The 143501-nt window shown below is 40.9% G+C and overlaps 7 protein-coding genes, 2 long non-coding RNA genes and 1 other non-coding gene across 13 annotated transcripts in view; 3 read left to right on the top strand and 7 right to left on the bottom strand.

Moving 5' to 3' along the window:
- The window catches only part of crlf3 (cytokine receptor-like factor 3), a 22009-nt gene extending 834 nt beyond the window's left edge, over positions 1-21175 (top strand). The window contains exons 2-9 of the mRNA XM_012854904.3: positions 7373-7500; positions 13781-13988; positions 14075-14162; positions 14236-14413; positions 14508-14736; positions 18132-18270; positions 18353-18465; positions 20861-21175. Of these exons, the coding sequence (XP_012710358.2) occupies positions 7384-7500; positions 13781-13988; positions 14075-14162; positions 14236-14413; positions 14508-14736; positions 18132-18270; positions 18353-18465; positions 20861-21129 (1341 nt within the window). The 5' untranslated portion in view covers positions 7373-7383 and the 3' untranslated portion in view covers positions 21130-21175. The remainder of the gene's footprint in view (positions 1-7372; positions 7501-13780; positions 13989-14074; positions 14163-14235; positions 14414-14507; positions 14737-18131; positions 18271-18352; positions 18466-20860) is intronic.
- Positions 21176-30666: 9491 nt separating this feature from the next.
- LOC105919568 (pentraxin fusion protein) lies at positions 30667-83719 on the bottom strand. Of its 3 annotated transcripts, none has more exons than XM_036147719.1 (3): positions 83540-83719; positions 31211-31520; positions 30667-31135 (listed from the first exon to the last, which is right to left on the bottom strand). In XM_036147719.1, the coding sequence occupies exons 1-3, from the start codon at positions 83586-83588 to the stop codon at positions 30739-30741; spliced, it is 756 nt and encodes a 251-aa protein (XP_036003612.1). In that variant the 5' UTR covers positions 83589-83719; the 3' UTR covers positions 30667-30738. The 3 variants fall into 3 exon arrangements, with proteins under 3 accessions (XP_036003612.1, XP_036003614.1, XP_036003613.1); XM_036147721.1 differs by having other exon boundaries at positions 31211-31418; positions 83540-83710; XM_036147720.1 differs by lacking the exons at positions 30667-31135; positions 31211-31520 and adding exons at positions 82725-83139; positions 83217-83430 and having other exon boundaries at positions 83540-83701.
- On the top strand, positions 35443-37117 carry LOC105919564 (pentraxin fusion protein). Its single transcript, XM_036147722.1, has 4 exons — positions 35443-35646; positions 36149-36212; positions 36325-36598; positions 36674-37117. The coding sequence occupies exons 2-4, from the start codon at positions 36164-36166 to the stop codon at positions 37068-37070; spliced, it is 720 nt and encodes a 239-aa protein (XP_036003615.1). The 5' UTR covers positions 35443-35646; positions 36149-36163; the 3' UTR covers positions 37071-37117.
- On the bottom strand, positions 48797-71431 carry LOC105919563 (polycomb protein suz12-B). Its single transcript, XM_036147718.1, has 16 exons — positions 70694-71431; positions 67860-67906; positions 67719-67783; positions 64528-64596; positions 63308-63357; positions 63137-63222; positions 62802-63048; positions 61783-61885; positions 61592-61697; positions 59267-59441; positions 59083-59171; positions 58858-59001; positions 55283-55440; positions 55005-55203; positions 53137-53216; positions 48797-50622 (listed from the first exon to the last, which is right to left on the bottom strand). Exons 1-16 carry the CDS (start codon positions 70860-70862, stop codon positions 50268-50270), a joined length of 2142 nt encoding a protein of 713 aa, XP_036003611.1. The 5' UTR covers positions 70863-71431; the 3' UTR covers positions 48797-50267.
- On the top strand, positions 78797-78868 carry trnat-cgu. Its single transcript has one exon. It is a non-coding gene; the product is annotated as a tRNA-Thr (tRNA).
- A 7287-nt stretch (positions 83720-91006) lies between the features above and the next one.
- LOC118566265 lies at positions 91007-113992 on the bottom strand. Its single transcript, XR_004932904.1, has 3 exons — positions 112811-113992; positions 112650-112701; positions 91007-91092 (listed from the first exon to the last, which is right to left on the bottom strand). It is a non-coding gene; the product is annotated as an uncharacterized LOC118566265 (long non-coding RNA).
- Positions 100191-101563, bottom strand: LOC105923930 (pentraxin fusion protein). 2 transcript variants are annotated; one of them, XM_012859850.3, is made up of 4 exons: positions 101456-101563; positions 101284-101347; positions 100971-101178; positions 100191-100895 (listed from the first exon to the last, which is right to left on the bottom strand). In XM_012859850.3, the coding sequence occupies exons 2-4, from the start codon at positions 101330-101332 to the stop codon at positions 100493-100495; spliced, it is 660 nt and encodes a 219-aa protein (XP_012715304.2). In that variant the 5' UTR covers positions 101333-101347; positions 101456-101563; the 3' UTR covers positions 100191-100492. The 2 variants fall into 2 exon arrangements, with proteins under 2 accessions (XP_012715304.2, XP_036003609.1); XM_036147716.1 differs by having other exon boundaries at positions 101494-101544.
- Positions 113993-129351: 15359 nt separating the features above from the next.
- On the bottom strand, positions 129352-132463 carry LOC105919569 (pentraxin fusion protein). Its single transcript, XM_036147717.1, has 4 exons — positions 132282-132463; positions 131721-131784; positions 130133-130340; positions 129352-130057 (listed from the first exon to the last, which is right to left on the bottom strand). The coding sequence occupies exons 2-4, from the start codon at positions 131767-131769 to the stop codon at positions 129655-129657; spliced, it is 660 nt and encodes a 219-aa protein (XP_036003610.1). The 5' UTR covers positions 131770-131784; positions 132282-132463; the 3' UTR covers positions 129352-129654.
- A 9673-nt stretch (positions 132464-142136) lies between these two features.
- On the bottom strand, positions 142137-142882 carry LOC118566312 (pentraxin fusion protein-like). Its single transcript, XM_036148004.1, has 2 exons — positions 142656-142882; positions 142137-142580 (listed from the first exon to the last, which is right to left on the bottom strand). Exons 1-2 carry the CDS (start codon positions 142880-142882, stop codon positions 142184-142186), a joined length of 624 nt encoding a protein of 207 aa, XP_036003897.1. The 3' UTR covers positions 142137-142183.
- Positions 142883-143133: 251 nt separating this feature from the next.
- Positions 143134-143501, bottom strand: part of LOC118566264 — a 1019-nt gene continuing 651 nt past the window's right edge. The window contains exons 2-3 of the long non-coding RNA XR_004932903.1: positions 143404-143467; positions 143134-143289 (exon numbers count right to left, since the gene is read on the bottom strand). This is a non-coding gene — a long non-coding RNA (uncharacterized LOC118566264). The remainder of the gene's footprint in view (positions 143290-143403; positions 143468-143501) is intronic.

Here is a 143501-nt window from a genome sequence, read left to right as displayed (position 1 = left end):
GAACAGCCATTTTTCTAATTTCAGGTGTTGAATTTAAGAACAAAACTTGTGCAAAAAAAGAGGATTTACTACGTTTTCTTCTATTTTATGTTGATATTTGTAGGGAAATTTCAGTTTGCACAATAATGATAAGAGAAATAGACCTAAAACATAGTATTAGTGGCGCTTTAAGTGTCATTCTGTGGCGGAAATTCATTGCAGTTCTTGCGTGAAGAAACTGCTAAACCATGCATCTGTCGTCATATCCTCATTTAAAAGCATCTGTAGGTTCTTCTTGTTTTTTTGTTTTTACAAAGAGCCACAGGGTGCAGACAGCTACTCTAGGCTAAAGACGTAATGTTTAAAATAAAGTTTGGGACTACCTGAAAGCCAACTAGTCTTAAAGTTGCCCCCAAAAAACATGTTATATCATTATATATTACCGCAAATGATCCATCTTTACTGTAGAATAACCCAGCCCAAGATGGACTTGACTATGGATAATAGTTTTCATGTTTAACCTGTTCCCTGGTGTTTAACCGTTAATTAGTATAACCAATTTTTTTATTTTTCACATTATAAAAGTGCCAAGAAGTCAAACTATCACAGTTGTAAAACAATTCAGTTTAACTCGTCTGAGCGTGTCAGTTTTCAACACGGATCAGATGTAATGTAAGGAAATAGCTATAATATATTGCTTAATAATAATAATGATGATAATGATAATAATAATAATAATAATAATAATAAGAAGAATAAGAAGAAGAAGAAGAAGAAGAAGAAGAATAGACATTTCTGTCAAATCTTTACAGGTACAGTTTGTCTAAACTGGCCCACATGACAAAAAAAACAACAACATTATTAACCTTAAATTAACAGCTGCTTTAAAGTGTCACCGATCAGTTTGGAGGTTCTGTTGGTCCTTTTTGGGCCTGAATCTGAGAGCGGCGGCTGTTGGGTTAACTCGACAAATAACTGCTAAATACGGAAGTTGGTGCTGATCGGGTTTAGACATGTTGTGGTGCCTCGCTGCTGTCTAGTTTCGTCATGGCGGTGCTCTAATAATCACCGTGGGTTAGCAGCAGAGGGCCTGTCGTGTCTCTCCCGTTAGTCAGAGGCTTTGCTGCGAGCCGTTTCTGAAAAACTGCAGGAAGGCCGTGTTCCTCCTGCAGATCTTTTCTGGCATCCCAGCATGTTTCGGACTCCAAAGAGTCCCGCGGAGCTGCAAGAACGCGGACGGCGGGGAATCCCTTCACGCAGGCTGACCTAAATACTCTGCTGAACCCTTGACTGGGGCATTCACTCCAACAAGCATGAGACACAAACTTTATCCAGTTGTTTCTCGTCACGCTTGCGTCACAAACACCTTCTGTTGAATGAAAACAAGCGTGACTTTAACCCGAGCGGCGCCGGTGGGTGTCGTCTCTGCCCACGCCGCGCAGCGAGTGCATGCCGGCGTGCTTCTTCCACAGTCCCAGATTTGCATTCATGCGCGTCGTGCTAACAGAGATGCTGTGTGAGCTTATTCAAATCCACGCGAGACGCTCCATTTAGTTTTATTCAGGGAATCTCTTTTCGTTTAAAGATTAGAAACATAAACGCCTTGCTGCGAGGAAACGGTGACATAACTGACCTACTTCCTTTATTCCGTTTTTAGGAGAAATGTCAAACCGTAGAAGGATGTTTCTCTGGTTAACATCCATTTATTTATTATCTCTCTTAGCTGGTTATGAAAAATAAATGCAAACAAGTTTAACCAGATGCTTAGCTCTGGTAAAGTAACACTTGGTAATCTAAAATAATCATAAATTTACCAGAAAGTACCTCAGATTAGGGCTGGGCGATATGGATCAAAAATAATACCGCTGAATGCCTATGTACAATATTTATTTCAATATGTATTTTCTCATAAAGTAAATATAAAAAGGCGTCTCTGAATCAAAGCTTCATCCCAAATGCCTCACAGACACATTAGTAAAAAACACATTGTTTAACAAACAGCTGTAGATGATTGGCCGGGACGATATGGAAAGAAAGCATATCGCTAAAATAGAAATCACATTGATCGATATCGATAATTATCAATAAATTGAAAGCGCAGCCCTGAACATTTTATGCTGCTGCCTAATGATCTATTTTTAGGTAAAGACACTGGATTCAAACTCCTGAGTCCAGCTTATTCAACCAACTTTTTACCAAAACTGGAAGTTTTTTAAAAAAGAACACGTGCTGTCTGAACTCTGAAGGGGGCGGAGCTTGGTTCCTGGGTCTGCGTTGTGATTGGTTGGGAGGATGTAATGACTAATATTAACCTACATGGCTAGAATGCTAAAAGAAGGAAAGCTGTTATTCTATTGAACTTTTTATTGACCTTTTCTATCGCACCACACATCTATTGATCGATAAATATAAGAAACGGCTAAAAATGACCTAATTGTGCACATGAACGTATAATTCTAACGCAATATAGACCATCTTTATATAAACGATATACTGTATTTCTCAGACCATATGCTGCACCGGATTATAAGGCGCACTAAATATTCTTCCCAGGTGTGTAACGTCACTCCTTCACCTCCACAGCTCTCTATCCGTCTCTGTGGGGAGGACAGAGTAGCTGGACTACACTGCCCTGTTTCTAACATAAGTCCAAAATAAACGTAACTTTTATATTTAATTAACTTACTAGGTTTATTGTTGCTAGCGCGTACTCCGGCTGTATTACATGAATGCACTTCTAGTTTAGACATTACAGTCAGGCAGTCTTGTAGACAGCTCAGGGGTCCTATCAGGTAGTAACAGTGTACCGTAATGCTCCTAATATCCATTGAGCGGAGCGGCTTTGTTGCTAACCAAAGTCGTACTTACACATTTTAACAGATTGTTGAGCGCGTTGTACCACATAAATCAGTCAGTAAACACAACGGTGATCATAGATAAAGGCACGGCGTAAATGTTTGAGCAAATGTAAGGATTTTAAATGCGCCTTATAGTCCGATTTATATGGTAGTCTCATTTTATAGCTCCAGGGTTTTCCCCAGTGTATTACAAGCCTGGCGGTGCGCCCACTAGGCTTAGCGTTGTCTGTTTATTTTAAATGCGTCGATGATTGAGAGCGACATAAAACGGTGAGTTAAAGTTCCTGTGTGACAGAAAACCTCCTGGTCGAAATAGCTAACAGGCTAGCAGTTATTAGCTCGACACACACGACTACGTTGCGCCCTTTCCTAGAGCCCACAGTGACACCTACCGCCAGCATTAGCCCACCATGATCTCTTTTTAAACAAATCTCCCATTTTTTTTAAAATCTCGATATATAGCCCAGCGCTTCCTCCGATCACCCTCTGGTTAAAGCACCTGGATGTTCTGCAGTGGATCCAGATAGGGCTGAACGATTTTGGAAAATCTAATTGCAATTTTTTTTTATATTAATATTGCGATTTAATGCGATTTTCTTTTCTTTTTTTTCAGTTTAATTTATCATGTCGTTTTAAACACATACAAACAACAAATCAACTTGTTTCCTCGCCATGTGGATTAGTTGCTAAAAGACCCACAGCGTCTAAAACTGATTGCGTTCTGTCTACGATATATTTCAACCAAAATTGCAATTTTGACTTCTCTCTGCATTAACCACAAGCAACAAAAAAATGGCCTCTAAATAAAGATGTTTGTAAACAAGGACTTTTTAAAACAAGAATTTTTAATGTTTCTATTAATCAGAATATTGTTCAAGAGAACAGCTTTTAGTTGATTTGGACATCAATCCTTGTTGAACATAAAGTGCAACCAACAAGCAAGTCTATGTATTAAACTGATTGACCTGTACTTAATGCTATGCATGATTAAATAAACTCTAAAACAAGTAATAAAGTTAGATTATGTCACTGCTGCAACTGTCTTCCCTTCCATGTGGACGCAAACCCACTTTAAACATTTTACCGACACCTAAAGCACGTTTATGATTCACTAATTGTTCCATAGCCAAAAATTGCAGATCTCTGCGATTTGGAAATTGTGTTTTTTTTTAACTTGCGATTATATTTAAAATGCGATTAATTGTGCAGCCCTAGATCCAGAGTTTCTGAGACGCTTCAAGTCGTCTACATGCCTAAAAGCTTTGAGTTGCTGCCATATGATTGGCTAATACAGTGATTGTGTTAATTAGCGTTTTAACAGCTGTCCCTTATAAAGCCGCCGGTGGGTCTGCAAACATTTTCTTGCCGTCGGAGTCGTTTCCTCTCGGTGTGGAGGAGCAGCAGCTCTACTTCTCTCTGAAGCAGGCTGTCTCTGCAGGGAGAGCTGCTGATTGGCTGACCCCTCAGATCATTTAGCTGCTCCCTTTTCGGTCCGGTTGGATTAATCTCCTCTGGATTTCACGTGTGAACGGCTGGTTTTCTACAGTTACCTGCTGTAAATGGCAGAAGCGGGCAGCTTGACGCCTGCTGGTGACTTCCTCTTAAGGTGCTGCAGAGGAAACGAGGCCGACCGCAGCTTGGCGCGGCGTTCACTTCTGACGATGTAAAAAAAAACGACGCCTGCTGCGAAACGCACAAACCTCTGACAGTTTCCATCGCAGACGCAGCGTTAAAAAAACGTTTTAAATATTTATCGTCTTCAGATTTAAGCTTTCTGTCATCTGGTTACTAGTTCCTGGTTTTTATCCCGTTCTGAACCCAGAGATCTACGCTGACAAATAAAGAAAAAGGTCTGATTGTAACCGCTGGGTTCTAGGTTAGAAGCATTAAAAAGATCTTTAGCTCATTTTATTCCTGCGTGGATTGAATAGAATGAAAGGATGGAGACCTGAACCATGAATGCAAGGATCAATCTATTAATGTGAGTTGATTAAAGTCTAAAACATTTTTACATGACATTCTTCTAGCTTCTTATAAGTCTGACACATTTTCTAAAGAGGTTTTAAAGTAATTTTAAACCAGGATGATTACAGGTCTGCTTTCTTTAAGTAAGATGGATTCATCTGATCTTCATTTCATTCTTTTTTTTATTCTTCCTGAAATCAATTTCTCGCTGAAATGTGGAATATTTTTCACATTTTTACCAGATTTCTTTTCAAATCTTTGGTTCGTCTGGCTGCCCTCGCCTTCACTGCAAAAAAGAACTAAAAATAAGTAAAAATGTCTTCAAATGAGTGTATTTTTCTTTGATTTGAGCAGGTAGATAAGACTATTTGCCAATAGAATGAGATTTCTGCACTTAAAATAGGAACGATTCATCTCTAAAATAACATAATTAGACACCATGCACTTGAAATAAGACGATAGAGATGAATTGTTCCTTTTTTAAGTGCAAAAATCTTATTCCATTGGCAAATAGTCTTATTTGCCTGCTCTAAGCTTAATCAAGGAAAAATACAATGATTTCAAGAAAATTTCACTTAATTTTAGTTCTGTTTTTGCAGTGTTCATTTCTGTAAATACCGCTGAGTAATCTTCCTGCAGACTTTAAAGCCAAACCAGCTGCTGTTGATGTTGCTTTCTTCCATATTTTATCTCTTTCTGCACAGCCTGTGACTTTGACATTAACACTCAGCCAAAATAACCAAAACACACTCAAGGTAATTTCTGCGACCTCTGATTAATAAAAAAACTTAAATGTCACAGGAAGAAAACGATTAACGGTGACTTTCAGTCTGCAAACTGTGGTTCAGGTAGGAATAATATCTGTTCTGTAAATGCATCAGAGGGATTTGGCTGCTGCCATATAGCCAGTGGTTAGCAGCTGCCGGGCTGAAACCTGGAAGTGGTTTAGCTGCTGGTGCGTACCTGTTAAAACTAAGATAGGACCATAATTCAGTAAGAATATATTTTGATCTATAGACGTGTATCGATGATAGAAAAAAAGAGTCAATAAAAAGTTCAACAGAATAAAAGATTTCTTTCCTTTTGCATTCTAGACATGTAGGTTAATATTACATCATTACATCCTCCCAACCAATCACAACGCTCCGTCACCAAGCTCCGCCCCCTTCAAAAGGTTTAAAGAGCACACGTTTTTTTGTTTGTTTTTTAAAAAACTTGCAGTTTTGGTAAAAAGTTTGTCTCTTTGTGTTCTGTATCTAAATATAGGTCGCTAAGCAGCAGCATAAAATGACCAGGGCTGCTAAAAATATATGTTTGGAATTTGTTGTTAATTATTAATATCGATCAATATGATTTATATTTTATCGATATGCTTTTTTTCCCACTTTATCGTCCAGCCCTAGTCCGACAGATGCATGTGTGAACGGAGAGACGGATGAATTAAATGGTTTGATGGATGAGAACGTTGGGGATCTATGGGCGACTTCGGCTACGTTCACTGCAGGGAACACTGCAAAACATACTAACCTTAACTAAAAATAAGTAAGATTTTCTTGAAATTAGTGTATTTGTACTTGATTTGAGCAGGTAAATAAGATTATCTGCCAATGGAAGTAGTAATTCTACCCCTAAAATAAGATAATTAGATATGATGCACTTTGAAATAAGTTGATGGAGATGAGTTGTTCCTATTTTAAGTGCCAGTATCTTATTCCATTGGCAGATTATCTTATTTATCTACTCAAATAAAGTACAAATACACTCATTTCAAGAGAATTTTAACTTATTTTTAGTTTAGTTTAGTCTGTTTTTGCAGGGAAATGCGACCCAAAGCCGATCTTTTTACCCGTATGCGACCCATATCTGTCTTTTTCATGGCAGAGTAAACGGCCCAGTTCCGATCTTTTCACAACCCCGAAATTATCCGATCTGTGCCACGTTCCGTATGCGGTGCTAATTCGTATACGTATCGTCCGCCGTCTGGATTTCTTACTTTAATTCGTCTGGCTGTGATGTGAACTTAATATTATCGGCTCTCGTTGCTCAACAGCTTTCTAAAAAGGAGAGACGCAGTTTGGTATCCATGTTTATTTTTTTTAACAAAACTTTATTGAACACTTCTATAAACAATTACATTCACCATTACTGTCTTTATCTTTGCATGCAGGTCAGACAGCAGAATGATGGCGGTCGCATTTAATAGTAATATCCAAGAAAATTAGATTTCAGAAGAACAAAAAATGGGAATTGAGCATTAAGAGCTCTGCAGCCTGACTGACGATAATATCGCTGTAGTAATGCTCTAAATGTGTTTTTTCATTTTTTTCAGACCATTGCGCCTGTTATAGTCTCACATTATGTTGATTTTCTGATGGAAAGATTTGCAGCCAGTCATAACAATGAATATGAAACCGGTTCTTCGAGGCATCGTCGCTGCTGCCTGACAGCTCGCAGCTCGTTATCTGACAGACGCTTTGCTTCCCGGCTGCTCCGGCTCAGTGAACCTCTCTGTTTCTGTTTGTTTGAAGTAAAATAAAATAAATAAAGTAAAATCTGTGCTGCTGTGTCAGGAGGCGGGAGGATGTCTGCGGAGGTGGACCTGCTGCTGCAGGAGGCCAAGGAGAGCATCGAGGCGGCCCAGAACTACCGCAGCGAGCTCCAGCTGCGCCTTCAGGGCCTCAACCAGGCTCGCAAACAGGTACCGCTGCTGCTTTTACCCTGTCTGTGTGCAGAAGGCCGTCGGTCCTCTGCTCAGACCCGGCCGGCTCAGGGGGACGTGGAGCCGCTGACCCAAAATAGTCTCAGGAGAGTATATTCTCTCCCCCCTCTCTCTGCTATCTCTTCCTTCCCCCCGCTGTCTAGATTTACCCGTCCAGCTGCTCGCCAATAAACAATGCAGCTATTTCCTGTTTCTGCTGAGCAACTGCGAGCCTCTAAGGAGAGGAGAGGCGATGGAGGAGCAAGGGAGAAACCAGAATAAGAGTTCTGCTCCCAAACTCAAAGATGAAGAAGAGTTAAATATATATATTAAAAAAAAATCCTGTGGTTTCTAAAACATTCTTTAAAAAAAAACAATGTTACCCATCCAGTCATGTCTGGTTCTAATGAAGGATTTACCTCCTCAGTCTGTCTTTAAGGTCTAATTAAGCCGACTAATTAAGCCCTCGTTCTAATAAAGCGCTCGTTAGGGCCAGTTAGGGCTGGGCGATAAATCGATTTAATCGATTAGTTCGAATTTACAATTCTTTAAGATATCATTTTTGGAAAATGGATTTTATTTTGCCAATACACTCATTGGGTTTCATGAAGAGAACAGCATGTGATGCTGAATATATGTTTAGGCAAAATTATTGTCAAAATATTGTTAACTGGAAACTTTTTTTTACCATAATACGAGGTACTTCATTTACTTATTTACTTTTTTTTTTTTTTTAACTTAGTTTGAAGTTCACAACTGCAGTGAAGCCTGGTCTTAGCTCAATGTGTAAAACCACTAGCAGCAAATGTTTTGTTATATTTTCATTGTTTATAATGACACGGCTGCCATCTTGTTTTACAAACATGTTTCACAGCTTGTTTTTAGTTGCACTTTGAATTCAGGTCAACTCCCTGACGAAATGCTTGACATAAAAAGTAAGGTTTTAAAGTAATTTCTTTAATTTCTTTTTATGAAACAAAAAGGAGGAAAAAAATCGATTAATCGGATTTGGTATAATAAAATCGGAGATTTATTTTTTAATCCATATTGTCGTGTTGTACGGGGACAAGCAGGAGGAAATCGGCTCTCCTCCCCGGTGACTCGAGATGAACCAGCCTGCAGAGGAAAGCTTGTTTCAGCCTGGATCTGGTTCTGTCGGTTCTTGATCCGGGTCTTCTGACCGTCGGAGGACGTTTTGGAACCAGACAGACGAGTTGAGAGCTTTTCTGTTTGGGTTAGCTTCACCGCATCAGGCCCTGATCTGCGTCCATCTGCAGCTCCATCCTGCACACTGCAAAAAAGGGAACTAAAAATAAGTAACATTTTCTTTTAATTTAGTGGATTTCTCCTTGATTTGAGCAGGAAAATAAGATTATCTGCCAATGGAATGAGTATTTTGACTCCTAAAATAAGATAATTAGATAAACTGCACTTGAAATAAGATTATGGAGATTAGCTGTTCCTAAACTTGCTGCTCAAATCAACAGAGGTGTCAAAAGTATTCACACCCATTACTCATATATTTTTTTCTTTTAGATGTATAGATACTAGGGTTTAAAATGCTTTTGTAGACATATCAACGTAAAGTAGAAATATAAAAGTACTGGATATAAAACTACTTAAAGTATTAAAGTAGACGTAATCCCCCATTACTATAATTGTATATCATGACATTAATATTTAAAAAAATTTGATTTGCTGTTTTATCCACATATGTCTATTTAAAACAAACCACTTATATTAAAGGCGCAATACTGTGGATTTCATGGAGCAGAAAATCTGATGTCATGTAATTACTGGTGCATAAAGTTCAATTTCAGAGACATTATCAATAAATTTACTTGTTATTGGAAGGCAATTAAAATCACTCGGTTCGGATAGCGATATTTATCTGAATATTTAGTTTTTTATTGACAAGCCAGAACCAAAACAAGCTGAAATAAAATAGACGTAATCAGGCTGTTTTCAAAATGTAAGGAGTAGAAGTAAAAAGTATAAATAAACAAAATTTCTATTTAAGTTAACCGTATTTGTACTCAGTTACTTGACGCCTCTACAAATAAAGGGCAAATTAACTAATTTAAAGAAAGTTTTACCTCCTTTTAGTCCCTTTTTGCAGTGCAGTCAATCATTAAAGCTGGACTTTTAACTCCTCCGTCCTTTCCTGGCTGAGAAGAATCAGACTTACTGTCCTCGGTCAGTCTGGACCAGAACCAGCAGAAACTGGGATGTGTCCTAATGTAGCCGAGATAGTCCAGTTTAGGTTCTGTCCCTGTTGAACTGGTTTATTAGCCGGGTCTGAATACCCCCACCACCCACAGCCAGGGTGTCCGCTTCCTGCACTGCAAAAAATACAAAAAAGGTAAGAAAATGTTCTTGAAATTAGTGAATTTATCCCCGTTTTGAGCTGCAAGTTTAAAGGATCTGCCAGTGGAATAAGATTTCTGCTCTTAAAATAGGAACAGCTCATCTCCATCAGCTTATTTCCAGTGCAGTTTATCTAATTATCTTATTTTAGGGGTTAAAATACTCACACTATTGGCAGATGATCTTATTTACCTGTGCGATTTGAGGACAAATACACTAATTTCAAGAACATGTTACTTTTAGTTCCCTTTTTGCAGCGTGGTGCTGGTAGTTTGTGGAGAAACGAGCTAAAGGTGTTTTTTTTTTTTTTTTAACACCATGTGAGAAGATGAAACCGAACCAGATGTAGGGCTGAACAATTAATCGCATTTTCAATATAATCGTGATTTTAAAAAAACGTAATTTCTAAGTCGCAGAGGTCTGCAATTTTTGGCTATGTAACAATTAGGGAATTAGACGCGTCCATTAGGTGTTGGTAAAATGTTTAAAGTGGGTTTGCCTCCACATGGAAGGGAAGACAGTTGCAGCAGTGAGATAATCTAATTTTATTACTTGTTTTACAGTTTGTATAATCATAGAAATCATTAAGTACAGGTCAATCAGTTTAATACATTGACTTGTTGTTTGGACTTTGCACTTTATGTTCAACAAGGATTGATGTCCAATTAAATTAAAAACTGTTCTCTTGAATAATATTCTGATAAATAGAAACATTAAAAGTTCTTGTTTTAAATAGTCCTTGTTTACAAACATCTTTATTTAGAGGCCATTTTAGTGCTTGTGGTTAATGCAGAAAAAAGTCAAAATTGCAATTTTGGTTGAAATATATTGTAGGCAGAACGCAATAATTTCTGCTCTGAGTTTAGATGCTGTGGGTCTTTTAGCAACTAATCCACATGGCGAGGAAACAAATTGATTTGTTGTTTGTATATGTTTAAAAAGACATGATAAATTAAACTGGGGGAAAAAAATTACATTAAATCGCAATATTAAGAAAAAAAAAAATCGCAATTAGATTATTTTCCAAAATCGTTCAGCCCTATCCAGACGTCTGCGGACAGACGGTCCAGATCGTCTTAATCCCAGTTTAAGTCCGACTTCCCGGCCAACGTTATCTTGGACTCCCCAGGAGCAGGAGCAGATAGCAGGAGATAGCAGGATGTTTGACATGCCAGACAATGCTATCACCGCGGCATCTCAGGGGGAGGAGTCCAAACGGTCAGGAAAACTGTCCCATGTCGCCTCGGCCCCCTTTAGACCCGCTTGTTATGTCACACGCCCACACTTTATTGATGCTTTGTCGCCTGCGCGGCGCTGATAATCCGCAGGAAGAGACGTGGCGAACGTCCCACTGATGCTCCCAGAGAGAGAGAAAGGAGCTGTTTTCTCAGTCAGCCTTCCGCTTCTCTGCTCGCTCGTTGTGAAATCCCTCCAGCCTCGGCGCGTTCGAAACGGCGCGAGAGCAAGAGGAACCGAAACACGACTTCAGCGGCTTCCTGACGCACAGGCCGCCTCCGCCGCCTTTGGCAGCAACTGTCGCTGTGACTTGTTCAGAAACGCCACCGACACGCCTGCAGGCGGATCTGATCACAGGTGGAGGGTGAACTGGATTCTGATCTCTGCAAAATAAACACGTAGCCTGGCTGCTTGGAGGCAGCAGGCGGCGCCCAGCTGCTCCTGACTGACGCTAACCAGCCTGAACTCGGCCAGAGAAGCTGAAGCTCTGCAGCGTTTAGACGTTTCCTCGACACGGCGACCCTTCCCATCAGTCTGGGAGCGGCTAAAAGCTCGATTACAGACCTGAAGTCCGTCATTCTGCTGTGAGAAAGGAGGGAACGTGTTAAAGGTTGGGGGGGGCGTAGAATATACCACAGGGCGGCCCCAATGAGAAAAGCTTTAGAAGCGTTGCAACGGCCTAGTCAAAGTCCTGACGGTAATAATATTGAGCACAAAGATCCGTTATTGTCCCACAGAAATGAAACTCAGGTGTAGCAGCAGCAGATTTACACCAGAATACGTACGTTTTATTACAAGGAGCGAGCAGCTGAGCAGGATGACTTTAAGAAATGTGCAAAACCTGCAGCATTAATGCAGGAAGAGCTCCAGCAAACTGTTTACAGCAGGGCTGTCAAAGTCATGTCTATATTAGGCCACGTTGACATCATGAAGTCATTAAAAGGGCCGGTTTCACCTGTTATAGAGATGATACTTTTGATTTCATTTCAGTTCACATAAAAAATTTTTTTTTTTTTAAAATCACAGTAACCTTAGGCCCAGTTTATACAGTTTATCTGCAAAAACAAAGTTGATATTGTGGTGAGTTACACTTAAAGGTATACTATGCAACCGGGGTTGATCTTCCAGCGAGGCTCCCCCCAGAGGGCGAAAGTAAAAGTGCACTGTCATAAAGATGCTCAGCTGTTCTGGTTTCTCTGTCAAGCCAGGCGCTTTGGTTGTTTTGAGCTTAGCAGACAGGCGAACGCAACGAAAAGTGGAAAAAACGGCAGTACAAACAATGACTAACACAGTGAAAGTATGAACATGCACACAGAGAGAGAGAAACCATTCCAATGTTACTTACAATCGCATCAGCAGAAACGCGAGGTCCGCGTCAGCCTTGCAGCCTTCTTTTTCTTTTAGCTCTCGCCATTTGGAAAAAGCTTGTCCGATGTTCACCCGTGTACGACTCCTCTCTCTGTCCAGAGTCCTTTTCCTCTTTCTTGCCTGCTCCAACATGGGCTTTCGCTGTTTTCTCGCTGGTTCCGCCATGATAACTGCACAAATATCGCCACTGCGCTAGCAATGAGCTTACCTTTCACTGGGGGCGTGTAGGAGTTCTCGCCGTAAAGCAAGACCGACTCTCGCGATGCACCAGACTTCTGAGCCTGTGGGTGCGGGCCGAGGGCTCCTGTGCGGTATTTCCCCCACAGACCACCAGGGCGGCCGAGAAAACCTTTGTTCGACCTGAAATGACTCATTTAATCATCCAAAACGGTATGGAACACATTAATTAACTGAAAAATGTTGCATAGTATGCCTTTAAACTCATCATTCTGCATCACTTCTTCTCTTTCTGGACTTTTCTGGGTTGTTTCAATGTGTTGTGGGAAAACTGACACCTAGTGGCAGGATGCTGTTACTACACAGTAAAAAAAGAAAATCAACATTCTCTACAGGAGGCTCAGTTTTAGCCACTTTATACACGTTAAAAGGATATATGCCTCGACTTTATGACATTATGCACTGCAAAAACTGAACTAAAAATAAGTAAAATGTTCTTAAAGTTAGTGTTTTTGTCCTTGATTTGAGCAGGTAAATAAGATGATTTGCCAATGGAATAAGATTTTTGCACTTAAAATGGGAACAATTCATCTCCATCTTATTTCAAGTGCAGGATGTCTAATTATCTTATTTTAGGGGTTAAAATTCTCATTCCATTGGCAGATAATCTTATTTACCTGCTCAAATCAAGGACAAAAACACTAACTTTAAGAACATTTTACTTATTTTTAGATCCATTTTTGCAGTGTGTGCCTTTTTTGGCTCTAGAAGGCCGGATAAATTGCCCTGACCGGCCGGAATCGGCCCACGGACCTTGAGTTTGACACGTGTGGTTCACAAGATTAACCGCTTCCTGTCAGCTGTAGACCGGCTGCTGCTCCAACAGACACTAGAAGATGGCTGATGCCACCACAGAGTCAGAGAAGGTCTCTAATAGCGCCCCCCCAAAGTCCTCAGCAGGTAGTCTGCTCTGACTCCTCTATTAAAGCGCATCAGTGTTGTGACTCCAGTCCAGTTTAAGGTCCAGGTGAACAGCCAGGTACTGAGAAGCGTCCTCTGGATGTTCACCTGGGTCATTGAGGTCCTGCTCTCCTCTCTAAGCTCTTCCTCCTGTCGCTCTCCTCTCCCTCAGATCCGGGGCAGCTCGGGTCAGGCCCGCGAGGCGCTCAAGAGGCACTTCACCGAGCTGCAGGCGGCGGCGACCCGGCTGCTGTCGGAGCGTCTGGCCGGCCTGCTGGCCGAGGTGGACGCCATCGAGGCCGACAGCGTCAAACCTCTGGACGACTGCCAGAGCCTCATCGAGCACGGCGTGGGGCAGGCCGACGAGCTGCTGAGAGAGGGTCAGCAAACCCCCCGGAGGTTCACGTGTGATCTTTGCTTGATGAAGGTCAGCGGGACTAAACCTCAGGTTCCTTTCCGCCTGCAGGAGAAGCAGCTCTGCGCTGCGGCCTCGGAGAAAAGGAGGACAAACTGGGCAGCTTCACGAAGAAAGCCATGCACATCCAGCTGGACAGGTAGGACCGCCGCCGCGCCGCGCTCCACACGGGTTTACTCCCCGCTGATTTATCCTGTTTTTTTTTTCTCCAGCCTTCCTGAGGTGCCGGCTTTGGTGGACGTCCCGTGTGTTTCGGCCCAACTGGACGACTCCCTCCTGAGCGTGCTGAGGGACAGAGTGTCCCGCCACGGCTGCGTCTCGTCCCATCCGCCCGTCCAGATAGACGAGCTGCAGGAGAGGCCGGGCAGCATCTTGGTCCGCTGGTGCAAGGTTAGCGTGCTGAAACCCTTTTTATTTATTAACGTGGATCCGGTTCTGGTATCCTGCTACATGCGATAGACGTCAAAAACGTCCTGAATCGCAGGTGGACGAGGACTTCGCGGCCGCAGACTACCGGCTGCAGTACCGGCGGTCGGGCACCGGGGGCAGCCAGTACGAGGACGCCTACATCGGCCGGGATTGTGAGTTCCTGATTCTCCACCTGGACCCGCACACCGATTACTTGTTCCGGGTCTGCGCCCGTGGAGAGGGTCGCACCGAGTGGAGTCCCTGGAGCATCCCGCAGACGGGCTACACCACCCTGGCTCCACACGGTAGGCGGGAACCGTAGCTCTGACCGAACGGGACGTTAGCGTCGGGTCCAAAATCTGGAGGAGGGTTCAGAGAGCCGTCAGACCGCGATGTTTGAAGTGTTCTGTGATCTCTTTGGGGTTTGGAAAAGCAGATCTTCATCCCTTTAGGGCAGGGGTGTCAAACATACGGCCCGCGGGCCGGATCCGGCCCGCCGAACAATTTAGTCCGGCCCTGTGGCTAAAAAAAAAATAAATATATATATATATATATATATATATAATATATATATATATATATATATATATATATATATATATATATATATATATATATATATATATATATATATATATCTATATATTATATATAGGCTGTACAGTGGCGCAGTGGGTAGCGCTGTTGCCTTGCAGCAAGAAGGTCCTGGGTTCGAGTACACCCTGGGTCTTTCTGCATGGAGTTTGCATGTTCTCCCTGTACATGCGTGGGTTCTCTCCGGGTACTCCGGCTTCCTCCCACAGACCAAAAACATGACTGTTAGGTTAATTGGCTTCTCCAAATTGTCCTTAGGTGTGAGTGTGTGCGTGAATGGTTGTTTGTCCCTCTGTGTTGCCCTGCGACAGACTGGCGACCTGTCCAGGGTGTACCCCGCCTCTCGCCCGGTGAACGCTGGAGATAGGCACCAGCAACCCCCGTGACCCCATGAGGGATAAAGCGGTTTGGAAAATGGATGGATGGATGGATATATATATATATATATATATATATATATATATATATATATATATATATATATATATATATATATATATATATATATATATATATATATATATTTTCTTTTTTTTTTTTTTTTTTTTTTTCCAGTTTCCTGTCTGGCAATGTGGCAATAATAATTGTTGTCTTAATGCCAAAAAGAGCTCATCAGATTTGATTTTCACAAGTGGAGCAGTACTGCTTTTGCCATAGTGCTCTGCTTTATTTATGAATGTGAATAGTTTTATTATGATTCATGCGGGGAATATCTCAAATGATATGGACACTACAATGGGAAAGTAGGAGAGGAAAGGAAGAGCAAGAAGAAAAAAAACAAAAGGTGAAAGAAAGAGGAGATAAAAGGAAGAAAATGATAAAACAATTATTGAAAAAAACATGTACTTCGTTTTAATTGAAAATATGCAGTTCCTATATTGTCCACGAGGGGCGCTGTGTTTTAATCAGCAGATTAAGCTTCAGGTGTGAAAAAAATTCAAATCATTTCTTAATTTTTATCTGTTTGATGTATTTTGTCATGCAGAACAGTATTTTTAAGTTCCAAAAAATGTGAATAAATGTTTTTCAACATTGTATAATCACTGTGATCAGTTCTTATGCATAATGCACAAGTAAATGTTTAACTGAGTAAAAGTATTGTTGAAATTGCACATACTTTTCTTAAAAACGCTGAGGTTATTCATAATATATTGTGTAAAAGTGAAATGAATTTAATATAAAAATCAACAACAAGTCCACTTTTATTAGTTCTATTTAATCTTGCAATGAGTTTACTCGTGTGGCCCTCTTGGGATCAGATTAAGCTGTATGCGGCCCCTCAACCAAAATGAGTTTGACACCCCTGACTTAGGGGAACTTCCACCATTCATCTCTGGTCTGATGCTCAGTGATAGCCGCTCATAAATGCAGAAGTCGAACCAAAACAACTCATTCTGAGGAAGTTATAGCTGTTAAAACAACTTTTTTTGTTGTTTTAGCATTCAGACATTTTCATGAGTTATCAATTATGGTGCATTTAATGTTTAATTGGTTTTGATTACCTAAGTTAACGACCCAGCAATTAGCATAAGCATAAATCTAGTCCGTCTTTAGTGAATCGTTGATGTTGACGCGGCGATTCCCAGGAGGGAAACTTAGATTTGTCTTGTTGAGTCTGGCCTCGTTTTAAGGAACATTTTCCCAATAACTCCATGAGTTCCTGACTTTGTATTCCAGTCTCTAATTTTAAAGGTTTACAACTTTAGCCAATTCTTCTAGTATATAAAATAATAATAATAATTATAACAGCAAAGTAGGTTGCTCGATTAATTCGAGTTTACATTTTTTTTAAGAATACATTTTTGGAAAATCGGGATTTTATTTTTCCAAATGATTCATTGGGCTTCCGTGAAGAGATCAGCACGCAATGCTGAATATATGTTTAGGAAAATATATTGTCAAAATAGTGTAAAAGGAAACCTTTTTTTTTTTTTTACCGTAATGCGAGGCATTTTAATTTACTCATTTACTTATTTACTTATTTTTTTAAACCTAGTTTGAAGTTACACAAGTGATGTGAAGCCTGCTCTTAAAAGCAAATTTTTAAATGAATTTCTTTTTATGAAAAGAAAAGGAGGAAAAAAGAAATCGATTAATCGGATTTGGTAAAGTAAAATCTGAGATTTTATTTTTAAGCCATATCGCCCGGCCCTACAGCAAAGAAACTGCAGATAAATTGGATCACAGTTGTTGCAAAGGAAGTGTAATCTGCTTAATGACGCCAGTGTAAATGTTCTCAGTGGAGCTGGACGCCGTGTAAACTGGAGGTTTGCACATCCACACTGCAAAAAAGTAAAATGTTCTTAAAATTAGTGTTTTTGTCCATGATTTGAGCAGGAAAATAAGATAATCTGCCAACGCAGGGTGCTTGCGCAAGTCTTGAAAGTCTTAATAAGTATGGAATTTTAAAAAGGCTGTTTTCCAGACCTTGAAAAGTCTTGAATTTTGTGTGAAAGTCTTAATAAAGTATGGGAAAAAAAATGTATGGTAGAATTTTACAGTATGCTCAAAGGCATTGTGAAATAAGAAATAGGAAGGTAGGCTATAAAACTATAATTTTACTAACTGGTCACGTATTTTATTAGCCTAATGGAATCAAATTCATGTACTTGTGATTTTCATGTTTTGAAACGTTTTCATCAGTAAAAGCATAATTTACTGTGAATAATGCATTTGTTCATTGAATACTAGCCTATAAAAATTAACATTTCTAATAAACACAGTTTGTACAATCTCAACCAATGAAGTAGGCAGTAGGCACACAAGTATACAAGTACATAAAGTTAAGGTCTTGGGGAAAAAAAATATCAGTTTTAAAAAAGTCTGGAATTTTAATTTCGAAAAAGAGCAAGCACCCTGCAATGGAATTAGTATTTTGACCCTTAAAATAAGATAATTAGACATCCTGCACTTGAAATAAGATGATGGAGATGAATTGTTCCTATTTTAAGTGCAAAAATCTTATTCCATTGGCAAATAATCTTATATACCCGCTCAAATCAAGGACAGATGCACTCATTTTAAGAAGATTTTACTTATTTTAATTCCCGTTTTTGCAGTGCAGAGGCCCGGCTGAGACCTTTTCACCGTTTCTGTCTCCCTGCAGAGTGGCGTTCGGGGACGGAGGGCTACATCCTGAGCAGCAGGAGAAACATCGCCCTGCGCAACGACTCGTCTCAGAGCCGCTGCCCCGTCCTCTACTCCGACGCCCCCACCTACTTCTGCGGCCAGACGCTGACCTTCAAGTACGCTAAAATAAAAAAAACAACACGCCGCGCTCCCCGAAAGACTCGGCTGTTCTCCAACCGGCTCTGTGCGTGTTTGCAGGATCTCTGCAGCGGGTCAGACGGACCGGCTGGACGGCCTCGGCGTGTGCATCGACAGTCAGAGCGGGGAGGAGTCGCTGCAGAGAGACCAGGCCGTCTGCATCTCCACCAACGGTTAGCTGCCTTGTCATTCTGTCGTAAACGTTAACCGTAAAACAGGGTTCCCACAGGTCCTTGAAATCCTTCAAAAGTTTGTGAATCTGAAAAAATAAATTCAAGGCCCTTGAAAGTTCTTGAAAACAGCCAAAAAAAAAAAAAACACCTTGTCCTTGAAAGTCCTTGAATTTCTTTGTGGGGTTGAAAGTTCACACGGATGACGACTCATGTGTCATTATTTTACTACCACACGATCTTTTAAAATTATGTTGATTCCGCAGACTTTTAATTTGCAAAAGTACGTTTGCTCTTCTTTGTTAGTTGGTAGGCTACGGTTTAGGCCTACGTGCGTCCAATAGGTTACATTCACGCAGTGTTGCCAACTCAGCGACTTTGACGCTATATTTAGCAACTTTTCAGAGTCAAAGTCAAATACTAGCTTAATCAAAGATCAAAGTAAGTGAAACAAATTGATATAATTCTGAACATCTCAATGCTGCACCTTTTTTCCATAAAATTCCATGAAACGGTAGGCTAATGTACATCTTATATGTAATGTAGTATGGCATAGCCATGTACTGTGGATATAAATGTAGGCTATGAATATGATCAATATCAATGTAGGCCAGGGGTGTCAAACATACGGCCCGCGGGCCGGATCCGGCCCGCCGAACAATTTAGTTCAGCCCTGTGGCTAAATGCATTATCATTATAAAAAAAAAATTTTTATTTATTTATTTTTTTCCCCCAGTGTCCTGTCTGGCAATGTGGCAATAAGATGCCACAAAGAGCTCATCAGATTTGACTTTCACAAGTGGACAAGATAAAAGGAAGAGAATGATAAAACAATTATTGAAAAAAACATGTACTTTGTTTAATTGTAAATATGCAGTTCCAATATTGTCCACGAGGGGCGCTGTGTTTTAATTAGCAGATTAAGCTTCAGGTGTGGAAAAATTCAAATCATTTCTTAATTTTTAATCTGTTTGATGTATTTTGTCATGCAGGACAGTGTTTTTAAGTTCCAAAAAATGTAAATAAATGTTTTTCAACATTGTATAATCACTGTGATCAGTTCTTATGCATAATGCACAAGTAAATGTTTAACTGAGTAAAAGTATTGTTGAAATTGCACATACTTTTCTTAAAAACGCTGAGGTTATTCATAATATATTGTGTAAAAGTGAAATTAACTTAATATAAAAATCAACAAGTCCACTTTTATTAGTTCTATTTAATCTTGCAATGAGTTTACTCGTGTGGCCCTCTTGAGATCAGATTAAGCTGAATGCGGCCCCTAAACCAAAATGAGTTTGACACCCCTGATGTAGGCTATAAATTAAGTCCACTTTCTTGCATTGCTTCTGACCCAACAACTTCTATGCCGTTTAGTCTTTTATTGAATTTGCATTGTATTAAAATATGATAACCTATTCAGCGGTCACAGTAGGTAAATGCCGCCACGTGTGGTCCTTGAATTTGAGGAAATTGGTCCTGGAAAGTCCTTGAAAGGTCCTTGAATTTGACGTTCACCAAGGTGTGGGAACCCTGGTAAAAACTAAACGCGTTCTATAAGTGAAGGGCTTCTCCCCATAGACATAATATAAGAGTAGACGCATCGTTGGGCGGGTTCTGCCTATGCTGCGATGCGTCAGAGCGTCGGCCATCTTAAATGTGGCAAATCTGAAGTTACTCAGTAACTTAAACAGTATGAGAGGGACTTTAATCTCTGAATATACTTTGTATTCGTAGTATTTTTTTTTGTAATATTACAAATTTATTTTCGTATCGCTTTAGCTTCATTCTCCTGAATTTATTCTCCAAAAAAATAAAAATATTTTAAATAATCTAACCTGACACTATTACTCCAGGAGTGAAATAATTTTGCAAACTGTGATTTTTCTGGAAATGTTCCCCCTTAATTCTCATAATATGATGTTTTTATCATAACATTATCACTTTTGTGTTTGTTTGTTTATTTTTACTTTATTGGCCTAGGACTTTTTTCCCTCATATTATGAATTTTACCTCTTTAATACTCACCCAAAAAGTCTGTTCCTAAAGGTTCAAATGTGACACGGTTTTTATGAAATAATGAAGACCACAATGTTTAGATTTACCAAATTGATCCTTATATTCATAACACATACACACACACAATATATATATATATATATATATATATATATATATATATATATATATATATATATATATATATATATATATATATATATATATAGTGTGTGTGTATTTATTGCAGCACAGGAATGAGGACTCTTCTCTGATCCACGTTCACAATAACAGAACTCAACTTTTTTCTGCCACATACAATATGGCGGTGACGTTGACGTGCGAACCTGCGCCCTATGACGCGTCTACGTATAAATGTCTGTGCTTCTCCCCCTCCCAGGCGCCGTCTACGTCAACGGAAAGGAGATGACGAACCAGCTGCCGGCCATCGGCGTGGGCTCGGTGGTGACGTTCGACATGGAGGTGGTCAACCTGCTGCCCGTCAGCAACAACAACAACCTGAGCGAGGGCGGCCACTTCAAGCTCAGGGTGACCATCGGCTCCGGGAACAGGGAGGTGGTCTTTGACTGGCTGGTGGACCAGGCGGTGGACTGCCTCTTCTTCGGCTGCTCCTTCGTCCACTCCGGCTGGAAGGTGCTGGTGTTTTAGGAGGACCAGCCGTCCACTTCCTGTCGTCCCACAGAGGATTCAGGGGGAAAAAACCCGAGGCGTGTTTTCTCTCTCTGGGCTACGACAATCATGACCACGGTTCTGCCCACCTGGAAGTTGGTGCACTGCAAAAACGGAACTTAAAATAAGTAAAATGTTCTTAAAATTAGTCTATTTCTCCTTGATTTGAGCAGGTAAATAAGATAATTTGCCAGTGGAATAAGATTTTTGGCCTTCAAATAGGAACAACTCGTCTCCATCATCTTATTTCAAGTGCAGGATGTCTAATTATCTTATTTTAGGGGTTGAAATACTCATTCCATTGGCAGATAATCTTATTTACCTGCTCAAATCAAGGACAAATACTCTAACTTTAAGAATATTTTACTTATTCTTAGATTCATTTTTGCAGTGTGTAACGTCCGAGCCGCCGACGGAGAGCATCGTTTTACACTTTCTCAGTGAATTTTCTCTAAACAGACGAAGATTGCACTGCAAAAACGGACCTTAAAATAAGTAAAATGTTCTTAAAATTTGGGTTTTTGTCCTTGATTTGAGCAGGTAAATGATATTATCTGCCAATGGAATGAGTATTTTGATCCTTAAAATAAGATAATCAGACATCCTGCATTTGAAATAAGACGATGGAGATGAGTTGTTCCTATTTTAAGTGCAAAATACTCATTCCATTGGCAGATCATCTTATTTACCTGCTCAAATCAAGGACAAATACACTAATTTTAAGAAAATTTAACTTATTTTTAGTTCAGTTTTTGCAGTGTGATACAACTTTAGGCTGTAACAGCAGCGTAAACAGATTTTCCAGATGTTTTGTTGATCCTCAGTAACACAGATCTGTCAAAAAAAAAACATTAACGTTCCAAAATACTTCCAACCTGAAACTAAACCCTGCGATCGGTTTTAAATTTCTGCTATTTCACACTGCAAAAAGGGAACTAGAATTAAGGGAAATTTTCTTGAAATCAGTGTATTTTTCCTTGATTAGAGCAGGTAAATGAGACTATTTGCCAAGATTTTTGCACTTAAAATAGGAACAATTCATCTCCATCATCTTATTGCAAGTGCAGGATGTCTAATTCTTGTTTTAGGGGTAAAAATACTCATTCCATTGGAAAATAGTCTTATTTAGCTCCTCAAATTAAAGTAAAATATACTCATTTCAAGACATTTTTACTTACTTTTAGTTCCCTTTTTGCAGTGCACTGTGCGTTTTAAAGAAAAAGCCCTTTTAACACAACCACAATACACTGGAGATTTTCTATTCTTTTAATACTATACACTGCAAAAAACGGATCTAAAAACAAGTAAAATGTTCTTAAAGTTAGTCTATTCATCCTTGATTTGAGATTATCTGCCAATGGAATGAGTATTTTGCCCCTAAAATAAGATAATTAGACATCCTGCACTTGAAATAAGAGTTCTTTAAGAAACTCTTTAATCGTCTCCGTTGTAGTAAAAACAATTAATTCATAACAGGTGAAACAGCGAGCCAAAGGGAATGTGTGTCTAGTTAGCTAATCAGAGCGGTGTCATAGTGGGGACCCCAGATTTTATTGTATATGGGAAAAAAATAACTAAAAAAACTTTAATTCTTAGTGATTCTCAGGAGGGAAAATAAGATTTGTCTTGTTGAGTCTGGCCTCATTTTAAGGGACATTTTCCCAATAACTCCATGAGTTCCTGAATTTTAATTTCAGTCTCTAATTTTAAAGGTTTACAACTTTAGCCAATTCTTTTAGTGTATATATAAAAAAATTATAACAGCAAAGAAACTGCAGATAAATTGGATCACTGTTGTTGCAAAGGAAGCCATAATAATTTATCCAGAGCTGTCAGAGATATAATCTTACTCATTAAAGTGCCTTACGGCGGCGCCACACTTACGGTTTTAGACACAAAAAGCAGGATTTTAACAAACATGCAGTAAACCGTCAGCATGGTTGTCTTATAGTACTGTCTGCATATCCTGTTGATTATTTTTAACAGTTTATGAGCAAAAAGTTAATTTGGGGGCAAGAATCTTAGTGATCCTAATATCAAACCCTGATGGATCCCAGATTTATTTATATGTGGAAATTTGGATAAAAATGGAAATCCTTTATTTTTTTATGATTCTCAAAAGAGAAAATTGGATTTATCCTGATGAGTCTGGACTCCAGTTGCATTTATTTTGGCAATAGATATTCCAGCCTCCTATTACAAAGTTAATTTACAGCTCTTACAATTTTATTTAGTATTGCATAAAAGATTTAGAGCAAAAAAACGGCAAGTAAGGGATAATTAATGGCTTTTTCTGTCATTTTGGCAGCTAATGTGAGAATCGTATTGACCCCAATATCAAACCCTGAGGTATCCCAGATTTAAATAGAGCAGAAATCTAGAATTTCATTCCTTGAAGCTTCATTTATTTGAAAATATTGGGAGAAAATGAGGTCTAGACTCTTTTGTAGCTGGTTAGTCTTAAGAGAAGCCTGATGACGATTTCCCCGATAGCTTAACGTGTCTGTGTTTGATTCCAAGGCGGTTGTTGTTTACAGCTTTTATGCAGCCTCTATTGATGTTAAATTCAAATTTATAAATCTATGCAATTTCTTATTTTTTCCGTGGAAACCGTTGGGAGGAGGAACACAAAATTTAAACCTGTAAGGTGTTTTTTTTCTTTTTTTGCTCACTGTGAATGTTACTCGCTGTTTGCTGCCTGAATGAAAATGCCGTTTTTATGACCCTACGCTCTCATTTTACTTTAATTTTCGCTCTTTGAATCTCCACGGTTTGCTCTGAGGAAATTAGTACCAGGCGACTTCTGTTTGCTTCACTCCGTCGAGCTCATTCGCCTGATTTTTGAGCCAAAAACTTTTATAATAAAATGTCTTTTTATTCCTGCATGGAGTTAGATAAAAATGGTGTTTTGAAATCTGTTTTTTATAACTCTTACATTAAGTTTCAGCTACAATTGAACTATCTTAGATCCTGTCAGAGTAAGTCATGTTTATGGTGGCCAACAACGTAACTTCCTGACAGTATTAACGTCTCCAATGAGACGAAAGCAGCAGGTTGGCTTCATAATTCTGCCTTAATGTCACTCACCAACATTTTCTTTCCTTTCTGGCTGCTTCCACTGTCACGGTTTGTTAGGATCGCAGAACTTTTATAAAACCTTTTCCTGCCTTTTTGTGTGAATCTCTCAAACATGTTTTTTTTTTTTTTTTTTTCAGTCCTTCAGGGAGTCTGGGAAAACTTTTATGTTTTGTATATTTGTGTAGCTTTACGATCAGAGGATGCTGCTCACGTCTGGGACTTGTGCAGAAAACCATAGGAAGGCTTCGTGAACTGCCAGACTTTTTCCAGTTGCCTGAAATCCTAATCTACGCGTGGATGTTTGTTTCATCCTCGTGGAGGACAATGTGAGCCAGAAACCGGTTCAGTTGATGGTACAAATGTCCAGAAATCAACCAACAGAACCTCAGAGAGAAGCCTGTCCTCCCTGCTGGAGGATGGGTGAAACGGCGCCATCTGCTGGTCAAACTGTGCATTGCATTTGTGTTCACGCCACTTTCTGTTGAGTAAAGTCTTCCTCCTGACGAAGAAAAGCCTCGTCCTGCTCTTCTTCTGCGTCTTGGTTGAATCATTTTAACAAATAAAATGACTGTTTTCTCTTATGCAAAAAAATAAACTTAAAATTTGAAGGTGGAATTTACATGAACCACAGTAGGAGAAAATTATTTCAGCAATTAAACGGGTAAAACTCATTTATTACACGGACTGTTAATTCTCAGCCATTTATTTCAGTTCATTATGATTTACAGCTTAAAAAAAAAAAAGTTTGTCAGTAGTCCAGCGAACATTCACCGAGCCACCATTGGTAAAGAAGTCTGTTCATAGTGCTGCATGAGAGAAAGTTGAGTGGAAGAAAGAAAACGTGGGGTTGGAAAAGACGAGGAACAGGAATAATCTCAGCCTATTAAGGATTTTGAAGCAAAGCTGGGAAGACTGCTGTAGATTTACAGCTGGATTCATTCAGAGCTTTTTGAATTGAATCACAGAAATATAAAGATTATAATCTGATTTATGGGAGATTCACTTAAAGGAGCACTGCGCAAATTTAACCTAAACCAGAGGGTCTATTTACCCAAAAAAATGCATAATCATACTTTATAATGCATTTTTCAAAAGTTTGGACACACCTCATTCAAAGAGTTTTCTTTATTTTCATGACTATGAAAATTGTAGTTTCACACTGACGGCATCAAAACTATGAATTAACACACGTGGAATTATATACTTAAAAAAGTGTGAAGCATCTGAAAATATGTCTTATATTCTAGGTTCTTCAAAGTAGCCACCTTTTGCTTTGATTACTGCTTCACACACTCTTGGCATTCTCTTGATGAGCTTCAAGAGGTACTCACCTGAAATGGTCTTCCAACAGTCTTGAAGGAGTTCCCAGAGATGCTTACAACTTGTTGGCCCTTTTGCCTTCACTCTGCGGTCCAGCTCAGCCCAAACCATCTCGATTGGGTTCAGGTCCGGTGATTGTGGAGTTTGTAAATATGTTTAAAAAATAAATTGATTAGAACAACTTTGCTGCAAACAGCAAATAGAATGATCCCCGGTCGTCTTTGCTCGTTTAAACCGCTGATCTCTATTTATTTACTGGATTGCTGATTGGCCAATGGTAGTACACGTTGCTGTGAAGCCACCAGCCGCCATATTGGTACTCCCTATTTTCCTCCAGTAACTAGGGAATACGTGTGCCATAGCATCGAACAACGATGATTTTCTCATTCAGGGGGGCTTAAGCTGTGCCTGTGCATTAGCCTTTAAATCTAACATAGATTTACAACAGAGCTAAATTAATGAACCAATTTAAGCACTCCACAGAGCTTCAGTTTCTACACTACAAAAATCACATAAATTTGCAAAATACACATTTAAGTGTACATGTATATCTATACATTACATACACAGCGTGTGTATGCACACACACATTTCTGCAATATAATAATAATATTGCAAGTCACAGTAAACAAATTACCAAAAATATCTTCAATGATGTAATGATATACAGAGTTGCGGTTCTAGTTGAGAATTTGCATATTCTATACATACAAGTATGTATGCACATACTTGCACCCATTGCACCCTTCTCACATGCAAAATATTTCAGCACATGACTTTCTCAGTACTTGATAGTGTTAGTACATCCACTGACTGTAAAATTACCTGTGAAACGTTTTCCCACAGCCAGAAAGCTGCTTTGTTGTTGCAAGCAAATGCTATGGGGTTCTGTGAGAGTAGGGAGTAGCAAGATGGCGGCCAGTGACTTCAGTTTTTCGGGCCAATCAGCAATCCAGTGAATAAATTAGAGATCAATGGTTTTAAACCATAGACATTATATAATAGTAGACCCCGCATTGACCGTCGCTGCGCAGGAATTATCGTCGCCATCTAGGGGCTGTCGACCTGCTACCCAATTCTGCTGATTCAATATGAACACACCAATGATGCCTCAGCACTGTGCGGCTTATTTTTGTTTAAATCGAGGGACTATTTACAGCAATGCTCGAGGGATATCTTTTCACAAGTACGATGAAAAGATATTGTTTATATTTTGATTAGAATGTGAGTTTTCTAATATATGGTAGAGAGATACAGGTCTACACGTCCAAGCCTTTGTGACTTAGAGAAAAATCTCTCTACAATTACACTGTCGCGCTGCACTAAAGGATCCTGTCTATCTCGTAATGCGCGATTAATTCGAAAAGCTCTGAAATTATTCTTGCACCTTTCGCAACAGGTTGCTGGACAAGACATGGCTACGACAGATTTCCCATCTCCTCCGCTTATAAAGCTGCGATCTAATCCTGTTTACATGAAATAAGCCTGCTCGCGAGCAGGCTTAAGCTTGCGCACATGTTGCTATGACAGCAAGTCCAGGATGAGTTTCGAAGAACCAAACGATCAAAGATCATGCCAAATCGTCAACAATCAAATCCAGCTAACTGAGTTAGCGACGTACGAAGAACGGGCCCCTGGTGTAAATCAGTATGAAACAAAAGCATCTTTTAAAATGTTGGTGTGAATAAATATGAAACAATAAAAAAAGTTGCAGAGGAAATACGGAATAAAAAAACCCACTTGCAATAAATACACAAGGACAAATAAAGATTTCAATAAAAATGTATACCAGAAAACAAGTGGGTTAAAAATAAGTCAGCATAAAAGCAAGAAGAAAAGTAAAAATAAAAGTGTAAGTTAAAATATATTTTTTGATCAATTGTTGAAGAAATATCTTTTTATTATTTAGTCACATTTAATGGCACACAAATTCATATTATTAGCTGCTTTATCAACCAATTTTATATTATTAAGTCCTTCATTTATTTCTGTATGTGTTTTTAACTATGGCAGGATTGGTCCTCCACAGCGGGATCAGTGGCTAAAATCGGCTAATCTTAAAGTTAAACGTAACACCTTTAAATCTTCATTAATATTGCATATTAATGTGGTGATAATGCTGGTAGCACTATGGAACGATGGTGGAGCGAATCAAACCTTACATTTGAAACGAAATTGTAGTCGTGCATCCAGCAAGCCGGAAGTTACCGGAAGCTAATAGCATTTAGGCTAGCGGACATTCGCCGCTAACTTTTAAAGGCTTCGGCTTTATTCTATTCATAATGAGCGGACCGGATAAACACAAACATTAATATCCCATCAATGTATAAAACCCTTGTGGAGATAATGTTTGTTATAACCATAAAACACACCCGAATCACATCAGGAATGGCATGGTATCAAAATGCTAATGGGAGCTATATCGGTTAGCTCAATGTGTTTAAAAACACCATGTAGACGCATTACGTAAACCTTCTAAATAAACCATTTAACTTTCCCTGATTGTTTCTCGGCCAAACCTGTCTGTGCCTCTGCCTGCACCCACCTCCCCTTCTCTAAAAAGCCCAGATGTTTTGTTCTAAAATTCAACTCATAACAAGAAAAACATAACATAAAACATAGGAAAAACAAAAGGATAAAAAAAAGGAATAAACAATCATACTTAAAATTCATATGTGAGATGCAACCTGCCACAGAAAAAAATACCTGCCACTAAGTCATATAAAATGGGTTTATTAAACATTAGATCTCAGGCAGGAAAAATCACTTTTAATTAATGACTTCATTTTTGACAATAATCTTGATATGTTTTTAACAGAAACATTGTACATGAATTTAATGAAGCAGCTATTCTGATGGAGTCAACTCCTCCAAACTACAATTTTTTGTGAGAGCAGACTGCAAAGGAAAGGTAGAGGAGTGGCAACATTGTTTAATGATTCTTTTTTTGAACTTTTATTGATCTCACAATGGAGAGATTCACTTCTGCATTTAACCCATCTCATTGGGGATGCAGTGGGCTGGCACTGTGTGGTGCCTAGGTTGCAGTCATGGGGTTAAGGGTCTTGCTCAGGGAGCCAGTGTGGCAGTATGTGGGAGTTGAACTTAAAACCTCCAGGACCCAAGCACAATGCTCTAACCACTAGGCCACCACTCCCCAAATAATTCACTAAAGTGTAAAAAGGTGTTTTTGGGAAAATTTGACTCCTTTGAACATTTGGCACTACAGGTAAAAAGCCTGGTACAAACTACGGTTCTGAATATTTACAGGCCTCCTAAGTCCTCATCAAACTTTTTTAATGATCTTAGTGACCTATCTGTGATATGTGTTGATTATCACTGTTTAATTATTGCGGGATTCTTCAACTTTCACGTTGACAACCCTGAAGACAGAAGTACAAAAGAACTGTGTGACACACTTTGAAACTTTGGTCTAACTCAACATGTTAAACACCCAACTTGATTATCACTAAAGGTCTAAAGATTTCTAAGGTCAATGTAACTGATGTTGCCCTTTCTGATCACTTTTCGGTTACTTTTGAAAGCATAATTTCCAGTGACTCATTTAGTCAAAGGAATATCATAAGAAAAGGCACCTTTAAGGACAATGCCACGGAAACTTTTATTCAAGCTTACTCTGCTACTTCAATCTTGTTCTGCAACTCAGTAGATGAGCTAGTAGATAACTTTCATTCTAAAGTCTCAGACATCATTGACTGCATTGCTCCAGTTAAAGTGAAGTTTCTTCCGGGAAGAAAGAATCTCCTTGAAGAAGTGCTTCAGCAGTTAGAAGTGAAAAAAGGGAATGTCGAAAAACTGAACACAGGTGGAGAAAGAGTAGACTCCAGGTTCACTGTGACGTCTATAGAGACTTTACAGATATAACTTACAAATGCAAAAGAATCTCTCTTTTCTGAGATCAGCAAACAATAAGGCTCGTGCCTTATTTGCCACAGTCTACAGGTTAACAAATCCCCGTGCCCATGGCTTCTGAACTACACTCCACCAGGGCCTGTAATGAATTTGCTAACTTCTTTACTGAGAAAACCCTAAAGATTAGAGGATCAGTTTGTACATCCATATCAGCTCCAGAACCAAAGCTGTATCCAACTGGAACTTATCTTGACAAAATGTCCCAATTCAGCCAAATAAACTACAAAAGCTTAGATCATTCAGTAGCTAAGTTCCTCCTCCAGCTGCCTTGATGTTTTACCCAAAGCTTTCTTTAAGAAAGTTTTGCCTGTCATAGTGTCTATTTTGACTCAGATAAACACGTCCCTTCTGTCAGGTGTTTTCCCCCAGTTCCTTAAGACAGCAATTATCAAACCACTGCTGAAAAACAATTTGGACAAACTACTTCTGCAGAACTATAGGCCCATCTCAACCCCCCCCCCCCCCTTTATAAGATAAAAGGTGTTTAATCAAATCCATATAAAATGCAGACTGTGGAAGAACCAGTGCTGGTATTATTCAACCTCAGTGCAGCATTCAATACCAATCACTGCATTCTGTCCCAGCGCCTGGAAAACTGGGTTGGCCTCTCGGGTACAGCACTTGACTGGTTTAAATCCTACAGGGACTTGTCAGTAACTTTAGAGATGACAAAAATGTGGGGTTCCTCAAAAGGTCCATCTTGTGTCCCCTCCTATTCAATATCTACATGCTCCCTCTAGCTCACAAAAAAAAAAAAAAAAAAAAAAAAGGTACACACAGCTCTACGTCTATTCAAGCACTGAGTAAATGCTTAGAGGAAATCAACGCATGGATGTGACAAAATTTCTACCTTGAATAAAAACTGAAGGAATTTTTGGACCAATAGAGGCGATTACAAAAGTAAACCCACAGCTTCAGCTAGGAACCACTGATCAGGCCTGAAATCTGGGTGTAGTGATGGACTCAGATCTGAACCTCCAAAAGCATCTAAAGACAATTAGAAGGGCGGCCTTCTAGCACCTGAAGAACATTTCCAGGATTAAAGGACTGATGTCTCAGCAGGATCTGGAGAAACTAATCCATGCGTTTATCTTTAGTAGACCAGCATATGGTCTCCATTTTCATAGAGTGGAAATGTTTGAAACTTGGTGCATTTCAGACTCATATGAACAAGATCACCACAAATTCAAGATATTGATCACAGGAGGAATTTTATTTGTGCAAATGATAAAGTTGTTGCCCACATAAACAGTTGAGCTACAGATTAACATTAATCTCCACCACCTCTCCATTTGGTCTAAGCTCTACGGTTTCCCAATCCAACACATTTCCTCTTTTTGCAGTCATCATGTCTTGGACTGCAGTGTCTGACAGGACATAGTCCCATAAATTCACATCAGAAATTTCTCCAACAAAACTCTGATTTACGTCAAAGCCACCCAGATAATTATCCGGATCCTGGCCCAGGAGAACTCGGCCTCCCGCCCGGATGGTGTGACCCTTCCTGTAGATTTTGGTCAGACTTTTTCTGCCGTCTATGAAGAGGGCCGCAGCACCTGAGCTGGAATCCCAGGTGACGCACAGGTGAGTCTGCAGGGCACCAAGACCAGGGACTTGGAAGAAAACTCCATCTCCACTCAGGTAGAAGGACAGCCTGAGCAGAAACACATTAGACCCTTTATCACCTCTGATCAGGACAGATTTTTAAGATGCTCCTACATGATTTTACCTTCCATCCAGCTCTTTCCACACATTCAGCTCATCAAAGTCTTGGGTTCGATACGCAAACAGGATGATTTCCCTCTCACCGCTGAGCTCTGTGGCCACACGCATGCACAGCGTGAACGCCTTCAGGCTGAGCGGTTTCTGAGGGATCATCTCCACATAGCTGGTGCTGGTTGCACTGGGGAAGACCAGGCTTCTGATGGCCAGAGTCCCTGTGGGGCCGGTTTCACTGGGGAAGACCAGGCTTCTGATGGCCAGAGTCCCTGAGGGGCCGGTTTCACTGGGGAAGACCAGGCTTCTGATGGCCAGAGTCCCTGAAGGGGAAATTAGACAAACATCAATTATCTGCTCGTTCCACCCCCACACACACTTTTTAGAAAATAGGAAAACACAATGTAGCTGTTGAAAAGAGATACAGAGGAGCACTTACTACTAAATCCAGCTAAGATGGTGATAAAGAGAATGAAACAAAGCCTAATTTTTGCAGCGCAAACCTGTAAATAAACAAATCCTCAGACGTTATAACCAAATGGACGCAGTAAGTAAATATACAGACAAACTAGGCAAATGAGGAGAATAATTAAAATGTCCCACATCCAGCTGACAAAAAAGAAGGTTGGTGAAGATCTGCAGAAGATCTGGGACAGATTTTATACATGACTTTAATGGTTCTGAATTATTTTGGCTGATCTAAGCAGGGCTCAGCTTTCTGGGCCTCAGGTTGAGAGTCTTTACATCATGCAAATTGTTAATGAAGAAAAACATCAAATCAAAAAATAAATCTCATTTACTTAACTATACCAAATGCTGTAATGTAGAGCTGGGGAACCAGATAGTTATGTTTAGAAAAGGTTAATTAAAAGTTGAATACTAGCAGATGAAGCAGCTAGGGGGACCAGAAGATGTAGGAAGCAGCAAGAACAGGAGTAGCCAGCAGGATCAGGCTAACAGGAAGAGATCAATCAGAACTGAGGATGAAGGCAGGAACTGACCAGAGTTGATGAAGTTGGCTGAGGAAAAATCAGGACAGACAAAGTCAGCAGCTGGATCTCACAAGCAGATAAACTTCAGCAGCACGCAGACACTGGAACCACAGCAGTGGGGCTGAACAAGAGCAGAGTCCAGTTGGCTGTGCAGACAGGACGTGGTAGTTTTCACAGCAACACCACACATGAGATGAGACAATCTGGTAGGGAAAGGTAGGCTGAGACAGGTATATATAGGCAGGTGAACAGGTGAGCAGAGGTGAATCAAATTAGTGCAGCAGGCTGAGCTGATCAGGTGGCTGGTAGGTGGCTGAGCTGATTGGGTGGGGACAGATGACTGTAGGCTGAGGGGAGTGGAAACTAATTAGTCCAGAGAATAAAATAAACAAAATCCTAAATCATGACAAATGCATTTCACCATTTTTTTCAGTCCACATATTTTGTAACAGTGTCAGTGATCACTGCACTACGGAGCCCTAGAGGGGTCATCGCAAAATGTTTTGCATGTTGAGAGAATGTGCGCTCGTTTTACTAAATTGTGCTCTCGTTTTACTAAGTTGTGTGCACAATTTACTAAATTGAGCTCTCATTTTAAGCATAGTAAAACAAAGGCACAATTTATTAAAACGAGCGCACAATTTAGTGAACATGGTTATAGAACATTGTGCGCACGATCTACTTAAACGTGGCCACAATATGTAAAACGTGCACTCAATATTGTCTTGACACACGTAAACATGAGCACGTTATAGTATATTCGAGGTCTCGATCTACCAAAACGCACCCACGAATAATTAAAACGTGTGCTCAAAGAAATTGTGTCCAAACGTGCTCACGTTTTATTAATTCGAGGGCTCAATTAAAGGAAACGTGCTCACAAATTATCACGACCTGAAAAAAATATCACTTAAAGTGAGCTCTCCCGGGCTCCGTACTGCACAGCTGCCTGTTAGAAATTTTAAAATGTGAAAAGCAAAACCAGGTTTTATTTTCAAAAGCCAGTCTAAGCATTTTTAACCACAGGCCTTAGCAGAATCACTCTAAGACTCAAAGATAGCTTGAGACTATTTTCACTCAACTTTTCTGTCCATCTCCAACAATTATGTATCCATTAAGAAATTTAGGGTGAGTGGTAGGCAGAGGTGGGGAATTTGGCTTCAGGAAAGTGATTTCTGTCCCTGGCTCCATCCGAATACCCCTAACAATAGCGTCTATCGCCTGCTCCTAGCTCCATAACCGTTCATGGGGTTACCAGTCAGAACTCTATTGTGGGCATCAATGACTCTATGGCTCAATCTGAATACCCTTATAGAGCAAGGACTCTTTAACCAAAGTAGAAGTGGGTCAGCGTTCCTTTTAGGGGAATAAATTGTAGGAACTGAAATTTGGGAGTATAGCAGAGCAGGTATTGCCACAAATGAGACATTAATGTATTTATCCAGCAGCCTTGGATGGGCGTATGGTGATGGTTTTGTTTGTCCTCAACGTGGGATCCTGTGACACAGAAAAGATGAAACACGTTGTGCTTCCACTTGCATTTATCAGGAAGGTTTATTCTTCTTCTGTGTACCCAGACTTCTCTATGCCATCAATGTGACAGAATAATGTAGACGTGACTATTTTTATACTTAGCGTTTTTATTATGTATAACAACTTGTTTCCAGGCCTCTACAAATGGAAAATAATATTGTTGGGGAAGGTTAAAAGTAATTTCATCCGTCCCGGAAAAAGAAGAAAAGTGAAATTCTCCTTCTAACATATAAAGCCCTTAATAATCAAGCTCCATCATATATCAGAGCTCTGATTACCCCGTATGTTCCTAACAGAGCACTTCGCTCTCAGACTGCAGGTCTACTGGTGGTTCCTAGAGTCTCTAAAAGTAGAATGGGAGGCAGATCTTTTAGCTATCAGGCTCCTCTCCTGTGCAACCAACTCCCAGTTTTGGTCCGTGAGGCAGACACCCCGTCTACTTTTAAGACTAATCTTAAAACTTTCCTTTTTGACAAAGCTTCTAGTCAGAGTGGCTCATGTTACCCTGAGCTATCTCTATAGTTATGCTGCTATAGGCTTAGGCTGCTGGAGGACATCAGGGTCTATTTCTCTCTCTCTGCTGAGTTCTCCTACTGCTCCAGGATTCCTGGATTAATTCTTCTTCAAAGCTTCTGTGCTTTTTGTGTGTCTAACCCCTAGTCGATCAAGGCAGATGACCATTCACACTGAGCCTGGTTCTGGTTCTGCTGGAGATTTTCCTCCATGTTAAAGGGGAGTTTTCCTCTCCACTGTCGCTTCATGCATGCTCTGTATGAGGGCCTATGCCAGAACTACTCAAATCTGGGCTGACTTAATCACCTCTCTCCTTCTATCCTTCGAAGTGGTCTGAAAGGGCTTGTGGGACAAAAACACATTTTATAAATAACTTGGTCCAAAGCAGGGATCACCAACATGTTGTCCATGGGCACCAGGTAGCCCTCAAGGACCATATGTGGGGCACACAAGCAAAAAAAATAGCACAACCCTCCAGTGAGGTGTATTTAAAATGCTATTTTATTTAGTTGCGTTTCCTTTTTAATCATACTTGTATTTACATACATTTTAAAATGACAAAAGCATTTAAAACATATTTATATTGCATAAAGTTAAGGTGAGCCTGGACTGTTGTAGTTCAAAGGTCAGTACAAGTTGGTATGGCACAGTACAGATGAAGGAGCTCTCAGCATAGACATAATATAAGAGTAGACCCCGCATTGACTGTCGCTTCGCAGGAATTACGGTCGCCATCTTGGGGCGGTCGACCTGCTACCCAATCCTGCTGAATCAAGCTGAACACACTAATGATGCCTCAGCACTGTGCGGCTCATTTTTGTTTAAATCGAGGGAATATTTACGTCAGGGCTCGAGGGGTAACTTTTCACATGTAAGATGAAAAGATATTGTTTATATTTTGATTCTCTCAACATGCAAAACATTTTGCGATGACCCCTCTAGGGCTCCGTAGTGCAGTGATCACTGACACTGTTACAAAATATGTGGACTGAAAAAAATGGTGAAATGCATTTGTCATGATTTAGGATTTTGTTTATTTTATTTTCTGGACTAATTAGTTTCCATACCCTCAGCCTACAGTCATCTGTCCCCACCCAATCAGCTCAGCCACCTACCAGCCACCTGATCAGCTCAGCCTGCTGCACTAATTTGATTCACCTCTGCTCACCTGTTCACCTGCCTATATATACCTGTCTCAGCTTACCTTTCCCTACCAGATTGTCTCATCTCATGTGTGGTGTTGCTGTGAAAACTACCACGTCCTGTCTGCACAGCCAACTGGACTCTGCTCTTGTTCAGCCCCACTGCTGTGGTTCCAGTGTCTGCGTGCTGCTGAAGTTTATCTGCTTGTGAGATCCAGCTGCTGACTTTGTCTGTCCTGGTTTTTCCTCAGCCAACTTCATCAACTCTGGTCAGTTCCTGCCTTCATCCTCAGTTCTGATTGATCTCTTCCTGTCAGCCTGATCCTGCTGGCTACTCCTGTTCTTGCTGCTTCCTACATCTTCTGGTCCCCCTACCTGCTTCATCTGCTAGTATTCAACTTCTAATTAACCTTTTCTAAACATAACTATCTGGTTCCCCAGCTCTACATTACAGCATTTGGTATAGTTAAGTAAATGAGATTTATTTTTTGATTTCATGTTTTGCTTCATTAACAATTTGCATAATGTAAAGACTCTCAACCTGAGGCCCAGAAAGCTGAGCCCTGCTTAGATCAGCCAAAATGATGAATTCAAAACCATTGAAGTCGTGTATAATATCTATCCCAGATCTTCTGCAGATCTTCACCAAGCTTCTTGTTTGTCAGCTGGATGTGGGACATTTTAATCATTCTCTTCATTTGCCTAGTTTGTATTTATATTTACTTACTGCGTCCATTTGGTTATAACGTCTGAGGATTTGTTTATTTACAGGTTTGCGCTGCAAAAATGAGGCTTTGTTTCATTATCTTTATCACCATCTTAGCTGGATTTAGTGGTAAGTGCTCCTCTGTATCTCTTATCAACAGCTACATTGTGTTTTCCTATTTTCTAAAAAGGGGGGGTGTGGAACGAGCAGATAATTAATGTTTGTCTAATTTCCCCTTCAGGGACTCTGGCCATCGGAAGCCCGGCCACCGCCCCCACAGTCTTCCCCAATGAAACCGCGCCCTCAGGGACTCTGGCTATCAGAAGCCTGGTCTTCCCCAGTGAAACCAGCACCAGCTATGTGGAGATGATCCCTCAGAAACCGCTCAGCCTGAAGGCGTTCACGCTGTGCATGCGTGTGGCCACGGAGCTCAGCGGTGAGAGGGAAATCATCCTGTTTGCGTATCGAACCCAAGACTTTGACGAGCTGAATGTGTGGAGAGAGCTGGATGGAAGGTAAAATCATGTAGGAGCAGCTTAAAAATCTGTCCTGATCAGAGGTAATAACGGGTCTAATGTGTTTCTGCTCAGGCTGTCCTTCTACTTGAGTGGAGATGGAGTTTTCTTCCAAGTCCCTGGTCTTGGTGCCCTGCAGACTCGCCTGTGCGTCACCTGGGATTCCAGCTCAGGTGCTGCGGCCCTCTTCATAGACGGCAGAAAAAGTCTGACCAAAATCTACAGGAAGGGTCACACCATCCGGGCGGGAGGCCGAGTTATCCTGGGCCAGGATCCGGATAATTATCTGGGTGGCTTTGATATAAATCAGAGTTTTGTTGGTGAGATTTCTGACGTGAACTTGTGGGACTATGTCCTGTCAGACACTGCAGTCCAAGACATGATGACTGCAAAAAGAGGAAATGTGTTGGATTGGGAAACCGTAGAGCTTAGACCAAATGGAGAGGTGGTGGAGATTAATGTTAATCTGTAGCTCGACTATTTATGTAGGCAACAACTTTATCCTTTGCACAAATAAAATTCCTCTGATCAATATCTTGAATTTGTGTAGATCTTGTTCCTATGAGTCTGAAATGCACCAAGTTTCAAACACTTCCACTCTATGAAAATGGAGACCATATGCTGGTCTACTAAAGATAAATGCATGGATTAGTTTTTCCAGATCCTGCTGAGACATTCAATTTTATTTATATAGCGCCAAATCATGAAACATGTCATCTCAAGGCACTTTACAAAGTCAAGTTCAATCATATTATACAGATTGGGTCAGATTATACAGATTGGTCAAAAATGTCCTATATAAGGAAACCAGTTGATTGCATCAAAGTCCCGACAAGCAGCATTCACTCCTGGGGAAGCGTAGAGCCACAGGAAGAGTCATCTGCATTGTACATGGCTTTGCTGCAATCCCTCATACTGAGCAAGCATGAAGCGACAGTGGGAAGAAAAACCACCCCTTAACGGGAAAAAAAACCTCCGGCAGAACCGGGCTCAGTATGAACGGTCATCTGCCTCGACCGACTGGGGTTACAGAAGACAGAACAGAGACACAACAAGAGAAACAAAAAAGCACAGAAGCACACATTGATCTAGTAATCTGTTCTACATTAGATGGTAGTAGCGGGTGAGCCGTCTTCTCTGGATGATGTCACAGTTAACAGAACGCCAGACCAGGTGTACCTACTATGAAGAGAAAAGAGAGAGAACAGAAAGTTAAAGCAGAAATGACAACACATAATGCATAATTGAAGAACAGTAGAACTCAATAGAGTGAGAAAATTAGATCCTGATATACTCCAGTAACCTAAGCCTATAGCAGTAAAACTATAAAGGTAGCTGAGAGTAACATGAGTCACTAGTTATAATTTTTGTCAAAAAGAAAAGTTTTAAGCCTAGTCTTAAAAGTAGACAGGGTGTCTGCCTCACGGACCAAAACTGGGAGTTGGTTCCACAGGAGAGGAGCCTGATAGCTAAAGGATCTGCCTCCCATTCTACTTTTAGAGACTCTAGGAACCACCAGCAGACCTGCGGTCTGAGAGCGAAGTGCTCTGTTAGGAACATACGGGGTAATCAGAGCTCTGATATATGATGGAGTTTGATTATTAAGGGCTTTATACGTTAGAAGAAGAATTTTAAATTCTATTCTTGATTTAACAGGAAGCCAATGAAGGGAAGCTAAAATTGGAGAAATATGATCCCTCTTGTTGATTTTCATCAGAACTCTTGCTGCAGCATTTTGGATCAGCTGAAGGCTTTGAACTGCATTTTGTGGACTTCCTGATAGTAAAGAATTACAATAGTCCAGCCTTGAAGTAACAAATGCATGGACTAGTTTTTCAGCATCACTCCTGGACAGAATGTTTCTAATTTTGGCGATATTCCGGAGGTGAAAAAAGGAAACTCTGGAAACCTGTTTAATATGGGATTTAAATGACATGTCTTGGTCAAAAATAACACCAAGATTTTTTACTTTATTACCAGAGGCCAGGTTAATGCCACCCAGATTAAGTGATTGGTTAAGAAGTTTATTTTTTGAGGACTCTGGCCCAAAAATTAAAACTTCGGTCTTGTCAGAATTTAGATGCAGGAAATTTAAAGTCATCCAGCTTTTGATGTCATCAAGACATGACTGCAGTCGAAGTAATTGATTGGATTCATCAGGATTTATGGATAAATATAGCTGAGTATCATCAGCATAACAGTGGAAATTAATCCCATGCTGTCTGATAATTTTGCCTATCGGAAGCATATATATAGTAAATAGAATTGGTCCAAGGACTGAACCCTGTGGTACTCCACAGGTGACCCTAGAGTTTGAGGAAGATTTATTATTAACATGAACAAATTGGAATCTGTCTGACAGATAAGATTTAAACCAGCCTAATGCTTTCCCCTTAATCCCTACAGTATGTTCAAGTCTTTGTAGGAGAATATTGTGATCAACTGTATCAAACGCAGCACTGAGATCTAACAGGACAAGTATAGACACAAGTCTATTATCTGAGGCCATGAGAATATCATTAGTGACCTTCACCAGAGCTGTTTCAGTGCTATGATGAGCTCTGAAGCCTGACTGAAACTCCTCAAGTAGGTCATTACTTTGTAAATGTTCACAAAGTTGATTAGCAACTACTTTCTCAAGAATTTTAGATAAGAAAAGAAGATTAGATATAGGTCTGTAATTTACTAACTCATCTTGATCAAGAGAAGGTTTCTTAAGTAAAGGTTTAATAACAGCTACTTTCAAAACCTGTGGTACATATCCATTTACTAAGGATAGATTAATCATGTCTAAAATAGTGCCACTGATCAAAGGGAATATGTCCTTAAACAACTTGGTTGGGATTGGGTCTAACATACAGGTAGAAGGTTTAGATGAAGCTAAAATTTTAGATAGCTCAGAAAGCTCTACTGCTTCTAAACAGTTCAAACACTGCGCAGATTCTAAAGATTCCTCCAATGCTGCCTCACTTACTGAGGACGAGGTAATCATGTTTGGGAGGATGCCAATTATTTTATTTTTAATGGCATCAATTTTATTTATGAAGAATCCCATAAAATCATTACTACTAAGAGCTAAGGACATCAGTCCTTTAATCCTGGAAATGTTCTTCAGGTGATAGAAGGCCGCCCTTTTAATTGTCTTTAGATGCTTTTGGAGGTTCAGGTCTGAGTCCATCACTACTCCCAGATTTCAGGCCTGATCAGTGGTTCCTAGCTGAAGCTGTGGGTTTACTTTTGTAATCTCCTCTATTGGTCCCAAATTTCCTTCAGTTTTTATTCAAGGGAGAAATTTTGGCACATCCATGCGTTTTCCTCTAAGCATTTACTCAGTGCTTGAATACATGGAGATGTAGAGCTGTGTCGTGTACATAGAGTGTTTTGGTTTTTTTTTTTTTTTTTTTTTTAGTTAGAGGGAGCATGTAGCTATTGAATAGGAGGGGACACAAGATGGACCTTTTGGGGAACCCCACATTTTTGTCATCTCTAAAGTTACTGACAAGTCCCTGTAGGATTTAAACCAGTCAAGTGCTGTACCGGAGAGGCCGACCCAGTTTTCCAGGCGCTCGGACAGAATGCAGAGATTGGTATTGAATAATGCCAGCACTGGTTCTTCCACAGTCTGCATTTTATATGGATTTGATTAAACACCTTTTATCTTATAAGGGGGGGGGGGGGGGGGGGGGGGGGTTGAGATGGGCCTATAGTTCTGCAGAAGTAGTTTGTCCAAATTGTTCTTTTTCAACAGTGGTTTGATAATTGCTGTCTTGAGGAACTGGGGGAAAACACCTGACAGAAGGGACGTGTTTATGAGTCAACTCAGACGCTATGACAGGCAAAACTTTCTTAAAGAAAACTGTGGGTAAAATATCAAGGCAGCTGGAGGACAAACTTAGCTACTGAATGATCTAAGCTTTTGTAGTTTATTTGGCTGAATTGGGACATTTTGTCAAGATAAGTTCCAGTTGGATACAGCTTTGGTTCTGGAGCTGATATGGATGTACAAACTGATCCTCTAATCTTTAGGGTTCTCAGTAAAGAAGTTAGCAAATTCATTACAGACCCTGGTGTAGTTCAGAAGCCATGGACACGGGGATTTGTTAACCTGTAGACTGTGGTAAATAAGGCAGGAGCCTTATTGTTTTTGCCGATCTCAGAGAAGAGAGATTCTTTTGCATTTTTCAGTTGTAAGTTATATCTGTAAAGTCTCTCTTTATAGATGTCATAGTGAACCTGGAGTTCGACACTCCCATTTTTCACTTCTAACTGCTGAAGCACTTCTCCAAGGAGATTCTTTCTTCCCGGAATAAACTTTCACTTTAACTCGAGCAATGCAATCAATGATGTCTGAGACTTTAGACTGAAAGTTATCTACTAGCTCAGGGGTTCCCGAACTTTTTCAGCCGCGCGCCCCCTTCGGTGTCCCAGCCGGGTTGACGCACCCCCAGTCTTCGAAAAAAAATAAAAATAAATGATATATATATATATATTTAGCAGTTACAGTTCAAACATAAAGGTTATATAAACTAGAAAAGGCTGTTCCTGCGAAACAGCAGTGAGAATGCTAATCTGCAGAATGATTGAGCAGAAGACGCAGAAAACGCTGAAATCAGATTTGAAGAATTTGAAAAAAAATGTAAAAATTTGAAGGGATTTGAAGAATTTGAAAAAGTTTGAAGAATTGAAAGAAATAGAAGAATTTGAAGAGTTTGAAAAATTTGAAGAATTTGAAACAATTGAAGAAATTTGGAGAATTTGAAAAAGTTTGAAGGAATTTGAAAAATTTGAAGAATTTGAAGAAATTTGAAATATTTGAAAATTTTCAAAAAATTTGAAGGAATTTCAAAAATTTGAAGAATTTGACAAATTTGAAGAATTTAAAAATTTTGAAGAAATTTGGAGAATTTTAACAAATTTGAAGGAATTTGAAAAATTTGAAAAATTAAAAAAAAAAAGAAGAATTTCAAGATTAAGAACTAAAAAAATTCTGAAGAAATTTAGCAAGGCGTTTGCCTTGTGGTACCGTCAAAAATACTAACGGGAAGTAACACTGCGAATTTCAGCTTCCTACGGTCTTCACAGCACCCGCAGTGGCCTTCGAAAGGTGCCATGTTAAGTCAATGGACCTCCTAGAAGCCTCTGGCTAAAAGGGTTGTCATGGAGACTCCCTCACAGCTGTAGCCCTCTATTTGTCTGTAAAGGCAGAACAACCCCGGCTAAGCAGAAGTTGGTAGGACCTTTCTAAAGCTACTTCTGGTTAGCAACATGCTAACCATTAGCCGCTAGCAAGGTTGTGTCCAGTATCACCGGGTGAGTGTACTCTGTCAGTTTGGTCCAAATCCTGTGCTGGGAAGTGCCTCAAAAAGGGGTGCCAATACTTAATGTCACCAAACGTGACCAAAGTTCATGGGTCAGATTGGCCTCCTTTAGCAACTCAGCCTCACCACATCTGGGCCAAGAACTCAACATTTGACCAAAATGGTCAGTAGCGCCATTTCCCACAGGTGGGTGGTGCTGTATTGGCCAATTGGGTCGTGTCTGGGCATCATGTCAGGTCCTGTTGGAAGCAAAGGCCCAATAGGAAAGCATGTGACATCCAAAATGGGACAGAAAAGTGACATATCGCTGAAAGTCACTTGAAAATTTTAAAATGTCAAGAGGAAGTGACTGTGCGAATTTCAGATTGCTACATTAATCATAGCCGCTGCAGCAGGCGTCGAAAGTTGCCATTGTATCTCAATGGAGATTCTCCCTCTGGCCCTCAGAGTTCCGTCGTCATGGAAACTCACTGACACACCTGCAGCGGCCAGTCTACCGAAGTGCAGAGACTTTGTCAGACTCTGCCTCATTGAAATAGAATGGAGAACTTTGCCTCAAACAACGCTCCATATCTCCTGTTCTGTAAATGGTAGAGACATAATTTTTTCAGCGTTTAGTTCGTAACGAATAGGAGAACAAGAAAAACTATCGGTTTTTGCTAGAAATATTTTAATTTAGGCGTAAAAAATTATGATATAAAGAGGATTTTTATGAAATTTGAGAAATCCTCTACAAACGGTTCCGAACAAATCGCTGTAGCTGAAAAAGTATAAGAGATATCAAAATAATTCTTTCACTCTGAGTATCAGCAGGCTTTTGAGGACTATGGAGTTCATTTTTAGGTTTGTACAAAAATCGGTGTAGGCACAGCGACGATGTAAAAAGTGGATGATGTGGAAGAATGAAGCTCCAAAGCGTTTTAAGGATTTTGCACATTCGCTACTCCCGAACAAATTGTTCCTGCGGAAAAACCGTAACAGTTATCCACAAAATTCCTTTTTATGAGTGCCAGAAGGGTCGGGACATTCATGTGTGAAAGTCTCATGCCTGTACATAAAACGGTTTAGGAGTAGCGATGATGTAGAAAAGTGCCTCATTTGGGGAGATTGAAGTCTGATCCTGTTTTAGCATTTTCCCAAAACGCTACTCCCGAACAAATTGTTCCTGCGGCAAAACCGTAACATTTATCGACAAAATTTCTCTTTTGTGAGCGCCAGAAGGGTCTGGACATGAATGTGTGAAAGTCTCGTGCCTGTACATGAAACGGTTTAGGAGTAGTGACGATGTAAATACATGTGATGTTTTGGATTTCCAGGTGTCATTTTTGAAAACCGCTCCATAGGAAATGAATGGGGAAGGTTTCGGGTTAGTGTCGCTCTGAGGTGATTTGCGAAAAATCTATAAATCCCACACCAATGATGGTTACATTTTCCGAATCCAAAAATTCCTACGTTTTGATGTATAATTTATGTGAATAGGTTGAAAATTGAGCGAGTGAGAAGAAGTTGTTCGGAGAAGAAGAATTTGTTGAATTTCTAGAGTGCGCACTCTAACAGAGGCTCCTTGACAACCATAGCAACGCATGTTATTTGCTGAATTTCTTGAAAAGCCAAAATTATTTTAAGGAGGTACTATATGAAAATGGTAAAAGATATGAAAAAGCTGAACTATACCATAATAGCTGAAAGATTTCACTACATTTTAAAAGTTGAATGGCGTTTCTAGCTGAAAGTAGGCTGAAGCAGTAAGCTGTCAAAAAGCTGAAATATTTGAAGAATTTGAAGGATTCTCCATTCATTTGAATGAGAGCAAAAAAGTTACAAAAAGTTGAATATTTTAAATATTATAAAAGTTATAATTACCAAAAGTCATAGCAGTAATGTCCTGAAGGAGCTGAACGTTTTGATACCAGAATGGTTGAAATCGGTTGAAAAATGCGGAACGAGAAAGGCGTCGAAAAACGTACGGAATAATAATAAAAAGTAAAGAAAAACAGGAAAACAATAAGTGAGAATGCTGTATAGCATTCTCACTTGATAAAATTAGTTACCTCTGGCTATCAGAAGCCTGGTCTTCCCCAGTGAAACCAGCACCAGCTATGTGGAGATGATCCCTCAGCAGGTAAACACGCCCATAGCAACACACCTCGGCTCTCCGCAGCCCCTTTCTGTCTGAATATGCGCTAAAACCGCATCTGTAAAATGAACTTTGCCCGTCTGTGTAGTGTTATGCCAAGTCAAGGATGTCACCGGTATTGCGTTTGAACGTCTTTAATGTTGAACATAACACAAACACATTCTCGGGTTGCTGAACTGTGCGTTGTCGGCTCTAACGTCTCTACTGTGACGTCACTTCCTTGTTCTACTCCAACGTGCGCTTACACATAAAATAGTTCCATTACATTACAGTCTGAATCACACTGAAAAGTATTACAGCTCTGTGCGTGAACATAGTCAAGAAACCCCCCCCCCCCACCAGCAGACTGACTGCGCGTCAGAGATTGTCACCGGTTCAATCACGGCCCCATGAGCAGCGCTGTTTGTAGGCGCTGCGCGATCCATAGAGAGACAATCACTTAATTTAATCTTGTAAATAAAACTTTGGGCCCGAATTAAATTTTCCCTCCGCTGACAGTTTCCCTCATTTCAGCCAATTGAGCATATTTGCCGGAATGATTGAAGCAGAGACCACAAGCTATGTGCGCATATACAGCACAATGCAGATATTTCATATTAAACTGTAGCGTAGAAGAAGATTTCTTTTAGATAACTACATTTTGTGTGAATTCTGTATCGTTCCATTATGACACCCAAGCACCAGACCGAGGTTTTGCTGCTAACACTTTATTTTAGGACAAACAGAACGGGACAGCTTTTACCCCGCCAGTCCCCGAACCACCACTCCTTTCCCCGGAGGCCACATATTTCTTCCGGTATGACCCAAAACAACCTACTTAAAGAAACAGTAAGTGTGCAACAGCACTTAGCAATAAAGTCTATTACAGATCATTACGATAGATTTTGTTTATTGATTAAATTTACAGTTTTTGATTTTAATCTTTACAAAGAAAATGTTTACACGTCTTTATGGTGTGGGGGAAAAACACCGTCAGACCGCCATTACAGTTTTCAGCTCGCGCACCCCCTAGTGGCAGCTCGCGCATCCCCAGGGGTGCGCGCACCACACTTTGGGAATCCCTGTACTAGCTCATCTACTGTTGCAGCACAAAGTTGAAGTAGCAGAGTAAGCTTGGATAAAAGTTTCCGTGGCATTGTCTATAAATGTGCGTTTTCTTATGATGTCCCTTTGGCTGAACGAGTCACTGGAAATGATGCTTTAAAAGGTAACGGAAAAGTGATCAGATAGGGCAACATTAGTTACATTGACCTTTGAAATCTTTAGACCTTTAGTGATAATCAAGTCTAAAATATGTCTGTTTGTGTGTTGGCTGTTTAACATGTTGAGTTAGACCAAAGTTTCAAAGTGTGTCACACAGTTCTTTTGCACTTCTGTCTTCAGGGTTGTCAACGTGAAAGTTGAAGAATCCCGCAATAATTAAACCTAATCAACACATATCACAGATAGGTCACTAAGATCATTAAAAAGTTTGATGAGGACTTAGGAGGCCTGTACACATTCAGAAACATAGTTTGTACCAGGCTTTTTACCTGTAGTGCCAAATGTTCAAAAGAGTCAAAATTTTCCCAAAAACACCTTTTTACATTTTAGTGAAATATTTGGGGAGTGGTGGCCTAGTGGTTAGAGCATTGTGCTTGGGTCCTGGAGGTTTTAAGTTCAACTCCCACATACTGCCACACTGGCTCCCTGAGCAAGACCCTTAACCCCAGACTGCAACCCAGGCACCACACAGTGGCAGCCCACCAGTGTTGTATAAAGTACTGAAATCTCAGAGTCAAGTAAAAGTATAGTTACCTCGCCAAAATATGACTTTGGTAAAAGTCCAAGTCACTGACTCAAATGTTACTTGAGTAAAAGTCTTAAAGTATCTGAAATGTCTTGTACTTAAGTATGAAACTTACTTTAAAAATAGATGTACTCAAGTAGTGTAATAAAAAGTATAAGTAAAAAGTAAAACAAAGCAAATGCAGTTTGACTGACCTTTTTTAGATTTTGGTAAACTTTGAAAGTCAAATTCACTTAAAATAATATAAACAACCAAGTGCAGGAGAAATTTAGACCAAGTTTAGATAGAAAATACAACCTTTTTGTAAGCTTTCTGTTTTCCTTTTTTCAAGTAAGGTCAGTGCTATACACTTTAAAAATTATGTTGGGGTGGGGGGAGTTCATTTTACTGATCAATTTATTTTTTAAATAAGTCGAATCTGTCGAATCTGACATCGTCAATGAATAATAGTTATAATGAATAATATTGATTGTTATAATAAAACAAGAAAAGAATAATGGTTAATCAAGTGTTTGGTCAATGTAAACGCCCAAGAGGGGTTGAGTTTTACTTATCAACTTAAAAATATTTCATGGCTGTGAAAGAGAAATGTTTGATTGAGCTATATTCTGTAAGAGAAATTAAGTTTATATTAAGGTAGATTTACAACTCATGTTGGGAACCTATTGATAAAAGTTTTCTTTTTTTTTCCGGTTGATATATCATGATTGTTAAAGTGATCTTGTGTGTTATTGGTTGTCTGATTGTACATTTTGTGCGGAGCCCGTATGCGCGACGTTATATATATTTTTGCTTCAGCACAGTAGTGTGCTAACAGCATGTTCTTATGTGTTTAATAGTTCTGTGCTTTTAACATGAGAGAGTTTGGGATTTGGGCTTGTTTTTTCTTTTAAATTGGGTTTTATGCTGGTTTGGGCTGGAAACCATCAGTGAGATACGGCAGCCTGTAGCACTGTGTCTGCAAAAAGTCCAGCATAAGCAGACATGCTGATAAACATGAGCGCTGGTGTCAGGCTGAACACTGAAGTAAAAATTCATACTAGAAGAGGTTCTATAATTACAGCAGCTAGGGAGCACAAGGATCAGAACAAAGCAGAGTTCCCTTCTGCCTGCAAGTAACCCAAGTTTCTTCAGTTTGGCAGTTTTCCTGCTTGGTTCTGCTCCTTGTGCTGCTAGCTGTCTAGCTAACCTCCTAGCATGAATGTTTACTCCAGTGTTGACTTCAATGCTGACGTTTCAAACAGAAATTAATAGCGCTGCTTCCGGCTCGCTCTCGTTTGCTTTGTTGTCTCTTCTTGTAATTATTTGGTAATCAGACCGAATATCCATCCCGCTCTACCGACACCGACGGTGACCACAGCTGAGCCGCGGCATCTCTCTGAAGGCTTAAAACTTTTAAAATGTCAAATGCCATATACTTTTATGTTATGTTCTAAAACTATAAAGTACTGAGAAAGTGAAATATTTTGCATTTTATTTATTTAAATATATATATATATAACAATAAACAAAAACATATATTTACATATATGTACACACATATATATACACATATGTACACATACTTATGTATACATTAGGGCTGGGCAAGTTAACGCGTTAATTTCGCGTTAACTCATTAGACTATTAACGGCGATATTTTCTTTAACGCGCGTTAACGCATGTTGCTCACATGCTTTTATTTTGTGAAGGTCTGTTGCTGCGGTGTAGGGGTTTGAATCAGAACAGTAGGTGGCGATAACTTCTTTCAGCATGGAATATGACAGAAACAAGTTAGTTGTACCCACTGCCAAGTTAAACTTTGGTATTGAACATAAAATGGTAATGCTGCTCCCTGCTGTTACCTCAGAAATTGCCTGTTTTTGGTAGATTTTTTCCCCATAAAGAGAATTCCCTGTCAGTGGCAATAAGCTTTAATTTATTATTATTGCTATTTTTTGTTTTACATGTTTAAGTTGAGCTTTACACTAACTATGTGTTACTGATAAGTGCTACAAATGTTACAACACTTTTGTTCATATGGCAGCAGAACATTAAAATAAAAGTGCTCTTTACACTACTATTGAATTCATTCTTGGAGTTTGTAAATACAATGCGATTAAAATATTTAATCGCGATTAAATATTTTAATCGTTGCCCAGCCCTAGTATACATATATATATTTAATATGAATAACATGTAAAATATTTCAGCACATAATTTCCTAGTAGTTGATAGTGTTAGTACATCCACTGACTGTAGAATTTCCTGTGAAACGTTTTCACACAGCCAGAAAACTGCTTGTTGTTGCAACCAAATCCTATGGGATTCTGTGAGAGTAGGGGGTAGCAAGATGGCGGCCAGTGACTTCAGTTTTTTGGCTAAATCAGTACTCCAGTGTATTATATAGCTCAGTGGTTCATGCACATAGTCAACAGTTTGTCCCCTTTCGGCTTCTGTAATCAGAAATGGCGGCGCCATAGTGGGCGCACCAACTCCTATGTATTTATAAACTACTATAACTCATAAGTTATGAGAACGTTTTCATTTTTGATGTGATGTTAGACTTTGCCAGAATATGTATTTATAAAGTACTTGATATTTTCTAATTAAAAGCTAAATTAGTTACACACTGTCCCTTTAAATCTCGATCATCTTATAAAAAAAAAAATGGTAAAGTTTTCCCTAAATATGTCAGAAGCTTGTTTGAAACATTTCCAGATTTCTGATATTGTAAAATCTCGTCCCTTCTCTCCCATCTAGTGGTGAAGAACTGCAACACAAAACAAGTCCTGTTGCAGATTTTTCCGTACCTCTAATGATTTAAATACTATTTAAATCAGAGGATTTCATGTAAAAATAAATAAATAAAACAAACTTTTAAATGTGGTATTTCTTAAAGTTTGGTTCTGGTTTAATTTTTTCCCCCCCAACATCCAATTATGTCCAGGCATTCACTTAAAGCAAAGACAACATTTTTCACATCATTACTTTATTAGAAAACAATTCTGACTCAACAGTTTTACATCACCCTGTTGGATTTTTTTTTTTTTTGTTTGTTTTGTTTTACAGCATTATTTAAGATCAGTCTTAATTTTATTTATTTTTTTAAATCATTATTATTTGACATGGCTCCTCCCATCTTGTGCAAAATGCTGCTGGTGTTGTGAAGAAATAAAACGATCCAGTCAAGAAAACAACAAAAAGTCGGACTTGTTTAAAGCCGAGAGCCAGGCGGCTGCTGCGGAGCCTCGCCTGGGAGCTGGTTCTGCAGACATGGGCTCGGATGGAGCGGTTAACGTAAGGCAGCATCAGCGTCCGGACTGGGCTCATCGGGTCGTCCGAAGGCGGAGGTGGTTCTGGATGCCAAGCCTTTCAGAAAAGGGAAATAATAAAACCCCAGCAAACCGTGAGACAAGAGCAGAGAAGCAGTGAGCGAAGCCCCTTTGGTCCGGTGACTAAAAACAAAAGCTGCTGCATGACGCTCCATTTTGTTCCCAAACTAATTTAAAATAAAAAAAGGTAAACATTTCAACCCGCAGCTTTATATACAAACACCCAGACAGGAAAAGCACCTCGTTTCCACCATAGATACGGCAGGAAGCCACAGGCAAACCGAGTAAAACGGGTTTCGAACTACAAACCGCTGGTTGCCTCGGTGGGGGGAAACGTCAAGCTCTTAAGAAGAAGAGGAAATGTTTGAAAGCTGGCAGTAGGTGGCGCTGTTAGACAGTCGACAGGTCAGTTCTGAGGAGTAAAACACTTTGTAGCACCAGTGATAAAACCAGGAAGCTGCCGTTTCTGCTGGTTCAGGATATCCAGGATCAGTTTATATTATTTTTTTTGTTGTTTTTGTTTTTTTTTGCTTTTCTGCCTTAAAGAAGCAAAAACAGAGTCGGTTAGCAGAGTTACGACATCTTGCACAACCTTAAACGTGACGGATTAAACCCGAGGCCCAGAATTAAAGACGTGGCTGAGGCTCAACTAGCCGGGCTTCTCTTTGCTAAAATGTACGGCAAGACAAAAAAAAAAAAAAAAAACTTTATTGTTCCCGACATTTTTTTAAAAGCTGACGGACGTTTGCTCGGTGGAGCAGGTGGCTGTGACATCAGCGAGCCTGAGAGCCGCTCCTCTTCCGGGTTCGATCCCCCGAACCGAGGACTGGAAAATAAAAATAAAAAACAAAAGCGTGTGTGGAAATCTGGAAAATGAACCACCAGGAGAAAACCGAACCGGACGTCGTCGGTTCTGATTGAAGCTCGATAGCAGATGTAGCACCTTTGAATCTCAGAGTTAAAACCCTAAAAAAAACGTGAACGTCAAATTAACTCTTGGTTTAACGGGTCCTGATGGCAGAAAACGACTCGCCCGTCCCTGCTGGCAGCTGCCATCGTACGTTTGGGTCCACTTCAGGGTTCTGCTACCTGCCGTTTGGTTTTCCCCGTCTTACTGCTGCTCCTGCGAGGTCTGGCTCTCCTCGCTGCAGGGCTTGAACTCCGAGGCGTCCAGGTCCGGATCGGGCTCCGGCTGGGACTCCGCCGCCGTCTCCCAGTCCTCCTCCTCCTCTTCGTCGTCCTCCTCCTCCTCCTGGCCTTTGTCCCTCTTCGCCCTCTGGCTCTGGAGGGCGTTGTGGAGGAGCGCCATGGCGCTGTTGACGGTCAGCGTGTTGATCAGGTTGAAGTCGTGCATGCTGATCAGGTGCAACAGGAAGTTGCGGCCGAGGTTGCGCTCCAAGATGGCGGCGGCGTTGTGCTTGGCGAACAGCAGGCAGGCCGACTCCATCTGATTGTCGGCGATGAACCTGGAGGATAAACACGGTTAAGGCGGAATCGGTTGGCGCGGCCGCAGCGTTTGTGACGATGGTTTAATCTGTCATTCCAAAAAAGTTAGAAAACAAAACAGCTGGACTTTTTTCCAAAGTTTGAAGACGTTTCGCTTCCTATCCAGAAAGCTTTCTCAATTTAAAAAGTCTGGAGTAGTGTGGAGTATCAAGCTTTATAGTACTGCCCAACAAGGGCCTTGTTATGGCTTAGATAACATAAATTGAACCTAAACTGGTCCACCCCCTTATAGTAATGTGGAGTCGTTAAGGTCATTGTAAGACTGGCTTAGAGGAGAGACCAGTGGCGGCTGGCCCATAGGGGGCGCTCGGGCGCTGCCCTCCCTAGATGCGGAGGGGAAAAGTCAATATATATATAGATTTTAAAAGTATTATTAATGTCAGTTTTTACTTAATAGTACGTGGCTACTTGTAATAAGAATTATTAAAACACTTCTACTGATTGATTCTCATTTAACAGTGCATTTCTACCAACAGAACGTATCATTTCTCTTCTTCTACACTTTTGGGGCTTTCACTCAAGGAGCCCTACAAGTGTAGCGAAATAACCAATCATATACTGTTGCTAGGGAAGATTTATAAATATTTGGCCAATCAGCATTGCCAAAATGAATGGGTTTGGGGCTCCTGGAGTAGTAGCCCTAGCTGCACAGTGATAGGTGCACTTCACGCGTGACGTCACGAGCTACATCCGCGCTACATCCGGGTAACGTTGGTCGGCAAACACAGCACTGTTTTCGCTTACCAGCGTGACAAAACGGGTGAATTAGAGCGTACTTTTAGTTTATTTTTGGAATCTAAACAATGCCTACGACTTGTTGTGCTGCCGGTTGCACACAGAGGCATTCCAAATCGTCGGATGTACGTTTGTTTTGTTTACCGAAGGATGAGGAAAGAAGAAAGAAATGGATAATTTCAATGAAAGGATGCAGGCACACAATCCAATTGACTGTGGGAGCCATCATACTAAGACAGAATTTGCTGTCTACACTTCATCTCCGGTAAATACAACTTAATTTTGCACTAGTCATTGTTCTTCTTAAAAAATTAGGATTATATATTTAAGTCAAGACGTAAACGTTTGTTTCGTAATAATAAACGTACATGTACAATGTATGCAAACCCTCTGGTATGAGTCTGTGAAAAGGATTAATAAGACAAAAACACCAAAATAATCCTTTGTGAACAATGTTTTTTTTTATTAATTAAATGTTTATTGTGGAACTGTAGTAATTTTCTGACTTTTAATTTAAATGCATGTACTGGGTTAGGCAGGGAAATCTATTGGCCAGCCCCACCAAGATTTTTTTCACCAGCCGCCACTGGGAGAGATGTTTTGATCACCTGTATGGAGGATTGAGGTGATAATTGGAAGGAATCAACCCTATAGCTGTGTTGTAAATTTCTGAGAGTTGAAACCTAAGTTTTAACTCTTCCTTCCAATTATCACCTCAGTCCTCACCTCCATGCAGGTGATCAAAAACATCTCCCCTGTAAGCCAGGCCTACAATGACCCTAACGACTCCCCATTACAACTAAAGTTTGGGTTAATTTTCCATGTTATCTAAACAATTACAAGGCCTTTGTTGGGCAGTACTATAAAACTTGGAGCTCCTCACTACTTAAGACATTTTAAATTGAGAAAGCTTTCTGGAGAGGAAGCGAAACGTCTTCAAACTTGGGAAAAAAGTCCAGTTGTTTTGTTTTTTAACTTTTTTTGGAATGACCATGACCTGGATGACTGAGAATCTTCACCAGCTTGTTTTAATCTGGTTTTTATTTAGCTCTAGTCCAGCTTTCTTAGGTGACCAAAAAGGTCACTGGAGAGATATCTTAGTCTGTGTTGGCTGATGAAACGATGGAGCCTTCCCTCTAGGGCTGGGCGATATGGATTAAAAAATAAATCTCAGATTTTATCATCGATTTTTTTCCTCCTTTTTGTTTCATAAAAAGAAATTAAAGAAATTATTTTAAAACCTTGCTTTTATGTGAAGCATTTCGTCAGGGAGCTGAATTCAAAGTGCAACTAAAAACAAGCTGTGAAACATGCTTGTAAAACAAGATGGCAGCCATGTCATTATAAACAATGAAAATATAACAAAACATTTGCTGCTAGTGGTATTACACATTGAGCTAAGAACAGGCTTCACTGCACTTGTGAACTTCAAACTAAGTTAAAAAAAAAGTAAATAAGTAAATGAAGTACCTCGTATTATGGTAAAAAAAAGTTTCCACTTAACAATATATTTGCCTAAACATATATTCAGCATCACATGCTGTTCTCTTCATGGAAACCCAATGAGTGTATTGGCAAAATACATTACAAATACAATACAAATTTTCCAAAAATGAAATCTTAAAGAATTGTAAATTCGAAATAATCGATTAAATCGATTTATCGCCCAGCCCTACTTCCCTCCCGTTTAAATGTTTCCAGCAACCTTTAATTTTAGTGAGGCAGAACACAGTACGCACCCGTGCTTCATGACGTGGAGGTTCCACAGCTTCATGATCTCCTTCTCGCCCTCGTTGACGTCGGTGAACTCCTCGATTTGCTGCGGGGAGGAGCAGACTAGTGAGACGGCGCGCGTGGCTTCGGGGTTCGATCGCAGAGGGAAATTTAAGCTTTTTATTTTGTTTTTGAGAGAATAAATTTGATCCGAGTTGTGCAGGTCGAGAATTGAAAACCAACATCAACTTGTCTGAGCAATCTGAGCGCCTCTCATCAACTCAGACACGTCTCTGATTGGCTGCTTGATGTCAGCAACGAACCAAATCAAAGTAATTCATTCCTTGGACTCTATTGCAGTTTAAAGGCGTTGGAATGAAATGAATCCGAGTTTACGGTTCATGGGATTAAATGGAAACTGGACAAGTCATCAGGACCCACTTTGGGTCACATTTGAACCGGCTGTAACCCCAGGACTCCACCGGCAGCAGGACATTTACCCCGACAGTCTGATTCCACGTTTCTACAAAACCAAATCCCTTCAATCTTCCCATTAATTTTCCAGCTAGTTTTTGTCCTGAATCTAGAAATCCTCTGACTTCAGAGGCTGTTTTTTTTTTTTTTTTGTTCCATTTCTAGATATACAGGGTTCCCACACCTTGGTGAACGTCAAATTCAAGGACCTTTCAAGGACTTTCCAGGACCAATTTCCTGAAATTCAAGGACCAAACGTGGCGGCATTTACCTACTGTGACCGCTGAATAGGTTATCATATTTTAATACAATGCAAATTCAATAAAAGACTAAACGGCATAGAAGTTGTTGGGTCAGAAGCAATGCAAGAAAGTGGATTTAATTTATAGCCTACATTGATATTGATCATATTCATAGCCTACATTGATATTCACAGTACATGGCTATGCCATACTACATTAATTATAAGATGTACATTAGTCTACCGCTTCATGGAATTTTATGGAAAAAAGTGCAGCATAGAGATGTTCAGAATTATATCAATTTGTTTCACTTACTTTCATCTTTGATTAAGCTAGTTTTTCACTTCGACTCTGAAAAGTCGCTAAATATAGTGTCAAAGTCGCTGAGTTGGCAACACTGCGTGAATGTAACCTATTGGACGCACGTAGGTCTAAACCGTAGCCTACCAACTAACAAAGAAGAGCAAACGTACTTTTGCAAATTAAAAGTCTGCGGAATCAACAAAATTTTAAAAGATCGTGTGGTAGTAAAATAATGACATGAGTCGTCATCCGTGTGAACTTTTAACCCCACAAAAAAATTCAAGGACTTTCAAGGACAAGGTGTTTTTTTTGGCTGTTCTCAAGAACTTTCAAGGGCCTTGAATTAATTTTTTCAGATTCACAAACTTTCAAGGATTTCAAGGACCCGTGGGAACCCTGATATATGTCTACAGCCTCCCTGCGTCCCAACTTTTCCGACACTCCCTGAACACATCGCGGGCGTGGCCGGTGGAATCCAGGGGTTTAACGGGACGCCAACAGACCAGCAGCAGAAACGATTCCACACCGACTCGGACTCGTTCTGGCGTGATTCTTGTCACGCCAAATCTGGAAACGTTAGAACACAGTCAACAGAAACCAAGCTGTTCACAGGAGGAGAGAAATCAGGCACAGGTCAGCGCTCCGCCGTCCGTCTTTCTTTGCTTACAGCACAACTAGACAAGGCTCTGATCGTGTTATTTAAACTTTCATCAAGATGAAACAGAAAGTTTCTTGAATGCTTCAGCTTCTCTCCTGGTTACATTTCAACTCTTCCCTTCTCAGGAAATCAGGCAGCAGGTTAGACGACTAAAGCAAACCGGAGCCGTTTAGCAGACAGACTTAATAAACGGATTCTGCTGCGAGGCGTGACCCACCTTCACCGTCTTCTCCTTGAGCCAATCAGGGTCCCTCTCGTCCTCGCTGTCCACCTCCATCTCCTGAGGCCTCATCGGCAGGCAGCCGTCGCTGTGGAAGTACAGCCGGTGGTGTCCGCTGATGTACGCCCGCTGCCGCTCCTGGTCGTCGTCCTCCTCCTCCAGAAACTCCGACAGGCTGGGTTTGGTCCTCCTGGGTCTGCGCGGCGGGAAGAGGCGGACGGTGAACCCTGACCCCGGCGGGACGTAAAAAATAAAAACGGAGGCTGGTCGGTTACCTGCAGACGAGGACGCGGGTGACGGCGGTCCTCTTGACGGGTCCGTTCCTGCTGAAGGCGAAGCCGGGCTGGTTGTGGATGTCCTGCGGGTTCCCGGCGTACGAGCCGTCGTAGCAGGCGTTGATGGAGACCTCGATCTTCGCTCCTTTGGGGTGAGGCTGGAAAAAAAGCAGAGACACGAGGATGAAGATCGGGAAGCAGAGCTACTTGGAAAAAAAAAAAAACAATCGCGATAAGTCAGAGTTCGGAAACGATGCGTTTAATGCGCCTAATGCAGGGGTGTCAAACTCATTTTGGTTTAGGGGCCGCATTCAGCTTAATCTGATCTCAAGAGGGCCACACGAGTAAAATCATTGCAAGATTAAATAGAACTAATAAAAGTGGACTTGTTGTTGATTTTTATATTAAATTAATTTCACTTTTACACAATATATTATGAATAACCTCAGCGTTTTTTAGAAAAGTATGTGCAATTTCAACAATACTTTTACTCAGTTAAACATTTACTTGTGCATTATGCATAAGAACTGATCACAGTGATTGTACAATGTTGAAAAACATTTATTCAAATTTTTTGGAACTTAAAAACACTGTCCTGCATGACAGAATAACAGATAAAAATTAAGAAATTATTAAAATTTTTCCACACCTGAAGCTTAATCTGCTAATTAAAACACAGCGCCCCTCGTGGACAATATAGGAACTGCATATTTTCAATTAAACAAAGTACATGTTTTTTTCAATAATTGTTTTATCATTCTCTTCCTTTTATCTCCTCTTTCTTTCACCTTTTTTTTCTTCTTGTTCTTCCTTTCCACTCCTACTTTCCCATTGTAGTGTCCATATCATTTGAGATATTCCCCGCATGAATCATAATAAAACTATTCACATTCATAAATAAAGCGGAGCACTATGGCAAAAGCAGTACTGCTCCACTTGTGAAAGTCAAATCTGATGAGCTCTTTTTTGCATTAAGACAACAATTCTTATTGCCACATCGCCAGACAGGACACTGGGAAAAAAAAAAAAAATATATTTTTTTTAATAATGATAATGCATATAGCCACAGGGCCGGACTAAATTGTTCGGCGGGCCGGATCCGGCCCGCGGGCCGTATGTTTGACACCCCTGGCCTAATGTCACATTATGCTCTGAAACGCTGCACAGAACCACGCTGGTACAGACTAGAGAGGATTACCCACCAGCTGGGCTTAGGGCTGGGCGACATGGACCAAAAATAATATGTTGATGTTTTTAGGCTGAATGCTGATTTACAATATTTATCTCTATGTTTCTCTTTACATAAAATAACTATAAAACAGCATCTCTGAGTCACAGTTTGACCCAAATGTCTCACAGGCACATTCTCATTTAACAAACAGCTGTAGTTAAATATGAGAAACGGCTGAAAAACAACCTACTGGAACACATAAAAAGTATAATTATAACACAACCACTTCCATATAAACAATATAGTCTCATCTTATATCTCCCTTTAAAAGAATCTCGATATTTTAAATATTTCAGTGTATTGCCCAGCACTAGCTAAGCTATGGTGCATTCAGGTACATCTGGGTCATCTAATTCTCCAACGTCTGCAGTCTTGATGAAAACTGCCTTAACAGCACCGACCGTTTTCCATTGGCTTCACCGTTAAACCTGCCTTTACCTTATTAATTTAAAAAAAAAAAAAACATTGAACCAACAGAACAAACGGCCCTAACGAACTAGTTGGTTCCATGGCGCCCATTTTGTATGATTTAATGTATCTTCCTAGTCAGACCGACCCTTCAGAGCGGTTTACACTAAAGCCACGTTCACATGGCGGTATGCAGGGAAGCGTAAAATGCCTTGCCTGGAAGCTGGAATCAAACCAACAACCTCCCGATCACATGACGTCTGCTCTACCCACTGAGCCAGAGATGCAAAATGAAAAAGTACCTAACCGGTATTTTTATGTACTTTTCCACTCGTAGTTTTACCATTTTAGATTTTCTTATTTTTTTATTCCTTTCTGCCACGACGTAATTTTTAAATCGTAATAAAACACAGAAGCAACCTGACTCTCGCCAGCTGTATGTCGCTCCTCCTAGCTTCACTCACATCCATCTGGGACATCTTCCATAGAGAGTGATTTCCCCAACCAATTTTATTGTCCAGCCAATCAGGACGCAGGGCTGGAGTTTCATAGATGTGACGTAGTGGAGAAGTGACCGTGAGACTGTTTTGATTCAGACAACAATGGCGGCTCGCATCGAGGAAGCAAGCGTTAACATTGATGCTGCTATTTCTTCCGTGTTGTCCAATCTACCTAATATTGTTTCATTAAAAGAACATCAGAGAACGGCTCTGAAGGCTTTTGTTGGTGGAAACCATGTTTTCGCCCTTCTCCCGACCGGATTTGGCAAGTTTTGTTTAAAGATGACAGACAAGTGGCTTATCCAATCATATGCAAGGATTTTTGATAAGGCCCAGCCTTCAATAAAGGCAATTCCTATAGAGAGGTCCCAGATGTATGTGAGTGGAGCTAGGCGGAGCGAGACATGCAGCTGGCTAGGGTCAGGTTAACGCCTCAGCAGATTATCGACCGGATCTCTGCGGTTCTCTCAGCTTTTTATCCAGGCTGCTTTACCCTGCAGAGAAACAGGAAGGTTTCTTATAGCGAGTGGATGGCGGCCGGCATAAAAAACGACCAAAAGCCTCCAGAAGTCCTCCAGAACCACCGATCTGCTCTTCAGCTTCCAACTCCTATACCCTGCCATCCAACCAGAGACCAGGGCTCCCACACCTTGGTGAACATCAAATTCAAGGACCTTTCAAGGACTTTCCAGGACCAATTTCCTCAAATTCAAGGACAACCACGTGGCGGCATTTACCTACTGTGACCGCTGAATAGGTTATCATAATTTAATACAATGCAAATTCAATAAAAGACTAAACGGCATAGAAGTTGTTGGGTCAGAAGCAATGCAAGAAAGTGGACTTAATTTATAGCCTACATTGATATTGATCATATTCATAGCCTACATTTATATCCACAGTACATGGCCATGCCATACTACATTACATATAAGATGTACGTTAGCCTACCGTTTCATGGAATTTTATGGAAAAAAGTGCAGCATTGAGATTTATTTCACTTACTTTCATTTTTGATTAAGCTAGTTTTGGACTTCGACTCTGAAAAGTCGCTAAATATAGCGACAAAGTCGCTGAGTTGGCAACACTGCGTGAATGTAACCTATCGGACGCACGTAGGCCTAAACCGTAGCCTACCAACTAACGAAGAAGAGCGAACGTACTTTTGCAAATTAAAAGTCTGCGGAATCAACATAATTTTAAAAGATTGTGTGGTAGTAAAATAATGACACATGAGTCGTCATCCGTGTGAACTTTTAACCCCACAAAGAAATTCAAGGACTCTCAAGGACAAGGTGTTTTTTTGGCTGTTCTCAAGAACTTTCAAGGGCCTTGAATTTATTTTTTTTAAGATTCACAAACTTTCAAGGATTTCAAGGACCCGTGGGAACCCTCTGCATGTCCTCCTGGCTGGGATTTGGGACATTTGGTCTCACCACGTAGTTGAAGACGAAGCGGGAGTGCGACAGCTTGAGGTGCTTCAGCAGGCTGTACAGCTTCCTGCAGTTCAGCGTGCACCAGGGGCAGTGCAGGTCGTCTCGGGCCTCCGTCTGCTGCCGCGTGTTGTTGTTGTACTGGAACTGGGAGGAGGACAACACATTAACGCGAGGGTCTGGCTCCCAGAGACGCCGTCGGGAGCAGACGGAGGCGAGGCTCTGAACCTGGTAGAAGATGCGCAGCTTCTGTCGAGGCTCCGCTGAGATCTGCTCTCTCCTGGTTTGGACGTCGGCGCTGACGGACTCTTTGACCGCTGCAGGGTAAGAGGACAGAAACGGCGTCACCCTGCAGCCGGGTGGCCTCTGACAGAACGGGTCCGAGCTGAAAGTCGGACTTCGGTTTGCTCACCCTGGGCGTGCGTGGCTCTCTGTGCGCTCGGCCGGGTGTCCTGGTTGGTGTCGGCGTTGCGTGTGGCCAGAGGTTTGGCCACGGGGGCCGTGGAGCAATCCGAGGGTTCGGTGGTCCAGCGTAGGGTGAACTGCAGCGTCGGACCCTGAGAGAAACTCTCAAACGGAGGCAAACGCTGCAAAGGCAGAGAGAACGGCGTCACGACTCGTCTTACTGTGGCCGTTTCTGTGCTGTTTAAACGGCCAAATACATTTCAGAGCCGGACATCCTAAAACAATATTAAACATGTTTCCAGTTTTCACACTGCAAAATCTGAACTAAAGATAAGTACAATTCTCTTGAAATGGGTGTACCTGTCCTTGATTTGAGCAGATAAATAGGATTATCTGCCAATGGAATAAGGAATTTTTACCCTTAAAATAAGAACAACTCCTCTCAATCATTTTATTTCAAGTACATCATATTTAATTATCCTTTTCTAGCGGTAAAGTTACTCATTCCATTGGCAGATAAGATATTTACCTGCTCAAATCTAGGACAAATACACTAATTTCAAGTAAACTTTGCAAATACAGAACTAAAAGTAGTGTACTGCCAATAAGAAACCTCTGCCCTGCAAAAATAGAACAAAAAAAGTCAAATTATCTTTAAATGAATGTGTTTGTCCTTTATTTGAGCAGGTAAATAAGATGACTTGCCAATGGAATGAGTATTTTGACCTCCAAAATAAGATAATTAGATATTCTGCCCTCTAAATAAGATGATTGAGATGAGTCGTTCCTATTTGTAGTTAAAAAATCTCATTCCATTGGCAAATCAGCTTATTTATGTGCTCAAATCAAGGACAGATACATTCATTTCAAGAAAATTTCACTTATTTTTAGTTTCGTTTTTGCAGTGTGATACCTGCAGGTTGCATAACTGCTTTTTCCAAATGATCCCCCTGATTTCATCCTTCCCCCCGTCTGAACCGAATGGAGCTGCTGACTCAGTATTGTCGCTTTTCTGTCCTCGTCCACATGTAGCTGTAGCTTTAGCTTTAAGGGACTTTCAGGGCCAGACGGCATGTTGTGAGAAAACTAGCTGGCTGGTAGAGGTTGAATGGGGCGACAGATGGTGTCCTTGTAATAAAGTTTTCGACAGCTAAAACCTCATGGGTAAAATACGCACCACTTATGTGGAAAAAAGTCAGACTTACACCACACATAAACTAAGTGATGGCTGACAGAAATGTAATTACTTTGTTAAAACTGTTAATAATTCAATATATTAGAGACACACTGGACTCAGCAACACCAAGCTTAAATTTTACTCTGTAGAGATCCAGTTTATTACTTCTTAAAGCCACTACCCTCAGACGGATCTCCTGAGTTCCTTGTAAAAATACAGTATATCCACCCTAGGTCATCATATTTTTCGGACTATAAGTCGCACTGTTTTTCATAGTTTGGCCGAACCTGCGACTTGTATATCAATTTTAAATGGTAAATCATACTGACCAACATAAACCAAGTCGTAAAAATTACCGTATAATAGCTGCAAGAGGGCACTCTGGGCCTGTGAAAACTATGCTGCTCTTGCACCATTTAAAATGTATTAAAAACATTAACTTATAAACAACAAAGACTGAACACACGTTTGTATGTTGTTTCGCTGGTTCAGTCTGCATTCAGGCAGCAGAGCGTTGTGTGGTGCAGCTCGAAGGAAACAGACTGAGACAGAAACCCTGTTACTGAGCTGTTGGTGAAGCTAACAACAGCTAGCGCTAGCTTACAGGTCTGTTGTCCAGGCGGTTTACAACTTTGCTGATGCACGTCAGCATTATGTTGCTCTCCAACATCCGTGCCGTATTGTTAGCTTAGCACGTAGCAACGTTACGCTCACGGTCTAATTTCAGCGTAATTAGACCGAACTGCTCTGACGAGAACTTTCCTGGTAAGAGTTGGTGGCCTTTTATGCTAATTTACCCCATTTAACCTCCCAGGAATGTTCCATATTATTCAGCTGGTTATGGGTGCAGCTGTGTGATTGAATAAATTGCCTTACAAGATTAAATGTCAGTTTTTAGTCTTGGATTGTGTGAAATAAATTTCTAAATAAATACGACTTATAATAATGGTGCTACATATGTGTTTTTTTTCCCTCTTTATGATGCATTTCTTGACTTATATTCCGGAACGACTTATAGTCCAAAAAATACGGTAATTCTTTACTTTTAGATATACCTTTAAAAACACAGTTTTCCTGCAAGTCGTAATGCAACTAATAATTGTGAGACTGCCCTCTATGAGCATATATCCTGCAGATAAACAGAATTGCAGACACCTTCCCATCCAGGATGGTCTCCCAGGTCGCCCTCTTCTTCCCGACGGGACACTCCTCCATCTCCTGCATGGAGACCTCGTACTCCCCGTCCAGCAGCTGCAGACGCCTGCACACAGACATCGAGGCGACAATCTTCTCACCTCTGGCTCCTGCGTCACAAACAACGCAACCACGGTTTTTCTGGTTTGCACCTGTTTTTATCAAAGACCGTCATCTGAGCCACAAACGTGGTTTCTCCCTCCTCCCTGAGAGACGAGCTCCTCCTCTTCCTGTTGACGGATTCGTCGGAGAAATCTGAACCAGAGACGAGACGAACGTCTTTCATCACCTCAAAAACGTGGCGAGACAACAAAGCGAGACGCCGCAAGCTTCAAACTTCACACCCGCTGTCATTTCTGTGCTTAATATTAAACTGAAGCTGATAAGGCAAACAATCGAGAATGATTTTTCACCATCACTGCAGAAAACGTACAATAAACTGGATTGTTCTTCAAAAGCAGGGGTGTCAAACTCATTTTGGTTTAGGGGCCGCATTCAGCTTAATCTGATCTCAAGAGGGCCACACGAGTAAACTCATTGCAAGATTAAATAGAACTAATAAATGTGGACTTGTTGATTTTTATATTAAGTTAATTTCACTTTTACACAATATATTATGAATAACCTCAGCGTTTTTAAGAAAAGAATGTGCAATTTCAACAATACTTTTACTCAGTTAAACATTTACTTGTGCATTATGCATAAGAACTGATCACAGTGATTATACAATGTTGAAAAACATTTATTCACATTTTTTGGAACTTAAAAACACTGTCCTGCATGACAAAATACATCAAACAGATAAAAATTAAGAAATTATTTGAATTTTTCCACACCTGAAGCTTAATCTGCTGATTAAAACACAGCGCCCCTCGTGGACAATATAGGAACTGCATATTTTCAATTAAACAAATTGTTTTATCATTCTCTTTCTTTTATCTTGTCCACTTGTGAAAGTCAAATCTGATGAGCTCTTTGTGGCATCTTATTGCCACATTGCCAGACAGGACACTTTTTTTTTTTTTTTTATAATGATAATGCATTTAGCCGCAGGGCCGGACTAAATTGTTCGGCGGGCCGGATCCGGCCCGCGGGCCGTATGTTTGACACCCCTGGTCAAAAGGCTCAAATGCTGCAGAAGAATCCAAAGCTGTGAAGTCGAGCTGCTCACCTCTGCTGTGGTGGTTCTCTCCGTTGGTCAGCCCGTTCATCGGGCCTCTGGGGCATCCGGGCCTCGATACTCTGAAGAGCAAAGAGTAAGACTTGACCATGTGCGAGTTGCTGGGCTCAAACTCGCTGCTGGGGACCTGCAGCGTGGGGAGGGAGCCCAGTTTGACCTGGACTCCGGCACCGGTGTCCGGGTTCAGAGGGACCTGCTTCTTCCCTGTTGGGACCTGTTTCACCGGACAGCTGACGTCCTAGAAACGATTATAAAAAAAAAAAAAAGAAAGCTCAGCTACACCTGGAAGCAGAACTACAAGCATCATCCCTTACCGCCACACACACCTTCCTCTTCTTGTGGCAGACTTTAACCAGCAGGACCTCCAGAGAAACGGAGATCTCCTCGTTCTCACTGTCCTGAGACGGTTTTCCTGAACACAAGACCAGAAAAGCCTGTCAGTAAGACTCAGGACGGCGGCGCAGCACCTCCGCCACTGAAAGGAGGGACAAACTCACCAGCTTTATGAAAGAAACCAGTAAAGGTGAGCTGCAGATTAGAGGCCAAGCTGCAGGGGGAGAGAAAAACGGCGCTTTAACATTTTAACGTCATCTGAACACTGCAAAAACGGATCTAAAAATAAGTAAAATGTAAAAATTTGTGTTTTTGTCCTAGATTTGAGCAGCTAAATAATATTATCTGCCAATGGAATGAGTATTTTGATCCTTAAAATAAGATAATTAGACATCCTGCATTTGAAATAAGACGATGAAGATGAGTTGTTCCTATTTTAAGTGGGAAAATCTTATTCCATTGGCAGATCATCTGCTTTACCTGCTCAAATCAAGGACAAATACACTATTTTTAAGAAAATTTAACTTATTTTAGTTCAGTTTTTGCAGTGTGATACAACTTTAGGCTGTAACAGCAGCGTAAACAGATTTCTAGATGTTTTGTTGATCCTCAGTAACACAGATCTGTCAAAAAAAACATTAACGTTCCAAAATACTTCCAACCTGAAACTAAACCCTGCGATCGGTTTTAAATTTCTGCTATTTCACACTGCAAAAAGGGAACTAGAATTAAGTTAAATTTTCTTGAAATCAGTGTATTTTTCCTTGATTAGAGCAGGTAAATGAGACTATTTGCCAATGGAATAAGATTTTTGCACTTAAAATAGGAACAATTCATCTCCATCATCTTATTGCAAGTGCAGGATATCTAATTATCTTATTTTAGGTGTAACAATACACATTCCATTGGCAAATAGTCTTATTTAGCTCCTCAAATTAAAGAAGAATATACTCATTTCAAGACATTTTTACTTACTTTTAGTTCCCTTTTTGCAGTGCACTGTGCGTTTTAAAGAAAAAGCCCTTTTAACACAACCACAATACACTGGAGATTTTCTATTCTTTTAATACTATACACTGCAAAAACGGATCTAAAAACAAGTAAAATGTTCTTAAAGTTAGTCTATTCGTCCTTGATTTGAGATTATCTGCCAATGGAATGAGTATTTTGACCCCTAAAATAAGATAATTAGACATCCTGCACTTGAAATAAGATGATGGAGATGAGTTGTTCTTGTTTTAAGAGCAAAAGTCTTATTCCATTGGCAGATCATCTTATTAACCTGCTAAAATCAAGGGCAGATACACTCATTTAAAGAAAATATTACTAATTTTTAGCTCAGTTTTTGCAGTGAAGGTTCCTATGAAAAGGAGGATCCGTTTACCCCAGAGTCTCCTGCTCGCCTCGCATCTTCTCCACTTTGAACAACAGATTGTCAACCTTGGAGGTTTTCCTGCAAAAACATACAAAGCAGCAGTTTGCAAACATCGTTCAACAGAACCAACAAACCGTCCTTAACGCCACTTCCTTTTCCTAAACGAGCAAATAATCAGCCTCAATGTGTTTAAGTATGCTAAAAAAAAAATATCTGAGGCCATAGATTTATACATTTAACCAGATAAAAGACCTCTTTGACAAGAGAGACCTGGTGGCAAAGGCATCAGTAAACGTCGTAGTGGACATGACAACAAAAGAGCCATTAAAATATCTGAAGTACTGTATTTTTTCGGAATATAAGGCGCACTTAAATTCCTTAAATCTTCTCAAAAATTGATGCTGCGTCTTATATATAATTATAGTTCTGCTTACTGACTGATTTTATGTGGTACAATGCGCTCAAAAATCTGTTAAAATGTGTAAGCACTACCTTGGTTAGCAGCGAAGCCGCTCCATTTAATGGATATTCAGAGTATTACGGTACACTGTGTCACTACATGAGGACCCCTGAGCTGTCTACAAGACTGCCTGACTGTAAACTCACAGTACGCCCGAGTATGTGGGAGCCTTTGGGCAGCCCCCGCCTGGAGTACGCGCTAGCAACATTAAACCTAGAAAGTTAATTCAACATAAAAGTTACATTTATTTTGGTCTTATGTTAGAAACAGGGCAGTGTAGTCCAGCTACTCTGTCCTCCCAACAGAGACGGATAGAGAGCTGTGGACGTGGAGGAGTGATATTACACACTTGGGTTGAATATTTATGCTCCGAAAAATACGATTATATATATATATATATATATATATATATATATATATATATATATATATATATATATATATATATATATATATATATATATATATAAATAATCAGAATATTCAGAATATTTCTGATCATAAAAACTAGCAGAAAGTAAATGCTTGGTTGATGCATCCATGTAAAAATCTGAATAATTATATTTCAATGTCTGAACACTTGCAGCATGTGAAACCCAAAAATAATCTGTACCTAAAAATATATTGATTAAAAAAACATATGAAAATAAAGTTAGTTACAAGGAAAAAGCCTTTAAACTAAAAACATAAGGGAGCAAAGTCATTATTTACTAAATAAAAACAGAATAGTTTACCATTAAAACTCCTTTAATTGTTTTAATAATTCAACTATTGAAAACTGATGAATGCCAAATTAGAAAGACGTTTTGATATTTCACACCTTTCCACACCATCAGCTGCAACCACCAGCAAAAACCTCTCCTTTCTTTCCCATGAACAGTGGGGAATATTGGCTAGAAATAATCATCAAAATGTTAAAATATTGAATGATATATTTATATTTTACATCCCATTTCCATAAACGGTGTTTCTGATCCCTAACACTGTCTTCTTTTGGCCTCGTGTCTTTAAGCTTTGATTCTTTTCTCAAAACGGTTTACGTAGACACTTTCATTTCCCGTTTTTAAATAGAATAAACTATATCTTTAAAACGAGCCATGTAATATTTTTGCTGAATCGACACATTTGTGGGCTTATGGTCAGGCGAGTTTGCTCAGAGACCTGGCGGACAAGACAGTCAACAACAAAACAGCCATTAAAATATCTGAATATCTGTTATGGTCAGGCGAGTGTGCTGGACAGCTAAGAAAATTTCTGAATGGGTTTAGTTTCACATTCCTCTCCAGGGTGAAGTCATCCCTGCTGCTTGGACACTTTTCTCTACCACATCTTTTCCTTTGCCTCTATTAATGTCCTTGGACACAGAACTGTGAACAGCCAACCTATAATCATCAAAATTAAAAGAGATGAACACTTGAATAATCTCTATAAATCGAGATTATATATATATATATATATATATATATATATATATATATTTTTTTTTTTTTTATTATCTTACTATTGCGATTTAATGCAAGTTTTTTCAGTTTAATTTATGTCTTTTTAAACATATACAAACAGCAAATCAATCCGTTTCATCGCTGTGCAGACTAGGGGCTAAAAGAGCCGCTGCGTCTCAACTCAGAGCAGAAATGATTGCGTTCTGCCACGATACATTTCAACCAAAATTGTGATTTGATTTAGACTTTTCTCTGCATTTAACCACAAGCAACAAAAATGGCCTCTAGATAAAGATGTTTGTAAACAAGGACTATTTAAAAACAAGAACTTTTAAGGTTTTATTAATCAGAATATTATTCAAGAGAACAGCTTTTATACTGTTTTATACACTCCTGGATACCGTGAATAGCACACTGTCTATTTCCCATGCATCGTTTACATTGTTACATTTCAATTGTTTGCATAAATCGCTGCTGCATCTTTATCCTGAAAATTAGTGCAATTTGCTGTGATTTTTCAAGCTGTATGCAAACGAAATTTCGTTCTGTACGCACTTTGTGCATACAAAATGACAAATAAAGCTATCTATGTCTATGTCTTAATTGAGTTGGTCATCAATCCTTGTTGAACATGAAGTGCAACCAACAAACAAGTCTATGTATTAAACTGATTGACAAGTACTTAAAGCTATGGTGAGACTCCTGAAGGTTTCTGGTAAACAAGTATTGATTATATAAACTCAAAAACAAGTAATAAAATTAGATTATCTCACTGCTGCAACTGTCTTCCCTTCCATGTGGAGCAAAACTCACTTTAAACATTTTACCAACACCTAAAAGGACGTTTCTGATCCATTAATTGTTTTACAACCAAAATTTGCAGACTTCTGCGATTTTGATTTATTTATATATTTTTAAATAGCGATTATATTGAAAATGCGATTAATTGTGCAGGTAAAAACAAACCACGGACAAGTTTTGGGTTTTTTTAAACACCCTTTACTCTCCAACCAGTCATTCTACAGTAACTAAGCGCCCCAACATCTCCGCACGCTGCCACCTGTAACCTCTCTCTCTTTCAGTGCGCCAAACCACGAGCAGCCCCACGTGTCTCGGCACAATCTCTCCTGCAGCCTCCGACTGTGTGCAAAGCGACTGCAACTGATAAACGCTCCAAAACTCCTCCGCGCCGGTCTACTTTCACTCCTGGTGACGCTCGGCCTGCTTTCTAAGAGGCAGAACATAACTGTGCCACCGGGTTTCTAAGACGCAGAAACTAAAAAAGGCAAACGTCTCACCGTTTGGCGTTACTCCTCGAGTTTCTGTGGGACATATAAGTTAATGTTCTGTGCAGGAAGATGGGCTGTAAGGAGAAAAAAAGGAGAGTTATTAATCCTTCTTTAGAGCTGAAAGGTTAATTAAGGAGAGGCAAAACTCACGGCTATCAGGTTTCTCGTGCGCAGGAACCTGTAGATTTGCGTCGGCTCTGCAAATAAACATTGTTTAGGTTAAAGAACAGTCTGGAGAAAAGAGTTCAAAGCTTAGGAATAGTCAATGAAATGGTTTATTCAAAGTGAAATTAAAGCAAAAAGGTAAAAAAAAAAAAAAAACAGAAACTTTAGCAAAAGCACGTGCAATCTCATGTGGATGCTTCTAAGTTTTTAAAGAGCGATGTAATAATGTCTAAGTTAAAGTCCTGTAGATTTAAGGAGCTCTGTAGTTTATATTTAAGCAGATTTAGCAGCAGACCGCAGGAAAAAAAAAAGCCTGCAGAACGAAGACGAGCGCTCCCAGTGGGATGAAGATGGACGTCCAATCCAAGCATGTATGAGAAAGGGGTTTAAAGTGTGAGACGACTCGGAGGCCAAGTTTAAAATCAGAAGAATTTCACTAAACTGAAAGGAAACTTTAGAAAGTGGACTCTTTGGGAAGCATTCACACTCGCGTTTAAACAGAGGCAACCCATCGATGGAAGTTAAGGCCATAAAATCTGAAGACGGATGTGAAACTTGCTGCTTTCTAGGAATCTGGACTACATCGGATCAGCCGCGGCTCTAGAGCCCAAACAGAAAACGGCTCAGACCCAGACAGGAATAGCCTACATCTAGAAACTCGTTAAATCTCAGTTTGTCATCAGTAAACTTTTCTTTATATTTGTGAGGTTCAATGATGATGATTTAAGTAACTTTCTTTGTGTTTAATGGATATTTTTTCCCCTTTTTTAACCAATCAGGCGCTGAACTGGACAGACTATAGTCAGAATCTCACGGTTTCCAACTGGATCTGAATCCAAAGTTACTCCCGATGCTGCTGGACTGGTGTGAACACCTTTTGGTCCGGACCGGATTCCATACAACCGGATAAGAGTTGGACCCGTTTTCTCTTTTAAATATCTGTTTTAAAATCGGATCGCTATAAAACAAACTGACTTTAATGAGCCTGAATTTTGTTTTAAGGCATAAAAGGAAAAAAAAAGAAGATTTATTTCATGTGACGCTGTAGCTATTAAAGTTAATTTATTCAGATTAAAATCACATTTACACTATAGTTCACTTTCAGAATACGGGTAGAAATCTTTTGATTATAAGTTTGCAACTTGCCGTTTTTAAAGATCTGACAAAAATAGTTTATGTTGATATCTAAAACAACTTTCTTCCATTTGAGCAACTGAAATTAATAATTATTTAAAGCTTGATAATTATTCAAAGATTAAAATCTCAATTCCTTGTGTTTCCCCCCACACATTTAATAAAGTTTTTGCAGGTCAGAAAAAGATGTAATGATTTTAGACTAATATAATTCAACTTTGACCAGTCTGGTTTTCAGTTTTGGATGCTTTCTAGATTTCCCTAATTACCACAAAAAAAAATCTGCAATGACAATTTCTTGTGTTTTAATCAGATACAATATCACTTATACAGATTATAACTTGTTTTTAAAATAAGATGTTACAATTAAATTTAGGCTGGACCAGTCTAAGGACCAGAGTTTACCATTTGGATTCCATCTAGTGCTGCCTAAACAGAAAACTAATAAAAAAAAAATTTAAATCAAAATCAATGAAACTCAGCTAATAACTAATAGAGGTGAACCGATTGATCGGCCTGCTGATTACCTTAATATTTGGATATCGTGATCGGCAGATACTTTATCTTAATATTGTCTGAAAATGACACGTCAATGCTCTAAACCAGACGTGTCAAACTCAAGGCCCATGGGCCAAATGCGGCCCATCAAGGCAATTTATCTGGCCCTCAAGAGCCAAAAAGGGACATAATGTCCTAAAGTAGAGGCATGTATCCTTTTAAAGTGTATAAAGCCGCTAAAACTGTGCCTCCTGTAGCGAATGTTGATTTTTTTTTAACTGTGTAATAACAGCATCCCGCCACTAGATGTCAGTTTTCCCACAACACATTAAAACACCCCAGAAATGTCCAAAAAGAGAAAAAGTGATGCAGAATTATGAGAGTTTAAAGTGTAACTCACAGCAAAATCAACTATTTTGTTGCAGATAAATTGTAGAAACTGGGCCTAAGGGTGCTACTTTTATATTAATGTAAATTTTTCATATTTTATTGTGAACTGGAATGAAATTATGAAATCAAAAGTGTCATCTATAAAGACGCGACAGGCCCTTTTTATGACTTCATGATGCCAAAATGGCCCAATACGGAAATGAGTTTGACACCCCTGCTCTAAACTTTAAGTTTTTATTGTTTCACAGGTACTGATTAGTTTTTTTATTTCAACATATTGAATATGTCGTGTAATCTTATAACAAATGAGTGTCAGTCGGTCAAAATCGGAATCGGCAGTTCGGGTTTTTTAAAGATCGGCCAGAAACCTGCAATCAGTGCACCCTTAATAACCAATTAAAAATTCACCCGCCGTGGGTATTTATTACAAATACAATAAAGTGTTCACAAATCATAACCTATATCTAAAATATGAACGATTTAAAAATATATATTTATATTTCTGACCATGCTACTGGGCAGGTATTTCCAACCTACCGGAGCTTAAATGCCAGCAAAAACTAAATTAAATAATCGTTTTCTGATCTGGTGGGGATATTTACAGGTAAATTGTGTATTAATGCATGTGAAATAGCTCGATGTGAGTCTGAAGCTAATTTCAGACAAAATTTAAAAACACAGGGGGGGGGTTGGAGCCAGACTGCCCTTAAAGAGCGGTGACAGCAGCTGCAGGTGACAGCCTGGCTGCTGCCCTCCTCCCCGCAGCGAGCAGCTCGGCGACCGGCGGTGGCACTCACTCTCGAAGGCCTGCAGGAACAACTCGTGGTCGGCCTGGATCAGCTGCATGCTGGGCTTCCTGGCTGCGGCGGAGGGCGGCTGGTACGAGCCGTTGGCTTTTGCCGCAGGACCGAAACCCACATGGTGTTGGCCTCCGGCCGAGGAGGAGCTCTGCTTGTTGGGAGCCATGAAGGAGAAGCGTCCCCCCCCCCTACCCTACCCGCCCCTGACGTGGGGAGAAGCGGAAAAATAAATAAAAATAAATAAATAAATAAAAATGAAGAAATTCAGCCGCTCTTCCTGCTTTTAGTCAAAACAAAAGAGGCGTCGGCGGTGGTAACGCCAGCCGCTGACGCTGAGCACAGATCAAGTCCTCATGTTCAAAGACGTGTAACTAATTGTTTTTAATTTATTTTTTTTTAAACAAAATTCCGTTTGGAGCGACAGGGTCCCGTTGTTCCGGTTTATGAGCCCGTTTTAGCGGCTAGGAGGTCGAAGAATGCGCGGAACAAACAGAGCGGTCCTGCCGGGGCGATCGGAGGCGGAAACCCCGGGCTAGCCGCTTAGCTTCGCCCCGACACCGAGACTACACCGAGGAGGACGGCGGAGCAACCCCGCGGCGACATGGAGCTCAGCGGGGGAACCGTTACACCGGCAGTCGGTTTAAAGCCGACGATCAACCGAGAACAGACATCGCTGTCGCCCGAGCGGCTGTTAGCAAGTTAGATTTAAAGCAGCGGAAGGCTAACCGGAAGAGCCCGATCATTTCCGGTCGATGCTTTCAGAATAAAATCATGGTTGAAATTTAGATTCGCCTGAAATTAGTTTTTATTTTATTTATATTTAGGTAAGTTTTGTACGGAAGAGTATTGCATTCACCAAAGAAAAAAAAATCAGACAGCTTATCTCGTAATTACGAGAAAATACGTCATAATTATGAGAAAATATGTCACAATTATGAGAAAAGATGTCATAATTACGAGATAATATGTCATAATTACGATTTCATGAGATAAGATGATTTTCTGTTCTTTGGTGAATACAACACGATTTCCGTAGCTCTAGGAAAAAAAATCAGACTTAGATTTAGACAGACTTAGACAACTTTATTTGTCATTTTGTATGCACAGATTGCGTACAGAACGAAATTTCGTTGCATACAGCTTGTAAATTGCAGTGAAATGAAATTACAGTATAGATGCAGCAGTGATTTAAAAGTAAACAATGTAAATGTAGACAGTGCAGGAGAAGTCACAGTGTACAGGTGAGTATTTTTAAAACCATTTGTATGTGCAGAATTGATTGTACAAAGGGCATTTTTGCAAGATTACAGCTTGTAAATTACAGTAGATTTAAAATACAGTATAAGGTGCAGCAGTGTTTTAAAAGTAAAACAATTGAAATGTAAACAATGCAGGAGAAAGTCACAGTGTACAGGTGAACATCGTTCCAGATGTGCGTTGCTCTCAGAGTGATATATTTTAAGTGTTTATTTTTCTTTTCAGGAAAACCAGAAATGCACAAAAAATGTACATATTTCCTAACGCCTATTGCAGCCACTTTTATCATGCTCAGGGACCACAGCCTAAAGCAATATATTCTGGTGTCTGATGCCAATCAGTGTGACCAGGAGGGTGTGCGCATGTGTGTGAATTAGAGGTCAGTATCGAACATTTTTCTTTTATTCCAGATTTATTTCCATTTGCAATCGTTATATTAAAGCAAACACCACAGGTTATAAACAGAATAAATGGTTTCAAAATGTCAAACTCACTCTGCTCCAGATATATTCCCGAAGAAGTTCCTCCATCAGTCATTATGCTCGATGAAGTCCCAGGGCATCTTCAAAGCTTTCCCGAAGAAGTGATTTTTATTTGTTTTCTGAGCGCACAAATAACTGTGAATCATAGGAAATGCAGCATAGATTTCCAGCTAATCAAATTAACTTCTCAAAATTGTAAATGAAGGACTAAATCAGACGTATTTGCAGGAACACTAGTGTTTGTTCGGCTTTTAGTTTTGTTTATAGGCCTACTGAAGAACAATTAGAATAAGGTATACGTTTAAAAAAGATTTTATATAAAAAAAACATTTGAAATCTATCCTTCTTGCTGCTGGACTCAGGATAGAGAAAATAACTTTGTTCCATGCTTCTGCTGTGGTACTTACTCAGATATTTCAAGCTTAATTGAGACAGAAGTGGCTTATTTGCTGCCCTTCTTATCCTAAAACCTTTATCGCACTCTTGTAAAAATGTTTGGCAGGAGTTTTAACAAGCTCTGCACTGGTGGAAACATCAGCATCCCTTACTGCTGGCTAAAAGCTACCCCAAGTAAATAAATCAGTTTCTATACATCCAATTTTCACATCAGCCTAGAATTATGTTCACATTTGTAACAACTCAAGCAATTAAGCATTTTTAATTGAAATTTGATGCTAAAAGTATAACTTGTTTAGTGATTATGTCTGAATCGTGTGTTGCCTCACATGACTGGTCTGCTCTGTGGTGCAAATATGAAAATGTGTTCTGATACCTTAACATACTGGTTAATACAAGTTAATTATTCAAAGTTTTTTTCTGTTTTTAATCATACGCATATTTTCATTTAAAGTATGTATCAAAGTTTTATTTTAAGTATGACAAATATAATCTTGATTTGAAAAATGACAGATTGTGGAACATCAGGACCTCGATATTGTAGCGCTGTCCTCAGGCTCAGACAGTTCAGCGGCTTGCAGGACGTTCTTGGTGAACCTTCTCTTCTCTTCTTCATGATCCAGAAACTTTATTTTTTTAATCTGCAATCTTCCAAGCAGCACATTTTTGCTCATGGGGCCATTTTGGTGCACCGTGATGATGGCAGCACTGTTTTCCCTCAGGGTTGCTGAGAGAAGAAGAACTGGATTCCCGGCACACCTGCATGTCTTCTGTAGCAACTCACTGATTAGCTGGATGGATTTTCACCTCAGCTCATTCTCAGCTTCATGTGTGCTGATGATGTGAATATGGTGACTGGGTCAAAATACTGTAGAAATGGCTATTTTTAAAAGGCTCTTTGCATCAAGTTAATCTGCGTGCATCTGCATCTTTGGTCACTCTGCCCAACAATCTAAAGAAAATGTGAACTAAAGCTGCAGAGTTTTAAAAAAAACAGAACTGAAAAAGGCCCCAACCATGACGTCACAAGACAAAAAGGTAGCAAAAAAAAGGGCAATTATGACACAACTTCAGAATTAAAGCAGAGCTGAGGTCCAAAGAGGATCGGTATAAATTACAGATATCAAGTGGAGTCTGGGCCAAGTCCCATCCTGACAGAGCCATCTTTGGTCACAGCTGGAGATTCATGCACTGTGGAAACATACGATCAGCGGCTATGTTCAGCTAGTGGGAAGTCACAAGCTATTTCTGTCCTCATTATGCTTTTGGGTCAGTGGTTTAGCCTTCTGTAGGCAGCAGCAACTCTCACACTTTTCTATCGCCGTCTCAGGAAGTAATTGCCATGCTTCTTCGCTCTTATTCATGTAGCTTTGCACCCCTTCATACCGACAATGCCTCTCCTCTTTCACTTTAAATGTAAATGTATATGTTTTGGTGCTGGAGTCTGAGTAGAAATTAGTTTTTCTCTGTTAAAATGGGAGAAGTGCATTTATTTGGAAGTCGTCAAACTGTTTCTAGACTTTTGTGCAGAACAATGATTATTAATTTATTGCGGAGTGATTTATGGTCTTAAAATGTTAATTTCCTAACAGCCACACATTTTTTTTTTTTACCTTTTTGGCATTAAAATGCTCAGTTAACCAGCAGTACGGTCATACCATTACAAGTGTTTACCTTCACCATCAAGATAATTATCCGACTAATTTTAATAAAGGAGGGTGGGATGTGTCTGAAACCGTTGTCTTCTCTGTTAGATTCAGCTTTGTTGGCTACGGTTGATCACACAAACAAAGAATGTGACTTTAGTTTCAATTGCTCACAGCATGCAGACATTAAGTATGAATATATAAACTTGGGATGTTTATCTATCTATCTATCTATATATATATATATATATATATATATATATATATATATATATATGCAGCACTGATCTGAAGGTAAACATCTAGCTTGTGTCCAGGATGTACGTCTGCAGAGCTGTTAGCTGCCATTTTTCTGACCCTAGACCTGTACAGGTCCTGCATGAAGGGAAGGTCGGCCCTGATGATCCTCTTTGCATGCTCGGTATGAGGGATTGCTGCAGAGTCAACGACACAATGCCAGCAAACTGTGGCTCAGTGGCGGTGCTAGACAAGGGCCAGTGCCCCTGTAAAACTAGTATTGGCCACTGTACTAAAGTTCTCATGATGATCTAGGCTAACCGATTGGTCATTGGGAGCAATTGTATTTTTTTACCTTTACAGTTTTACTCTAACAATAATTTATAAATTAAGCTGCTTCATGTTTAGCACCAGCCGTATTGACGTAGGATCAGGGCTCAGCAACCTAAACAGAATTGATTTTTTATTGCAGTTTGGATCCGTGCTGTGTTGGAGCTGCCAAACCACAGTGATGGACGAATGCAGGAGAGACTAGCAATGGTTGCCTGCAAAGATGCAGCCACTATCACCTTGCATCAAAACCGACTTGCCTGCAGGGGATGGCTGCTGTGAAACGACAGTTCTCTGGATTATCAAGAACGTCAAGCTGAGATGTTGAGCTGTAAACATCTCCAAGAGGGTCCGGCAGGCTGCAGGACCTCAGATCTGCTCCTGAGGAATGTGCTACGGTATCATGGTCCAAATAATCCACAGTCCAACACATAATTTATAAAATTAATCTTAAATGAATTATATAAAATAAAATATAAACACCCTTACAATCCTGCCCTCTATGGATGTAGACTGGGATCAAAATTAACTTCTCCCAACAACCCAGGGCAAGTTCATATGTGGCTTTTACAGCATGACAGAGCACCGTGTCACAAGGCTAAAGGGATTCATGCAGGTTGTTTCTTCAGAAATCTGGGATTAATAAATATTTCGCAATCAATAATCAGGAAATTTGGATTGAAATCTGAAGAGAGCATCGCAGAGAGAACGTAGGTTCTCACCATCTTCTGAGATCCCTATGGTGTGAGAGGAAAAAGAGGACAAAACCTGTCTGGTGTGCACAAAAATAAAATTAACAGAATCATAACATTTCACTAAAATAAATAGAAGTCAACAAAATTTGAGCTTGAATTAAAATCACATTTATTGGTCAGTAGGTTTTCTTTAAAAATCAAGTGACTGATTGACCAGAACCCTGATAATAAACAGGAGACTGACCCGTTAGGGCAGGGATGGAGACATAAATGTATTTCATTAAATAAGATGTTTTAAAGTCATGGCACAGACAGGACAAGCATCAGGAAACTGTAAACCGTGACACGCAGAACAGATGATCTCCCTTTTTTCAGTATAAAACCTTAGAAACTCTAAAACACACACACACACACACACACACACACACACACACACACACACACACACACACACACACACACACACACACACACACACACAAATATGTAAATACTGAGAAAAATGATAATGATTTCTGTCAGTGTTTCTGAGGATTTTAGTTTGGATTTTAACAGCATCTTTAAAAACCATTAGAGCCACAAACGCTGGGAAATGTCTGCAAAAGGTTCAGTTCTGGTTTCTGAACTTCTGTGGCAGCTAGATCCGGTACCAACCAACCAGTGCAACCATTCTGAATCATCTCCACGTCATCAAATCTCTTCGGAACTGGGACATTCAACCTGCAGTGATCCTGACTTCAGTTTGTTGTCAGAAATAAATTAATAAGCCGAGTGAAGCTTTAAAACATGAATAAATTAACATTCCCAAGACCTTCAAGCTTGTAAGATTGATAAAGTGCCACCCTTCCTTCAAGAACCTGTCCTGGTTTAATATTAAAGCAGCAGACGGACCCAGAATGACATTAAAACTCACTGGACTGGACCTGTTCAAGGGGCTTGTGGCTGACGTTCCCATAATTTGGCCCCCCAGAGCTCAAGCGGGAGCAGTCTGACCGCCATGCAGGCCAGGCGTGAGGCTTTCAGTGTTTTCTCAGTAGTATGTAGGCCATGAGCAGGATGAGGCCCGCCGACAGGCCTGCAATCACAAACTGGTGGATGGAGAGGACGTGCTCCAGAGTGTGGATCCTCTCTTCCATGGCGCTGGTGTGGAAGTAGTCGTAGATGCCCGCTGTGATGCTCCACAGCGCCCACACGGCGTCCACCACCAGCGGCATGGCGGCCGAGGCTCAGCCGCGGGTCACGCAGGCTCCGTCAGAATCTGGAAGAAACGCAACGATTCAGCTGGAGCCGCACGGATAGATTGGAGCTTTTTGGATGAGTTGGAATGACGAGTATTTTACTTTTTATTCGTCTTCGTGTTTGTTTTATTCTACATGCAGCCGTGTCCCTCAGAGAAACCAGTAACCCGGTTTTCTCACATCCATCATAAGCATTCACAGCCGCAGTGTTATTCATGCTTGCGCTGGTGAGACATGATTATACATAAAAGGACCTTTCTAATAAATAAAAACGCCCAGAAGTAAGCTCAAATTTTAAACAAAAGTCTTCACAGTATTTTATCCAGGTTTTCTGCCATCATACTTGATCACCAGAGTGACATGTGCCACAAATTAAACAGATAAATGTGACAAAGGTGTGGACAAAATTACTTTACCTGCTGTAAACGGTGAAATACACTCGTGCTTTAACGCTGCACAGTTTCAGGGGTTAACGACTTCCTGGCCTATAATGATGACTGGCTAATATCCTGCTTTAGTCTCCAAACATTGCATTCTGCTGTAACCTACAGCAGACAGCGGCTAAAAGCTTTATGGAGATGCTGGTTTCGTTTTCGTTTTCCAGCAGGACTTGGTACCCAGAGCTGGTTCAATAACCATGGTGGCACTGTGCTTGATCGACCTGAACCTCATGGAAAATCTATGGGATGTTGTCAGAGGAAGATGAGTGACAGCTGCACAGGCTGACTCCTCCATGCCACGCCGCACTGATACTGCAACTCATGTAAAAAAAAAGAAAAAAAAGGAAAAAAAAAAAAGAAGCCTAGACAAGAAATTAAACGCGTAGAACCAAAACTACCTTTAAAAGGCCTTACATTTCTGTTTAAAACAACATTTTCTGAGACACTGTATTTGGAGTTTTCACCGCAACGAAATAAAGGCTTGAAATATTTCACTCTGTGTAATGCAGCTTTATTTCTTTCTAACTTGACTGACAGACAAAAAATAAATAAATAAATAAAAACACTGAACTTTTCTCCATGTTCTGATGTTTTTTAGTTGCAGTTGCGTCTGCGCCAATTAGCTACAGGCTTGCTAGCATAAACTCGTTGTCAGCTAAAACGAACGTTTAAAATGTATTACTTACAGCACGAAACGATCATAAATGTCATGAGGACCACGAATAGCCCTGCATCATCCCAAACGGGTATCCTTGAACGTGGCCACCCATCCTCACATTACATTAGCTGAAAGACCGAAATATCTGTTGTGAACCGGCTACTTCCGGGTGTGCTCCACTTTTAGAGGTCCCCTTCCTTGCAGTAAGTCCATTGCAAGAGTTACAATTTTTATATTTTTACCGTATAGCCCTGGATATAATCTATAAAATACGCCTCCTAAATCTTATTGTGCGTAATAAGATTTGAGGAGAAATTCGGCATCGACGATTGAATTTGGTAAAATACGTTTTTGATTTAAATACTGTAATTTGTTCCTCACATGTGAAAACAGGGATGTTTAATCCAAATATAGCAGAAGGAACCGACTGAAGGTTTGTTTACTTTTTTTTTTTTACATATAATTTTTATTTTTTGGGGGGGGTGATTTCCCGAATGTTCATTACCGTGTAAACGTGCGAACTGTCTGGGGGCTGAAGAGAGTTAAAACGGGGGGTGTCTTCAGCGGGGTTTGGAGATATGTGCCCGACTCGCGTCATGCCCAGCTGTTGAAATTTACGGTATTTATGAACTGAAAAATGCAAAAAGAACGCTAAAATATTTTGTAATACCGCTCCGCTCCTGCTTTCAAATAAGATCACAGTGTCCGGGAATTCTGGGTAGGCGCGGTGGCCAAGTGGTAAGGCGTCGGTCTCGTAAACCGAAGATCGCGGGTTCGAACCCCGTCCGTGCCTCTCACAACCAGTTGATGGAAACAAGGGTTTTTTGTTGCTGTTTTCCTTCCTTTGTTTCCAGAACCTTTGACAGTTAGCTAGTTTGATAGTGTTTACCTAGTTCTAAACATGCTTGTGTGTTTGTGAACCCACATGAACTGATCATGCAGTCAAGGTTACCTTTTTGCTACTTTTAAACTTGAAAATAATTTACAATATTCACTTTTTAATAGTAAACATTTTGATTAGTGTGATTTTCTTGCTGCAAAAGTGGGTGGAAAGCCACATTTATTCAAATGTTTGCTCACGGGTGCGCTTGTCACATTTCTTCATATCCATTTGATTCCTTCAAACCTTTAAGAAGAATGTCCATAAGTAGATACTGTACAGTATTATGTGCCACTGATCTATAGAGATACAAACTCAGCAAGGATTTTATATCCAAAACTTTCACAGACTTTGAAACACTTGGCGGCTATATTAGATATTAAACCCATGTCTGTTGGTGCTGTCTCTTTCTTTGTTTCATTAAAGTTGGATTTTCCAAGTTCCCAATAAGAAAAACAACAAAGTCCCCCTACACATGGAAGATGAAATTATAATGTGAGACGTAAGAACACACCAAGCTACCCTTGACCCAGTGGAATACAGTGTTGTATAATATGCTCGTTTAGTGCAGAACATCAGGGAAAATATCTTGTAATTGGCTTGAGCATCATCATTATAATCAGGAAGTCCACAAAATGCAGTTCAAAGCCTTATAATTTATAAATTATTTCAAAGCCTTATAATTCCTGATAATTTGAGATACTTGAAAAGCTTTTCTTAGAGGGCAGATCATCTCCTTCACTGCAAATTTGAAGAAGAAATGGAACCAGAAGGGTCTCAATATCCACAAATACACATATGTGATTCGTACATGCACAGGACAAGACCAGATTTGCAACCAATCAGAAACCTCCCTTGTATAAGCCAATCAGAAGAAAGTACTCCACGGGGGATGACTTACTCATAAGCCAATCACATTCAACCTGTTCATGAAGGAAGTATGTTGAGCACAAGGAGCATTTCAGACTTCAGCATGACTTCAAGCACTCTTGAGAAATAAAAATCGATAAATTCCTTATCTTGTGACCAGCTAAGACAAAAACTGATATAAAATCGTGCCAATAAATAACATCTGTAAGGCACACTTGTTTCTGATTGGTTGCAAACCATTCCCTGTTTAAAAAAATGCATTTGTGTATCGAGGCACAGCAGGGGAGTCTAAAAAATCCACACACAAATGCAGTGAATTTTAAAGACCACTGGTACTTTGTAATTTAATTTATAATTGTTTATGGACCAGAGACACTTTGGTGAATCTTGTGCTGTGCATGTGTGGATTTTTTTGTGCTTGTGTGAATCGAGCTCTGCGTGTGTGGATCTTGTCCTGTGTATGTATGAATCGCGTATGTGTATTTGTGAATATTGAGACCCTTCTGGCTCCATAAAGCCAGTAAGGAACGACTTGAGCTGTCAAACCAGATTAAAGAAATTGATTGACTTTATGCTCAGGATAAAAATCCAGACTTACACGACCTTACCTTCATATTGTGTAGGCCTCACCTGTGATGTCTCCCTCCACCCCCACTCGTATTTACACATTGAGGTTTCTGGGTAGGTTGCTTGGAGGGGGTGCAGCTACCTTCCGGGGGGGTGGACCACCCCCTTTGTTACTCTCAGTTTTAAACACACTCGAGAGCAACATGCAACAACCCAACATTTGAGCAGGTGGAGGGAGGATCAGAGTCTTTCTCACACCTCTGTTCTCCGATTGCCGCCCAGAGTTTGGTCTTGGCGGGCGGTTGTCGTTTTTTTTTTTTTCTGGCAAGAGTGCATCAGTTTATTCACATTTTGAGCAAAACCAATTAAATCTAGGGTAGTTTTAAAGGCTACACTAAGGTTATCACATTCAGTGTCAATATGAATGTTAAAAACATTCATATTGACACTGGTGGCTAGGGTATGGAGGGGGAGGGAGTGGGCCTGGTAAGTATTTTGGGGGGTGGGGGGGATTTCTGGTTGAGCGCCCAGTTCGGGCCATGTTGGCCAAATCCCGGGGGGGGGGGGTTGTGCCAGGGGTCGTCTGGTCCGTGTACGGGATGGGGGATCGGGGCCGAAGCAGGAACCAGGTAGGTTCGATCACCAACACTGCTCCCTCTCCCAAGAACATCTCAAGTCTCCGCTAAGTGTGGAGCCCACACTTTCACCTTTTCTCCCGGTTTTCTCTTGTTTTTCTTTTCCTCTTCTACTTTTTCATTGAAGTGTTCATATAACATGAAATACTCCCTACATGAATTATAATAAAGCTATTTACATGTACTAGTGAAGCGGAGCACTATGGCGAAAGCAGTACTGCACCACTTGTGAAAGTAAAATCTGTTGGGCTCTTTTTGGCATTAAGACAATTCTTTGTGCTATACTGCCAGACAGGACACTGTTAAAAAAAAAAAGAACGTCCATCCTGATGTCATTCTGGAAGCAGACTTCAGAAAAGTCTTTGTGATCTTTAAGATGTTTTTTGTAAATGTGAGACACGGGCTTTTGTGTTTTTTTTGGTTCTGGATGATGGATCTCTCTCATGGAGGGAGTTTTTAAAGAGACTCTGTAAACCTTTCCAGGCTATTTGATGTCAGTGACTTTTGTTTATCATCTGTTCTATTATCAGTTTAGTTCAATCGACTCCTGATGTGTTACTTTCTGAGATATTTTAGATTACTTCTGTCATGATCTGTGAGTGTTAGATGTTACAAGTTTCCCTTCAAGCCTCTGATTCCCTATTTTCCCTTTAATTTTCTAACTAATTCGTTGCTTTGTGTACTTTATTCTTAGTTTATTTATATTCTGCTAGATTTTTTTTAGTGTAATCCTTCCTGTCTGCTCCTGTTAACTATTCCCCTTCAGCCGGAACCACCAGGTAACCAAGTAGATCACGTTTACCTGCGTCTCCATTCAACTGATAGCATGCGCCTGTCTTCATCACTATTTAATCCCTCCGTGTGTCTCTGGTTGTCTCTGGATTCTTTTGATTATTATCCGTCTCCATGGCTGGGTTTTAGATTCATGTCTTGTTCTTCTCTAGGCCGTCTCAGTAAGTTAGTTCTCATTTTTATTAAAACCTTCATGTTAATCATGCCGCTCCTGAGCTCTTGATTGCATTTTTGGTCCTAAACTACAAAACATGGCAACTTTACACCGCACGGCTCGGCCCAGATCACAGAGCCTGTACTAAACAGAGACAGCCGGATGAGACTGAGCTGAAGGAGAAAATGTTAACAGGAAGCTCTGTTATTAGAAGCCTGTTAATCACAAGCTGGAACCAACCGCTTTTCCTACTTGGTCCTTTTTTCTGTCTTTTTACTCATTTCTCAGCCAACATTCACTTGTTCCACCTTTTGAACAAGAGAGCCTTCACCCCCACAGCCATGAAAATATACTACTGTGATTAAATGATTGAAGATCATACATTTTCCTCATTAAATCATTGAATTCAGCGTAGCTTCAATTGCAAGATGTCCCCTTTTTTTAAATACATAGATGTTTTATATTTGGAGTTACATTCAAACTATGTGTAGATTAAGTTTGTGACCCTTTAAATACAAAGGTGAACCATTTTTAAATCAGGTTGACCTTTGTAGGATTCCTAATAAATTTATTTTACTTCATGGAGTGGAAAATGTTTGAAACTTTGATAATTAGTGCATTTATGACTGGTGGACTCATTCTTAGGAACAAAATGTATACAAATTCAAGAAAGAAAAAAAAAGATATTGATCACAGCAGAAACACATCAGGAGGAATTTTATTTGTTCAAATAAAGAAAAAGTTGTTGCCCACAGAAATAATTGAGCTACAGATTAACATTAATCTGCACCACCTCTCCGTTCCCTCTAAAGTCTACGGTTTCCCAATCCAACACATTTCCTCCTGACATTTTCGCAGTCCTGCCTCGGACTGCAGTGTCTGACAGGACATAGTCCCACATGTTTACGTCAGAAATCTCTCCAACAAAACTCTGATTTGCATCAAAGCTACCCAGATAATTATCCGGATCCTGGCCCAGGATAACGCTGCCTCCCTCGCGGATGGTGTGACCCTTCCTGTGGATTTTGGTCAGACTTTTTCTGCCGTCTATGAAGAGGGCCGCAGCACCTGAGCTGGAATCCCAGGTAAAGCACAGGTGAGTCTGCAGGGCACCAAGACCAGGGACTTGGAAGAAAACTCCATCTCCACTCAGGTAGAAGGACAGCCTGAGCAGAAACACACATTAGACCCGTTATTACCTCTGATCAGGACAGATTTTTAAGCTGCTCTTACATGATTCTACCTTCCATCCAGCTCTCTCCACACATTCAGCTCATCAACGTCTTGGGTTCGATATGCAAACAGGATGAATTCCCTCTCACCGCTGAGCTCCGTGGCCACACGCATGCACAGCGTGAACGCCTTCAGGCTGAGCGGTTTCTTAGGGATCAGCTCCACATAGCTGGTGTTGGTTTCACTGCGGAAGACCAGGCTTCTTCTTCTGTTGGCCAGAGTCCCTGAGGGGGAAAATATACAGAAACATGAATTGTCTGCTCATTTCCCTACTTTTTAGAAAATAGAATAATATAATGTAGCAGTTCATAAAAGATACAGAGGAGCACTTACCACTAAATCCAGCTGAGATGGTAATAAAGAGGATAAATGAAAGCCTCATTTTTGCAGCGCAAACCTGTAAATAAACAAATCCTCAGATTTTATAACCCAATGCGCACAGAGTCTGGGAGAAAGATAACTTCTGGAAGAACCGGAAAAAAAGTAGAGACGGGACAAAGCTTCGCCTTCTTATCATCCAGCAGGGGATTTTAATTTCAAGACTTACAGCAACGTCTTCATTTAGAAGAATCTCTGATAACATGGCCTTCACGGCGCCTTATATACGGTTGCATTAATGCAAGCGTCATATCTTGCTTGTCCGTGTAGACAACTCAACCTCAACAGATGTTTCTTATCATCCCTGGAGGGATTGCTTACTTAACTGTTGTACTGTGTATAACAGAAAATAACCAAACATTAATCAGTGTCGACATTGTTAGGAGGGTGTTCAGTTGTTAACACAAACTTGGCAATAGTAAAAGCTCAGGCTGCCTTCTTCATACCCTTACTTATAACAGTAAATAGTAATTTATAGTAGTATAGTATCAAACTCACAAAAATCATATCAAGAAACTGAGGAAAATGGAATAATGTAAATGATTTCAAAGTGCCTGAACTGATTAATGAATAACTGAATAACACACTTTCAATAAATGCAGATTGTTAACACACAAACATATACTAAATGTTAATTGTTTTTACATGGCCGGTTTTCTAATTCATTGTAGTTGAAAAGTCCATACGCTGCCGGTATTTATGTTTAAATTCAGGGCAAAAAGAACTACATGGACCCTCCGCCTCAGGCATCTGTCAGCTGGTCACCTGACCAACCAGCATGAATCGCAAAATCAGCTCTAGTATTCACAATTTTGCAGATTAAGGCATCAAAAACCGAAAAAGGAAGAAAACAAACATATTAAACAAAATTAAAGCAACTCTAATTTCATAGTAATAGCATGTATGTAAACACACCCACTAATAATACTTCATTGAGTTAGCACTCTATATTATAATGGGTCATAATATCCAGCCGCCTGTGCTAAATCTGTCCAATAAGTCTGAAATATACGTAAAGTAATTAGTGGTAATGTTTTTTGTTATCCCATTCTGTTCACTGGATAAAATAACCAATCAGTCAGTTGACAGGAACAGGTTCCTGCCAAACGAGATAACGTTTGTTTTAACTATAAAAGACACTTGAATCACATCAGTAATGGCATGGTATTAAAACGCTAATGGGAGCTATGTCGTCAGCTCAATTTTTAAAACACCATGTAAATGCATTAAGCAAACTTTCTAAATAAACCATTTAACTTTCCCTGTTTGTTTCTCTGCCAAACCTGTCGGTACGTCCATGTCAAATCGCTTCACTCTGGATATCCAGTTGGAAGAAGCTGAAAGCAGGGGAAAGATACTTAGCAGCAGCAGCCTTGTGGCCAGCCAGAACGCAGTCGGAACAGCCCTGCATGCAGTCTCCGATTTGGTCGCAGCGGGCAATTTCAGTTCAGCTCTTGTCTCAGCTTGGCAACATGGGTCCTCTGCTGGATGTTCCGCTTCCGTTTAGAGTCCATCTTCTGCAACAGCTGAAGAAGCAAAACAAAGCTGGTTTGACATAGACAGATTATCTCACTTCGGCATCTGTTTTAAGCAAAAGTGAGACTGCAAAATTAACTTTGATCTAGTTGGCATATCTCCGCAGGGGACCAGTTTCTCCCCATTGCTGTCCCGACCATCCATCCATCCATCCATTTTCCAAACCGCTTAATCCCTCATGGGGTCGCGGGGGGTGCTGGTGCCTATCTCCAGCATTCACTGGGCGGGAGGCAGGGTTGCTGTCCCGACCAAACAGCGGGAAATGAGTTTCACAGAAAGCACATTTTTACTCAGCTTTTGGGGCCTTTGAGTCCCATGAGGCCCCCACGCATGGCTGGCTGGTCCAGGGCGGACTCTCTCTCCTTGAGAGTCCCAAGAAGAAGTGTGTAAGATAGTGAGGAGTGGTCTAAGTTCATAGCAGGCATCCCTGCTGTGAGAGGCTGTCTCTGCATGGATGTGTAAAATTCCTTTGCTTACAACCCATCCCAACTTCTTCCCCATGGTACATGTTCAGAATTCAATCTGAATTCTAGTCCATGGCCAGATGGCACAACACAACAATCAAAGGTATGTCAACAATCTTCACTCTAAGCTACCAGAGGGAAAAAAACAGGCCACAGGACCAAGACCCCTAATATTATACAATGGATCTGTAAGTGGAATTAAACAATTCTGTAACAAGAAAAACACAGAGGTATTGATCTATAACTCTTTTGAGTGTGGCCTGCTGTGTAATGTATCAGACATCCTTCCAAGTATCATGAAAGGATGCCCGACCCTGGAAAAACTCATAGTACAAACTGAAGCCTTGGGCGACACTGTTCAGATTAGAAAATCTGAGGTATTGAAAGAGGATTACATTCGTATGCTAAATTTAGTTGATGGCCTTAATGTCAAGGTGTGTCTCAACGGCCCTCACGTGCCCATTAATTGTTGAACTTAGATTTTTTCCAGATTTCTGATGCTAAACAAATGGCTGAAACAGTTGTGACAGTCATTGACAACTCTACATCAGAATTACAGAAAGATTTTATCCCACGTCTCAACAGGACAAAAAGAAGACTCCCCTTTAACTTCCAAAGAGAACCAAAAACCTCCATCCCCACAAAAACCGGTGCAGACTGCACCCACCTCCCCTTTTCCTCCACAAAGCCCAGAAGTACCCTTTCTGGAATTCGCTCATAACATGACAAACATGATAATAACATAAAACACGAGAAAAACAAAGGAATAACAAACAGGAATAAACAATCATACTTAATTAGTCCCAGGACAATTAATAATTACAGTTCTTTGAACATTTACCCTCAGTTTCCCTCATCCAAATTGTAAAGCAATAAAACCTCTTCTGTTTGTTGTTTTGTATCGTCCACCGGGCCCTTGCTCTCAGTTTTTGGATCAGCTGTCAGACTTCTTATCTGATTTGGTGATAAACACTGACAAGGTTATTATAGTGGGTGATTTTAACATTCATGTAGACACTGAATGTGATAACCTTAGCGTAGCCTTTAGATTCAATTGGTTTTGATCAAAATGTGCATAAACCGACGCACTCTTGGCTTCATACTTTAGACCTTGTGCTGACATATGGCATTGATTGTGAAGAATTAACAGTATTTCCTCACAACCCTGTCCTATCTGATAATTTTTAATAACATTTGAGCATCAAACTTTAAAAAGTCTGTCCCCCTCTTAATATTGTCAGTATTGCAGAAATACCCTGCAGATAGCAGCAATGTTGTTTCTTCCCATTCACAAGTAGATGTCTTTGTTAACGGTATGACTTTGTCATTGCGTTCTGCATTAGACAATGTAGCTCCCTTGAAAAAGAAGGTGATTATTCACAGGAAGCGGGCTCCCTGGTTTAATTCAGAGCTGCGTTCCTTGAAGCACAATGTTAGGAAATTGGAGAGAAATTGGCGCTCTACACACCAAGAGGAATCCTACCCAATCTGGAGGGACAGTCTATTGTTGTACAAGACCCTTCGCAGAGTTAGAGCAGCATATTTTTCATCATTAATTGAGAACAAAAAAATTCCTAGATTTCTCTTCAGTACAGTTGCCAAACTTACACAGAGTCATAGCTCCGTTGATCCATCCATTACCTTAGCTCTTAGCAGTAATGATTTTATGGGATTCTTCATAAATAAAATTGATTCCATTAAAAATAAAATAATTGGCATCCTCCCAAACATGATTACCTCGACCTCAGTAAGTGAGGCAGCGTTGGAGGGATCTTTAGAACCTGCGCAGTGTCTAAACTGTTTAGAAGCAGAAGAGCTTTCTGAGCTATCTAAAATTTTAGCTTCATCTAAACCTTCTACCTGTATATTAGACCCAATCCCAACCAATGATGGAATATGTCTAATATGTACAGTAAATTACTGAACTATAAATTGGGCTGTATTGACAGTTAAAGGAGCTGGTTTGTTCAATAAACATAAGCTGAGAGAAATTGGAGTAACACAGACTGCGTCTCCAGTGTGCTCATTTACATGCTGGTTTTCAGCTACATCTGCTGCTGACGGGTTCAGAACCCTGGTACCCGTTACACTTTGATCAGTGGTCCTATTTTAGACATGATTAATCTATCCTTGGTAAATAGATATGTACCACAGGCTTTTAAAGTAGCTGTTATTAAACCTTTACTTAAGAAACCATCTCTTGATCAAGATGAGTTAGTAAATTACAGACCTATATCTAATCTTCTTTTCTTATCTAAATTTCTTGAGAAATCAGACAGCATGGGATTAATTTCTACTGCTATGTTCCACTGACTCACATGTTTGATTTTTTTGTGTTATGAGATCTACACTTTAATATTACATCATGTTGATCAATATGGTTTTATGGTAAAAAAAATGGAAACGGTTTGCTTCAGACACACAAGGATCTATGGTTTATGCACCTTTTTGATTTGATATAGGAAGAACCAGGATCGGATTGGCTCTAAAGATCCTTTAATATTAGCTGGTAATGATAACACTTAGATTCAATACAGGGTTTTCAGGCTCAGATTGGCCGAGAGCAGATCTCCCTGGGAGGGGGCTTGCCAGTTTTTACTACCCCCTAAGGGTAGCTTTTTCTGTTGTTCCCCTGCCCGCACTGAACCTCTCCTGCCTTTGCTCCTGGTGTTGTAAGTTTGGAGTGGTGGATTATTGTCCATCGTAGGGGTGAGTGGAGAAAGGAGTAGGAGGGTATTCAGGGTGGGTCAGAGTAGACGGATTCGACCTTGGTTACTGAACAGGTTTAGCTTACCATAGTCTAATGTAATTTAAAAATAATGTGCGCATAGGTACCTAAAACAGGCCTTACCTAATTAGATGAATCCTAAATTGTAGATAAAAGCTAAACCTTTGATCTTGTGTGTTAAAGCTCTATGAAGCATTCATGTTGATCTGTACTAAAAGTTCCAGCACTGCCCGGTTCCAACACGGGAACCCTTTGGGTCCCACTTTACGAGTTTACAGAAATGGTTCCTCTGTGCTTTGTTCACATTTTCAAGTGATGGGTCATCTTGTCTTGTCTTGATGCTGACGACGCCATCATAAAAAAAAGAGAGGAATGTTATAAGAATTATTATTCTGAAGTCACTATGGCCTCACACCACTCGGACAGAGGAGGCCTGGAGACCTGATGTCTGTGTATAAGTTCCACTGTTTGCCGAGTACAAGGCTGAATGCTGCGTAGAATGATTATTGTCTATGATAGACTGTCTTTGTTATGTCTCTAGCCAAGGCCACGGTGCAGTATTAGGGGAAGCCGGAAAGTGAGACAGACAGAGACAGGGCAGACAGAGACCGCAGCGGAACCGTGGGGTGCGATTACTTTCCATCTATGTGAATCTCTGCTCTGTTTCTCAATAAAGGTGCTGGAACGTAATACCACCGTCTCGTTATTTAGTAAAGATGGGAACTGTGTTACTATTGTTTAATATTCCACCCAAAACTCCCATAACATGATGACACGCAGCTATTTATCCATAAATCCTGATGAATCCAATCAGTTACTTCAACTGCAGTCATGTCTTGATGACATCAAAAGCTGGTTGACTTTAAATTTCCTGCATTTAAAGTTTGACAAGAGAGAATTTGTAATCTTTGCACCAGAGTCCTCAAAAAATAAACTTCTTAATCAATCACTTAATCTGGATGGCATTAACTTGGCCTCTGGTAATAAAGTAAAAAATCTTGGGGTTATTTTTGACCAAGACATGTCATTTAAATCCCATATTAAACAGGTTCCCAGAGTTTTCTTTTTTCACCTCAGGAATATCACAAAAATTAGAAACATTCTGTCCAGGAGTGATGCTGAAAAACTAGTCCATGCATTTGTTACTTCAAGGCTGGACTATTGTAGTTCTTTACTATCAGGAAGTCCACAAAATGCAGTTCGAAGTCTTCAGCTGATCCAAAATGCTGCAGCAAGAGTTCTGATGAAAATCAACAAGAGGGATCATATTTCTCCAATTTTAGCTTTCCTTCATTGGCTTCCTGTTCAATCAAGAATAGAATTTAAAATTCTTCTTCTAACGTATAAAACCCTTAATAATCAAGCTCCATCATGTATCAGAGCCCTGATTACCCCGTATGTTCCTTTTTTTTTTTTTTTGCACATTACAGCACATTAGTGCTCTGTTAGGTCCGTGAGGCAGACACCTTGTCTACTTTTAAGACTAATCTTAAAACTTTCCTTTTTGACAAAGCTTCTAGTTAGAGTGGCTCATGTTACCCTGAGCTACATCTATAGTTGTGCTGCTATAGGCTTAGGCTACTGGAGGACATCAGGGCCTATTTTTCTCACTCTACTGTTTTCTACTGTTCTCCAGTCTACTGTTCTCCAGTTTTAAATTGCATTACATTGAAATGACTGTTGTCATTTCAGCTTTTAACTTTTTGTTCTCTCTCTTTTTTCTTCATAGTCGGTACACCTGGTCTGACGTTCCGTTAACTGTGACATCATCCAAGGAAGACAGATCACCCGCTATTACCATCTAATGTAGAACAGATTAATGGATCAATGTGTGCTTCTGTGCTTTTTTGTCTGTCTTGTTGTGTCTCTGCTCTGTCTTCTCTAACCCCCAGTCGGTCGAGGCAGATGACCGTTCATACTGAGCCCAGTTCTGCTAGAGGTTTTTCCTTTCCACTAATGGGTGGTTTTTCTTTCCACTGTCGCTTCATGCTTGCTCAGTATGAGGGATTGCTGCAAAGCCATGGACAATGCAGACGACTCTCCCTGTAGCTCTACGCTTCTTCAGGAGTAAATGCTGCTTGTTGGGACTTTGATGCAATCAACTGGTTCCCTTATATAGGAAATATTTGACCAATCTGCATAATATGATTGATTCTGACTTTGTAAAGTGCCTCGAGATGACATGTTTCATGAATTGGCACTATATAAATAAAATTTAATTGAATTGAAAAGTCATAAAATGTCAGATGCAACCTGCCACAGAGACAATATCAATCACAAAGTCATATAAGCTGGCTTTATTTAACATCAGATCTCTGTCAGTTAAATCTCTTTTAATTAACAACTTCATTATTGACAATAATCTTGATGTTATTTTTTTAACAGAAACTGTGAGAAGAGCTGGATCACTAACCTGACTGAGGGGGAACCAGGGTGCTGAGAGCCGGCTTGTAACTGGTGGGGCAGAAGCTGTTGAGCGGCTGACAGAGCAGCAGACAATCCGTGCGGGGAAATCCAGGGGCTTTGTCCAGAGGCGGTCCGGGTCCAGTAATGGGGAGGCATAGATCCAGCGGCAGTTCAGAGGGGTTATCCAAGAGTCGGGTCCAGGTTTGGTAACTGGCAGGCTGAGAGAGTTACAGGAGTTTGGAGGGATCCAGTGCTCACAGACATCCAGATTTGTGGGTTCAGACAGGCAATCCAGGTCGTGCAGGTTCCAGGGTCCAAAAGCCAACAGAGCAGGTCTCAGGCAGGCAGACTGAGTCAGATCGGGGTCGGGCAGGCTTGGAAACAGAAAGCAGATACAGGTTGGGCAAAAGGCAGGCAGACAGACAGACAGACAGGCTAGTAATCAGAGTGGCTGGAAAGTTCTTACCGGTAGGCTTGATGATCTGGCACTGGTGGCTGGTCTAAACACAGCTTATATGCGGGTGGGAACAGGTGGAACCAGTGAAGGTGATAGCAGGTGGGGTGGAGCTAAGCAGGAGTGCTGAGTGGGTAGTTAGACCAGCACCAGTGCCAAGATTATTGTCGAGAAAATTTGACTCTTTTGAACATTTGGCTCTCCAGGTAAAGAAACTTTTATCCAAGCTTACTCTGCTACTTCAACCTTATTCTGCAACTCAGTAGATGAACTAGTAGATAACTTTCATTCTAAACTGTCAAACGTCATTGACTGCATTGCTTTAACTTATGACTTTACAGACATAAATTAAATCCAAAAAATGCAAGAGAATCTTTCTTCTCTCAGATTATGAACAAAAACATTAATAATGCTCGGGCCTTATTCAGAGGATCAGAGGATCAGTCTGTACATCCATATCAACTCCAGAACCAAAGCTTCATCCAACTAGAACTGATCTTGACAAAATGTCGCAATTCAGCCAAATAAACTACAAAAGCTTAGAGGAGATCATCCACCAGTTCCTCTTCCTGCTGCCTTAATGTTTTACCCACAGCTTTCTTTAAGAAAGTTTTGACTGTCATAATGTCTGATTTGACTCAGATAATAAACACGTCTCTTCTGTCAGGTGTCTTCCCCCAGTTCCTAAACAGCAATTATCAAACCCCTGTTGAAAAAGTACAATTCGGACAAACTACTGAACTTCTTCAGAACGACAGGCCCAACTCAAACCTCCCCTTTATTGGTGAGATTATATAAAAAGCTGTTTCAACAATTAAACTCCTTCTTAACAATGATCAGCTTCTTTGACTTTTTCCAGTCAGGTTTCTGTGCTCACTACAGTACAGAGACCGCCCTTATCAAGGTGTTTAATGACATCCATATAAATACAGACTGTGGAAGAACCACAGTGCTGGTACTATTGGACCTCAGTGCAGCATTTAATACTGTCGATCACTCCATTCTGTTAGAGCGCCTGGAAAACTGGGCCGGCTTTCTGCTACAGCTCTCAGTTGGTTTAAATGATGATGATGATGATGATGATGATGAACTTTATTGTCCCAAAGGAAATTTGTCTTGGGTACAGACTCTAGCTGCTACATAGTCCAAACTATGCGTCACACTGCATTCACACATAAAAACACTGCTATAGAAATTCCAATTATAAGGCAATAAATAAATACATAAAGAAGCATGTTACATTACATTCACAATAAAATAAATAAAACAAAAAAAAGAAATAAAAATGTATAAAAACCCTTATTTAAAAAATCTGTTATAAGACATAATGAATACATAAAAAGGCATGTCGGTTTAGTTTAAAATTTTGGATACCATTGCCTATTCCACGATTTACTGCTTGATACTGTTTATTGCTTTAATGGAAAGCGGAACAAATGAGTTCTTATAGTGGTTCAGTCTTCAGGCAGGGACTCTAAGACATCGACCTGAAGGAAGAAACTGATATTCTGAATAAAGAATATGAGTGGGGTCTGAGATGATTTTCTGAGCTTGTCTGGTTATTGTTTCATTGAAGATGGTCTGAAGTGAGGCATGCTGCTTGACTCCCATCAACTTTATAGCTCTTTGAGTCAGGCAAGTAGGTTTGGCCTTCATTTGGACAGACAGGTTACCAAACCAGGCAGAAATGTCGTACTTAATGATGCTCTCTATTACAGCATTGTAAAAGAGCAGCGTCACTTTCTGACTGACACCAAAGGCTCTCAACCTGTGCAGAAAATGTAGCCGCTGCTGGACCCTGTTGCAGACAAAAACAACCTGAGAAATCCACGATAATTTATTGTCAATTTGTAGTCCAAAATAGTTATTGGAATATGCCTGGGCAATTAATTGATTATGGATGACCACTGGAGAGTGGTCTCCAACTGCCCTCGGATCAAAGATCAGTTCTTGTGTTTTTTGGACATTAAGAGTCAGAAAGTGTTCCTTGCACCACTGAACAAAGGTTTTAATCTACTGGTCTGTAAAGGTCTGATGTGCCTAAAATGAGGAAGAGAAAAGCTGTGTCATCTGAAAATTTGAACACATGGTTGTTTGGTGTATTACAATTGTTGGTATATAAGGTAAACAGAAAAGGTGAACTGACACACCCCTGGGGAGCGCCAGTACTGATGTTAAGAAGATCAGATAAGGTCCCGTTCACCCTGACTTGCTGAGAACGACTAATAAGGAATGAGTGAAACCATCTGATAATATATGGATTGACATTCATTTTTTTTCATTGTAGACAAAAGAACATGAGGCTAGAGTGTATTAAAGGCCGAACTAAAATTAACAAAAAGCAGTCTAGCATAAGCCTTTGGGTTTTCTAGATGTTTAGCCACTAGATGCACTATGCCATTGCAAGCATCATCAGTGCCTCTCCTACATTTATAAGAAAATTGGTAAGGATGTAGTTGTGGACCCACATCCGATCATATAATTTACCACCAGTTTTTCAAGATACTTCATCCTACTAAAGGTCAGGGACTTTTTTGTGTCAGTAGGTAACTTTACATCGAGATCAAAAAATCAAATGTGGGGTTCCCCCAAGGTCTATCCTGGGCCCCTCCTATTCAATATATGTATGCTTCCTCTATCTTAGATTCTAAATCAGTTACCATAACTATGCAGACGCAGACAACACACAGCTCTACATCACCATGTCACCAGGTGACTATGAACCCATTCAAGCACTGAGGAAATGCTTAAAAGAAATCAATGCATGGGTGTGGCAAAATTTTCTTCAGTTGCTTAAAAACAAAACTGAAGTAATAATCTTTGGACCAATAGAGGAGCGATCAAAAGTTAGCACACAGCTTTAGTTACTACAGCTAGGAACCACTGATCAGGCCTGAAATATGGGAGTAGTGATGGACTCAGACCTGAACCTCCGAAAAAAATCAAAAGAAAACAACAAAGTGGACCTTCTACCACCTGAAGAACATTTCCAGGATTAAAGGACTGATGTCTCAGCAGGATCTGGAAAAACTAATCCATGCGTTTATATTTAGTAGAATTGATTACTGCAACGGTGTTTTCACAGGCCTGCCTAGGAAGTGGATCAGACAGCTGCAGCTGATCCAGAACGCTGCTGCCCACGTCCTCACTGAGAAAGTAGAGAACATGCACCCGGTTCTGAAGTCCTCACTAAGACTAGGAATGTAGAGAACATGGACCCGGTTCTGAAGTCCTTCCACTAAGACTAAGAACATAGAGAACATGGACCCGGTTCTGAAGTCCTCACTAAGACTAAGAAAGTAGAGAACATGGACCCGGTTCTGAAGTCCTTCCATGGCTCCCTGGATCTCAGAGAATAGACTTTAAAATACTTCTGTTAGTTTATAAATCCCTGAATGGCTTAGCACCTAAATACATCACAGACTTGTTATCAGGGCATCAACCCCTCCAGACCACTCAGGTCTTCTGGCTCCAGCCTGCTCTGCAGAACCAGAACCAGAACCAGAACCAGACATGGAGAAGCAGCATTTAGTTCCTATGCCCCACTGATCTGGAACAAACTCCCAGAAAACTGTAAAAGTGCTGAAAGCATGAGTTCCTTTAAATACCTGTAATTCTTAGTTTGCAGCTGTCAGGGTTTTGTTTACCCATGAACTCAGGACGCACACACGGAACTAAAAGTTTGAGTCTTTATTGAAAGAAGTATGCTGGGTGATGAGTGATGAAGACCGGAGGTTCAGGACTGCAGAAAGTCAAGGATGTAGATGATGGCAGGAGCTGACGGCCCGGAGACAGAGAGTCCACACTTGCTAGGTGCTGCTCGGCTAGCAGGCCTCATAGCACTCAGGTTAGCAGTTCATTGGAGACACCAGGGCACAGAGCTGAGTCATAACCAAGCTGATCTAACCTGGGTGGGTGGAGGGAAGGTAGGATGGTGGGCTAAAATCAAACCAAAACTACCCACTAGGGCGAACTAAAAAGGATGTCTAACAGATGCTGGTAGGCAAAACAAAAGGCGTCTAACCGACGTTGACAGGCGAACATCGCCACAAGGCAAAAACGGGCATGACAGGCGAACATCGCCACAAGGCAAAAACGGGCATGACAGGCGAACATCGCCACAAGGCAAAAACGGGCAGGACAGGCATACGGCAACGCCAGAGGGAAGAACAGGCGTACGACAACGCCAGAGGGAAGAACAGGCGTACGACAACGCCAGAGGGAAGAACAGGCGTACTTAACGCCAAAGGGAAGGAACAGGCGTACTTAACGCCAAAGGGAAGGAACGAGCGCACGACAGCGCCAAAGGGAAGGAACGAGCGCACGACAGCGCCAAAGGGAAGGAACGGGCGCACGACAGCGCCAAAGGGAAGGAACGGGCGCACGACAGCGCCAAAGGGGAGGAACGGACGCACGATAGCGCCAAAGGGAAACCCGCCGGGGCGTGAGGAAAACGCCGGGGCTTGGGGAAGAGAACGTCGGGATGTGAGGGAAGCAGGAACATCTAAAACGCCTAGGAACAAGAACGGAGGGCGTACTTACACGCCGGGGAACCGAAAACAGAGGGCGTCCTAACACGCCGGGGAACCGAGAACAGAGGGCGTCCTAACACGGCGGGGAACCGAGAACAGAGGGCGTCCTAACACGGCGGGGAACCGAAAACAGAGGGCGTCCTAACACGCCGGGGAACCGAAAACAGAGGGCGTCCTAACACGCCGGGGAACCGAAAACAGAGGGCGTCCTAACACGCCGGGGAACCGAAAACAGAGGGCGTCCTAACACGCCGGGGAACCGAAAACAGAGGGCGTCCTAACACGCCGGGGAATTGAGAACAGAGCGCGTCTAAACACGCCGGGGAACCAAGAACAGAGCGCGTCTAAACACGCCGGGAACACTAAATCTAAACGCTAGAAATCTAAACACCAGGGAACTAAGAACAAAGGGCATCCTAATACGCCAGGAAACAAGAGCGGAGGGCGTCCTAAAACGCCAGGAGACAAAGGGCGTTCTAACACGCCGGAAAAACACGAAATCTTCAGGGGTCAGAAGGCGTCCTAACACGCCAGGAAACAAAAATACCAGGAACTAAGGGCGTCTAAATTCCGGAGAATGGAGAGCGTCAAACACGCCAGGGGACTAAGAGCTAAGGGGCCAAAACAAAACTAAGAAGCGCTGGGACCTAAAGAGCGCTGGGAAACTAAAGATCTAAACCAAAAAATAGAAAACCAGGCATGAACTAACCTATATAACAAAACCAGAAGACCTAGGGTAGGGATAACAAAAGAAAAACCGAAGCAAAAAACTAGAAAATCAAAATAAAACTAAAAAGAACTAGGAAAAAGAGCAAGACGTACAAGAAAAAAAAAAACTATAAAACTAATGCAAAAACCAAAACAAAGAAACTAGGACAGGAACGGGTAAACTATTGTAACACTAGATAACTAAAGCTAGAACAAAAACTAAAACTAAGAGAACAAGGCAAAAACTAGGATTCTAAAGCAAACAAATAACCAAAGCAAAAACCGGAAGACTAAAGGCAAACCTGGAACACCAGAACAGAGGTGGAAAAACAAACGAAAATAGAAACTCAAGTACTCAAAGAAAAAACAAAGAACCCCCTAAATAACTCTAAAAACCCCCAAAAATCCTAAGTAAACCAAAACTGAAATCGAGCCCCAAAAATAACAGAAGGCACTGGCCTTAGGGGCTCTGGCAAGAACGGCTGCTAAGCAAAAAAGAAAAAGTCTTTGTGGAGGTCGTCCTGGACGAGGCAGGCGGCGGAGCAGCATCGCCCGACTAAACCCTCGAGGAGGGCGGCCCCGACGAGGCAAAGTCAAGCGGCCCGGAGACCGCGGTCGGTGGCTCCGGCCGAACAGAAAAGTCAGAGACGGGCGCCATGGTGGACGGCCCCGACGAGGCAGAGTCGAGCGGCTCGAAGTCCGCAGTCTGCGGCTCCGGCCGAACAGATCAGTCGGAGGTGGTGCCAAGCTACAGGTCTCAGCGGAAACCGAGGCCAGAGGCGGGTCCTCCTGGACCTCCTCACGAGGCTTGGGCGGAGGCAGGTCCTCCTGGACCTCCTCACGAGGCTTGGGCGGAGGCAGGTCCTCCTGGACCTCCTCACGAGGCTTGGGCGGAGGCAGGTCCTCCTGGACCTCCGCACGGGACTTGGGCGGAGGCAGGTCCTCCTGGACCTCCTCACGAGGCTTGGGCGGAGGCAGGTCCTCCTGGACCTCCTCACGGGACTTGGGCGGAGGCAGGTCCTCCTGGACCTCCTCACGGGACTTGGGCGGAGGCAGGTCCTCCTGGACCTCCTCACGGGACTTGGGCGGAGGCAGGTCCTCCTGGACCTCCTCACGGGACTTGGGCGGAGGCAGGTCCTCCTGGACCTCCTCTTGAGGCTTGGGCGGTGACGGAATACAGACCTCGGAGGGCGGCGCCGGGCTACAGGCTTCGGAGGGCGGCAGGGTTGGAGGCTGAAGCGCGTCCTTGACGGACCTTCCGTGCCGGTGCTTCTGCCGTCCTTGCCGGAAGGAGCCAGATGAGGAATCCGGGGCAGTCTTGGAGGTAGCCGCTGGCCAGCAGGGCAGAAAGTCGTCTCGGTCACCGTAGAAGAAATCCCACAGCTGGCTCTCCTTGATGCGTGGAGCTCCGCTAGGTGGAACGATGAGCCTCACTCAAGGGGCCAGCTGCGAGTCATGAAGGTGATGACCGAGACGACGAGAGGCTGAGTGGCTTCTCTTCCTGGGTTCCGGGGTAGCTGTAACAACGCCCACGTAAACCACCTGGGGAGTGGAGTCGGTCCGGACGGGTGGCGCAGGGTCCCGGGCGGAAGCCATCTTGGCATATCTCTCCCTCATCTGGCGTTCGCACATCTCCACATATGCGAGGATGTCCGGGTCGTCAACTCCTGCAGGTAAGTCCCGCATGGCGCCTGAGTTCACCTTTTGACTGGGCCGTACTGTCAGGGTTTTGTTTACCGATGAACTCAGGACGCACACACGGAACTAAAAGTTTGAGTCTTTATTGAAAGAAGTATGCTGGGTGATGAGTGATGAAGACCGGAGGTTCAGGACTGCAGAAAGTCAAGGATGTAGATGATGGCAGGAGCTGACGGCCCGGAGACAGAGAGTCCACACTTGCTAGGTGCTGCTCGGCTAGCAGGCCTCATAGCATTCAGGTTAGCAGTTCATTGGAGACACCAGGGCACAGAGCTGAGCTTCACCAGGGCGGCTAGTCAGGTTAGCAGAACTTGAGAGACACCAGGGCACAGAGCTGAGCTTCTCCAGGGCGGCTAGTCAGGTTAGCAGAACTTGAGAGACACCAGGGCACAGAGCTGAGCTTCTCCAGGGCGGCTAGTCAGGTTAGCAGAACTTGAGAGACACCAGGACACAGAGCAGAACCTCTCCAGGAACAAACAGTGAACGAACAGTCTTTAGAGGGACTGGCAGGACTAACCTTAACAACAGGAGCAAAACAAAGCTTCCAAGGCAAAACGGGGACTGGCATGGAGAGGTGTGGAATGATGACGGCCCAGTGCTGAACTGAAGGCAGAGGCAGGTTAAATAGAACACCTCACAGGTGGAACCAGGGTCTGGCTAATTGACCGGTAAATGATTATCAGGTGTGACTGACTGCTGAGGAGGTGAAGTGAAAAAATGACAGAAAACTGATCATCAGAAAACTGATGACTGAAAACTAACAATAAATAAAGTCAAACCTAACCCAAAAGAGATGAAAAAAAGGAAAATAACAGAAAAACAAAGCCAAACCAAAACTCAACCATGACAGCAGCGGAACGAACTTTCAAAGTTGCAGCCAGCCGTTGTCAGTCAAACCATTTTATGGTGGGGTGGGGGGAGTTGAAATGGCCCCTTATTTAAAGAAAACATGTTACATATACATAATGCAGAAATATATATATATATATATATATATATATATATATATATATATATATATATATATATATATATATATATATATATATATATTTGGTTACTCTAAAATTAAATATTTTTCACACAAATATTTTCTGAAAAGTTGCTTCTGCCTGTATTTTAATGGTCAGAGTGTCAGTTTTGCCCCCCCCCCCTGGTCCTCAAGGGCCGGTGTCCTGCAACTTTTATTTGTTACTCTGCTTCAACACCCCTGAGTCAAATAATGAGGTCATTAGAAGGACTCTGGAGAACTTGACTGCACATTGGGGAGGTAAGTCAGGTGTGTTGGATCAGGAACACCGGCCCTTGAGATGGAGGACCACTGCTTTAAACTCATCAATCTGCCTCACTTTTTCAATTTTTGGGTTGTTTTAATCAATGTATTATGGGAATGCAGTAGGCTGTTACTACACAGTTAAAAAACAGCTTTCACTACAGGAGGCCCAGTTTTAGCCACTTTATACACTTTAAAAGGATACATGCCTCTACTTTATTACAGGATATGCCTTTTTTGGCTCTTGAGTGCTGGATTCGCCCCACAAACCTTGAGTTTGATACTCGTGCACTATGCATTCAAACACTCTGCGGGAATGGCCATTTGAGGGACACAAGGGTGTCTATGCTGTCAAAATGAAGATGCAAATGGTTGGAATTAATCTCTGGACTGGTGTTTACTTTCTGAACCTGGATTCCTCACCTCTGGTGATAGGAACAACTTAGACTGGAAAACGATCCTGCTGAATACATTTAAAGCTGTATGTACTAACTAAATACTATTAAAAGGTGAAAACTAAAAACTGCACGGTCCCAGAACAAAACGTATAAATACAATCAAATCTAACACTCAAGGCCTGTGACTAAAACAGCATTGTGCTGTATCATTTATAGATGTTTTACAAAGGATTTGACTCAGTTGATCATTAAAACCTTTTGACTAGCCCTATAATGGTGGCAAGATATAGCTTGCTAAATGGAATGAAAACTATACAAAGGGAACACCAAAATAACATCCTAGATCTGATTGAAATATTAATACTTTTTTTAGCACATTCAAGTATGGAAAGAACAAAGCACACAAAAATGAATGGTAATGAAATTTATTAACCCACGTCTGGATTTGGAGCCACACCCAAAATTAAAGTGGAAAAACCACTACAGGCAGAGCAAAGTATGATTTTAATGTCCTTAAAACAAGTCAAAATGAGGCTCAGTATCTGTGTGGCCTCCATGACCTCCTTAAAACACCTGGAAATGCTGCAACTTTGATATTTCGTGCATTTATGACTGTTGAAAAAAGTGCATACAAAGTCAAGGAAAGATATCTTGCAGAATAAGGAGGAGTTTGTCCAAAAAAAAAACAAGTATCCCACAGAAATAGTCAAGCTACAGATTAACATTAATCTCCACCACCTCTCCGTCTGGCCTAAGCTCTACGGTTTCCCAATCCAACACATTTCCTCCTGTCATTTTCGCAGTCATCATGTCTTGGACTGCAGTGTCTGGCAGGACATAGTCCCACAAGTTCACCTCAGAAATCTCGCCAACAAAACTCTGATTTATATCAAAGCCACCCAGATAATTATCCGGATCCTGGCCCAGGAGAACTCGGCCTCCCGCCCGGATGGTGTGACCCTTCCTGTAGATTTTGGTCAGACTTTTTCTGTCGTCTATGAAGAGGGCCGTAGCACCAGAGCTGGAATCCCAGGTAAAGCACAGGCGAGTCTGCAGGGCACCAAGGCCAGGGACTTGGAACAGAACTCCACCTCCACTCAAGTAGAAGGACAGCCTGAGCAGAAACACATTAGACCCGTTATTACCTCTGATCAGAACAGATTTTTAAGCTGCTCTTACATGATTTTACCTTCCATCCAGCTCTCTCCACACGTTCAGTTCATCAAAGTCTGGGGTTCGATACGCAAACAGGATGATTTCCCTCTCACCGCTGAGCTCCGTGGCCACACGCATGCACAGCGTGAACGCCTTCAGCCTGAGCGGTTTCTTAGGGATCATCTCCACATAGCTGGTGCTGGTTTCACTGGGGAAGACCAGGCTTCTGATGGCCAGAGTCCCTGAGGGGGAAAATTAAACACAAACATTAATTATCTGCCCTTTTACCTACTTTTTAGAAAATAGGACAATGTAGCTGTTGATAAAAGATACAGAGGAGCACTTACCACTAAATCCAGCTGAGATGGTAATAAAGAGAATGAATGAAAGCCTCATTTTTGCAGCGCAAATCTGTAAATAAACAAATGCTCTGTTTTTATAACCCAGAGCGCACAGAGTCTGGGAGAAAGATAACTTGGAAAGAACCTTAAAAAAAGTAGAGACGGGACAAAGCTTCACCTTCTTATCCAGCAGGGGATTTTAATTTCAAGACTTACAGCCACGTCTTCATTCAGGAGAATCTCTGACAACATGGCCTTTACAGGGCCTTATATACAGTAACATCAATGCAAACGTGATATCTTGCTTGTCCACGTGGACCACTCAACCTCAACAGATGTTTACATAACTGTTGTACTTTGTATAGCAAAAAATGGCTAATCATTAATCAACCTTGAGATTAGCAGGAGGGTGTTCAGTTAATACAAATAGGATTCATACTTGGCAATAGTGAAAGCTCAGACTGTCTTCTTCTTATCCCTACTTATAACAGTAAATAGTAATATAGTAGCGGACTAACAAAAAAGTGATTGAATGATGATTTCAAAGCACCAGTACTGATTGATAAATTAAACCGAATAACATACTCAGTACATGCAGAATTAAATGACATTGAACACACAAACATGTACTAAACATTTGGGGGGCGCTAGTGAGCAGCGTATGGAGTAGACATGTTTTTTGTGACTCCTCACCACTTCAAATTTTTTTCTTATTTACATTGATATTTCACGGACATTCTGGTCCCCCAGCACTCTGACCAACTGTTTTGACATTGAGGATGACTAAACCCAAGACAGATAAAGGAAAGAAGCAAGACAAGGCTTCAGAAGAGACGACTGGGCAGCATGTGCTGGAGCTAGTTAACCAAGGAGCAACCGCAAAGAAGCTGAACCAGCACACGGGCATGATACGGAATCTTCTACCATCCTTGCTGCTATGAATAATATGAACAAGACGATGAATGATAGATTTAATGATCTCGAGGCAACCCTCGCCTCAACCCAGGCGTCCCTATCAAATCTTGTTGATCGGATTAAGGAGGTGGAGGATGCTACATCAAACCTCACCTTTCCAAACTGGAGGAGAGCTGCGCCAAGATGCAAGCAGAGAACGAAGCTCTTCGCGCAAAAATGATCGACTTTGAAGCCCGTTCCAGGCAGCAGAATATCAAAATCATCGGGTTGCCGGAAAAGATCGCCACAAGGATAAGCCGATCTACATCTTCCCTGATTACCCTGCGGAGGTGGTGAGGCAGCGGCAGGCGTTTGACAGTGTGAAGAAGCGGCTGCAAGATGCTGGAGCGAGGTGTGGCGTCCTGTACCCGGCGCGTTTATGGGTCACCATCGGCTGTACGGATAAGACGTTCTCCTCTCCGCAGGATGCAGAGGTCTTTGCAGAAACTTTTACAGAATCGCTGAACAACTGGTAGTTTGAGACTTTGTGGTATGTGCTCTTCGTTTATGATCATTTGGGACCAGAATTACATTTATGACAGTTTGATGCTTTTACCATAATCTAAGTTTGTTTAATTTAAGCGAGTAAAGGAGCCTGTTTGGTGGAGTTTGCTTGTTATTTGTATGGCCTGTACGGCCCGGCTTCCTCTATCTGGTTATGTGGGGTTTCTACTCTCACTTTGTTTGGGAAAGGGGGCAGGGGGGTATTTTTTTGTTGGTTTTTCTTGTTCAAAAAAAATATTTTATGTGTTTCATTACATTGTCAGGCTAACACATGAGTGCACTGAGGCCATTCTGCTAAAAAAAAACTCTGTGTGCCATAACACATCATTACAAGGCGGTGGCATAACTTTTACTAGTTGGAATGTCAAGGGTTTGGGGCATGTCCTAAAAAGTGCTAAAGTATTTTCTCATTTAAAATCCTTATCAGCAGACATTGTTTACCTCCAAGAAACACACATAAGACACATAATGATACAAAAGATGTTACAGACTCTACTTTATGGGAAACATTTAAAGTTGTGATGAGGGGGCATATTATCTCTTTTGAAAAGTTCCTGAAAAACAAAAGCCTGTAACGGCTTGCAGAAATAGAGACTGAACTAGCAAACTTAGAATCTAACTACAAGTCCTCTCTCAATCCTTTGATTTTACAAAACATTCTTGCACTAAAATATGAATATAACACTGTTCTCTCCAGGCAGTTGCTTTATCAGCTGTTTAAAATAAAGCATAAGCACTTTGAGCTCAGTGATAAACCTAATAAATTACTGGCTCGTCAGCTGCGGAGCTTACAGGCCAACAGGGCAATACATAAAATTAAGTCTAAGGCCGGAAAAATCATAGTTGAACCTAGAAGCATAAATGACTCCTTTAAAGAATACTATGAACAACTGTACACGTCCAAAGCAAAAGGAAACATCTCAAACTGGCTCAAAGATCTGAATCTCCCTAAGACGAGTGAGGCCTCGCAGGAGGCTCTCAACGCAGACATCACCGTGGAAGAGGTCCTCGATGTAATTAAATATTTTCTGGACCAGATGGTTTTGGAACTGAGCTCTATAAAAGATACGCCGGGAAGATGGCTCCTCTCCTCCGCAGGATGTTTGCTCACTCTCTTGATTCAGGAAAATTTCCCCCTACCATGTATGAAGCTAATGTAACATTATTACATAAAGAAGGCAGGGAGGAGACAGAGCTTTCATCATATCGTCCTATTTCATTATTAAATTGTGACATTAAAATATTTGCTAAAGTACTGGCAAATAGGCTAAGTAAATATATATCTTCTATTGTTCACCCGGACCAAACAGGCTTTGCCCTTAAAAGGTTTTAATTTTTTTAATATCAGGCGGTTAATGAACATCATGTACAATAAATATGACCGTTCTCTGTCTGGATGCTGAAAAGGCATTTGACCAATTGGAGTGGCCTTACATCCTGACGGTACTTGAGGAGTTTGGGTTTGGTAGTAGATTTGTGTCTTGTATTAAAACTATGTATGCTTAACCATCTGCCTCTGTTCTCACAAACCAGGACAAGTCAGAGCCATTTCTATTGCATCGGGGAACCCGCCAGGGTTGCCCCCTTAGCCCTCTGCTTTTTGTGGTCGTTATGGAGCCCCTCGCTATTAGTATTAGAAATCACTCCTTAATCAAACCAATTCCATTGGGAGGCATTAACTACCATATTTCATTGTATGCCAGTGATGTTGTGGTCTTTGTATCACATCCTGAGCAGTCAGTACCAATTCTTCTAGATCTTATTCAGTCATTTGGTGAGATTTCAGGTTATACTATTATTGGCAAAAGTCTGAATTTATGCCACTGGGTGCAAGCCTCCCTTCTGAATTCTTAGATAATTTTTTATTTAAGATAACTGACAAAGTGAAATATCTTGGAGTTATTTTGCCAAAAGACCCCAAACAAATTTTCAAACTGAACTTAAATAGAGAACACTCCCACTCTCAATGATGGGCCGCATAAACGCCATTAAAATGGTGTCCCTGCCTAAATTTTTGTATCTTTTTCAGAATCTGCCTATTTTTTTAACAAGGGCGTTAAATCACTGGACTCAATAATGTTGACCTTTGTCTGGGGTTTTAAAGCCCATAGAATATCAAAAACTCACTTACATAAACCAAGAGAGATGGGGGGATTAGGTTTACCATGCTTTCAGCACTACTATTGGGCAGCGAATGCAAGGGCCTTGGTATACTGGCAGCAGGGTGATGCTCAAGAACTTTCTGCAAATCCACCCCAGTGGGTGGCTATTGAAAGAAGCAATGTTGGAAACGGTTCTCTTCAGGCACTTCTTTTCTCAGCACCGATTTCCCCCAGAAATAGTGGAGTAAATAATCTGATTGTTTTAAACTGTTTAAAAATATGAAAACAAACTAAGGTATATTGTGACCTACCCGTTACCTCAGTCCATGCCCCAATCTACTGAAACCATGCTTTTCCCTTATCACTATCGGATATATCATTTAAAAATTGGAGGCTAAAAGGCCTAACTACACTGAAAAATTTGTACATTGACAAAAAGTTTGCTTCATTTGGAATGCTTAGGGACCGCTTCTCTCTTCCAGACACAGATTTTTTCAGATATTTGAAATTAGAAATTATGTTCAAATTAACATCCCGAATTTCCTATCTCTCCCCGAATAAAATAAAATAGGCAGAATACTGTTGGGCTCCCCAGAATAAAAAAATAATAATTTCAAGCTTCGTTGGCATCTTTGCAGAGGGAACTAATTTCGCCACAGACTCTCTGAGGGCTGCATGGGAGGAGGAGCTGGGCTTGCAGATTGGGAGTGAGGTCTGGGAGGATGGTCTAGGGAGGATTCGGTCATGCTCTATCAATGTAAAGCACCAGTTAATTCAGTTTAAGGTGTTTCATAGACTCCACTATTCGAAAACAAAATTGCACAGAATATTCCCCTCAATATCCTTGAAATGTGATAGATGTAAATCCGCTGATGGCTCCTTGACTCATCTGTTCTGGTCATGCCCCAAGCTCTTCCAAAACTGGTGCGACCTTTTCAAATTGTTTTCTGAAGTGTATAAGGCTACGTTCACACTGCAGGTCTTAATGCTCAATTCCGATTTTTTCGTGAAATCTGATTTTTTTGCGTGTCCGTTTATATTTCCAAATATATGCGACTTGTATGGGATCTCCTGTGTGAACGGAATGCGTTCAACCGAAGTGACCCGCAAGCGCACTCGCGGACGCGATGACGTCACAAGTAGCAAGCGTCCTCAGTGTTTGCGGAAGTAAACATGGATTATAATGTTGGTGCACATTTTGCGGTCATTAATTTATTTTCTAACCGGAGCTTTCTCTCCACTGACTGCTCTCCTCATTGTAGTCCGCTATGAGTGTTGTTTTTCTTCCCGTTTCTGCATAGCAGGACGCAGAATAGTGACATTTGTCGAGTATCGCTGACGTACAGGTCAGATAAAAGCGACCCGGCCGTACAGACACAGGTCGCATTTGAAAAGATCAGATACGTATCGGATTCAGGACCACATATCCAAGTGGCCTGGGTCGCATTTGAAAAAATCTGATCTGTGTTGTTCAGACTGTCATAAAAAGATCAGATCCAGGTCGCATATGGGCAAAAAAATCGGAATTGGGTCACTTCAGGCTGCAGTGTGAACGTAGCCTAAGAGCACCTTGATTCCAGATCCCCAGATTGCATTGTTTGGATATTCTCCTTCACTCAGGACCCACAGCATTTCTATGCAAACGACTGTGGTGTATGGAATGGTAATAGCTAAGAAAGTAACGTTACGACTGTGGAAAACTGATAAGGTTTCTCAGTTTAAAATGTGGATGAGTGATTTTACTGAGACTCTTTGTTTGGAAAGGCTGCGGTACGATGTTAAGAGCTCCACTAATAAGTTCTGTAGTATCTGGCAGCCGGTTTTGGACCATATTTCTCAGTCTAAGACTGACCCCGACACCCGCTCAGTTTCTTAAGTATGATACCCGTGCCTTCATAGATAGGTTGTACTTTCCTTTTTTTTAATTATTTATATTTTTTGTTTTTTTTCTTCTTTTTGCTCTTCTCTTTTCCTGTTATTACATGTTTTTATTTCTATTGTTATATTGCTAAGAGTATGTTTTTTTAGACTGTAATTTGGTAAATATATGTATGTTTTATACTCTATCTTTTATACTGTACGATTTTTGTATGTTGCACTTTGAAAACTTAATAAACATATATTGCAAAAGAAAACAAAACATATACTAAACGTTCATCATTTCCCTTGGCCAAATCATATGTAGTTAAAAAAAAATCATGTGCTGGTGGTATTTATGTATTTATTCCAGTGCAAAAAGAACTACATTGAAAATCAGCCATGGTATTCACAATGTCACAGATTAAGGAAGAAAACAAGCATATTAAACTAAATTAAAGCAAATCAAAATTATATATTAATTGCATGCATATAAACACACCCATTAAATTACTACATTTTAGGTGTTAGTACTATATGTTATAATGGGTTATGATATCCATCCACCTGTGATAAATCTATAATGTAATTAGTGGTAATTAGTGGTTGGTCCTGCCTTTCATTTTTAACCCCTTTTTATCTCTTAGCCAAAACTACAGAATGTTGGATTCAGTTATAATTAGGCGCCCGCCAAGCATTATTTATTTATTTATTTATTCCCCCGTGTGCACCATTTTAGTTTTCAGCTTATCTACTCAAGATGCCTCTTTGCACCCCAGAGGAGTGAGTTCTCAGAAACAACGCTGTTATGGAAAGAATTCAACATGAGAGTGGATATGGAGAAGAACCACTCGATTCAAAAGATGCCTCCCTTCACCACAGAGGAATTTGACACGCTTCTACACGGCTCTGCAACGGGGAGTCGTTAGGGTCGTTATATCACGACCCTAACGACACCCCATTACTAAGGGGGTGGACCTGTTTCGGTTCAATTTGCATGTTATCTAAGCCATTACAAGGCCTGTCTGTGTTGGGCAGTACTATAATGCTTATTACTCCACATTACTCCAGACATTTTGAATTGAGAAAGATTTCTGGATAGAAAGCGAAACATCTTCAAACTATGAAAAAAGTCCAGTTTTGTCTTTTAATTTGTTTGAAATAACCATGACCTGGATGACTGAGAATCTTCACCAGCATACCAGAGAAAAACAAACCGCAGGGCAAATAACCCTAATGCTATGCAATGGATCTGTAAATTGGATTAAAATTTTGTGGGGGAGAATGTTAGTATGGTGTGAAGAACAACTGCCTGATCTTTTACTATTGCCAAGTTTCCTGTTTGTATCAACAACCTAACACCCTTTCCAAAGAGTGATTTGTTCTGGAATGTTTTAAAGTGCTCCACAGCAGAGGTAATGTAAGGACATCTGGGCTTAGGTTAAATTTGTTGATATAAACTTAGCCCTGAACTTCAAAATGACTGTCAACCATTGCTGTTTCCTGTCTTTCCACAGTAACAGTTAGATAAGCTTGCTTCCCAGAAATGGAAGAACGCAGCTATAGGATATGACACACAAGGATCTTTCCAAAAAACACACACACCCTCCCAATTAGGTTACTGCAAACCGTTATGCAAACATTTCATCTAGGTAAGGACAGACTCATGGTCTTAAGTGGTTCATGTGCACACTACAATGTCATGTTTGCATTTACGTCATACCCAGTGTGCGATTTGCAAAAAAACCAGAGGGGGGGGGATAATTTCAAAAGTTGTATTAATGAATCAAAGTTTTATTAATAATGGTTAGCTAGCAGGTGCTCTTTCAGGTAGCTAGCTAGATCCAGTAGGTTAGACTAATGTTTTAAAACTTGCGCCATCCACTGTTGGGACTCAGGAGTGGGTATTAATTTACTTTAACCGCTTTGAGCAGTAAATTTAATAATACTCTTTAAATACAAACAACAAAATTAATTTACAAATGTGAAGGACACAAGACATGAATTAATATCAATTTTGAAAAATCTATCATATTCAGGGGTTAAAGCAAAAACAATCAATTTGAATGAAAACATTTTCTAGTCAGCCCATATATTCCCGGCCCGTGGACGTCATGCCACCTTAGTAACCTCATTTGCTTATTGTAACAAGTCCACTTTAACCAAATCTGACAGTTCCATTGACAATTCCTGTATCTCTCCACCTTCCAGCTTCAGAGCCTTTGCACCATCAAGGACAGCCCTCTGCATAATCTCCTTCACTTTCCACATCCATAACATCACCTGGTTAACTTTCATATTTGCAGCATCAAGCAAGTTCTTCCTTCACTATTTTGCCAAACTGGTCCACAGTCCACTCACCTATCCCCTTTACAATTTCAAAACCCTCCATAAACTGCAGCTAATTCAAAAGACAGCAGCTTGCATCATTACATCATCTTCTTCACACCTGTACATTAACTCTACTGTCACATTCAATATAAATCAATCCTATATACTCTGTGTCCCTACCTCTCGCTCATTGACTGCTGGAGATGGTCAACAGCCCCTCCACGACCTTCTTTGTTACAGAAAAGCGCAGGTGGAATAATATTTATGTTTCTTTTTCCTTTTTCCGAATCAGACCCAGTCAAACCAGGACATTCTTTTCAAATTCCGACCCTCCTTCTTCTTCTTAAAAAAAAGCGCGTCATGCTAAATTAGCCGAGCTACAGCGTTACTCTTTCAGTTTTAAATAAAACATAACAGCAACAGACACACTTACCGAGGGAAGTTGTTGTCAGCTGTTTTATGCACTGAACTTGCTGACCTGCTGGTTTACATAAATCCAAAGAAAACCTTTGACTACCGCTACTTTCATTCATACCATCTGTGGTCAGTTTGAGATTTTCTTTTAAAAGTTAAAATGATTGAACACCGATAAACCTCAGACTGGTAGATTTCCGCTTTGCAAAGACCCGCCCTACTCTCCTTCTGATTGGCTCATGTCCTAGCTCTGCCAGATTCCATTGGTTAAGCGCAGCTTCTGTTTAAAATCTTGAATATGAAGTCTACACGGAACATTTTGCGTTCATTTTCCAAATGACGAAAGTCCCTCACAGCGACGGAGAACATTAATCCCCTGATAATATTACTTATTCAGATCAGAAGGAGGAGGAATGTATCCCCCCCAGGGATAAAACACGAATGACCAGAGGGGGGGACGTCACAACCAGAGGGGGGGGAAATCCCCCCCAGCAAATCGCACCCTGGTCATACCGCATCCCTATAAAAGGATGAGTATTACCCTATATTGTGGGGATTCTGCTGAATGAAGACGTGAATGTAAGTCTGAAATAAAAGATCCCCCCTCGTGGTCTCTACAGGTGCTCTGTCTCGTCTCATCTTTGACTTTTTCATGGCTTAATCCTCTTCTACAATTTCTGCAACAAGAAAAACACAGAGGTGTTGATCTATAACTCATTGAGCTGTGGCCTGGGGTTTCATGCATCAGACATCCTTCCAAGGACCATGAGAGAACACCCGACTCTGGAAAAACTCATAGTACAAGCTGAAGCCCTGGACGACGCCGGCCACAAAGTCAGAAGTATTGAAAGAGGATTACATTCGTCTGCTAAGTTTAGTTGATGGCCTTAATGTCAAGGTGTTTCTCAGCATTACAGGGTTCCAGAAGTCCACTGGCATGGGGTTGGAAGGTTGCGTGGCGCGGGCCAATGAACTGAACTTATTTTTTAATAGGTTTGATACTGCGGCCCATCCCCCACAACTCTCTGCTGCTGGGTTCCCTACAATGACCACTCCACCTCCCCCCACTCCTCCACCTTACAGACCCCCTGTCTGCTCCTCACCACCTCAATCCACATCCACAGACTCCACCCCTGCCCCCTGCTCACGTCCTCCACAACCTGAGGACCTCTCCCCTCCCCTTACTGTTACCACTACAGTGTCCTTCACTCCTGACCTGGTGAGAAGACAGCTAACCACACTACACCCGAATCAGAATCAGAATAGGGTAGTTCACGCGTGACGTCAGCGCTACATCCGGGTCCGGCGGGTAGGCAAAAAACAGTACTGTTCTCGTCTACTACATGACAAAACAGGTGATTTAGAGCGTACTTGTAGTTAGTTTATTTTTGGAATCTAAGCAATGCCTACGACTTGTTGTGCTCCCGGTTGCACACAGAGGCATTCCAAATCGTCGGATGTACGTTTCTGTCGTTTACCGAAGGAGGAAGGACGAAGAAAGAAATGGATATTTTCAATGAAAAGAGCGCAGGCAGACACTCCCAATGGACTGGGGGAGCCATCATACTACGACAGAATTTGCAGTCTACACTTCATCTCCGGTAAATACAACTTAATTCTGCTCTAGTCATTGTTCTACTTAAATAGCGGCGGAGGGGAGGTGGTGATCACTAGACGGGAACTAGAGAAGGGGAGAAGGGGGAATCCCCTTCTCTAGGTCCCGTCTAGTGATCGCCACCTCCCCTCCGCCGCTGCTATGCAGCAGCAGAAGCAGCAGCCAACGGCTCCATTACGCCCCCGTTCACGCGCGCTAGTACGTCTATGTTTACGCTGCAATGTCACGACACCTCTGTTATGTTCGTGTTTGACAATTACCAGGCCTCTTGTCTTGCTCAGATTCTTTTATTAAAGTCTCCTTTCATGGATCTCCTCACACAGGTTTCTCACAGGTGTGTCATCAAGACTCTCTCTGCTTCTGTTGTCCTATTCTTTACATTTATGCATTCACATAAACTCATGATCGCCATCTAGTGGACCTAAACATAATTCATTCAATCATTACAACATCCACCCATTTTAACAAGACAAAAACACCAAAATAATCCGTAGTGAACAATGCTTTTTTAACCTACCGGGCGGGTCTTCCTCTCTGCTAAGACGGGGCCTGTGTCCAACGCCGCTTTGTGCTGTTGCACAAACATGTCTGAACATCCATCCATCCATCCATTTTCTGACCGCTTAATCCCTCATGGCGTCGCGGGCGTTGCTGGAGCCTTTTTCCCGACATAAAATAATTGTAGCCGTCCAGTGGTTTCATGGTTTTCATGCTCTCTCGTGTGTACTGTCTGCCGTGTTTATAAGGCAGCTGTATATGTCGCGGTATGGAACACTTGGCCAGCATTTCACAGACTCGCTCCGTCCCTTCAGGCTTTTGCTGTATAAATCTGGCAATCTGATACCATCCACCATCAACTTACTCTTAAAACGATCTTGTGATACGTTATCTAAAGAAGAAAAATACATGGAGAACTCGTCAGTTTCTCTGTGTGCGTCCGCCATTGTGTTCGCCTTTTGCCTACCAGTCCGGTGCGCATGCGCGAATAACCTGGATGAAAACAATAGCAGTGAACTACCCTATACTCCGGCAAAGCTGCAGGCCCCGATGGTGTATTCCCCAGGGTGCTCAAAGACCCTGTAACTGGGTCTTTGAGCAGTCTAAGTTTTGTTATCAGCTCAGTTTTGCTCACCTTCAGCATTCTGTCAGCTCACTTGCTCTGATCGTTTCCACCTGCCTGTATTGTAATTAGCTTCACTCTGTTTCACCTGCTCTCTCCACTATATAGTCCTGCCTCAGCTTTCAGTTCCCTGCCAGATCATTATTGAGCTTTTGGTGAGTTCTGTCCAGCATCTTGTTTGTAAGCCTGTAGACTTAACCCAATTGCCCCTTTTGTGTTTTCTGAGCCAGCCTGTGTTCCTGTCTGATTTTTCCTGTCCCGGTTTTTGAAAGCTTTCCTTGTTGACAAACCTTAGTCTGTGTTGAGAGCCTTTGGATCCACCTAAGGTTTGTCCAAGTTCGCGTCACCCCTGTCTGTGATTCCTGCCTGTTTTTGGATTGCCTTCTCGTGTACCGACTTTTGGATTCCCCGTAAGACCTTTGGGACTGCCTGTTCCCGTAAGTTCTGTTTATTAAAACCTGGTTTCTTTACATACCTCGCTTGTTTTGGCTGAATTCTGGGTCCACCTTCATCTAATTCATTACACCCTGAGGGGGAAATTAGACACAAACATGAATTATCTGCCCTTTTCCCTACTTTTTAGAAAATAGGATAATATAATATAGCTGTTGATAAAAGATACAGGGGAGCACTTACCACTAAATCCAGCTGAGATGGTAATAAAGAGGATTAATGAAAGGGAAAAATGAAAGTTTTGCAGTGCAAACCTGTAAATAAACAAATCCACAGATTTTATAACCAAATGTAAACAGCAAGTGTAGGAGCTATACGTTGTTTTATGTTCATCTTGTGCTCTTCTTCTTCTTCTTCTTTATGGTTTTTTTCTGGCGGTTGGCACGCAACGAAACGGTGCATTACCGCCACCAACTGGTTTGGAGTGTGGGTCAGAATGACTTATACTACCTCAAATAAATTAAACCAAACTACCAAAACAAAACAAACACCCAAAAAAAAAAAAAAAAATTAAATTAAATTAAATCCTATCAATTAAATTACTTAGTCTAAGATAATGAAACATAATCCCATAACACTCATCTCTTGAATTACCTCTAAGCATTTCTATTAAATCAAATGTTATTCTTTTCCTTTTTAAATTTTTAACCATTTCCCTTCTTTCTTCTTCATATTTCTTACAGTATATCATAATATGCTCAACTGTTTCTTGTTCCCCACAATACTCACATCTTCCAGTGTTATGCTTCCCTATTTTGAATAATGTTCCATTTAATCCTGTGTGCCCAAATCTAAGTCTTGATATGATTGTTTCTTCCCCTCTGCTCCTCCCTGCACAACTCATTTCTCCCACTCTCCTCTGAATCATGTACAGCCACCGTCCTTTCCTCTCTTCCTCCCATTGCTTTTGCCACCTTTCCTTCATCTTCTGTTTAATAATGCTCTTTACTTCCATCTTACTAACTTTAATTGAGATATCAATGTTTTCTCTAATTGTAGCCTCCTTTGCAACCTTATCTGCCATTTCATTTCCTTTTATTCCCATATGTGCTGGTACCCACAAAAATATAACTGTAATTCCCATTATTTGAATTCTGAACAATGTTTGCTGGATTTCTATTAAAATATCTGGTCTACTATCTGAATGACTTCTCTGTAAACTGATTAATGATGAAGATGAATCTGAATAAATCATTACTCTCAGTGGTCTTATTTCCTCTACCCATTGTACTGCCAACAGAATTGCTACCATTTCTCCTGTGTATACTGATATGTTATCACTGATCCTCTTTCCTATTGTAATTTTAAACTCTGGAACAATAACTGATACTCCTATCTTATTAACTAAACTTTTTGATGCATCTGTGTATAACTGAATGAAACTTTAATAACTGTGAATATATTTCTGTATTGTATCTGAATTCAAAATAAACTCCCTATCTTTGTTTATCTTTTTTAATAATTTAAAATCTACTTTTGCTTCAGGTTCTATCCAAGGTGGAACTGCTGGCATTGGTACTGTCGGACTGAACATTAAATCAACTAATTCTAACTCTGTTGCTTTTTGTTTAACTGTCCATCCAAAGCTATTTCTCTCCCTTTTCTCCATTTCCCAACAAGACTTTAAAGTGCTTTGTGCTGGATGATTATCACTATGACCTTTTAAATTAGCCCAATAATTCAGAGACAACTGAGTTCTTCTCAGCTCTAATGGCATTTCTCCCATTTCCACCTGGAGTGCTGCTGTTGGAGTTGTTTTAAATGCCCCTGTACATAATCTCAAAGCCTGAAACTGGATGTTGTCTAACTTTTTTAAAGATGAACTCGATGCAGATCCATACACCACACAACCATAATCCAATACTGACCTAATTAATCCGCAGTAAATGGCCTTCAATGCTTTTCTATCAGCCCCCCAATCACTTCCCACCAAATCTTGTGCTCTTCTGACAATAATATCCTTTTTATAGGTGTATGGGCACGTGCATGTGACGTCACTGGCATCTGTGGGTGGCACCGTGGGTGTGGTGTCCTTTGAGAGGTACAAGTTTTTTTACTCATGACCAGAAACATGGAGTACCTTTTGATCAGTACTTAGCAGAGCTTCACACGCTAAGTAAAACGTGTGAATTTGACACATGGAGGGATTCGTTAGTGAGAGACAGGATTGTGTGTGGCACAGTGGATAATGCACAAAGAGAAAGACTGCTCAGAGAAACTGGACTTACACTAGATAAGTGTGCCGCAATGTGTAGGGCCGCAGAAACCACTCGAGCACAAGCAAAAGAGCTACGGAGAGGTGAAACGACGAGCAGATGAAAAGGAAGACATTTACCAACATAAAGAACAGAAAGAGAAATCTGCAGTTTAAATGTGCAGGCAGTCACAAGCCAAGATCCTGTCCTGCATATGGAAAATCCTGTAACAACTGTGGGAAAAGCAATCATTATGCAAGATGTTGCAAAGCAGCTTCAAAACAGAAGGTTCACGCGGTTGATGAGGAAGAACAGGATGATAGTGAGTTCATCCTTGTTAGAATGGCCCTTAGAGGCTGGCTTAAGCAGGAAACTTGAGGCAGAGAAAAGGTGCACCCACTTGGTATTTATTGTCCAACATTGGCAAACAGGTCACAGGAGCAGCCACACTAGCTTCTTCTTCTTCTTCTTCTTTTTGTTTACTGGCAGATTGCAACCTTAGTTTTTAGGTGCATACCGCCACCTACTGTACCGGAGTATGTAGCATGGGCCCTATCAATGTGATAATTAGCCACACTAGCTTCTTACTAGAAGCCTTTCATAGATCACTAACTCCTCCCATTAACCAGATCTACCATTAAACAGGGGGACACTCACACTCTAACATACAAACACTAACAAATAATATAGCTAAAACATTATACTTTATTTAACAAATATCATCTATAAACAGACCTCTCAACTTTTATCAAAAGTTAGGAGTGAGATTATGCTAATTTGGGGGCGGGGCTTGTTTGGGGGCGTGGCTAACCGGACCCTGGAAGAGCCGGTGGAGTCAACTCCATCTAATTTTTATCCCACCAGACAATGAAGTAGACATGTATTACTTGTGTTAAAAAGAGAAAGAGACGTATTAATACTTTATTGTGCAGTTAATGGATTAAAACATAAATAATACACAATTGTTCAAATAATACTGATTAAAATAAGTAGTTTTAAGTTATTGACCGAATTATTACACTGTTACACATTCATCTATGGGTTGTTTATCATTGTAAATCTATAACCTGATTGGTGATTCAGGCTGAGTTTCATCAAGCCTTTATGATCCCCTCAGCAGCAACACTGAAGCACACAGAGGTTCCCGCTGCGTCTTTACGCACGATCCAGCTGCTGATGTGTCCCTCCTTTCAGCTCAATGCACTTCTAAACTGTTACAGTTTATAACCATTATCACCTTTCACAGCGACAGGTTTCTCAGTCAGTCGCCGCGCTGACCAGACAAATCTCTATTGCTCGCACTGATGCCCAGAGCGCACCGCTCCGAGGGAAAGGAGGGGAGGGAGAGGAGCAAGCGCGGAGGCACAGAAATACGGTGCATGTAGTTAAAAAATGCAGAATTAATAAAAACGAAACTTATAAACAGACTAAGTGGCGTTTTAAACTGCATCTGATTAGCAGAACTGTTTTATGATCCAGCGTACAGCCATGGCTGGTTCTGAATGAACCGGTCATCTCGCAGCAGCTCCCCCCCCTCCTGTGTACGCGGTACAGGACCTTACCGGCTCACTTTCACCACTGTTAAGACTAAAATTATTCATAACTCTGATCACTCTTCCTGCTGCTCTGTTAACACGAACTACAGCAGGAATTACTGATGGCCACAAGTTGTGAAAGAAGCCGAAACAGCTCAGCAGAAGGCGGAGTTTTGTTGTCCGCAGCCCAGATGGGCTTTGTGATTTTTATGCGTGAGAAATTCCATGTTTGCGTGTGAAATGCCATGTGTTGCGTGTGAGCGTGTGAAGTTAGTGAAATGCGTGTGTCACACGGTCAATGCGTGAGAGTTGAGAGCTATGTCTATAAATATCTCAGAACATTTCTACCTAAATTCCTAAAAAACTACAACCACCAAAATACACAGTTTACTTCCCCCCTCAATCCATAATGGACTCTTCCGGAACATTTAAAAGGTGTTGAGGCCCCCGGGGAATCTTTTAGCCTGAACACCCTGCAGAGGAAGAGACAGGAAGTAAGTCATTTACACAAACAATCACAATTCTAAACAGTAATCAATATGATCAATGGTTTGGTTTGTTGACAGGTCATCAGTGCCAGCTGAGAAGAACTGCACAAACCATCACAATTAAAAATAAAATACTTTAATCACTCTCAGTGCTAGTCTTTCAGTGTTTCAAACAGCATTCTAAGTGTCCTGAAAAGGTAATGAAGCTCTTCATTACAATCGTGGATGTGGTACAAGCGTGTGCAATAGAAAAAGAAATGGATAATGCCAATCGAAGTAAATGAGACAGTTATACCATTCAAGTTAGACACGGGTGCACATGTAAACTTGTTATCTTGGGAGGATTACAAAACTTTGACTGTAAAAAGCTAAATTCATCCCATAAAAACAAAAGTGACAGGATACACTGGAGAACGCATACCTGTTAAAGGTCGGTGCATCGCAACCTTCAAACACAAAGGTCAGCAGATACAAGCGCCGCTACTAATTGTGGATGCAAATGTACAACCAATCCTAGGACTAAAGGCATGTACAAAGCTCAACCTCGACAAAAGAGTGTTTGTAATGACGTCACCAGGTACTGCGAATGACCATGACTCACTCATGGAGGAATATAAAGACTTTTTTGAAAGACTTGGATGTTTACCTGGAGAACATAAAATATGTGTGGATAAAAGCGTGTCTCCTGTTGTACATCCTTGCAGGAAGATCAAATGTAAAATAACCCAAGTATAAGCTAATAAGCTACTAAACCTATCTGAATCTCTAACCTACTAGAAATAAGAAAAGTAAGCACCTTTATCAGGGAGGTGCAAGGCTAAGATAAATGTGCAACTACCAGAAACTATTATATGATCTAAATATGACTTTAAGAGTCCTAACCTAGATTAACAAGATGTCTTTTTAGAAATTAAGATAACCTGTGAAAGCACTACACTCAGATCAAACCACAGAATAAAAAACAGATTATCATGCAATGCAAAACCAAGATTCTAACAGTACTAGCATGTAACATCCAAGGAATATGTAACTCATATGGGAATTACAGTGATTACAAAATTCTTATTCTTTTTTTTTTTACACAATGCATTCAATTGTCATGATACCTTGCGTCTCAGAGATGTCTTCTCCTCGCCCTTAAAGAAGATGGGTTAAAGAGTCAGTGTTCCAACCGCAATCTCCCCACAGCTGTATGTGAATCGTTTTATTAAAAATAAAAAAAGGAAACAAAATAAACATCCAGCTGCCTCATCCGTTGAGTGGCTATCGGCGCCTCGAGCTGCCCTCGTTGCCGGATGGCATGGGTGGGTGGCAGTTGAAAACCCTTCCAGTCAGCCAGTCTGACCCGAAGGCTGGCCCGTGTTGTTCCCTTGGACCCTCTGTCGACTGGTACACATGGCTCCAGGAATGTGAAGGGCCCCTGACCCTTTGGCCCACCACATCTGTCTGTTGATGACCTTAGCGCGCATCCTTCGAGGTTGGGGGTCAGTGGACTCCCCCTCCCATTCCTGGACTCTCCTAATTTTATGTCTCCAATACAACCTGAAACTTACACGACAGTCTTTTAGATATCAAATATCGTGTGCTACCTGTAATTCCGGAGGTTTACTTCGGTCCCGAAAAGCTCCTTTCAGTCATATGGAATCATATCCTGTAATGAAATTAACTGAACACTCCCACAAGAAACACACTTCACAGCTTTTTCGCCCCATTCCCAATTTTGTCTGTGCACAGAATTTTAGCCAATTGTGTTTAGAATTATCCCCATTAATCCTTACCACCTTCCATTGTTCCATCTCCATCCTATGGGAAACCTATTTTATAAATGTAATAGTTAATGAGACACTTTATCGCAATTTCTCTTTCCTTACGCTGGGCCTCTGATTGTCCTGTAGGAAAATGCAGCAACCACTCATACTTTAATCTCTGGTGAGAATCCCCTTGTCTGTTAACGAGACTCATGTGGGGCCCGTTCGGGTCTAACCAACCTTTGTCTAAGTTTCCTTGAGACATTGAGTCTGCTGAGAACATCTGTTTCCTGACCTTTGATCGTTAACTGTAATCTATTTTCCTAGCTTGGTTCCTGGGAGTTAACTGAAACAATAGTAAAACCTTGGGACAAACATTTTTAAAAGCGTTATCTGCTCACAAGACTGTCATATCTCCTCGCTGCATCCCGTGCCTGGTAAATGCTTACTGAAGTCTGAATGCACCCTTTTGTTCTGCATACATCCTCATCTATTTAGGTTACTGGGTTAAAGTTAACATCTGTATTACTTTAAACTACACTATTATATATAAGTGATTATATTTCCATAACACTGTAAAATCAAAAATTAGTTAATGCAGTTTTGAAATCAAAGTAAATTTATCCTGTAAAAATGTTAGCATGCTTTTTGGAATTCAAAAATTACCAGACATTGCACACAAAACTCAGTATGTCACCACCCCATTAAATTCTGTACCCTTTACTCCATACTCAGATGTCCATGCTGCGAAAAAGTTCCTATTTTTAATCTGAGAGAAAAAGCAAACCCCCATTTTGTTCACCTATCGTTTTATCAAGTGTTCAAACCCTGATCCTGTAACAATCCTGGCACTGGAGCTGATACACAATTCAGCACACCTGCTCCACTCCTCTCATTTCTGCAATTAGTCCTCACTGGTTCCACCTGTCTCACCTCCATATATACCCAGTCCAGATCAACCCCCAGTGCCAGATCGTCTCAAGCCAACCCTTGTTACTTTCCAGCCTTCCTGAAACCTGCCAGTCTTGCTGTTATCCGACCTGAGTCCGCCACGTTTACCGAGCCTGCCAGACCCCTGAATTGTTCCTGTTCGCCCGCCTGTGTGCCCGACCTGATCAGCCTTCTGACCGCCGATTCTGTCTCTGCCCTGGACAGCCTGCTTGTGTACCGGACCCCCGCTCTGATTAAGTCTTCGAATCTGCCTGACCCCACCAGTTAACAGACCTTGGAACGGACCTGGATTTCCCTGCTGGATTGCCCCTGTTTGCCTGTCACTCAACGGCCTCACAATCACTGTCCGCCGTCGGACCTCCGCCCTGGACCTAAACCGGTCCCGAGCTCTGAATCCCTCTACGAGGGGGTTTCCAGTTGGAGAGCTGCCTGCTGTGCGCTCCCCGTGCGTTTTCCCCGACACGCTCAGAGCTCAAGTAAATAAAACACTTAAAGGCTCATACCTGTTTGTGTGCATATTGAGTCCTTATTCCCGTACGTTACAGATCCAGTTAATTCCAACACGAGATATGTGGCTTTGAATCCTATTTAAACAGGGTCTTTAATAGAATTAGTTTACATTAAGTTACCCTCTGTTTTTCTGTGTTTTATGCAGTTTTTCTATGTTATGTAGTTGTTCTATTTCATTTAACATTCACTTTATTGTACTGCTAAGACTGTGGGCCTGTTTCCAAAAAACCCCTCGTAAAATCCTCCTCTAGCAGATACGGGCTTTTCCGACACTTCTAATTTATGGTGCAGGCTTGTGTCTTTGGGAGTCAACTGTATCTCCTTTTCCATTCTGTATAGTTTTTTATTTTATCCTAATTCCCCCCATGGAACAAAAATTATTTTGTTACACTGCACGTGCTTATCTGTGTTGAAGTATGAAAAACACTGCCCTATATCCTGAATTCAAATCAAAACATAATGCAATTTCATAATACCATAGATCTGAAAGAAGTCCTTCAAAAGTTGTGTAAGATCAGTGTACCCATTAAAATGATGACTTGTAGACTGATGGCCTCAGTTGCACACAGCAATTCGATTTTGTGAGAATGCTGGATATTCCAAATTACTTACATACTGATAAAATATTGTGTTTAACCTGAATAAAACACCTGGTAACATAGCAAATTCTGGTGAAAATCTGATATGTTTTAGCAGGCAACTGTTATATGTACAATAGAAAAATCTCAATACTTGTGAGCTAATAAGGAATAACCTAACTAATTCGTCTGGTAATGAATGATATTTGGTTTAAAAACAAGATGTCTCACCCAATGCACCGCTGTACATACCAGCGAGAGGCCCCACGTCGTAAAAGCTGATAAGAACTCCCAGTTTGTAAATTTACGGCATGCAGCTGTAAACCAGAGAGACAACTCATAGAAACCTAAATGTGAATGTATCATCTAAAAATATTCCTACCCCAGTGAATTTTCTGCCCATGATTGTGATGGTAGAATACACCGGCTGCTGTTTAATGGTGATCTACACGGTTAAAACTGATGTTTAAAAAGACCTATCAGTTATATAACAGAAAAGTAAATAGACATCACTATATTTTCAAAACCGCAAACCTGTGCACTGGGGTATGCTCAAGCGGCTGCCTTTAGAAAGTATTAACCAGCTCCAGTTCTGTTTGCCTAGGAGCTCAAACATGGAGAGACAGAAAGAATATGAAAATACCGGCCATCCAAATCACATTCCATTAAATTTGGTCAGTATTATATGGCTAGAAATAACTGTCTGTGTTTTACCTTAAAAATGTTTGTTATCAGCCTGTGGTTCCTGAGATGGACTCGGACTGACATGCAACAAATTCAGGCAGAAATGAGATTGGAGTTAAGACGTCATATTCAAGGCTTTCATGTGTGACACTCCACATTTCTTCCCCAGTGTTGCAGGAGCTGATCGCTGTAATGTCTCTGCGAGCACCTCAGAGACAAAGTCCCCTTTTCACAACTCAGAGTCTGATGAAACAGGTGGCTCCAATGTGCGCGAAAAGTCATACAGTCACTTCCCTTGACAGCTTGGGATCTGCGCTGTTCATGAGCGCTGGCCACTTTTTCAGGGTGAGGAAACATTGTTCATGGGAGCGTTATCCCCTTGCTGGGGTACTGACCTTCTGGAGGTGAGGTTGTTTTGGGACTTCATGCCAGGACTTGCTGATTCAAAACAGTCCCTGGCCCAGAGTCCAGAGTGACCACAGTTAAAGCAGATGTCTGTAGATGTTGGAAAAGTTCTGACATGTCCACCTCGGCTATTTGGTCTTCTGGTCCTTCCACCATGTCTGCGCTGACCGCTACACTGCCATCCGGGTCCATGCGCAGGAACAACAAATCTGGAGTCAAATTAAGAATAAAAAAGCGGAGGAGGCGGCCCCCCTCCTTGAATGAAATTAGACTGTGGTGGAACCGTCAGGGTCTGAGCACCACATGATACACCCGCAGAGACATTTCTTTGTGCCATCTCCTGCTTTCTCTTGCTCACTTTCCGCTTCGCTTCTAGTAACTGTAATTTGAAGTTGCAAGTCCTCTAAGTCTCGCTTCGACTTTCTGTCCTCCCTTTGAGCCACATGTAAATAGTCTATCAAACTGGTTTCCCAGCGAGCATACGAACACCCAGGCATATCAGGATTTTGTGTCATAAGTAGAGACACTAAAGAAGGAACCCCATCCAAAACTGCTCCTCTAAATAATTCACCCAGATTGAAGCAATTTGTTTTAGGATCCACACCTGTGTGTTTGATCCATTTCTCTGCAGCTTGAGTTATATAATCTTTAGGACGCTGTTGCAGGTCCCAGGCAAATTCAGGAAGCTCTACTGATGTGGATAATGGAAAGTGCTGTGTAATTGCAACTTCCAAGGAAGAAATTACTGAAGACAATAAAGTTTCATCAGGCATGTGGGACGTTTGAACAACGAGAGCCAGTTGTAAGCCTTTGGTTAAATTTTGTAATTCAACCAACCATGATCGACCACCAGCACTGATGCTGGGGAGTCTATTCACCAGAAGTTGCATATCCCCAATTGAACAAGTAGAAAATTCCTCTGTTCCTAAATTACTGTGTGACAAGGGCATTTGCATTTTGGTAGGACTTTGAAAATGTGGATACATATACTGAATATTATGGGGACCATCCTGTGATTATCCTGTAATATTTTCCGTTACAAGCAAATTTCTGCTGTTCTGTAATATCAGTATCTATAATAAAACGATGCAAGCCGTTAACATTTGTCATAGATTCCTCAATTTTAGCTGCTTCATTTGAGGATGACTTCAAAACTGACTCATGACTAAATGCAGGGTTAACAAAATCTGTCAAATCAGCCACAATATCCTTTTGCCCACACTATTAAAGTACAGTTTAACCTTAACTTTTAACTTTTTTGTTCTGCTTACTCATGTTTTCCCAGGCCTGCAAATGAGCAAAAGCTGATAGGGTGTACTACTCTCTATTAATCAGCTAGATTGAAGTCTGACGGATTATATCTATTTATTTATTTATTATAACTAGGGCTATCAAACAATGAAAACCTTTTAATCACATTTTAATCGCAAATTATATTTAATGTCTGAAAGTGCATACATTCATTAGGCATTTTAAAATGCTATTTTGCAATAAATAACACTAGTTAAAATTACACTCTAACAGAAGGCATCTTCCCTTTTTTGTTTTTTCCCAATTTATAATGCCTCAAACAGATGTTCAATGCTCTCCCAAATTTTTTTACAATATTTCCAAACGTCTAACCTCTTTCTAACTTTTAGGCTACAGTTTAAAATAAAAAATTTCTCCAAAACTCACCAAGATGCAGCTGGCCGTGCTCTCTCTCCAATGCAACTCACCCAATCAGCTTGCAGCCAATACCTCAAATGCTTTACTGCATTGAAAGTTATCCTGCACTTTAACAAACATCATTAATGCATCAACCTTTTTTCCAATGATTTCCAAATTCCCCTTTAGTTTTTTACCCATATTGTTACCCATCACTTTTTACTTAACAAAATTAAATCTACTTCACAGTCACTGCTCTTATCTTGAGGCCCACGCACGTGGAGAAATTCACACCATCCTGGAGACACGCAAACACAGAGAAAACACCGGCCCAATTTTTGGGTTGTTTTAATCAATGTATTGTGGGAATACTGACATCTAGAGGCAGGAGGCTGTTACTACACAGTTAAAAAACAGCATTCACTACAGGAGGCCCAGTTTTAGCCACTTTATACACTTTAAAAGGATATATGCCTCTACTTTATTACAGGATATTCCTTTTTTTGCTCTTGAGTGCTGGATTCGCCCCACAAACCTTGAGTTTGGCACTCGTGCACTATGCATTCAACAATCAGCGGGAACGGGCATTTGAGGGACACAAGGGTAGGAGTGCTGGTGAAAATTCTCAGTCATCCAGGTCATGGTCATTCCAAAAAAAGGTAAAAAACAAAGCAACTGGACTTGTTTTCCGTAGTTGAAGACGTTTCGCTTCCTCTCCAGGAAGCTTTCTCAATTCAAAAAGTCTGCAGTAATGTGGTGTAACAAGCTTTATACTGCTGCCTAACAAAGGCCTTGCAATGGGTTAGATAACATGCAAATTCAACCAAAACAGCTCCACCCCTTAGTAATGGGCGGTCGTTAAAGCCATTGAGCCAGCAGATTGGACCGAAACTGGTCCACTCCTCTGTAACGAGGAGTCGTTAGGGTGGTTATTGGCTTGGCTTAAAGTGTGACTATTTGGGACAGGGCCTTTGTCTATGCTGTGAAAATGAAGATGCAAATGGTTGGAATTAATCTCTGGACTGGTGTTTACCAGTTTACCAGTTGGAGGCGAGGGTGTCAGAATTGGAGACACGGCTCCGTGCTGTTGAAAAACCAGCTGATAGCCGCTCATTTGCTAGCGCGGAGCCGCATAGAGTAACTTCACGTAGCGAACCTAAAGCAGTAGCACCCGACCAGCCGGGTAACCAGGCTGGCTGGGTGACAGTTCGTAGGAAGCATAGCTCTAGATTACAGACCCCAGATCACCACCAACCCGTCTGCGTTTCTAATAAATTTTCCCCTCTGAGCGACAGTCTCGCCGAGGAGCCGACCTTAATTATTGGCAGCTCCATAATGAGAAATGTGGCACTAAAGAAACCAGGGACCATAGTTAAATGCCTACCAGGGGCCAGAACAGGCGACATAGAATCCTACCTAAAACTACTGGCTAAGGATAAGCGTAAATACCGCAAAATTGTTATTCACGCTGGCGGTAATGACACCCGGTCACGCCGATCAGAGGTCACCAAAGTTGGTGTTGCTTCGGTTTGTGAGTTTGCTAAAACTATGTCGGACTCTGTAATTTTCTCTGGTCCCCTGCCTGATTTGACCAGTGATGACATGTTTAGCCGCATGTCATCATTCAACCGCTGGTTGTCTAGGTGGTGTCCAGAAAACGACGTGGGCTACATTGATAACTGGAGAACTTTCTGGGGAAAACCTGGTCTGATCCGGAGAGACGGCATCCATCCTACTTTGGAGGGTGCAGCTCTTCTTTCTAGGAATCTGGCCGGATTTATTAGTTCTCCTAAATGCTGACAACCCAGGGTCCAGACCAGGAAGCAGAGCCGTAGTTTAACACACCTCTCTGCAGCTTCTGTACTGTTACCCACCCATTATCCTATTGAGACGGTGTCTTTCCCACGGCCAAAACTTAACAGATCAAAAACTGATCTAAAAGGAACAAATCATAAAAATCTAATACAAATCGATACGGATCACTTTGAACCAAAAAATAAAAGAATTAAATGTGGTCTATTAAATATAAGGTCTCTCCCTCCGAAGACTTTGTTAGTTAATGAATTGATTTCTGATAATCAGATTGATTTGTTTTGTCTCACAGAAACCTGGCTACAAGAGGACTACGTTAGTATAAATGAGTCAACCCCCTCCAGTTATTCAAATTTCCACATTCCCAGATCCGTGGGAAGAGGAGGAGGAGTGGCAACTATCTTTCAGTCTGATTTATTAATTAGTCCCAGGCCAACTAATAATTACAGTTCTTTTGAACATTTAACCCTCAGTTTCCCTCATCCAAACTGCAAAGCAATAAAACCTCTTCTGTTTGTTGTTTTGTATCGTCCACCAGGCCCTTACACTCAGTTTTTGGATGAGTTGTCAGATTTCTTATCTGATTTGGTGTTAAATACTGATAAGGTTATTATAGTGGGTGATTTTAACATCCATGTTGACACTGAATGTGATAACCTTAGTGTAGCCTTTAAAACTATCCTAGATTCAATTGGTTTTGCTCAAAATGTGCATGAACCGACGCACTCTCTGCTCCATACTTTAGACCTTGTTCTGACATATGGCATTGATTGTGAAGAATTAACAGTATTCTCTCACAACCCTGTCCTGTCTGATCATTTTTTAATAACATTTGAGTTTAATCTAACTGAGTTCTCCACCCCCAAAAGAGGGTTCCATAATAGTAGATTTTTATCGGATAATGCTGTATCAAAACTTAAAGAGTCTGTCCCCTTTTTAATATCCTCAGTATTGCAGAAATGCCCTGTAGATGGCAGCATTGCTGTTTCTTCCCATTCACAAATCGATACCTTTGCTAACAATGTGACTTCCTCATTGCGTTCTGCATTAGACAATGTAGCTCCCTTGAAAAAGAAGGTGATTATTCACAGGAAGCTGGCTCCTTGGTTTAATTCAGAGCTGTGTTCCTTGAAGCACAATGTTAGGAAATTGGAGAGAAAATGGCGCTCTACACACCAAGAGGAATCCTACTTAATCTGGAGGGACAGACTATTTTTGTATAACAAGACCCTCCGCAGAGTTAGAGCAGCATATTTTTCATCATTAATTGAAGAGAATAAAAATAATCCCAGATTTCTCTTTAGTACAGTTGCCAAACTTACCCAGAGCCACAGCTCTGTTGATCCATCCATTCCCTTAGCTCTTAGTAGTAATGATTTTATGGGATTCTTCATAAATAAAATTGATGCCATTAAAAATAAAATAATTGACATCCTCCCAAACATGATTACCTCGTCCTCAGTAAGTGAGGCAGCATTGGAGGAATCTTTAGAATCTGCGCAGTGTTTGAACTGTTTAGAAGCAGTAGAGCTTTCTGAGCTATCTAAAATTTTAGCTTCATCTAAACCTTCTACCTGTATGTTAGACCCAATCCCAACCAAGTTGTTTAAGGACATATTCCCTTTGATCAGTGGCACTATTTTAGACATGATTAATCTATCCTTAGTAAATGGATATGTACCACAGGTGTTGAAAGTAGCTGTTATTAAACCTTTACTTAAGAAACCTTCTTTTGATCAGGATGAGTTAGTAAACTACAGACCTATATCTAATCTTCTTTTCTTATCTAAAATTCTTGAGAAAGTAGTTGCTAATCAACTTTGTGAACATTTACAAAGTAATGACCTACTTGAGGAGTTTCAGTCAGGCTTCAGAGCTCATCATAGCACTGAAACAGCTCTGGTGAAGGTCACTAATGATATTCTCATGGCCTCAGATAATGGACTTGTGTCTATACTTGTCCTGTTAGATCTCAGTGCTGCGTTTGATACAGTTGATCACAATATTCTCCTACAAAGACTTGAACATACTGTAGGGTTTAAGGGGAAAGCATTAGGCTGATTTAAATCGTATCTGTCAGACAGATTCCAATTTGTTCATGTTAATAATAAATCTTCCTCAAACTCTAGGGTCACCTGTGGAGTACCACAGGGTTCAGTCCTTGGAACAATTCTCTTTACTATATATATGCTTCCGATAGGGAAAATTATCAGACAGCATGGGATTAATTTCCACTGTTATGCTGATGATACTCAGCTATATTTATCCATAAATCCTGATGAATCCAATCAATTACTTCGACTGCAGTCATGTCTTGATGACATCAAAAGCTGGATGACTTTAAATTTCCTGCATCTAAATTCTGACAAGACCGAAGTTGTAATCTTTGGGCCAGAGTCCTCAAAAAATAAACTTCTTAACCAATCACTTAATCTGGGTGGCATTAACCTGGCCTCTGGTAATAAAGTAAAAAATCTTGGTGTTATTTTTGACCAAGACATGTCATTTAAATCCCATATTAAACAGGTTTCCAGAGTTTCCTTTTTTCACCTCCGGAATATCGCCAAAATTAGAAACATTCTGTCCAGGAGTGATGCTGAAAAACTGGTCCATGCATTTGTTACTTCAAGGCTGGACTATTGTAATTCTTTACTATTAGGAAGTCCACAAAATGCAGTTCAAAGCCTTCAGCTGATCCAAAATGCTGCGGCAAGAGTTCTGATGAAAATCAACAAGAGGGATCATATTTCTCCAATTTTAGCTTCCCTTCATTGGCTTCCTGTTAAATCAAGAATAGAATTTAAAATTCTTCTTCTAACGTATAAAGCTCTTAATAATCAAACTCCATCATATATCAGAGCTCTGATTACCCCGTATGTTCCTAAGAGAGCACTTCGCTCTCAGACTGCAGGTCTGCTGGTGGTTCCTAGAGTCTCTAAAAGTAGAATGGGAGGCAGATCCTTTAGCTATCAGGCTCCTCTCCTGTGGAACCAACTCCCAGTTTTGGTCTGTGAGGCAGACACCCTGTCTACTTTTAAGACTAGGCTTAAAACTTTTCTTTTTGACAAAAATTATAACTAGTGGCTCATGTTACTCTCAGCTACCTTTATAGTTTTACTGCTATAGGCTTAGGCTACTGGAGTATATCAGGATCTAATTTTCTCACTCTATTGAGTTCTACTGTTCTTCAATTATGCATTATGTGTTGTCATTTCTGCTTTAACTTTCTGTTCTCTCTCTTTTCTCTTCATAGTAGGTACACCTGGTCTGGCGTTCTGCTAACTGTGTCATCATCCAGAGAAGACGGCTCACCCGCTACTACCATCTAATGTAGAACAGATTACTAGATCAATGTGTGCTTCTGTGCTTTTTTGTCTCTCTTGTTGTGTCTACGTTCTGTCTTCTGTAACCCCAGTCGGTCGAGGCAGATGACCGTTCATACTGAGCCCGGTTCTGCCGGAGGTGTTTCCTTCCCGCTAATGGGTGGTTTTTCTTCCCACTGTCGCTTCATGCTTGCTCAGTATGAGGGATTGCAGCAAAGCCATGTACAATGCAGACGACTCTCCCTGTGGCTCTACGGTTCCCCAGGAGTGAATGCTGCTTGTCGGGACTTTGATGCAATCAACTGGTTTCCTTATATAGGACATTTTTGACCAATCTGTATAATCTGACCCAATCTGTATAATATGATTGAACTTGACTTTGTAAAGTGCCTTGAGATGACATGTTTCATGATTTGGCGCTATATAAATAAAATTGAATTGAAAATTGAATTGAATTACTTTCTGAACCTGGATTCCTCACCTCTGGTGATAGGAACAATCCTGCTGAATACATTTAAAACTGTATGTACTAACTAAATACTATTAAAAGGTGAAAACTAAAAACTGCACGGTCCCAGAACAAAACGTATAAATACAATCAAATCTAACACTCAAGGCATGTGACTAAAACAGCATTGTGCTGTATCATTTATAGATGTTTTACAAAGGATTTGAGTCAGTTGATCATTAAAACCTTTTGACTAGCCCTATAATGGTGGCAAGATATAGCTTGCTAAATGGTATGAAAACTATACAAAAGGAACGCCAAAATAACATCCTAGATCTGATTGATATATTAATACTTTTTTTAGCACATTCAAATATGGAAAGAACAAAGCACACAAAAATGAATGGTAATCAAATTTATTAACCCACGTCTGGATTTGGAGCCACACCTAAAATTGGAAAGTGGAAAAACCACTACAGGCAGAGCAAACTATGATTTAATGTCCTTAAAACAAGTCAAAATGAGGCTCAGTATCTGTGTGGCCTCCATGACCTCCTTAAAACACCTGGAAATGCTGCAACTTTGATATTTCGTGCATTTATGACTGTTGAACTCATTCATAGGAAAAAAGTAAAGGAAAGATATCTTGCAGAAAAAGGAGTTTGTCCAAATAAAAAACAAGTACCACACAGAAATATTTAAGCTACAGATTAACATTAATCTCCACCACTGCTCCGTTTGGTTTAAGCTCTACTGTTTCCCAATCCAACACATTTCCTCCTGTCATTTTCGCAGTCATCATGTCTTGGACTGCAGTGTCTGACAGGACATAGTCCCACAAGTTCACATCAGCAATCTCGCCAACAAAACTCTGCTTTGCATCAAAGCTACCCAGATAATTATCCGGATCCTGGCCCAGGATAACTCGACCTCCGGTGCGGATGGTGTGACCCTGCCTGTAGATTTTGGTCAGACTTTTTCTGCCGTTCACGAAGAGGGCCGTAGCACCTGAGCTGGAATCCCAGGTAAAGCACAGGTGAGTCTGCAGGGGACCAAGGTCAGTGACTTGGAAGAAAACTCCACCTCCACTCAAATAGAAGGACAGCCTGAGCAGAAAACACATTAGACCCGTTATCACCTCTGATCAGGACAGATTTTAAGCTGCTCCTACATGATTTTACCTTCCATCCAGCTCTCTCCACACATTCAGCTCGTCAACATCTTGGGTTCGATATGCAAACAGGATGATTTCCCTCTCACCGCTGAGCTCCGTGGCCACACGCATGCACAGCGTGAACGCCTTCAGGCTGAGCGGTTTGTGAGGGATCATCTCCACATAGCTGGTGCTGGTTTCACTGGGGAAGACCAGGCTTCTTATGGCCAGAGTCCCTGAGGGGGGAAATTAAACACAAACATGAATTATCTGCCCTTTTCCCTACTTTTTATAGGATAATTAGGGCTGGGCAAGTTAACGCGTTAATTTCGCGTTAATTCATTACACTATTAACGGCGATATTTATTTTATCGCGCATTAACGCATGTTGCTCACATGCTTTCAGTCAGTGTCAGTCAGCACGCGCGCTGACTGCAGCGCGCTGTCACGGAAGCACTCTCCCGCCCCCCCTCCCCTCTCGTACATGGCTCAGCGGCGCCAGCCAATCAGCACGCAGGCTCAGCCTGGCCCGCCCACTCAGCTCTCACACAAACTTCAGCGCCATCTGACAAACTTAAAGAAACAGCTGAGAGAGACCGCAGCAGCGAAAAAACATGAACAGGGAAGTAGCACCGTTTGGCTTTATTTTAATACCGTAAATGAAATCAAGCTGTATGTTTTGTAAAAAGCCGGTTCATTTTAGTGGAAACACAACAAATTTATCTAAGCACGTGAAAAAACATGAAAACGTCGAGCCCCAGAAACAGAGAGAGGAGACGAAACTTCTCTCATTGCCCCGACAGACCCACAGACAGACGTCTCTGACTGAGGCGTTTCAGTCCTCCAGGGAACATCCAGGTAGATCAGTGGATGGATGGATGGATGGATGGATGGATGGATGTTACTGGAGCCCACACATAACATGTAATTAAGACCTTGAAAGAACCCAGTACATATATTAAAAAGTGTTATTTAAGATAAGATAACATTAGCTAATCCTTTTTTTATCCCACGACGGGGAAATTTATAGGATTAAAGCAACAGGCAGGTGCACACAACACAGACAAAATTACATAAGGATTGAAATATATAAGAGGTGGATTAGCGAAAAAACACTGAACATAACATTATTATTATTATTATTATTATTATTATTATTATTATTATTATTATTATTATTATTATTTAATTGTAATAATAAAATAAAAACCACAAAACCCAAAAGATCAACAGTTTCATGATACATCAAGCTTAGGGACTGGCTAATATACAGCAGGTCAAAAAAGGCCATATTTTGGCTGCAGTGCTTGCTGTTCTCTTATGAAGAAAAGATCAACTAGTGCACTAAATTCAATAGATGGGTTGAAAATATCCTGTATAAAATAAGTGCTACAAATGTTACAACACTTTTGTTCATATGGCAGCAGAACATTAAAATAAAAGTGCTTTTTACACTACTTTTGAATTCATTCTTGGAGTTTGTAAATACAATGCGATTAATCGCGATTAATCGCGATTAATCAGGGCGATTAATCGCGATTAAATATTTTAATCGTTGCCCAGCCCTAAGGATAATATAATGTAGCTGTTGATAAAAGATACAGAGGAGCACTTACCATCAAATCCAGCTGAGATGGTAATAAAGAGGATAAATGAAAGCCTCATTTTTGCAGCACAAAGCTGTAAATAAACAAATCCTCAGATGTTATAACCAAATGCACACACTAAATATAGCATACATGTAAACTAAAATGCAAACTGTAGGCAAATTAAGAAGAGACTGATGAAAATGTCCCACATCCAGCTGACAAACAGGAAGCTAGGTGAAGATCTGCAGAAGGATCAGGGATAGATATTATACACGGTTTGGCTTTCTGGACCTCAGGCTGTGATTCTTCAAATTTTTTGCAAATTGTTAATGAGTCAAAACATCAAGTCAAAAAAATAAATCTAATTTTCTCAACTATACCTAATGCTGTAATGTAGAGCCGGGGAACCAGATATTCAGATAAACACAGAGTCGCATTAAGAAAAGGTTAATTAAAAGTTGAATACTAGCAGATGAAGCAGGTAGGGGGACCAGAAGATGTAGGAAGCTGCAAGAACAGGAGTAGCCATCAGGATCAGGCTGACAGGAAGAGACCGATCAGAACAGAGGATAAAAGGCAGGAACTGACCAGAGTTGACGAAGTTGGCCGAGGAACCACCAGGAACGACAAAGCCAGCAGCTGGATCTCAAAGGCAGATAAACTTCAGCAGCACGAAGACACTGGAACCTCACCAGTAGGGCTGAACATGAGCGGAGACAGAGTGGTAGTATTCACAGCAGCACAGCACATGAGATGAGACGATCTGGCTGGAAAAGTTAAGATGAGACAGCTATATATAGGCAGGTGAGCAGGTGAGCAGAGGCAAATCAAGTTAGTGCAGCAGGCGGAGCTGATTAAGTGGCTGAGGTGACTGGATGGTGATGGCTGTAAGCTAAGGGGAGTGTTAGTCCAGAAAAGTCCAAACAAAAAATAAAGAAAATCCTAAATCATGACATATGCATTTCACCAATCTTTTTCAGTCCACATATTTTATAAGAGTATCAATGATCACCGCACAGCTGCCTGTTGGAAATTTAAAAATGCGAAAAGCAAAACCAGTTTTTTTTTTTTTTTCAAAAGCCAGTCTAAACCTTTAGCAGAATCACTCTAAGACTCAAAGATAGCTTGAGACTATTTTCACTCAACTTTTCTGTCCATCTCCAACAAGCATGTCCCCATTTAGAAGTTCAGGGTGAGTGGTAGGCAGAGGTGGGGAATTTGGCTTCAGGAAAGTTATTTCTGTCCCTGGCTCCATCCAAATACCCCTAACAATAGCTTCTATCTCCTGCTCCTAGCTCCATAACCGTTCATGGGGTTAACAGTCAGAACTCTATTGTGGGCATCAATGACTCTATGGCTCAATCTGAATACCCTTATAGAGCAAGGACTCTTTTACCAAAATGGAAGTGGGTCAACGTTCCTTTTAGGGGAATATATTGTAGGAACTGAAATTTGAGAGTACTGGGTGTAGCAGAGCAGGTATTGCCACAAATGAGAAATTAATGTATTTATCCAGCAGCCATGGATGGGTGTATGGTAATGGTTTTGTTTGTCCTCAACGTGGGATGCTGTGACACAGAAAAGATGAGAGACACACGTGCTTCCGCTTGCATCTATCAGGAAGGTTTATTCTTCTTCTGTGTACCCAGACTTCTCTATGCCATCAACGTGACAGAATAATGTAGACGTGACTATTTTTATACTTAGTGTTTTTATTATGTATAACAACTTGTTTCCAGGCCTCTACAAATGGAAAATAATATTGTTGGGGAAGGTTAAAAGTAATTTCATCCGTCTCGGAAAAAGAAGAAAAGTGAAATTCTTCTTCTAACGTATAAAGCCCTTAATAATCAAACTCCATCATATATCAGAGCTCTGATTACCCCGTATGTTCCTAACAGAGCACTTCGCTCTCAGACTGCAGGTCTGCTGGTGGTTCCTAGAGTCTCTAAAAGTAGAATGAGAGGCAGATCCTTTAGCTATCAGCAGTGGCGGCTGGCCCATAGGGGGCGCTCGGGCGCTGCCCTCCCTAGATGTGGAGGGGAAAAGTCAAAATATATATAGATTTTAAAAGTATTATCAATGTCAGTTTTTACTTAATAGTACGTGGCTACATGTAATAAGAATTATTAAAACACTTCTACTAATTGACTCTACCAATTGACTCTCATTTAACAGTGCATTTCCACCAACAGAACGTATCATTTCTCTTCTTCTACACTTTTAGGGCTGCCGCTCAAGGATCCCCACAAGTGTAGCGAAATAACCAATCGTATACTGTTGCTAGAGAAATTTTATAAATATTTGGCCAATCAGCATCGCTAATTGAATGGCTTTGGGGCTACTGGACTCATAGCCCTTGCTGCACAGGGATAGGTGGATAGACCAGTTCACGCGTGACGTCACGAGCTACATCTGGGTCACGGTGGTCGGCAAAAACAGTACTGTTTTCGCTTACCACCATGACACAACAGGTGAATTAGAGCGTGCTTTTAGTTTATTTTTGGAATCTAAACAATGCCTACGACTTGTTGTGCTCCCGGTTGCACACAGAGGCATTCCAAATCGTCGGATGTACGTTTCTTTCGTTTACCGAAGGACGAAGAAAGAAATGGATAATTTCAATGAAAGGACACAGGCAGACAATCCAATCGACTGTGGGAGTACCACGACAGAATTTGCAGTCTACACTTCATCTCCGGTAAATACAACTTAATTTTGCACTAGTCATTGTTCTACTTAAATCATTATATAAATAAAAAATTAGGATACATATTTATGTCAAGACGTAAACGTTCGTTTCGTAATAATATACGTACATGTACAATGTATGCAAACCCTCAGGCATGAGTCTGTGAAAAGGATTAATAAGACAAAAACACCAAAATAATCCTTTGTGAATAATGTTTTTTTATTAATTAGATGCTTATTGTGGAATTTTCCGACTTTTAATTTAAATGCATGTACTGGGTTAGGCAGGTAAATCTATTGGCCAGCCCCACCAAGATTTTTTTCACCAGCCGCCACTGGTCTGGATGCTGCTGTCGTCCCTGGGAGACATTTAAAATTTATTCCAGCAAGTATTGAGTTAATAAAGCAACACAAGTCAGTCAGATAAACACAAAACAAATTAGTTTTTTGCCGAATTAAAACAACAACAAAAACGCCATCAGAACCAGCGGTACTTCAGACACGTCTAGGCCGATAGAAGGGTACTACGGACCATTTAACATTAGCCCTGGCTGCGGTTAGGCTCGGAGGTCTGCGGGTCACTCTGGTCTGCTGAACGTCGGTCTTTTTTAAAAAATTACGCACTAAATCTGTAAACGGGCCAAATAGGGAAGCTTAAAAGTATAATGTCGCCTCAAACTATCTGAAAACGTACTTTTAAAGAACAGCAGCAGCAGAAAAGGTAATTTTTAACTTACCACCGTGAGCTTTTTGCGTTGTCCAGAATCAAGCTGTGGCCGCGGTGCATTCTGGGAAAGCGGCCAGTCTGAAGAACGCACAAGTCTGCTCTGATGCATGCTCGATAAAGAGGGCAGGCCGAGAACAACATCCGGGGATGTGGTGCGTTCTCGCTCTTGCGTTCTTGGCAATCGGAACAGTGCTCGGGCTGAGGCTGATGACGTGTCACGAGCACACGAGACCGCTCAAGAACACATATTGAGAAACGGCTGTCTGCTCTGATGCATGCTCGTTTCCAGCGAGCCAGGCCTTGGCCAATAGTTGTGAAGCTTTGCCGGTGACGCCGCCCCCTCTCCCCCGGCATCGTTTTAACATTAACGGCTGCAGTCAGACGGAGCAAGTGGAAAAAGAGGAAGTAAAAAAACACCAATTAGAAATACACCAAGTAGAAATACACCAAGTGGAAAAAGGGGAGAAGGAAATAAAAAGGGCAGGCGAAAATTCTTTGGGTAAAAAACAGTTAGAAATGTTAGAGGCAGAAATAAATCATTGTTTCAGAAATAGAAGGATGTTAAAATAAAATAAAAAGTAATATTTATGGTTGAGTAAAAACATGCTTTAAAAATGTTGTGGTGTTCATCAGTATGAAACAAAAATAAAAACATTTTAAAAATGTTGGTGTGAATAAATATGAAACAATAAAAAAGGTTGCAGTGGAAATACGGAACAAAAAAATCCACTTGCAGGTCTGCCTAAAAAGTGGATCAGACAGCTGCAGCTGATCCAGAACGCTGCTGCCCGCGTCCTCACTAAGACTAAGAAAGTAGAGCACATAACCCCAGTTCTAAAGTCCTTACACTGGCTCCCTGTATCTCAGAGAACAGACTTTAAAAGACTTCTGTTAGTCTATAAATCCCTGAATGGCTTAGCACCTAAATACATCACAGACTTGTTATTAGCGCATCAACCCTCCAGACCACTCAGGTCTTCTGGCTCCAGCCTACTCTGCAGAACCAGAACCAGAACCAGAACCAGACATGGAGAAGCAGCATTTAGTTCCTATGCTCCACTTATCTGGAACAAACTTCCAGAAAACTGTAAAAGTGCGGAAAGCCTGAGTTCCTTTAAATCAAGATTAAAAACACATTCGTTTAAAATTGCCTTTGACTGTTCTAGTTAAACAGTTTTACTGTTTTTAATGTTCTTTTTTGTTACTACATTCTATCCCTACTTGCTTTTATTCTATTTTCTATCTACATTTTATTATTTTGCTATATCTTAATCATGTAAAGCACTTTGTATTGTCTTGTACTGAATTGTGCTATATAAATAAATTTGCCTTGCCTTGCCTTGCCTTAAAAGACAGAACATCCCAGTGGCCAAAAGGAACACCAAGGAAAAATCTGACACAAAATCAACTGACAAGTCGCAGCTACATTTTCAGAGCATCTCAAAAATATTTCTGTTGCTCTTTAGGTGCTGGGAAATTTTAAACAAACGTCTTTTTTCTGTCATATGGGATTTAGCAAAAGAAGACGCCAGTTTCAACAGTTTTATGGCTGGTTTCATTAAAGTTCCCTTCAGAGTGTGTGTGTGTGTGTGTGTGTGTGTGTGTGTGTGTGTGTGTGTGTGTGTGTGTGTGGGGTGGGGGTGGGGGGGGTCGACAAGCGGAGTTTACAACAGTCTTCATTTTGCACTAGATGAAATTTTAGGTGGAACAAATTTGTGCTACTGCTACCTTTTGTGGCAATGGTGTTACGGCATGTTTTGCAAATTACCGCGTTTTGTTCGACATCTTTCCACTACCTGAATAGCCCGCTGTCGCCATAGCTCTCGCTGTCAACGTTCAGTAAGCGCACAGGTTCGTTGTTGTGGCGCGCGCCAGAGCGCTTTCTGGTTTGGAGGAGGAGCGAGTAATGCGTTCACAGCATGTGGGAAAAAATAAACTCAGTGAATTAAATACAGCGGCTCAATCTTGCCAATCTTGAAAATGTATGCGCGATGGTCGCGATAAAGTAATTTTAACTATTGCGCGGAGGAAAACTTGAGATACATCGAGTATACTCGATATATCGCGCACCCCTAGTTAAGACTAAAATGATTCATAACTCTGATTGCTCTTCCTGCTCCTCTGTTAACATGAACTGCAGCAGGAATAAATACTGATGGCCACAAGTCGTGAAAGAAGCTGAAACAGCTGGGTTTTGTTCAGGTATTGACCTGTTCTCGGATCCCTTTGTTCTTTTATCTGATAATGTGGAGTTTGCATTGTGGACTTCTGTAGTAATAAAAAGACTCTTCAAACCGTAACTATATTTTACCATATTTAATCTAAAAGGCAGAGGAATGGTTTACAGACACATCAGCTCTGATGGGCTCCTGATCGAACATGACGCAACTGCAATGAATGTGGCAAGAGCCCCGACTGATCATTTCTTAAGCATTATAAAGAAGTCTAGGTACACGCCCATGCAAGGGCTGCACGCTTCCTAACATGTCGTCAGTAAAATAATGTGTCACCACTTGGGTGCTATCTGATGACCTTGTGTCCCAGACTTGTGTCCCAGACTGTCTAGGTGTGCATGCAGCTCCCAGGACTGACGTTCCACTCGTTCTTCCCATTTCTACATTCTACACAGACGCCACATTTCTAACAGTTTAGAGGCGGGTTTAGACTAAGGTGACCAGATTTCTGAAATCAAATCTGGGGACATTTCTTGCTCGTACATAAAAAACAATACATCTCATCAAGACGAAATTAGGAAACGGGGACAGTAATGGTTTAATTTATTTTTACATATTTATTAATATTTAAACAACAAAAATCAAGTGTGAAAGCCAGGAATGTGCCTCTCCACACTTTTAGTATATCCTAAGATTAATAAAATTAATAGTGTTAATAGAAAACTAGAACTGTGTCTTTGGGTTGGGGGTGGGAGTGGAGGGGTCTAAGGTGGTTAGCAGGGTTTTTCAATTTTGTGTAGCCCAAAGAGCTCTGCCACCTCCTAAGGGGAGAGTGACATGAGGAAAAGAAAAACCAGAAAATACAAACATTTAGACTGTGGCTCTCTGTGAAGACAGAGTTCCTCAACCTTTTAAAAAAGTGCAACAAATACTTATTCTGCTCATGTCTACATACCTATGAGCAATAAGTTTTTTGCATTAACATAAAAAAGAAGTGAGGTCAAGCCCGCACGTAAAGGGTGATACATGTTTCTTACTGTCACCTGGCCACAGCAGGGGCCTGTGCATCTCAAATAAGCAGATTCATTTCTTTCTATAATGGGCTATAAGCACAGCTCCACTACTTCCTGAACCTCAGCAGCTCTTTTGTTTCCTTTCTTTCTTTACTGGACAAGCTGATTAATCCAGGTGTGTCTGTAATTAAATACTACAAATCTAATTACCACAATATTAGGAGCTACAAGCAAAAACAACATAATAAATGGACATTAAACAGGTGGTTATCTCTTACTCCATCATTCTCAGATCATGTAGATCTTTTCTCATTCAGTTCTCCTGTTACTGACTCCTATTTTTTCATGAGGAACTTTCATATATCCAAAGTGAGCAGTAGAAAAGCTAAACCTAAGACTGGAAGTCTATGCTCATAAATCAGCAAAACATCTTGCAATAACTCTACTTCCAACTATCTGAAATATAAACTAAAGGTCACCAATCAGTTCTAAAACATCTTTAGAAGAACCCTTGTTGATCCCTGGAGAACCAGCGTACCAGTTTAGCGGTTTACAAAGAGTTTTCAATTATTCTGTTACAATTTATCCAAGTGTCTTTTACTGATGTGAGCAGCAACTCGTGGTCTTGTCTTACTTTTTATTGATAATTTTTAACCTGGACAAAAACTAAACATTTATCACAGGATCAGCCCGATCCAAATACTTACCATGACACAGGGCAGCTCCCCTTGTAACAACGAATTTCCACTTGTTCTTCTTCTGTTTTAAAAGTGGTGCGCTCTTCTTCTTCTTCTTTTTCTTCTTCTTCTTCTTCTTCTTCTTCTTCTTCTTCTTCCTCTTCGTGTTTTAATGGCATCTGACATCCAAAAGGATCATTACCGCCATCTAGTGGTGCGCGCAGCGCACCCAGTTACCGCAACACTTATCCCCCCTCGGTAAAATCGGGGACATTTCCAGGGACAGCTTTAGCCGGGGACAGGTGGTCCAAAACGGGGACAGTCCCCGGAAATCGGGGACGTCTGGTCACCCTAGTTTAGACTGAACTCTGGATGGACAGAGCTGTGAACGGATCATCCACAGCCCAGGTGGGCTTTCTTATTTTTATGCGTGAGAAATTCCATGTGTTGTGTGTGAAGTCAGTGAAATGGCTGTGTCACACAGTCAATGCGTGAGAGTTGAGAGCCCTGGTTTGAATCTGTGGTGCAGTGCAGCTGATCCTTGTATTCAAGGCAAATTTCTCTCAAGGGAGACTATTATAGATACTTTGATTTGATTTAAACAAAAAATAATTTGATAAAATAACATTTTAAAGAAATATTTTCTCAGTAAAATCAGTAACTTTAGGGACGCTTGAGTTTAATAATGCGATTATACCTCCGGGAGACTAAGGGTCGCTGTAGAGATCGGTCGCTAAAATCGGCTAATCATAAAGTTAAACAAAACACGTTTAGTGGGACATTAATATTCCATATTAACGCGGTGATAATGCTCGTAGCACTATGGAACGATGGTGGAGTGAAACAAATCAAACCTTACATTTGAGACGAAATTGTAGTCGTGCATCCGGCAAGCCGGAAGTTACCGGAAGCTAATAGCATTTAGGCTAGCGGACATTCGCCGCTAACTTTTAAAGGCTTCGGCTTTATTCTATTCATAATGAGCGGACCGGATAAACACAAACATTAATATTCCATCAATGTATAAAACCCTTGTGGAGATAATGTTTGTTATAACCATAAAACACACCCGAATCACATCAGCAATGGCATGGTATCAAAATGCTAATGGGAGCTATATCGGTTAGCTCAATGTGTTTAAAAAAACCATGTAAACGCATTACGTAAACCTTCTAAATAAACCATTTAACTTTCCCTGATTGTTTCTCGGCCAAACCTGTCTGTGCGTCTGACTGCACCCACCTGCCCTTCTTCTCCAAAAAGCCCAGATGTTCTGTTCTAAAATTCAATCATAACATGAAAAACATGACATAAAACATAGGAAAAACAAAAGGATAAAAAACAGGAATAAACAATCATACTTATTAGTCATATAATGTGAGATGCAACCTGCCACAGAGACAATACCTAAGTCATATAAACTGGATTTTTTAAACATTAGAACTCAGGCAGGAAAATCACTTTTAATTAATGACTTCATTTTTGACAATAATCTTGATATGTTTTAACAGAAACATTGTACATGAATTTAATTTAAGCAGCTATTCTGATGGAGTCAACTCCTCCAAACTACAATTTTTTGTGAGAGCAGTCTGCAAAGGAAAGGTAGAGGAGTGGCAACATTGTTTAATGATTCTTTTTTTGAACTTTTATTGATCTCACAATGGAGAGATTCACTTCTGCATTTAACCCATCCCATTGGGGATGCAGTGGGCTGCCACTGTGTGGTGCCTAGGTTGCAGTCTGGGGTTAAGGGTCTTGCTCAGGGAGCCAGTGTGGCAGTATGTGGGAGTTGAACTTAAAACCTCCAGGACCCAAGCACAATGCTCTAACCACTAGGCCACCACTCCCCAAATATTTCACTAAAGTGTAAAAAGGTGTTTTTGGGAAAATTCGACTCTTTTGAACATTTGGCACTACAGGTAAAAAGCTTGGTACAAACTACGGTTCTGAATATTTACAGGCCTCCTAAGTCCTCATCAAACTTTTTAATGATCTTAGTGACCTGTGATATGTGTTGATTATCACTGTTTAATTATTGCGGGAGTCTTCAACTTTCACGTTGACAACCCTGAAGACAGAAGTGCAAAAGAACTGTGTGACACACTTTGAAACTTTGGTCTAACTCAACATGTTAAATAGCCAACACACAAACAGACATATTTTAGACTTTATCACTAAAGGTCTAAAGATTTCAAAAATGCTATTATTGGGCTTTCTTCGTCTGGAAACAAATGCGTACAAACATCTTACGGGCGCAGCCATGATGACGTGGTAAACTCGCTCAGCTGACAATACAGCGATCTGATTGGCTGAGCAGCAAAAATTGAATCACGTGACCTCTTGGACCAGAGCGCCACAGTTTAGATTTTTTGATCGGCTATAACTTCTTAATGTGCAAGTGAAAACGTGGGAACATTAGTGTTTTGAGATCACTGCTATGTGTAGCAACTTTTCCCGGTGGAAGAAAGTTGCCCCCTGACAGTTCATACGAAAAGTCACCCTACAGATTCTGGCCCACGGCCTATTTCTGGTACAGCACTTGACTGGTTTAAATCCTACAGGGACTTGTCAGTAACTTTACAGAGATGATAAAAATGTGGGGTTCCCCAAAAGGTCGTTCTTGCGTCCCCTCCTATTCAATATCTACATGCTCCCTCTAGCTCAGATTAAAAAAAAAAAAAAAAAAAAAAAAAAAAAAAAAAAACCTCTATGTAGACCACACAGCTCTACATCTCCATGTATTCAAGCACCGAGTAAATGCTTAGAGGAAATCAATGCATGGATGTGCCAAAGTTTCTCCCTTGAATAAAATCTGAAGGAGATTTTGGACCAATAGAGGAGAGATCAAAAGTAAACCCACAGCTTCAGCTAGTAACCACCAAAACTAACCCTGAAATCTGGGTGTAGTGATTACTCAGACATGAGCCTCCAAAAGCATCTGAAGGCAATTACAAGGTCGGCCTTCTAGCACCTGAAGAACATTTCCAGTGCTGATGTCTCAGCAGGATCTGGAGAAACCAATCCATGTTTATCTTTAGTAGACCAGCATATGGTCTCAATGGGTCTCGATTTTCTTAGAGTGGAAATGTTTGAAACTTGGTGCATTTAGGACTCATAGGAACAAGATCTCCACAAATTCAAGATATTGATCAGAGGAATTTTATTTGTGCAAAGGATAAAGTTGTTGCCCACATAAACAGTTGAGCTACAGATTAACATTAATCTCCATCACCTCTCCATTTGGTCTAAGCTCTACGGTTTCCCAATCCAACACATTTCCCCTTTTCGCAGTCATCATGTCTTGGACTGCAATCTCTGACAGGACATAGTCCCACAAGTTCACATCAGAAATCTCTCCAACAAAACTCTGATTTACGTCAAAGCCACCCAGATAATTATCCGGATCCTGGCCCAGGATAACTCTGCCTCCCGCACGGATGGTGTGACCCTTCCTGTAGATTTTGGTCAGACTTTTTCTGCCGTCTATGAAGAGGGCCGCAGCACCTGAGCTGGAATCCCAGGTGACGCACAGGCGAGTCTGCAGGGCACCAAGACCAGGGACTTGGAAGAAAACTCCATCTCCACTCAAGTAGAAGGACAGCCTGAGCAGAAACACATTAGACCCTTTATTACCTCTGATCAGGACAGATTTTTAAGATGCTCCTACATGATTTTACCTTCCATCCAGCTCTCTCCACACATTCAGCTCATCAAAGTCTCGGGTTCGATATGCAAACAGGATGATTTCCCTCTCACCGCTGAGCTCCGTGGCCACACGCATGCACAGCGTGAACGCCTTCAGGCTGAGCGGTTTCTGAGGGATCATCTCCACATAGCTGGTGCTGGTTTCACTGGGGAAGACCAGGCTTCTGATAGCCGGGGAAGACTGTGGGGCCGGTTTCATTGGGGAAGACTGTGGGGCCGGTTTCATTGGGGAAGACTGTGGGGCCGGTTTCATTGGGGAAGACTGTGGGGCCGGTTTCATTGGGGAAGACTGTGGGGCCGGTTTCATTGGGGAAGACTGTGGGGCCGGTTTCATTGGGGAGACTGTGGGGCCGGTTTCATTGGGGAAGACTGTGGGGCCGGTTTCATTGGGGAAGACTGTGGGGCCGGTTTCATTGGGGAAGACTGTGGGGCCGGTTTCATTGGGGAAGACTGTGGGGGCGGTGTCATTGGGGAAGACTGTGGGGGCGGTGTCACTGGGGAAGACTTTGGGGGCGGTGTCACTGGGGAAGACCAGGCTTCTGACGGCCAAAGTCCGTGAGGAGGCAGTTTCATTGGAGAAGGCCGTGCGTCTTCGGGCCACAGTCCCTGAAGGGGAAATTAGACAAACATGAATTATCTGCTCGTTCCACCCCCCCACACTTTTTAGAAAATAGGAAAACACAATGTAGCAGTTGATAAGAGATACCGAGGAGCACTTACCACTAAATCCAGCTGAGATGGTGATAAAGAGAATGAAACAAAGCCTCATTTTTGCAGCGCAAACCTGTAAATAAACAAATCCTCAGATGTTATAACCA

Source organism: Fundulus heteroclitus, chromosome 16 (assembly GCF_011125445.2).
Source record: "Fundulus heteroclitus isolate FHET01 chromosome 16, MU-UCD_Fhet_4.1, whole genome shotgun sequence".
Taxonomy (NCBI): domain Eukaryota; kingdom Metazoa; phylum Chordata; class Actinopteri; order Cyprinodontiformes; family Fundulidae; genus Fundulus; species Fundulus heteroclitus.
The sequence above is the reverse complement of the archived record's forward strand: the minus strand, read 5'-3'. Positions and strand labels throughout refer to the sequence as shown.

What these genes read in the sequence shown, in the direction of transcription:
- LOC105919564 (XM_036147722.1), top strand. Translation starts at nt 36,164, where the DNA reads ATGAGGCTTTGTTTCATTATCTTTATCACCATCTTAGCTGGATTTAGT. An exon ending in CATCTTAGCTGGATTTAGTG is followed by an intron (nt 36,213 to 36,324) that starts GTAAGTGCTCCT and finishes TTTCCCCTTCAG; the next exon opens with GGACTCTGGCCATCGGAAGC. An exon ending in TGGAGAGAGCTGGATGGAAG is followed by an intron (nt 36,599 to 36,673) that starts GTAAAATCATGT and finishes GTTTCTGCTCAG; the next exon opens with GCTGTCCTTCTACTTGAGTG.
- LOC105919563 (XM_036147718.1), bottom strand. Translation starts at nt 70,862, where the DNA reads ATGGCTCCCAACAAGCAGAGCTCCTCCTCGGCCGGAGGCCAACACCAT. An exon ending in GCACGAGAAACCTGATAGCC is followed by an intron (nt 67,784 to 67,859) that starts GTGAGTTTTGCC and finishes TTCTCCTTACAG; the next exon opens with CCCATCTTCCTGCACAGAAC. An exon ending in GGCGAGCAGGAGACTCTGGG is followed by an intron (nt 63,358 to 64,527) that starts GTAAACGGATCC and finishes CTCCCCCTGCAG; the next exon opens with CTTGGCCTCTAATCTGCAGC.
- LOC105919568 (XM_036147719.1), bottom strand. Translation starts at nt 83,588, where the DNA reads ATGAGGCTTTCATTTATCCTCTTTATTACCATCTCAGCTGGATTTAGT. An exon ending in CATCTCAGCTGGATTTAGTG is followed by an intron (nt 31,521 to 83,539) that starts GTAAGTGCTCCT and finishes TTTCCCCTTCAG; the next exon opens with GGACTCTGGCCATCAGAAGC. An exon ending in TGGAAAGAGCTGGATGGAAG is followed by an intron (nt 31,136 to 31,210) that starts GTAAAATCATGT and finishes GTTTCTGCTCAG; the next exon opens with GCTGTCCTTCTACCTGAGTG.
- LOC105923930 (XM_036147716.1), bottom strand. Translation starts at nt 101,529, where the DNA reads ATGTTGTCAGAGATTCTCCTGAATGAAGACGTGGCT. An exon ending in CATCTCAGCTGGATTTAGTG is followed by an intron (nt 101,179 to 101,283) that starts GTAAGTGCTCCT and finishes TTTCCCCCTCAG; the next exon opens with GGACTCTGGCCATCAGAAGC. An exon ending in TGGAGAGAGCTGGATGGAAG is followed by an intron (nt 100,896 to 100,970) that starts GTAAAATCATGT and finishes GTTTCTGCTCAG; the next exon opens with GCTGTCCTTCTACTTGAGTG.
- LOC105919569 (XM_036147717.1), bottom strand. Translation starts at nt 131,769, where the DNA reads ATGAGGCTTTCATTTATCCTCTTTATTACCATCTCAGCTGGATTTGAT. An exon ending in CATCTCAGCTGGATTTGATG is followed by an intron (nt 130,341 to 131,720) that starts GTAAGTGCTCCT and finishes TTCCCCCCTCAG; the next exon opens with GGACTCTGGCCATAAGAAGC. An exon ending in TGGAGAGAGCTGGATGGAAG is followed by an intron (nt 130,058 to 130,132) that starts GTAAAATCATGT and finishes TTTTCTGCTCAG; the next exon opens with GCTGTCCTTCTATTTGAGTG.
- LOC118566312 (XM_036148004.1), bottom strand. Translation starts at nt 142,882, where the DNA reads ATGAAACCGGCCCCACAGTCTTCCCCGGCTATCAGAAGCCTGGTCTTC. An exon ending in TGGAGAGAGCTGGATGGAAG is followed by an intron (nt 142,581 to 142,655) that starts GTAAAATCATGT and finishes GTTTCTGCTCAG; the next exon opens with GCTGTCCTTCTACTTGAGTG.